The sequence below is a fragment of the Mustela erminea genome, chromosome 1 (assembly GCF_009829155.1).
Source record: "Mustela erminea isolate mMusErm1 chromosome 1, mMusErm1.Pri, whole genome shotgun sequence".
NCBI lineage: Eukaryota > Metazoa > Chordata > Mammalia > Carnivora > Mustelidae > Mustela > Mustela erminea.
In genome coordinates, this window is record NC_045614.1 from 196,810,161 (window position 1) to 196,954,339 (window position 144,179).

Sequence of the window (144,179 nt, forward strand, 5' to 3'; positions counted from 1 at the left end):
TTATGATAACCCATAATCATTCTTTAAGATTTGTCTGCTTTCTTTACAGGTAAGGAGGTGGTTGGTGTTGGTGTGGAACTCACAAAATTTTGAAAATAGCTTAAAATTTGGGGCACCTATTTGGTGATAAATAAATATGTATATTTTATACCTAGCGGCCTCTGTGCTTATTTAATAGAGAAGTGATGGCAAGCTCAATAAAACTTTCATGGGCATTTAACAAAGAGATGTGTTACCATTAACCTGAGGTAATTTGAGGATTTTCTTTAAGAGTGAGCTCCTACCCAACTGAAACATACAAAAATAAATGCTATTATTATACTGACCTTCATAAATATATTTTAATTCCTTACTAATCCTAACTATATTAGGATTTCATATACTGCATAGTTTCCTTCTATAAATAAAAATCAAGTACCCTCTTCTCCATCTGATTCTTTCTTTTTATTTCCTTTTTCAAAACCTTAAATAATACCTTGTTCCCTCTTCCATTTAATGAAGGTTTGCATTTTACAATACCTCTGAAATACAACCAACCAATCTTCACTGGAAACATATATGAATTTGTGATACAAATATTAATCAATATCATTGATTATATTAATCACAGTTAGCATGATGTAATCTTTCTAGATCCAAGGATTATATGATTGGGTAAATATACTCTATATTTAACAAAGTCAACAGAATCCTCATTTATCTTTATTTAGTCATAGAAAGAGTAAGTCAAAGGGTCAAATCCTCTCCAACTCTTCACCCATTTCATCAAATACAAGTTCAACCATTGATAATATTTTTGACCTTTATTTCTTTGATTTTTTTTTGTAACTCTCAATGCCACAATATCTGCACTATTCTTTGGCACCAAGAAATGTGGTTGTATTGAAACACCAAAGACTACCAGATCATTTCCCCAACTTTCCCAATAAAAATACTATTTCCTTACTTATATGTTTTCAAGTGCTGAATAGGCTGGTGCACACATATATACACAAACAAAAGCCCCACTGAATTCCATAGACATAACCACATCCAGCAACTAAAAAATAAGTTTTCAGCAGTGAAGACTTTTTAGTATCATGTTGGATCACAGCTTATTTCTTTTGTGTGAGCATAGTACATTGATGATCCCTAGTTTCTCTCATCCTGACTAATTGAAGTGCATGGCATATATGTTAATTTTAATTTGTGGCACTTCGACTGTGGTTCAACTGCTGTGAGATCACACCTATCATAGTTTAGATTGACCATCATGTTCCATAGGTGTAAACCTCCAGCACAAGTAGTCACTGACCATTTAAAGACATCAACTTCTGTTGCCAGCAGTTCCTCCTGAGTTTTGCATGACCTCCTGCAGAGTTACTGGCAAGCAGGATGCTCTAGTAGTTTAGTAATGTTACACACTCCACTTCCACATCGCTTTGTCCTCATCTATGCCAATTTCTGAGTGTGGTCCATGCTCCAAAAGAACAAACACTCCTTCTGGTATCCCAAAGTAGGTTAAAAAGTTTCCTCATCCAGGGCTAGGCTTCAGGAAACCCAACAGTTCCATAGGCCCAAAGTGCCTTTTTGCATTCGGAGGCCATCAGGTTGTAACCTGTTCAGTTTTTATCATCACAAATGTTGTTGCCACTGATAATCTAGGATACAGATGCAATTCAAAAAAATTGTAAGCACATCCAAAAGTAGTCTGGCTCCTGGATTTTTTAGGTTCAGCATATTCAACTCCTAAGTGTTGTTTTATGAATGTGGTGCAAGCCTTCCTATATTCATCTTTCTATGCGTGAATCATTAGTGATATGAGATTATTGGATCATGCTAGCATGTGCTTTTTTTGACCTCATTCTGACTACACAAACTTCTGTTTACATTATGTCCTATCAACTTTAAAGTTTGGTGTAATCACAATAGTAAAATAGACTCTGAGATCCTTGTCTGCTTTTATCCCAGAGGGTCATTTTGTTACACAGCATTAGAATGATTTAGTTGTTCCTTTCCAACTACTGATCACATCCATATTATCTGATTCAAATGCAAGATTTCTTTCAAGATTAAAAAATATTACAGGGTGCCTGGGTGGCTCAGTGGGTTAAGCCGCTGCCCTCAGCTCAGGTCATGGTCTCAGGGTCGTGGGATCGAGTCCCGCATCGGGCTCTCTGCTCAGCAGGGAGCCTGCTTCCTCCTCTCTCTCTCTGCCTACTTGTAATCTCTCTCTGTCAAATAAATAAATAAAATCTTTAAAAAAAAATTACAAATATTACAAAACATTTGTCAAAATCTTATAAAATAACACAAAATACTTAAAAGATAAACATTCAAATGTGATACAAAATTATGACCCAAATTATAATAATGCCAATAATATATTTGCCAATAAAATATTTGTCAATAATTGGCATTATTATATACCTGCTGTTATCCAGGTAGGCTCTAAATGATCTAGGTAGGGTTCTTATGTAAATCTTAAATTTTGTTTCTTTCAGTATATGCCATGATTCAGAATCACAATAATAGAAATAGCTAAGAGTTTTATTTTCTTGCTCTAAGATACTTTTTATAGAAGTGAGTGAGTATTGTATTCTTTCTGGAATCTTTACTCATTCGATTTAATCATCTCTTTATTCTGGACATTAACAAAGAGACAGATGGGCACATTGGTAGGTATTTTTTGCATTAGTGAACTTAAATACTTTATGATGTAGAAGATATTATGTCCCAATTTTATGGTTAATCAAGAATGTTTTTACTATAAATTTTAAGTAAGTTTTGAGATCTATGTGTGTGTGTGTGTGTGTGTGTGTGTGTGTATACAGTGATATAATTTTTTTTAAAGATTTTATTTATTTATCAGTGAGAGAGAGGGAGAGAGAGTAAGCACAGGCAAATAGAATGGCAGGCAGAGGCAGCAGGAGAAACAGGCTCTCTGCCGAGCAAGGAGCCTGTTGTGGGACTCCATCCCAGGAAGCCAGGATCATGATCTGAGCCAAAGGTAGCTGCTTGACCAATTGAGCCACCCAGGTGTCCCAACAGTGATATAATTTAAGAAGAGAAATAATTTATTTCATGGAATTTTTATCGATTTTTTTTTATTTTATAAACTATACTAGATCTAAGTTATTATGCCACAGATCTATAGCATATTTTTGATTGAATGTTCTTCATTGTGTGTGTGTGTGTGTGTGTAGTATCTCAATAAAAATGAATATAGGAAGTATTTTTAACTCAATAAAAGGTTATTACTTATCACTATTTCAAAGCATAATTTTGATGACAATTTTAAAATTATAATTACTCTTTGAAAAGCTTTTAATGTTTGTTTTTTAACTTTAGATAAATAATACTAAAAATAATAGATACGTATGTAAAGCTTTAGTGGCCCATAATTGACTGAACAATAGTTTTTGAATCTTAATAATTTATTCAGGTCTACCTTTATTTAGCTGTAATCATAAAATCAAATAAACACATATATTGTTTTTTAATTTAAAAAAACTAGTTTTTTAATTTAAAAAAACTAGTTTTTTAATTAAAACCAGTTTTTAAATATACCTTAGGAGGAATTAAAATAAGATTTCATTTTGTTGTAACTAGAAATTATATTAATAACATAAAACTTTCCAAATTAATTTAGCAACTAAATATGTAACTAATATATTGCAAATCAATGTATGCTTTTTTAAATGTTCAACAGAACACTAATCCAACCTTTAGAAGTAGAGGATTACAAGACACTCTTAATTATACTAGTTTGGTACATCTCTAAATATTCAGTTTCTCTTTATTTAGCTAATAAGTATAATCCTGATTTAACATACTCATAGAAATAAAATCCTGATAGAATACTATTCTGATTTTTTTCCATCAATGAGTGGAAATGTATTTCTCTCACAATAATTTAGAAATAACTCATGTTAACATTTTTGTAATGTGCTTGCATTTTCTCACACATTTTGCAGATCTTTTCCTTTAATCATGTTGGAAATCAACTGTAATAATAAAGAGAATGAATTTAAGTATTATTAGGGGGAATGCATTTCTTATAGAAAAAAATATGTGAACTTAAGACCATTTTATAGTAATGCTACAAAACATTAGGGCAAAATATTCAAATTATCTTAGAGTAAAATAAATTTTTAAAATTACAAAGAAGTCATCTATAATAGAAATAAGGTCTTAATACATCTAAGCCAATTAAAATAATATTAGTAACAACTAAATCTAATGCAACTAAATCTAATGAAAATTTACAGAAAATTATATTATGGTTTTTCCATCTTAGAATAGACTTTAAAACAACATGTATTTTAGTTAATATAAAGTGCAAAGCTGAAGTGAAAAACATGATACTCAACATATGAACAGACTAAAAGATAAACAGTTCTTGGGTTATAGAAATTAAACTTGATTGTGATGTCCAATTTACCCAAAACTTGATGAACTTAAAACTTAAGCAAATATTCAACATATTAATTTGTTCTCCTTTCCTTTTATTAATGAAACAGTTTCAAGCTATAAAATGAATCTCTGGAACTGATTAAAGCACTGATTTTAAAAAGATGTGGTATGGTTTTTGTTTTGTTCCAGGTTTAAAATGGAGAGCAATGAATAAAGCTTTGAGCTCAAATAATCTCCTGACTTATCTTCTTAGTAGTCAACTGGGATAAAACAAAATAATCTCTTCTTTAAGTCATTACATTGATATGACCAAGTTTTATTTTATATAAGTGGACAATAGTTAAATGCATTAATAGAAATTACTTAAATTAGAATATAAGTTATATGTCATGGAATATAAAAGATAATAAAGAGAGTAAGCTGGTTTTTAAAAGACGTCAATAACTAAGGGTACCTGGATGGCTCCGTTGAGCAGTAAGACCTGCTTGAAATTCTGTCTTTCACTCCCCTCTGTCCCTCCTTCTACTCAAGTGTGTGTTCTCTCAAAACAAAAAACAAAACAAAATAAACAAACAAAAAATAACCCTCAATAACTAGATCAAATATATTTGGCAATGTATGCTTGATATATTAATTTTAACATTCAAAATTTAAAGATGAAAAGTATCTTGCAGATCTAAATCTATTAATTATTTATGCAGTACATGAGACTATGTTGTTATATATACAATATATGACAAATACTTTGAGAAAAAAATTCCCACTCAAAACACTTTAGATTCTTTATTTTAATGTTCAAATTTCTCTAATCAGTGTGGAATTTTTAAGAAAGTGAACATCAAAAATAAAAACCTATCAATTAATACTTGTGTTTTGCAGTCCAAAGAGAGATTAGGAGAATAATTAATATATTAAATATTGGTAATCCAAACTTGGTTTATAACTCCTTACAAAATATTTTTCTTTCTGTGATTTTTCTAAAACATATTTGTTTCTAAATATTATTTAAGTTCCTTACTCATAGGAAATTAATAGAAACTCTACTTTCAACTCCATAAAGGAAATAATTTATGAGATGATGATGAATATATAATTTTTTTAAACAGCCTTGAGAGGTGGGCACACTTTTTTTAAAATATTTTATTTATTTATTTATTTATTTATTTGACAGAGAGAGATCACAAGTAGGCAGAGAGGCAGGCAGATGGAGACGGAGAAACAGACTCCCTGCTGAGCAGAGAGCCCAATGAAGGGCTCAATCCCAGGACCCTGAGATCATGATCTGAGCTGAAAGCAGAGGCTTAACCCACTGAGCCACCCAAGTGCCCCAAGTGTTCTGATGGCAACTTCAACTGGGGTTGGGTCGTTCTCTTCTACTTTGCCAGCAAACTGGTGCTCAAGGCCCTGTGTACCAAGGTGCCCGAGCTGATCAGGACCATCATGGACTGGACACTGGACTTTCTTTGAGAGCAACTACTGGGCTGGATCCAGGACCGGGGTGATTGGGACGACCTCCTTTCCTACTTTGGGACACCCACGTGGCAGACAGTGACCATCTTTGTGGCTGGAGTGCTCATTGCATCATTCACCATCTGGAAAAAGATGGGCTGAGGCCACCAGCTGCCTTGGACTGTGTCTTTTCTGTATAAATTATGGCATTTTTCCAGGAGGGGTGGGATTGGGGGTCATGGGCATTTTTCTTACTTTTGTAATTATTGGGGTGGGGGAGCACAGGGAGGAGTGGTCTGGGGGGGCAATAAACCTCTTTCAGGCCACACACACACAAATACATAGATATATAAAGGAATATATAACTTATTAAAGTATCCATTACTATTAATAATATTTCACAAAAGTTACTGGAAAACATTCCCTTTTTCAGTGTTTCGGAACAGACTTATAGTAGAGAATAGGCCTCTCTTCATGGATCATAATAGTCTAATATTGCAATTTTTATTACAATATTCATCTCAATTTTTTTCCAAATTTCTCTTTTTTTCAGTCTAGTTTACATCTTGTTAAATTCCCGTGCTATCTTTCAAATCATGTCACACAGTTGTGTCTTTTTGTGTGTGTTTTGGAATCTATGGAGGAGCAGTTGTTTTCTCAAAGTATCATGTGAACTCTTTAATAAATAAATCATATTCAGAAATGTTTTCCTCCAATGATTCAAGTTCTTGCTGATACTGCCTTATTTTGCATAGTTCCTCTGCTGTTTGTTTTCTTTCTTAGTTATTTTTTAATTTTTCTTATATTTTCTGAATGGGTGCCCAGTTTAGGTATTTACCCAAAGAATTAATGGTCCCAGAACCATCACAAAACGGTGGAAGTTTGGCTGGTTTGAATTCTGTTTCCTAAAACATTAACTTGGAGTAACTCCAAAAAAAGTGGGTTTCTTCTGTTTTCACTGACTGTGCCTATTTTTCAAGAATCAGATTTATTATGTGACTCTTCTTTGCCAAAATATTATCTTCTTTAAGTCAGGGCTTGCTTTAACATTATGTGTGGAATCAAAAGCTTTGGATCAGTCATTTCCTAAGTGTCATTGCACATGCAAATACAACTAGAATCCACTCACTTTAAATGACTCTTGAGACTTTATCCACAAAGCATTGTGTCCCAGAGTTAAGCCAGTGTTCTTTGGTATCATAAGCCCAACATTTTTGTATAACTTCTTTGTTTTTCCTTAGTTTTGTTTTGTTTTTTGTGTGTGTGGTGTTTCTTTTTTTGTTTGTTTGTTTTGTTTTTTGTCTCAACATCCCAATATATTTTACTGTGGCTTTTGAAATTATCTCCTCATAACCAATAAAATTTCCCCTTCTCAATCTCTCTAACTGCTCTTTGTCCTGCTACATATCATAATTAACATGGTCTTATCTGAGGGAACCAATTACTCTGAAGATGTTATTAGTGACTATTTGCTTTATCTCAGTCCTTGTGAATTAAAAAGAAAAAAAAAAAAAAACTTGATGTGTGATGAGGGAGCCGGAGGCTGACTGAAGACAAAGCAAAAGCTGGCCACTTTCACCCCCTCTCCACCTGCTCCCCTTAGTAATGTGTGTGACATTCCTCAAGCACCCCTGACCTCTGAAAGAAACAAATAGTTAACTTGCAGGATCACAATCCAGCAAGACATGAGTCTCCCTTGGCTTACAAATGTCCTAAATCTCACTAACAAAGACGATTGATAGCAGGATTAAGACATCCCACCAAAAAGTCTCCGGACTATCTTGATGTTAATGGCCGGCCTAAAGAAAAAGCCCCAAGGGCAAGGCCTAAGGTAGGCCTCCGGTTTCCTGGCACCTTTTAGGCCCTCGTTAGCATATGAAAACTCCATTGAAACCTCCCTTCCCCTCACCTTCCCCCAACCGCAAGGTACATAACCTGCCATCCCTCCCAGCCCTAAGCAGCAGCTCTTCCTGCCCAAGGGTCCTGTCCCTGTGCTTTAATAAACTACCATTTAGCACCAACGATGTCTCAAGAATTCTTTCTTGAATTCTCTTGTCAGCCCTCCAAACCTCACCTAGGTTCTAGAACTTCATCAATATGTGTACTTAGAGATTGACACAAATAGAGATATACAGATTGTATAGATATAGATGCATTTTTTTCTTATATCTTATACCAATTTATCATTGAAAAATGCCAGGAATGGTCAGCAATCCCTATACGGATGAATGAAAAGATTACTCTAAACTTTGCCATGAAAGAGAAGAGAATGCAAGGGCACCAACACTCAGAGAAGAAATTCCCATTTTCATTGGCCATCCAGGATAATCACAAATCCTTCTCACTGTTTCTCAAGCATGTGATATGGGACAGGGGTCTTACTGAAATGAGAAGGACCTGTTTATGGGAAAGAAAGGATATGCTAATCTGCTTGTTCTTTGAGTGCTAAACATAGCTTAAGGGCCAATACATAACATCTCTTAGATACAGGCCAGCGGTTTGAGCTAAGAAAGCTGTTTGAGCTAAGAAAGTTTCAGGAGGGCAACTCCCCACAGCATTCTAATAGCAGAGTGGCCCAGAAATCCTAGCCATTCCACAAAGGTCTACGCCCTTCTCCAAAACCTTCCTTCATCCCCAGTGGCCTATGTGTTACATTTCAGCAAGCCAAATATTATGAATGAATTCATGCTCTACATTAACCCCAAGAGAAAAATATAAGAAACTATTTTGTGGTCATCTTTCTTCTTTAAACAAAAAAGCTGTCCTTCTTGCTAGTTAATGTTTATCTCTGTACTCCATTTCCATATATCTCAAATGCATTCAACATCGCTCTTGCAACTCTATCTTCTCACTTATTTTTAAAGTTAAAAAAAAAAATCTCAATTAAAATCATATCGACCTCTCCAAGTATAATATATTTTTTCTTAATTTCCACATTTATCAAAATATTTTATTTAACTACAATCTTTTTTCTTCTCTCAACACCTTCTGTATCTCTCCTCTGGAACTACTGTAATTTTATAGAGATATTTTAGCTTCTCAACAGATATCTCAATCTCAACAGGTATCTCTATTTTAAATAGAGATATTTTAGCTTCTCAACAGATTTTGAACTTGTTAAATACCCTATCCTTTTGGTAATATTCTATTCCTTAAATATCTGTGCTGGTTTTCTTTGTTTTTCCTTCCCTGAATCTTGCTGGCCAATGTTACACTATCTGGATATTGAAATTTGGAAAGGCTCAAGCTTATTATAGACTATCTGGTCTTCTAAAATTGTAACTCTTCCCTAGGGAATCTTACACACGCTCTGACACACACAGACTCACACCTACCGTTACATTTTTTGATTCTGCAAACAAGTCACAGTATATACCTTAATCAATTCTGTTCACCAAGCCCTCACATCCAACTTATCTGTTTGGCATATATATATGATGTCTTAGAGTTAATTTAAGCAAGCTCAACATGCTGAACTGAGAATTAATGATCTTCTTCACATAAACCAGTATGCTCTCTGTCCCACTGAATAACATGCATTTCCAAAGGGTTTCACATGCTAGAAGTGAAACATCAGCCTTGCCTTCATGCCTTCACTTATCTCCTCCATTCTGATTACCAAGTCATGTCAGTTTCACCTGCCAAATATCTCTAACTTTTGAACTCTCCACCTTCCCACTTTAGCCTTAGTTATTATTATGTCTCTTGCCTGAAGATTACCATAAGAAATAACTAGCCAAATGACATCTAAAATAGTTCTTGCCCAATGTGTTTTCATATTTGTGGCCAGGTTTCTCTTCCCAAAGTGTGAAACTATACAAGTTGACCCTCTGCGTATATCCTTCTAATGTATTCCTATTGTATTTTGAATAAATATGGAACCTTTCAATTTGGCCAGATAAACTCTAAATTGTGTGGTGTTTTTCCTGCTTCTCTCACATTCCTGCCATGAATTTGTTCTTAATTTCTGACTCACATCCATCCTGGGCCTTTGACAGTCCCTTCTCTCCACTTTGCCTAATTAATGTCTAGTTATTATTCACATCTCAATTCAAATTTTACTTTAAAAAAATTAAGATTTTATTTATTTGACAGAGATCACAAGTGGTCAGAGAGGCAGGTGAGGTGGGTGGGTGGAAGCAGGCTCCTCACTGAGCAGGGAGCTGGATAAGGGGCTCAATCCCAAGACTCTGGGATCATGACCTGAGCTAAAGGCAGAGGCTTTAACCAACTGAGCCACCTAGGTGTTCCAAATTTTACTTTTTTAAAAGAACTATTTTCTGACTTTCCTGACTGCATTAAATATCTCAATTATGGGATCATTATTTGGAATATCATTATTTGTTGCAACGTAAATTCTAATTTTCTTCAACTGATTATACGATTTGTAACTATTTTCATGACAGCACCATTAGCAAAATAAAGACAATGGATCCTGTCTGCTTTTGTTTTACCTTTAATTTCCCTCTCTCCAGATCAGTGCCTCACATATCACTGGTACTTGATAAACACTTAATCAGTTAATAACTAACTTATGAAGAAGTGAATCATTGAACACAAACTCCTTTTTTAAGATTATCATTATTTTACATAACATTCCCACAAATTTTCCTGACATCCATTCATATTCTTAAAAATAGTACACTTGACTCAATCTTTCAATTTCTTGGTCCACGTGGCACACTTAGAGATGGATCTCCACAATGAACATAAATAAAAGTTGCTGAAGGAGTGCACAATTTGCTGTTAGACATATGAATATCAGAATGCACTAAACTTTTAATCTGTTCCTTTGTGTCCTGGTATTAGAGGCAATCAGTCTTATGAGATTTTCTGAAAGATAACTTTATAGTTATCTTTATGTTCTGATTTAAATTCCTTTTAAATATCTATTGAAATGAACATAATACTTGTGCTATTTATTTAGCACATGGTGAGTCCAGGGTTATTATGGTTTTGCAGCTCTTCTAGGCTTTGGGCAAAGATTGAGTTTTTAAAAATTGCCACTAATTTCAGGGAGGTACATTCATACGGGAGAGGAAGAAAACTGACAAGTAAATGAAATGATGAAAAGTGTCATTAAAAAAAAATAAAGCATTAATCAGTATAAGAATAAAGAGTCATTGGAAAGGATATGGTCTAAAAGATTATCCAAAATGTGTTTTCTAATAAGACATTGGAGCATAGCACTCAATGATGGGATGGAATAAACCAGAAGGGTTCCTAGAGAAAACTGGTGCTAGAAATAAAGTAGGTCTGGAGTAAAGTAAATAGTAGAGTGAATAATAACAGGGTCAGAGCAGTAGCCAACACAAGATTATTTAGAAATACGTAAGCCAGAGTGGGGAAAGATGGCTGCAAAGTAGGGAAGTTTGTTTCATCTAGTCTCTTTAATTTAGCTGGATATCTATCAAAACATTCTGAAGGCACATGAATTCAACCTGAGATGTAAGAACATTTATCTAGATTTCTACAAGTAGAAAAATGACTACTTTTTTGCAGGATAGGAGGTGCAGAACTGTAAATCTTTGAGGTAAATATCAAAAGATAAATGGAAAGGAGAGGGAGCTTCTGTAAGTTGGCTGCCAAAAAGTAGCATAACACCACAAACTTGGGACCCTTAGAAATCTGCTCCAGTTAGAGATATCTCTTTCTGAAAAGGGCACAGGGAGTGAATAAAGCAGAGTTCTAGGTGGGATCATTGTGGTCTCAAGATTCCAGGAAACTCAGAAAGTATGGGGGAACCTGAACTGATAGACTGCCCAAACAATGGAGCAGGAAGACTGGTTACAGTCAATGAGCCCAGAAGGGACTCTTAGCTCCAGTCACCATGAACCATGAGCCCAGCCTGTAGGGAGACCACTCTGTGAAGGACTAGAAGGTGTGGGCTGTTTAACATCTCAGGGCAGATATCAAACAGCTTGTACCCATGGCAGGGTAACAGCTCTCAGGGTGGTGAGGTCCCAAAAAGACACTGGGGTGGGACCCAACTGTGACCTGATAGCTTCTGAAGAGGGTATATGTGTGAACCCACAGCTGTTCTCAATTGCAAAGGCACAAAGCACAGAGACACTTGTGGGACCCTGGAACTCCCCCAGGAGAGTTGCAGCAGGCATGAATAGCATGAGTCTGTGGAGTCTGGTACACACAGAAGTGGAGACGGTTTGACCTGGAGGGTTTATTGAAGAAAGGGGACCACAATCTTCTGACTCTGGCCCAAAGATTACTGCATAGCCGTACTTTCTCTGAGCCTCTAAAGAGAAGCAGAAAACTGTGGCAGGCGGGTGGGGTGGTGGTGGTGGTGACCAACACAGACAACCACCTCACATAAAGCTTATCACCCTGACAAGTGGTGGGGCAACTCCACCCAGGCAAAGATGCCTGAGAAGCTGAGCAGAAGTCTCTTTCCCAGAAGACAGACTGGAAGAACAGGTGAATGATAAGCTTATTTCCCACAGGACTATAAAATTCCAGCACCAGGGGAAAACAATATAGGGACCTCCAGGTGTACCCTCACAGGTCGTTTGTACTTCAGGCTAAAATTTTTCTCTTTCTTTCTTTCTTTCTTTCTTTCTTTCTTTCTTTCTTTCTTTCCTTCTTTCTTTCTTTCCCCTATTCCCATTTGAAATAGAATCTTATTTCCCAACTTATGTTTTTAAGTCACTTTTTAACTTTTATTTCTCACATCTACATTTTATAGATTTATGCTCTATACTAGTCTGTTTTTCACTCTGTTCAATTTTATCCTCGTATATGTGTATGTGTGTGTATGTATATATACATATATATATATGTATGTGTGTGTGTGTGTGTGTGTGTGTGTGTGTATTCTGATTTCTTTGCAATTTTGGGATATAGTGTCTTCTGACCCACAGACCAAAAAATCAATCATTAACCATCAGCTCACAGTGCTTTGTCCACCTGAAGAGACCATAATCTCCCCACCGACTTTTGTGTTTTTTTTTTATTGTTTCAGGTCATCTTGGCTTTGTTTGTGTATCTGTGGTAGCTTCTGACCACATCGGATTTTTTCTAGGTTGCATTTGCTTGGGTTGTGTTTGATATTTTGGACTCTCTTCATTTGCTAAACCATCCCTCTACTGAATTACTAGGAGGAGGAACTCTCAACAAAGAGAAGAACCAGAGACAATGCCTTCTGCCACAAAATTAATGGATATGGATGTAAGGAAGATGTCAGAGATGGAATTCAGGATAGCAATTATAAACACAATAGTTAGGCTTGAAGAAAGCATTAGTGACAATGTACAATCTCTAGGGGCATAAATGAGATTTAATCAGCCTGAACTTCAAAATGTTATGAATGAGATGCAGTCTTAACTGAATACTCCAACAACCAGGGTATATAGGGCAGAAGACAGAATCAATGATCTGGAAGATAAGCTGATGGAAAGGAAAGAAGTTGAGGAAAACAGATAGGCAGCTAGTAGTCCCTGAAAATAGACTTAGGAAACTAATGATGCCATGAAATATTCCATATTCAGAAATATTGGGATCCCTGGGGGCTGGGGGGTGGGGTGGGGAAGAGGTTGGAGAAAAGAGAGAGGACCTGAAGGTATACTTGAGAAAATCATAACTGATAAATTCTCCAATCTGGGGAAGGAAACAAATATTTGCATCTAAGACTCCTACCAAAATCAATAAAATAGATCAACATACCAACATATAATAGTGAAACTTGCAAATCTTATAGCCAAAGAATCTATCCTGAGAATAGCTAGGGAGAGGAGGGAACATCAGAATAACATCAGACCTATCCACAGAAACCTGGCAAGCCAGAAAGGGCTGGCAAGTTACAGTCAGGGTACTAAGTGAGAAGAACATGCAGCCAAGAATACTTTATCCAGCAAGGCTGTCATTCAGAATGCATGTAAAGATAAAGAGCTTCCAGGACAGGCAGAAACTGAAAGAATTTGTGACCATCAAGTCAACCTTGAAAGAAATATTAAGGGGGTTGCTGTAAGCAAAGAGGGTTTCAAACTGGACACAGAAGCAGGACCCATCTATATGCTGTCTAGAAGAGACTCATCTTGAACCTATAGTCACCTCCAGATTGAAAGTAAGGGGCTAGAGAACCATTTACCATGTCAAAGGACCTCAAAAGAAAGCTAGGGTAGCAATCCATTTGTCAGACAAATTAGATGTAAAACCAAAGACTGCAGTAAGAGATGTAGAGGGACACTATATGATACTTAAAGGGTCTATCCAACAAGAAAATCTAACAATCATAAATATCTATGGCCCAAAATGGGAGCAGCCAATTACATAAACCAACTAATAACCAAAATAAATATATTGATAATACTACATTATAGTATACTTCAATACTCCACTCACAGCAATGGACATATCCTCTAAGCAGAAGATCAACAAAGAAACAAGAGCTTTCAATGATATTGGACCAGATGGACTTTATAGATACATACAGAACATTCCATCCTGAAACAACAGAATACTCATTCTTCTTTCATGCATTTAGAACTTTCTCTGGGATACACCACACACTGTGTCACAGTCAGGTTTCAACCAACACCAAAAGATTGAGATTATTCCCTGCATATTTTCAGACCATAGTTCTTTGAAACTGGAACTCAAATACAAGAAGAAATTTGGAAGGAACTCAAACAGTTGGAGGTTAAAAAGCATCCTGCTAAAGAAAAAGAGTCAACCAGGAAATTAAAGAAATTAAACAATTCATGCAAGCCAAGGAAGATGAGAACACATCAGTTCAAAACCAATCAGATACTGCAAACGTGGTTCTTAGGGGAAAGTACATAGCCATCCAAGCCTCTCTCGAAAAATTAGAAAAAGAGCCAAAGCTAAAGCTAACATTAAACCTAAAGGGCTTGGAGAAAGAACAGCAAATAAAGCCTAAATAAAGCAGGAACAGAAAAATAATAAGGATTAGAGAAGAAGTCAATGAAATAAGAACTAGAAGAACAGTAGAACAGATCAATAAAACTGGAAACTAGTTATTTGAAAGAATTAGTAAGATTGATAAGCCTCTGGCCAGACTTAACCCAAAGGAAAAAAGAAAGGACACAAATTAATAAAAATCATATGAGTGAAAGGGGAGAAATCATGACTAATACCAAGGAAATTATTGGAACTCATTATCAGCAGCTATATGCCCACAAACTAGGCAACCTGGAAGAAATGGAAGCATTCTTGGAAATTTATAAACTGCCAAGACTGAAACAGCAAAAAATAGCAATCTGAACAGACCAATAACCAGCAAGGGATTTGAAACAGTAATTTAAAAAAACCTGCCAAAAAACAAAGTCCAGGGCCAGATGCCTTCCTAGGGGAATTCTGTTAAACATTTAAAGAAGAAATAATACCTATACTACTAAAACTCTTTCAAAATATAGAAATGGAAGAAAAACTTCCAAACTCATTCTATGAGACCATCATTACCCTGATTCCAAAACCAGACAAAGACCCCATCAAAAAGGAGAATTAAAGATGAATATTCCTGATGCATGTGGATGCCAAAATACTCAACAAGATCTTTGTCAATAGGATCCAGAAGTACATTAAAAGAATTATTCACCACAATCAGGTGGGATTTATTCCTGGGATACAAGGATGGTTCAACATTCATAAATCAATGAACATGACAAATCACAGTAACAAAAGAAGTTACAAAAACCATATGATCGCTCAATTGCTATATAAAAAGCATTTGACAAAATACAACATCCTTTCCTGATTGAACCTCTTCAAAGTCTAGGGATAAAAGGGACACACCTCAGTATCATAAAAGCCATCTATGTAAAGCCTACAACAAATACCATTCTCAACGGGGAAAAACTGATAACCTTTCCCTTAAGGTTAGGTACATGACAGGCATGTCCATTCTCAGCACTGCTATTCAACATTACTAGAAGTCTTAGCCTCATCAATTAGACAACAGAAAGAAATAAAAGACATTCACATTGGCAAAGAAGAAGTCAAATTCTCTCTTCACAGATAACATGATACTTTATGTGGAAAACCAAAAAGACTCCACCCCCAAATTACTATAAAACATACAGCAATTCAGCAATGTGACAGGATACAAAATCAATGCACAGAAATATGTTGCATTTCTGTACACTAACAATGTAACTGAAGTAAGAGAAATTAAGGAATTGATTCCATTTACAACTGCACCAAAAACCATAAGTTACCTAGGAATAAACCTAACCAAAGAGGTAAAGGATCTCTAGAAACTACAGAACATCCATGAAAGAAATTGAGGAAGACACAAAGAGATGGAAAAATATCCCATGCTCATGGATTGAAAGAATAAACAGTGTTAAAATGTCTATGCTGCCCAGAGCAATCTACACATTCAGTTTAATCTCTATCAAAATGCCATTCAAATTTTTCACAGAGCTGGAAGAAACAATCCTAATAATTTGTATGGAACCAGAAAAGACCCCCAATAACCACGGTAATGGTTGAAAAGGAAAACCAAAGCTTGGGCATCACAATGCCTTATTTCAAGCTATATTAAAAACTGTGTTCATCAAGACTGCATGGTATTGGCACAAAAACAGATACATAGATCAGTGGAACAGAATAGAAACTCCAGAAATGGACCTTCAACTCTATGGTCAACTAATCTGTGACAAAGCTGGAAAGTAGACCAATGGGAAAAAAAATAATTTCTTAAAGAAATACTGCTGGGAAAATTGGACAGACATATGTAGAAGAATGAAACTGGACCTATCTTCCGCTATAAAAGAGATAAACTAAAAATGGAGTAAAGACCTAAATGTGGGACAGGAATCCATCAAAATCCTAGCAGAGAACACAGACAGTGACCTCTTTGACCTTGACCACTGCAACTTATGCAAGACACATCTCTAAAGGCAAGGGAAACAAAAATGGGAAAATTAACTATTGGGACTTCATCAAGATAAAACACTTTTGCAAAGCAAGAGAAACAGTCACCAAAATTAAGAAACAACCCACAGAATGGGAGAAGATATTTGCAAATGACATTACAGATAAAGGGCTGGTATCCAAGATCTATAAGGAACTTCTCAAACTAAACACCCAAAAAACCAAAATAATCCAGTCAAGAAATGGGCAGATGACATGAACAGACCCTTCTCCAAAGAAGATATACAATTGGCTAACAGACACATTAAAAAAAAAAAAAAAGTTCAGCATCATGTGGTATCAGGGAAATACAAGTCAAAAACATAATGAGATACCACCTTACACCAGTTAGAATGGCAAAATTAATAAGACAGGAAATAGTTGTTGCTGAGGATACAGAGAAAGGAGAATCTTCTTATACTGTTGGTGGGGCTAAAAGCTGGTACAGCCCCTCTGGAAAACAGTATGGAGATTCCTCAAGAACTTAAAAATAGAATCACCCTATGACCCAGCAATTGCACTACTGGATATTTGCCCCAAAGATACAGATGTACTGATGTCCTTCATCAGATGAATGGATAAAGAAAATGTGGTACATATATACAATGGAATATCATTCAGCCATTAGAAAGGATGGATACTTAAAATTTGCATAGACATGGGTAGAACTGAGGGTATTACACTAAGTGAAGTCAATCGGAGAAAGACCATTATCATATGGTTTTACTCATGTGTGGAATATAAAGAATAGCACAGAAGACCATAGGGGAAAGGAGGGAAAACTGAATGGGAAGAAATCAGAGAGGGAAGCAAACCATGAGAGACTCAAATCCAGGAAACAAACTGAGGGTTATACAGGGAAGGGAGTACGTGTAGGGGGTTAACCAGGTGATGAGTATTAGGGAGGGCGTCGGTTGTGATGACCAGTGGGTGTTATATACAACTAATTAATTGTTGAACACTACATCATAATCTAATGATATACTATATGTTGACTAATTAAACAAAAATAAAAGGAAATGTGTAAGCCATGAGAGGAATTTTCTTTTCTTTTCTTTTCTTTTTTTTTTTTTCTGAGTAAAATGGAAAGACATTGAAGAACTTTGAAAAATTAGATATATATATGACTATATTTTAAAAGACTGTTTTGACTCTGGGGTGCCTCAGTAGGTTAGTCATTAAGGATCTCCCTTCTGCTCAGGTCACGATCCGTGGGATGAAGCCCCACATTGGGCTCCCTGCTCAACAGAAAGCATGCTTCTCCCTCTTCTGCTCCCCCTGCTTGTTTGCTTTCTTGCTGTCTCTCTTTCTGCCAAATAAATGAATAAATAACATATTTAAGAAAATTTAAAAAAAAAGATATTTTGACTCTTGCATAGAACAGATATTAGGGTTTGAGTGGGGAATAGGGAAAATCAGTTTGGGAATTATTTAAAGAGCCAAAGAGAGAGGTATTGGCTTGGAATATAAAGGCAGTTTTGAATTAATGAAAAGGAGTTGAATACAGTGTACTTTGAGGTTAGAGCCAACAGGATTTGTTGATGCATTGGATTATGGGTTTGAAAAAGAATACAAAAACAAACTCATAATTAAAACAATACATATATGCTTTTATATCATTTTTCTTCAATCATAATTGTTGGATTTTTTCTTTCTTCAAATGATCAAACCTTTCATCTATTTTATCAAATTCAGTTTTCTTATTTTTATATTTATCTTATTATTTTTTAAAGATTTTATTTATTTATTTGAGATAGAGAGTTCATGGACAGGAGGAAGGGGCAGAGATAGAGGGAAAAGCAAGTTCTCTGGTGAACAGGGAACCAGAGGCAGGGCTCAGTCCCAGGACCCCAGGATTATGATCTGAACCCAAGGCAAATGCTTAACCAACTAAGCCACCCAGGAGCCCCTCTCATTTATTTTTGTCTCTTTTTTCCCAATATATTATTTTAACTCTGATACTATTTTATTCTTTTTCAAATTTCTGGTTAAATTAAATAAAACATTTTATCTGTCTTGATTTACCATACACCACATCATTAATAATGAGTAGAATAGCTCAGGTTGGATACAGCATCATTAAGCATAAGCTCTAATCAAATATATTTATTGGCTAGTTTTACCATTTCAAATAGGAGACAATTCTTAATATTACCTACTTGCCATTATGGCTGTCTATAGAGTAATGGGTTTTCCAAACTGGAAGCCAGACATCTTCTGGAAATGACTGGGCAATTAGAGGTGAATGAACATTTGATTCCTTGATTTACCATATTTGAGACTAATTAAATCCTTATTTCGAATGAGTCTCTCCAGGATGATATTGCCTACATTTTAGTACGTGCATTTCTTCTGTTGCCTCAAAGGAAAAATTGCCCTTAACCAGTTATGGGTTTTTCTAATGTACTACCACAATGTAAAAGTGCTGGGCTGTGATAGCATGTGCTGAAAATAAAGTATAATTCTAGTTCTGACACAGGATATATCATGTAGCAAAGTCATGAGAAATATATTATGGAAAACTTGGACCAAAACACATTAAATATGGTCATAAAAAAGATAGTCAATTATGGCTTTACAAAAGCCATTGTAAAGCTGAAAAGATTGTTGGTATAAAAAGCTAATCTGTTTCTATTACTGACTAAGGTGCATGATAATTACATTTATGTTATCGAGGGTGAGCAGGCTATGGATATAAAAGAGATAAGAACAGATGAACCAATCTCAGTGTTATCTAATATATATCTGCTTTCCACAGGAAGACATTAAGAGAAAGAGCAATGTTGTTATTCTACTGTGAAAAGGAAATTATGAAATTTTAAAGTTGTGCCAATAGAAGCAAAGAGAAGTGGAGAGATGGGTGAAATTGATCACTCTAAGCAGCTGGTTTCAGTAATTCAGTCTGCTCAAAATAAATGTTTATGATAGGAAATCAGTAGCACATGCAAGGTGCTAATTTATGAATGTGGGAACAAACTCCCCTCCAAAGTTCTTCATCAGAATATATTTTTTTGAGCTGGTATACTGTGGAAAAATATGCCTTCAGTTTCTAGATGAATGATTACAAACAATATCCAACAGGTTGGATGTAGTTAATTCTGCTTTTCTAACAATGATATTCTCACTAGGCTTATGTAAGCATAAAATACAGAGATAGTAACATAGTTAATATAAAACTTTATATTATGAGAAAGCACAATTTGAGAAGGACAAATAACAGGTTGGAAATGCAAAAACCAATTTGTTACATTTTACATTTAGAAAATGTTGAAACTTAAAAGTATCATTTGATAACCACTGGTTTATTTTTGAAATGGTTGTATAAGACCACATTTGAATTCCCATCTGTTTTCACTACTAAACAAAAACATACTGACTATAAGACTGATGGAAAAATCAATACGTCTTTCTATAAATGAAATAATCAAATTTTGTAGTTTAAAATTATAATTTTCTTATTTCAAAAAGATCTTTAAATGGTAATAGCATAAAAATGGTAACAGTATGTTGTGTTGTGATATCATAGTATCAAAATATGTTAAAATCTTGGACATCATCACCTTCTAAAGCATTTCTTTAAAAAATTTAACTAAGATGCTAGGTAATTAAAATTCAGTCCTATGACTGTTCTGTCTGATATGGTAGCTAGTAATAGTAGTACAGGCTAGTATTGGCTACCATATCATACAGCAGAGAGAACATTTCCATTTTCACAAAATTTCTACATGGCAATGCTATTTTTAATAATTTAAATTATAAAAACAACTTTATTTCATACCCATATCATTTCAACTTTGTTTGTTCTTTATTAAACATGTGAGGTGCTGTGGAAATGTAAAATTAGCTCATAATTTGCCTAAAACATAAAATCCATAGTTATTTTGAATGCAAAGTTTCACAGCAATGGCATTTCTTTCCTTCAGCTGTTTTTCTAAGTCAATTGGGAAAAAAAGAAGGTAAAATTAAATTGCTATTGATTAAATATCTCCCAGCAATGAGTCTGTCATTCTGCCTTGTCTCTCGACTACATTAAAACTCAGACAAACTGAACTTTCTTCAGTGACAGAATATAATGTAGACTGGAGGACTTGAACATTTCAAGATGTAATTTTTATTTATTGATGTAGGAAAATATATCCCAGTACAAGTTTTACAGAACTCTGAAATAATTATACAAGGCAATATTTTCTGAAACAAAGAGCTTCTAAAGTTCTAAGACTATGTGGATATACTTCTTTTTAAACTAATACTTCTAATGTAAAAATGATTTCAATTATATAATATGCAAAATTGGTGTAAGATTTAATTCTTTAATAATTATATACTATTTCTTAAGTTGTGAGATGTCAATACCTGCATTCATTTACATTTCTCTAACCTCACACAGTAACCACTGTTTTAAAATAATAGCAAAATATCTGGTCAGGAGCACCTGGGTGGCTTAGTAAGTTAAAGCCTCTGCCTTCAGCTCAGGTCATGATCTCAGGGTCCTGGGATCAAGCTCTGCTCAGCAGGGAGCCTGCTTCCCCCTCTCTCTCTCTGCCTTCCTCTCTGCCTACTTGTGATCTCCCACTCTCTGTCAAATAAATTAATAAAATATTAAAAAAATAATCTGGTCTGTTGATCCAGTCTAATACTGTATCAAGCCCATTTAAAGATGTTACCTATATCAGTCTCAAAATTAGTACTCTGAAAAGACTATCAGTAACTTCATAGGCATTTATTTATTTATAGATAAATTAATATTTTTACTGAAGTATAATTGATATGTAAAATTTTATTAGTTTCAGGTATACAACATAATGATTGGAGGTATGTGTATATTGCACAATACAAATAAGTCTAGTGAACAACCATCATTATATATAGTTATTTTTTTTTTTCTTATGATGAGAACTTTTAAAGCTTGGTCTCTTAGCAACTTTCAAATATACAGTGTAGTATTACTAACCATAGTTATCATTATGTACATTGTATCTTTATGACTTATTTTATTCATCACTGGAATCTGGAATAATCACCTCACCTCTATCAACCAGCAATCTGTTCTTTGTATCTATGAGCTTTATTTTATTTTAATATTTTTAGACTGCACATATAAGTGAAATTATATATTATTTGTCTTTCCTTGTCTGACTTATTTCACTTAGCATAATGTCTTCAAGGTCCAATGGTCCATCCACATTTTCACAAATGGCATGATTTCATTAGTTTTTATGGCTGAATAATATTTGTGTGTGTGTGTGTGTGTGTGTGTGTACACCACATTTTCCTTATTCATTCATTCATGTATGGACACTTAGGTTTTTTCCAGCATAAAGCTACAATGAACATAGAGGTGCGGGTATCTCTTTAACATAGTGATTTCATTTCCTTCAGAAACATATCTAGAAATGGAATTCCTGGGTCCTATGGTAGTTCTACTTATAATTTTTTTTGGGGGAACCCTCATACTGTTTTCCATAGTGGTTGCACCAATTTATATTCTAACCAACAGTGCACAAATATTTCCTTCCTCCACATTCTTGCCAACATGTCTGTTATTACTTGCCTTTTTAATAATATATAGGACTTTATTGGTTGACTCATTAAATGAGTTATTCATTCAATAAGTGTAGGAAATTGGAAAATTTCCCCTTAAATAGTGAGTATATCAGCTAACATCTAAGGTATATACTTTTCTAGTAATAATAATTTTTGAATTAAAACACAAGTTCAAAAATGTTACAGCTTTTTCAAGTACTAAAATTTGTCTTTGATAGTTCTCAATAAGCTGAACAATTCAGCAAAAACTTCTAAACAGTTGCTATTGATCTGAAATAGTTCATGCAACTTACAAAGCTTTGACTAAGAATAAGTCCCATCATTTTCATTGGTAATATGAATAATAACAAGTTGCAATTTATCTTATGTTTGTAAGTGCTGAATTTGCAGGAAATTTTATTTGTTTTCCCAAATTTGATCTTATAGGCAACAGCCACATTTTGAACTCCATTGCTCTAATTATATTCGGTTATTAAAATAGTGTATTGTCAGTTTTCCTCCAGAACATGAATTGATGCTTTTATTGTCCATGCAAGTCAGCATGATCAGTTGGCAAGGATTGTACCGTATTTCGTATAAATAGACTATGATATTAATATTGATCTCTTTGAAATTGTTTAAAATTGTCAGGTTTTCTGTCCTCATTGAGTGATGATTTATGAGGCAATAAATGCAATGGGTAATAAGTCTTATTAGTGAAAGCTGCTGAATAGAGTACAAGCTATTCTTATTAAATAATAATTAATTTGAGATTTCCCCATTTTCTCTCCTTCCTAAGAAACTTGAAAAGTTAAGTAATAAAATGTTTGTGACATAATTTGAATTTTTTTTCTTTATTTCATCATAGCACATTTGATGATGCTTGGTTTCTGGGTTGGGATATTTCTCTCCAAGCAAGTATCTTAACAATGAGAGCAAAAGGAGGGGCAGTTGCATAAAAACAATCATAGTCAAATTATTTTAAATGGTGAAAATAATTTTATTTTTTTATTTCACTTCCTTAAAAAATAGTAATTGTTATATTGTTATATTGTTGTACTCTTACCAAGTAGTTCCACTTTTTCATGGTTTTGTACAGTCTCTGTTCTAGTGGAATATACAGAATGAAAAGATGATTTCCATTTCATATTAACTATACTTTAATTGCATTGAGTATTTTAATTACATAAGCCAGATGCATGGGTTTAGAAAAACAATTTTTGTGCAAATAAAATTAAAGATAAATGTTAAGAGTTTAAAGATGACTGCTATAATTTTTTACTAAGATTGCCAAACTGTATTAACTCATTCACAAAGGAGATTTAAGAAGGAATTTTAAAATTCATTAAATTGAAATATTGGGCCAAGATTAATTAAAATGAAAACTATATAGTAACATAAAATACTAATTACACTTCTATTTCTTTTATAATATCAAATTATATTTAATGTTCTTATTGTAATTGTATTTACTATAAAGTAGAACTGTTTTCTCAATTATTAGAATTGAAATATTAGAATTTTTGAATATATTTTAGAAAATTCACTGTCATGCTACAATAGGTTATCAAATTTTTAGTAAATATATTTCATTGAGTGCATGTGGCTGTCATTTTGAAATCAAAGACAACTCTCCAATTTCGTTTTTGAATAAATGCTTAATATTAAAAATAACTACAATTTTATGAAGAATTAGTTTGCAGAATATTTAGTAATTCAAAATCAATCCAAAAATTAAAAAACAAAATAATTCAAATAACCTCTATGCACACATTTTACATTTAGTCAGTTTAAAAAGTAATCAGTGTATTTGCTTATCTAATAATTTTTAACTTTGAAGACAGTTGCTTATCTAATAATTGTTCACAAGACAAGGAAGTATTTTTGTATTTAAACAAACTTTAAAAGCCTTGTTCAGATCAGATTTTACACATAAGTATGTCTTATTACTGAGAGGATTTGTTGTACACTAGAGATAAATTGGAAGAACAGCTAATACAATTCTAAACCTATAAGTACAATGAACTGTTTAGTTTAGAAACTGTGCCAGATAATTGGCAAAACTGTTCGTTTAAAAGTTATTATAGAAACTCTATTGATTCTGAGCTCATTGGTTAAAATTTTTTAAAAAAATTATATGCTGAGATAATAGAGAAAATGATTTCCAATTCTTATAACCTTTAACCACTTGTTAAAGTTTGTTTTTACTTAAAATCATTAAGGCTACCTAACGGTAATTTTCTAGACTAATCTATTTTCACAAAATGTGTTACCTCCTGGCAACACTGGAATACAGTGATGCACTCTAATACTGTATGGTGCTGGTGGTGCTGTAGTTATTCTTAAAAGTAACTAATTTAAAAATCCCTTCTGGAATAAATCTTGTGTTGCTCTCTGCAGTCTGTATTCAGGAGCTATTTTCTTGCTATTTTTTTTTTTCCTTGTGTAAAAATGTTAACTTAGAACTAACTTACCAAAAGGGTGTATATTGTTTCTCCAAACCCTAATCAAACTGTGGATGTTTAATCTATTAAAAAACTGAAGAAAAGTATTCTGGCTTTACATTGCTCTGCTGTCTACTCTCTTCCCCTCTGAGGATCATCTTACTTCATAAAAAGGAGTTGCACTGAGCAAAATTCTGGTCTCCTCTACCACACTTATTTCTCAGAGTCATGTTACCTAGGCTACATCATTAGGCAAGGCTTCGGAAGAGTTTATCCTGGGAAACACAACTTATTAAACAAAAGGGACTAAAAATACAAATGCCTATGGCCTATGGTGTACACTTTTTTTTTTTTTCTTAATTAAGCACTTAGCTCTACCTCTCTCTGTGTATTTGAGCTGGAAGCTACTGAGCTACATTTCCAAGCCTCCCTTCTCTTTGAGTTTCTGAATCTGATTTATGTAGTCATCATGGCTTCCTTGAAGATTTGGAACATGGAGGGAGGGACAGATGAATTTTCTTCTTCCCCTAGCAGTGTTCTATAATTGTGTTTACTGTTTGGCGAAATTATTAGTTATTTGTAGCAAAGCAATATTAGTTACATAAAGTTTCCATCTTTATTATGCTCTTTACTATCTTAAATAATAAAATGTTTGTTCAGTATGGTAATCTAGAAATTTTTAGGAATGCAGTTTGTTCATAATTTTCTGTTCTTTCAGTGGTTAATTTTCAGTAGTTAATTTTTTCAAGTAATTTCTTCTTGAGGTAATAACCACAATATGATTATGATACATTAATACTAATAATTCTCAAAATGGTTCATTTACCTGATAATTAGGTTTATATTAATATAGTTAAGTATCACACTTTGGCTTAAATATTAATTTACTGAACAAGATTTTTTTAAAAAGGTTTTTAGTGAATTATTTTTTTCTGTATAATGTTCCTAATTTTAAATGCCCTCTATTTGAAGTCAATTTACAGTTTCATTATTTTATCTGTTTGCTGTTTTGTTTTGTTTTAAAAATTTCTCCTCTTATCCTAATGTGTGCAAATCAGAATGCATAGATTTCAATTTCTATGAATGAATCTAGTTATATATTTTTTATCTTATTTTTTTTTTAATTTTTTAGAGACAGAGAAAAGAGAGTGCAAGTGCAGTGGGAGAAGGGCAGAGGAAAACAGAGAGAGAGAGAATAAACCTGGAGCTCAATCTCATGACTCTGAGATAATGACCTGAGCCAAAATCGAGAGTCAGGCACTTAACCAACCTAGCCAGCCAGGCACCCCTGAATGACTCTAGTTATAGAAATGTAAGTTACAATAATGTTTGCAAAAAAAAAAAAGAAGTGTAGAAGATAATCTTGGCTGATGGGGACTTTCAGAAGTCATATTGAAATGAACAGTTTCAGTAATTAAGGGAGAGCGGGTTGGATTATCTTGACATGCCAATGACCACAGAAATACTATTTAAATTACAGGAAGAAAGAGAGATGAAGATTATCCTGGTGTAGCAAAATCTTGGATGATTATAACTTCTCTCTTCAAAATCCCTAATTTTTTTGTCTGTCAGGAATACAAATAACAATATGTCACACAACTGATGATTTCCATAAAGCTTTTAAAACATGTAAGTTATAAGAAATTTTGTAATTTTCTTGGCCATTTAACACTTTTATAAAAATTCTAGTGTAGTTAATATATAGCGTTATATTCATTTCAGGTGTACAATATAATGATTCAACAATTCCGTATATTACTAAGTGCTCATCAAGATAAGCATACTCTTCACAACACGTGCCCTTCTTAATACCCATCACCCTGGGGCGCCTGGGTGGCTCAGTTGGTTAACCCTCTGCCTTTGGCTCGGGTCATGGTCTCAGAGTCCCAGGATTGAGCCCTGCATCGGGCTCTCTGCTCGGCAGTGAGCCTGCTTCCCCCCTTCTCTGCCTGCCTCTCTACCTACTTGTGATCTCCCTCTCTCTCTGCCAAATAAATAAATAAAATCTTTTTTTTTTTTAAAGATTTTTTTCTTTATTTATCTGACAGAGATCACAAGTAGGCAGAGAGGCAGGCAGAGAGAGAGGAGGAAGTAGGCTCCCTGCAGCGCAGAGAGCCCGATGTGGGGCTTGATCCCAGGACCCTGGGATCATGACCTGAGCCGAAGGCAGAGGCTTAACCCACTGAGCCACCCAGGTGCCCCTAAATAAATAAAATCTTAAAAAAAAAAATACCTATCACCCTGTTTCCCTCTCCTGCCACCCCATCCCCTCTTTAAAAATCCTCAGTTTGATTCTAGGGCCACTGGGTGTTATAGGCAACTAATGAATTGTTGAACACTACATCAAAAACTAATGATGTACTATATTTTGGCTAACTGAACATCATCATCATCATCATAAAGATAATAAAGGTAAGTATACTCTAATCTGCTTAACCTATTCACCCATCCTTCCACCTTCCCTCTTGGTGACCATCAGTTTGTTCTCTGCAGTTATGACTCTGTTTTGGATTTGCCTCTTTTTTTTTTTTTTTTTCTCTCTCTTTGCTTGTTTGCTTTGTACTTAAATTTCACCAACGAGTGAAATTTGTCTTTCTGTGACTAGCTTATTTCTCTTAGCATTTTACTTTCTAGATCCATCCATGTTACTGCAAATAGCAAAGATTCATTGTTTTTATGCATAAAAAGTATCCTAATCTGTATTTATATCTATAAATCTATATCTATATACCACATCTTCTTTATTCATTCATCTATGGACACTTCGGTCTCTTCCACAATTTGGCTATTGGAAATAATACTGCAGTAAACATACAGTGTAAATATCCCTTCAAATTAGTGCTTTTGAATTCTTTGGGTAAATACCCAATAACATGATTCCTGGATTATAGGGTAGTTCTTACTTTAATTTTTCAAGGAACTTTCTTACTGTCATGGTGGTTGCATCAGTTTACATTCCCACATGCACAAGGGTTCCTTTTTCTCCACATTCTTGTTTTTTGGGTTTTTTGTTTGTTTGTTTGTTTTGTTTTAGTCATTTTGACAGATGTGAGTTGATATCTCATTGTGATTTTGATTTGCATTTCACTGATGATGAGTGATGTTGAGCATCCATTTATGTATCTGCAGTCCATCTAGATGTCTTCTTTGGAGAAATATCTGTTCATGTCTTCTGTCCATTTTTTAATTGGATAATTTGGTTTTAAGGTGTTGAGTTGTAAAAGTTCTTTATATATTTTGGGTACTAACTCTTTATTGGATATGTCATTTGCAAATATCTTCCTCCATTTAGTAGGTTGTCTTTTATTTTTGTTGTTTCCTTTGCTGTGCAGAAACTTTTTATTTTGATGTAACCCCAGTAGTTTATTTTTGCTTTTGTTTCCCTTGTCTCAGGACACATACATAGAAAGATGTCATTACAAACAATGTCAGAGTAGTTATTGTGTGTACTCACTTCAAGGATGTTTATGGCTTCAGAACCCACACTTAGGTCTTTAATCCACTTTGAGTTTATTTTTGTATTTGTTGTAAGAAAGTGGTACATTTTCATTCTTTTGCATGTAGTTGTCTATTTGCGCCAAGACCATGTGATAGAGACTGAACTGCATATTCCTATTGCATATCCTCGCCTCTTTTGTTGAATATTAATTGACCATATAATTGTGGATTTGTTGCTGGGCTTTCTGTTCTGTTCCATTGATCTATGCATCTATTTTTGTGCCAGTACAAGCTGCTTGATTACTTCAGCTTTGTAACATAACTTGAAGTCTGGAATTGTGATACCTCCAAGTTTTGTTTTTCTTTTTCAAAATTGCTTGGGCTCTTTGGGGTCTTTTGTGTCTCCATGCAAATGTTAGGATTATTTGTTCTATTCTTGTGAAAAATGCTGCTAGTATTGTGATAGGTATTGCATAGGATGTGTAGATTGCTTGGATAGTATTAATATTTAATATTTAAATAATTTTAAAATAAATATTTACATAAAACAATATTTAAAATTAACTAGTTAATTTATTTTCTATGTCATTTATTTCTGCTCTAATCTTTATTATTTCCTTTTTCTGCTGGCTTTAGGTTTTGTTTGTTCTTCTTTTTCTAGCTCCTTTCGGTGTAAAGTTAGGTTGTTTATTAGAGATATTTCTTGTTTCTTGAGGTATTCCTGTGTTGTTATAAACTTCCCTCTTAAAATAGCTTTTGCTGCATCACAAAGATTTTGGATTCTTGTGTTTTCATTTTCATTTGTATCTATGTATTTGTTATTTCCTCTTGGATTTCTTGGTTGATGTATTCACTGTTTAGTAGCATGATATTAAACCTGCATGTATTAGTGTTTTTTCCAGATGTTTTCTTGTGGTTGTTTCCTAATTTCATAGTGTTGTGGTCAGAAAAGATGCATTGTATGACTTTGCTATTTTTGAAACTGTTGAGACTTGTTTTGTGACTTACTATGTGATCTATTCTGGAGAATATTCAGTGTGTACTTGCAGAGAATTGTATTCTGTTGTTATAGGATTCAATGTTCTGAATATATCTATTAAATACATCTTACCTAGTGTGTCATTCAAAGCCACTATTTCCTTGTTGATTTTATGTATAGACGATCTGTCCATTGATACAAGCAGGGTACTAAAGTCTTCTACTATTAGTATATTACTATTAGTTACTTCCTTTTTATTTGTTATTAACTGTTTTGTGTATTTGGGTCATAAATATTTACAATTGTTCTATCTTCCTATTGGATAGTCTTCTTAGTGACTGATTATATAGTGTCCTTCTTTGTCTCTTGTCTCTTTGTTTTAAAGTCTATTTTCTGATGTAGGTATTGCTATTTTGTCTTTCTTTTGACATCTATTTGCATGATAAATGTTCTCCATCCTCTCACTCTCAATGTGCATGTGTCTTTAGCTCCAAAGTGAGTTTCCTGTCGGCATCATAAAGTTGTGTCTTGTTTTTTATCCATTCTGTCACCCAATGTCTTTTGATTGGAGCATTTTATCCAACTTTATTCAAAGTAATTTTTGATAGGTATGTATTTACTGTCATTTTGTTAGTTATTTTGTGTTTGTTATTGTTGGTCTTCTTTGCTCCTTTCTTGTCTTACTCTCTTCTCTCACCATAAGTTTTCTTTCTTTAGTGATATACTTGTATTTTTTTTTCTTTTTTTTTCATATCTATCACTGGTTTTTGATTTGTGGTGTTATACTTTCTGTCTTTATTTTATTAGTTTCTTGATTGATTTTTAGTGATATATTTATTTTTACTGCCTTTGTGATGCCTACTTTTTCTACTTTCTTTCTTTTTTTTTTTTTCTCTCTTGCTTATAGTCGCTCCACACAGAGTTCTTCTTAATATTTCTTGCAAGGCTGGTTTAGTTTCATGGACTTCTTTAACTTTTGTTTGGGGAATTCTTCATTTCTCCTTCTATTCTGAGTGATAGCCTTGCTGGATAGAGTATGTTTGACCGCAGTTTCCCTCCTTCCAGCACTTTGAATACATCGTGTCACTTTCTTCTGGTCTGCAAAATTTCTTCTGAAAAATCAGCCAATAATAGCCTTATGCAGTTTTCCTTGTAGGTAACTGCTTTGTTTTCTTTTGCTCTTTTAAAATTCTTTTTCACTACTTTGCCATCTGCATTACTATTTCTCTTGGTGTGGACTTCCTTGGTTTCATTTTGTAGGGTAATTTCTGTGCTCCCTAGTTCTGAATTTCTGCTTCTTTCCCCTGATTCAGGCAGTTTTCAGCTAATCTTTTTTTTTTTTTTTTTGAAGTAAATTTTCTGCCCCCTCTTCTTTCTATTCGTCTTCCAAGATCTTTATAATGCAAATATTATTGCAATTGATGGTGTGATTAGTTTCTCTAAGAATAATCTCCTTTTACATCTTCTATTTATTTATTTATTTATTTATTTATTTATTTATTTTTTCTCCTCTCACCTGCTTAACATCTGATTACTTTCTAGTATTCTTTCAGGTGACTGTTTCATTCTTCTTCTTCATCTAGGCTATTTATTCCATCTAGCGTATTTTTAATTTCATTTATTATGTTCTTTCTTTTTTATTATCTCATTGTTAAGGATCTCACTGATGTCTTCCACTCTTTTTTTTAAGTCCCATGAATATCGTTTTGATCATTAATTTAAACCTTATATCAGACACATTACTTATCTCCGTTTGACATGGGTTCCTTGCTGTGGTTTTGTCTTGTTCTTTCATTTCAGACATGTTCCTCTGTCTTCATGTTTTTTCACTCTCTCTGTTTCTAACTCTGTGTGTTACAAAAGTCATATATGGTTCTTGCTCTTGAAAGTGCATAGGTGTGCCCTTTTAACCAGGAGAAACTGGTCTTTTGGACCATGCAAGTGCACCTGCAACTGCCAGGGAGACCAGGGCAGGATGGAGCTTTTCCACAGAGTGTGCATGAGCAGTGCACACAGTTTTAACAAGGTGCTTGTGTCCTCTTCAGGAGATGACCAGTTGCCATCACCAGACGAAAGCCCTGCAAAATTCACAGTAAAGAGTAATGGTTTGGCAAGTTTTGCTGGTCTTCTGGGGGAGGGGACCTGCAGGACCAAGACTTAGGTCTGGCTGGAGGGGGTGTGGCACAGTGTAAGTAAGTTAAGTAGTAAATGCCAGTGCTGCCCTCATTCCCACAGGTGGCTGTGTATGCTGGGTGATGAGGGAAGGGATGGAATCTGCCAGTTCCTTTACTACTGGAGAAATCCCTTGGTGAACTCTGAGAGGTGTAAGTAATGCTCCCTCCCATGTGCCTCAGGTATTTTCTAAACTGCTGCTTCTATTCTATATTTCCATGGATTGCTTATTGTGCTCTCTTTTTAAGGGTAGGTACTCAGTTTCCTATCACACTCTAGGCTCTCCCAGAGACCAGCCCCCCGATTTTTTTAAGTTCTAGTCTTTAAGTCCTGATGGTAGTAAAAACTTACGAAATTCAGTCCCTCTGGTTTTTAAAGTCAAATGTTATGGAGAATCATCTTCCCTGTGCAGGTTCCTCAGTTAATAGTCTGTTTCTCTCCCTTCTTCTGCAGCCAAGACTCCCTACTCCCTGGGGCCAGACCTGAGGGGTTTATCTACCATGTATTTATCATTCTTACCATCTTTGATGTGGCCTCTTCTTAACATTAGGTTGTGACATTTGTTCTGCTAGCCTTGGGTTATTTCCTCGTTTATCTATATTGATGTGAGTGTAATCTAGTTGTATCCATGAGATGAGGTGAGTTTAGGATCCCCTTATTGAGCCATCTTTTCCAGAAGTCTTGGCCAAATAACATCATCTATAGAAAATCAAACTGATCACTTAGCTGTAAAAGAATTCATACACATTGTATTAATTAACCCAGCTCTATATATAACATAATGTGAATTTTCTTGTTGCTCAAAATTTATTTTGGAGGCCTATTTTCATGAATAATAATGATGATCAGAGTCATGATAATAATCACTGTATTTGAAAATGTCAAATATAATATCAATTTTATTTCCTCCAAAATGCAATTCATAGTGTGAGAGAGAAGAAAACTAGAAGTATTTATGTTACCTTCTTGATATTGTTATTTTTAAAGTTGCTAATCCCTATTGTGGAGGTCAATATTTGTATTTAAGCTTTGAAAAAATTTTAAATTATCTAAGAATACCATCAGAATGTGTGTGCACGTGCGTGTGTGTGTGTGTGTGTGTGTTTGTGTATGTTTCCTAATTCTGATATACAACAGAAGAATAACTGGCAGTCTTTGTACCCAAGCCTTTTGTGAGTAAACTAGATAAGAATATTGTAAATAGAAGTGAACAAACATAAAAGAAAAAGCAATGAAAGGGGAGGGATATGTTCAGCTTATTGAAAAGAATGAAAGCAATCAGTGTTATTCAAAATCAAAAGAATGATGTTGGTAAAAAAGAAAGTTCTTATTATAGACATCAAAGATGACAGTATAAACAAAAATAATTAACAATGAAAACAGAAGTTATAGAAAGCTTGTCATTGTTCCTCAAATATACACCAGCTAATAATATTAGATCAGTGAAGAATTCTCTTGATGTATTTTAATTTAATTTTCTCCACACATTTCAGACAAATTACAAATTCAGAATAGGTATAAAAGTTTAAAACCTCCCAAGTAGTCATAAGCAATTGAATATAATTTTTATAAAATAGTATGAAGTGCCAAGTAAGTGCTAAGCAAATGAATATCCTACATCAAATACTGCATATTAATAGAAAAAATGATCTCATTATGTATAAGTACTTAGAATAAGAAACATATCAAGTATCTGAGTATGAATCAAATATTCTTGCAATGATTTTAAAGCCACTATTTCAACAGTTAAATGACTTTTTAAAAATTGAATATAGTTTGAAGATCAAATTGAATTCTAGTACAGTGATCTCACTATGACACACAATACTTTTAATAGATAACTTGGAAACTATTTCTGATAGTTTATAATCTCACTTTTAAGAATATTCATGAATAATAGTAAAAACGATGTCTTGTGTTTGGCACTGGCAAAAAATTAGATTTATGGATTTTAAATACAAATAATAAACAATCACTTAAAGTATGGGAAGATTAATAACATAAGAGTCCAGAAGGTTTACATAGAAATCTTCAAATGCTGTGGTTTATTACTTGTGTTTATGTTAGCAAAAAATAAAAATGCTTTCAGAGTATTGTAGAGTACTCAGAGCTGTTACAATAAGTTCCTCCTATGTTAATTATACAATAACACTTTTCAAGCAATAGAGCATATTTTAATTAGAAAGCTCTTCAAAAACATCTAATTCTATTAGGTCAAAAACATCTAATTCTATTAGGTCAAGTATAGACTTTTAGAGGAAAGGATACACAAATATGTTTAATAAAATCTACTATATTTGCTTGAGGAATTGACATCTTTATCAGTTGAAAGGTAATTTAGTAATTATCTGTTTCATCTATTTGGAGGACCCTATTTTGAAGTTACTTCCTGAAATGTGAAAAGAAAATGTGTCTTTTGTACATGCCTCACAAGGAAATTTCTATTTTGTTTTTGTTTTTGTTTTTGTTTTTAATATTTTATTTATTTATTTGACAGACAGAAATCACAAGTAGGCAGAGAGGCTGGCAGAGAGAGTGGGGGAAGCAGGCTCCCCACCAAGCAGAGAGCCTGATGTGGGGCTTGATCCCAGCAGCCTGGGATCATAACTGAAGCCAAAGGCAGAGGCTTTAACCCACTGAGCCACCCAGGTGCCCTTCTATTTTGTTAATCTATTTTGTACTTAACAATTTTCATATAGAAGTGTTCAATTTTAAGTAAGTCTTTCACTTGATGTTTTATCACAACATTAATTAATTTATTCATCCTTTATTTGAGACTTTTTTGTGAGTGTGTGTTTATGTTACAGAAGATAATACATACATGAGTAAAGTAACCCACCACCTACAATGGGATTAGGAATACTGACTTAAATTTCAATTTCAGAATATTGCAGTGATGGTGGAATATATAAGTCTGTGATATGCATGTATTCTAGTATTTTAAAATTATTGCATAGACACTAGTTATTCAGTAACTACAATGAATTCAAGCTCTTGTTAAGCACTTTGTGTCTATTGTTCCATGTAGGCCTCATAAAATTTGTGTGTCAGTTTATTATAATCTCTGTTTGACAATAAAGAAGCTGAAGTTTAGAGGGTTTATATCCAGGGTCTTGTTAATTTTAAGTTAATAGTCAGAATTTAATCCAAGTAATCTGACCCCAGACCCTTCAGCCTTACATATTGTTACATATTTTGTTTGTCTGAAAGGTCCTATTCAAAAGACATTTTTCCTATTCTTTTAACCAGTCACCTGTGAGATGCCTGGGTGGCTCAGCCAGTTAAGCATTTGCTTTTGGCTCAGATTATGGTCCAGGGTCTTGGAATCAACTCTCACATTGGGCTCCTTGCTCAGCAGGGAGCCTGCTTCTCCCTCTATCTGCTGCTCCCTTTGCTTGTGCTTCCTTCCTCTCTTTCTCTCTCTGGCAAATAACTAAATAAATAATCTTAAGAAAAAGTCACCTCTGTCAGTTGAAAAAAAAATTAGTTGAGAATAAATATTGGAAAGAAGTATTTTAAAAGAAAAGTAAATTTAAGAATAGTATACCATCATTTCAAGATTCACCATTTTACCTAAATTCAATCATTAAAAATAATCCCTGAGATAAAATTATAGGCATATCGTTGATCAAAATTAAACAGAATTCCTGACTTCATAATTTATTTCTAGAGATATAACATGTCTCTGAAAGTAATAACATAATATATTTTTATATTAGACATTTAATGAGATTTGATGTATATAACTTCAGAAGGAAGGGATCCTAGGAAAAAAAGACACAGAATACTAGAAGAAAAGGAGAATGAAGAAAAATTCCCAAAGAAATTGTTATTGAGCTGCAATAAAAAGGATTGCTCAAAGGCCTCAAGATAAAAATGGCAAATTAAAAAAAAAAAATTAAACATAAAGATTTCATGAAGGCAAAAAGCTTGGCACATATGAAACCTAATGTTGGCACATATGACAGCTTTACATATTCTTTTGAATATGTCTGAATACAGAGATTAGAAACACTATTCAATACTTATGGACCACCATAACGAGTTACACCTCTTGCTGAAGAGCAGTAAGAATCCAATATCAAAGAATTTTAATCGAAGCAAACAAATGGTGATGGTCAAAGAACACTTATCTGAATGAATAAATTAAATTTTTAATGCCACTTCAGAATCTTTGAGGTTTATATTATTAAAGATACATCAAATTAGAAGTAGTTCTGCTTTGTCATTTATGAAATTCCCGATGGAAGAACTGACACTACTGAATGAAAGAAGTCAGATGGTAAATGTTTCAGATAAAGAAGACATAGCTCATACATTTAAAATATAATTAAAAAAATACTATAAAATATAAAATTAGCATTGGAGAAAATGTGTATATTAATGTTTTCAAAAGGTGTTTGCATTGGACCATAACACATGACAGGGGTGAAGGCATTGAAGTTGTTAACTGCAAATCTCTCCTTGAACATTCCAATTTGAATTCTTGTAATCAGTATGTTTTACCTATAAATAATTCAAAATAATTATAAATAATTGTTATAAAAATATAGCAATTATAAAATAATTATACTAATTTTAATCTCTTTTGTTAGGATGCCAGCAGAGATATTGAGTCTGTTGTTTGCTTTCCTGTTAGAAAGAGGCAGTTCTGTAGATTGCTACAGATAATATCTGTATTACAGATAAAAATTAACTAATTAATTAATTAAGATTAATTAATTAATACAGATAAAAAGATAGGTTCTCAACTCTACCAGTTTCCTACTCATTCACGTTGGGAAATTTGTTGGTTTCTTTTTTTATTTTAACATTTTTTAAAAATTTCTTTTCAGCATAACAGTATTCCTTGTTTTTTCACCACAACCAGTGCTCCATGCAATAGGTGCCCTCCCCAATACCCACCACCTGGTTCTCCCAACCTCTCACCCCCCACCCCTTTTGTTTTTCAGTGTCCATAGTTTCTCATGGTTCACCTCCCCTTCCAATTTCCCTCAACTCCCTTCTCTTCTCCATCTCCCCATGTCCTCCATGTTATTTGTTATGCTCCACAAATAAGTGAAACTATATAATAATTGGCTCTCTCTGCTTTACTTATTTCACTCAGCATAATCTCTTCCAGTCTCGTCCATGTTGCTACAAAAGTTGGGTATTCATCCTTTCTGATGGAGGCATAATACTTCATAGTGTATATGGACCACATCTTCCTTATCCATTTGTCTGTTGAAGAGCATCTTGGTTCTTTCCACAGTTTCGCAACTGTGGCCATTGCTGCTATAAACATTGGGGTACAGATGGCCCTTCTTTTCACTACATCTGTATCTTTGCGGTAAATACCCAGTAGTGCAATTGCAGGGTCATAGGGAAGCTCTATTTTTAATTTCTTGAGGAATCTCCACACTGTTCTCTAAAGAGGCTGCACCAACTTGCATTCCCACCAACAGTGTAAGAGGGTTCCCCTTTCTCCACATCCTCTACAACACTTGATGTTTACTATCTTGTTAATTTTGGCCATTCTAACTGGTGTAGGGTGATATCTCAGTGTGATTTTAATTTGAATCTCCCTGTTGACTAGTGATGATGAACATTTTTTCATGTGTCTGATAGCCATTTGTATGTCTTCATTGGAGAAGTGTCTGTTCATATCTTCTGCCCATATTTTTATATGATTATCTGTTTTGTGTGTGTTGAGTTTGAGGAGTTCTTTATAGATCCTGGATATCAATCTCTTGTCTGTACTGTCATTTGCAAATATCATCTCCCATTCCGTGGGTTGCCTCTTTGTTTTGTTGACTGTTTCCTTTGCTGTGCAGAAGCTTTTGATCTTGATGAAGTCCCAAAAGTTCATTTTTGCTTTTGTATCCTTTGCCTTTGGAGACATATCTTGAAAGAAGTTGCTGTGGCTGATATCGAAGAGGTTAATGCCTATGTTCTCCTCTAGGATTCTGATGGATTCCTGTCTCATGCTGAGGTCTTTTGTCCTTTTTGAGTTTATCTTTGTGTACGGTGTAAGAGAGTGGTCGAGCTTCATTCTTCTACATATAGCTGTCCAATTTTCCCAGCACCATTTGTTGAAGAGACTGTCTTTTTCCCATGGTATATTTTTTCCTACTTTGTCGAAGATTATTTGCCCATAGAGCTGAGGGTCCATATCTGGGCTCTCTACTCTGTTCCACTGGTCTGTGTGTCTGTTTTTGTGCCGGTACCATGCTGTCTTGGTGATCACAGCTTTGTAGTAAAGCTTGGAATCAGGTAATGTGATGCTGCCAGTTTTATTTTTGTTTTTGAATATATTTCCTTAATGATTCGGCATCTCTTCTGATTCCATACAAATTTTAGGATTATTTGCTCCAGCTCTTTGAAAAATACTGGTGGAATTTTGATTGGAATGGCATTAAAAGTATAGATTGCTCTAGGTAGTATAGACATTTTAACATGTTTATTCTTCCAATCCAAGAGCATGGAATGGTTTTCCATCTTTTTGTGTCTTCTTCAATTTCTTTCATGAGAGTTCTGTAGTTCCTTGAGTATAGATCCTTTACCTCTTTGGTTAGGTTTATTCCCAGGTATCCTAAAGTTCTTGGTGCTATAGTAAATGGAATCGATTCTCTAATTTCCCTTTCTGTATTTTCATTGTCAGTTTATAAGAAAGCCACTGATTTCTGTACATTAACTTTGTATCCTGCAACGTTACTGAATTACTGTATGAGTTCTAGTAGTTTGGGGGTGGAGTCTTTTGGGTTTTCCATATAAAGAATCATGTCATCTGCAAAGAGAGAGAGTTTGATTTCTTCATTGCCAATCTAGATGCCTTTTATTTCTCTTTGTTGCCTGATTGCTGTTGCTAGGACTTCTAATACTATGTTGAACAAGAGTGGTGAGAGTGGGCATCCTTACCTTGTTCTTGATCTCAGCAGGAAGGCTGTGAGTTTTTTCCCATTGAGGATGACATTTGCTGTGGGTTTTTCATAGGTAGATTTTATGAAGTTTAGGAATGTTTCCTCTATCCCTATACTTTGAAGCATTTTAATCAGGAACAGATGCTGGATTTTGTCAAATGCTTTTTCTGCATCAATTGAGAGGACGATGTGGTTCTTCTCTTTTCTCTTATTGATTTGTTGTATCACATTGATTGATTTGCGAATGTTGAACCATTCTTGTAACCCAGGCATGAATCCCACCTGGTCATGGGGGATAATCTTTTTAATGTGCTTTTTAATGGATCCTGTTGGCTAGGATCTTGTTGAGAATCTTAGCATCCATATTCATCAGGGATATTGGTCTGAAATTCTCCTTTTTGGTAGGGTCTTTGCTTGGTTTGGGGATCAGGGTAATGCTGGCTTCATAAAAAGAGTCTGGAAGTTTTCTTTCTGCTTCAATTTTTTGGAACAGCTTCAGGAAAATAGGTGTTATTTCTTCTTTGAAAGTTTGGTAGAATTCCCCAGGGAATCCGTCAGGTCCTGGGCTCTTGTTTTTTCGGAGGTTTTTGATCACTGCTTCAATCTCGTTACTAGATATCGGTCTTTTCAGGTTGTCAATTTCTTCCTGGTTCAATTTTTGGAGTTTATAGTTTTCCAGGAATGCATCCATTTCATCTAGGTTGCTTAGCTTATTGGCATACAACTGTTGATAACTTCTGATGATTGTTTCTACTTCCTTGGTGTTCGTTGTGATCTCTCCCTTTTCATTCATAATTTTATGAGTTTGGGCCTTCTCTCTTTTCTTTTGGATTATTGTGGCCAATGGTTTATCAGTCTTATTGATTCTTTCAAAAAACCACCTTCTAGTTTCATTGATACGTTCTACTGTATCTCTGGCTTCTACCTCATTGATCTCAGCTCTAATCTTGATTATTTCCCTTCTTATATGTGGAGTTGGTTTGATTTGTGGTTGATTCTCCAGTTCTTTAAGCTGTAGAGACAGCTGGTGTATTCTGGATTTTTCAATTTTTTTGAAGGAGGCTGGATGGCTATGTATTTCCCCCTTAGGACTGCCTTTGCTGTATCCCATAGGTTTTGGACCGAAGTGTTTTCATTCTCATTGGTTTCCATGAATTGTTTAAGTTCTTTTTTGATCTCCTGGTTGATCCAAGCATTCTTAAGCAAGGTGTTCTTTAGCTTCCAGGTGTTTGATTTCCTTCCAAACTTTTCCTTGTGATTGAGCTCCAGTTTCAAAGCACGGTGATCTGGAAATATGCAGGGAATAATCTTAGTCTTTTGGTATCGGTTGAGTCCTGATTTGTGACCCAGTATGTGGTCTATTCAGGAGAAGGTTCCATGTGCACTTGAGAAGAATGAGTATTCTGTTGTTTTAGGGTCGAATGTTCTGTTATATATCTATGAGGTTCATCTGGTCCAATGTGTCATTCAATGCTCTTGTTTCTTTATTGATTTTCTGCTTCAATGATCTGTCTATTACTGAGAGAGTTGTGTTAAGATCTTCTACTATTAATATATTCATATCAATATGACTCTTTATCTTGATTTAATAGTTTTCTTATGTAATTGGCTGCTCCCATATTGGGGGCGTAGATATTTACAATTGTTAGATCATCTTGTTGAATAGTCCCTTTAAGAATTATGTAGTGTCCTTCTGTATCTCTGACTACAGTCTTTAGTTTAAAATCTAATTTATCTGATATGAGAATTGCTACCCCGACCTTCTTTTGAAAGGGTGATCCTTGAACTAGCAGCAGAATCATTACCTAACATTTTTGGAACTGTAGACTCTTGGGTGTATAACTGTGGGATCAAAGCCCAGGATTCTGTTTTAATAAACTCCCCAGATGACTCCACATCAACAGTTTAAAGTCACTGCTCCAAATCTTTCTATATCCCTCTAGTCTAATCTAGTGTTGTATTAATAATATTAACAATTTCCTCAGATTAGAATGAGAATTCTATTACATATTTGTGGTGAAGGAATAGGACAGTGACTTCTACTGTTGTTCAGTATATGTTATCTCTGGTTAATATTAATTGATCTTTCTTGACCTTCCCTATACAGTATATTGACTTAACCTGGAAAGAACATGTTGAAGTCAGAGGGCAGTTATAAACCTGTCTGATTTTGATCCTCAGTTTCTGTACTGAGATTGCAGACTCTTGACATATAACATAAAATGTTCTTTTATATACCCTCAAGAACAATAAAAATTGTTTAGAAATCTGCCATATAATGTGAAATACTGTTTGTTAGTTTTAATGCTTATCTTTAAACAGTATGCTCTTTCATAATATTAGGAAATTGAAGATTGTGTTACACAACATAAATTATTTTACTTCCACGAGCTGTGCAGTATTTTATGACATCTTACTATTTACTAAGGACTAAACATTAGTAGACTAAGGATTACTGAAAGCAGATATTGACATGCTGTATCATGCATGTTTTCTTACAGGTCAGTTGTTATTTCCTTTATTTAATTACTTATTTTTATTTATTAATCTTAGATAGAGGGGGATGGGTGGGGATGGGAGAGAATCTCAAGTGGACGCCTGGCTGAACATGGAGTCTGACATGGGGCTCAATCCCAGGACCCTGAGATTATGACCTGAGCCAAAAATCAAGAGCTGTACACTTAAACAACCAAGGCCCCTGGGTACCATTGTTAGTTACTTTAAATATGTGTAAAGATATGTTAATAGCCATTGTTTATTCAGTTGAAATCACAAAATAATTGTTAAACAATTAAATTTCTATATTTCTATATAGATTAAAACAAACTATTTTTATTTATGTTTTATTTATTAAAATATTTTATTTATTTATTTGAGAGAGAGATTGAGAGAGAGCATGAGCAGGAGTCTGAGGGAGAGGGAAAAACAGACTCCCTGCTGAGTGGGCTACTCAGCATTGACCTTGAGCCCAGAATCCTGGGATCATGACCTGAGTCAAAGCCAGATGCTTAACCAACAGAGCCACCCAGGCACCACAACAAATTTTTTTTTTAATCTTTTTATATTACTGTTCTTTTTTGGATTGAATTATCCTCTGTATTTTAGATGTTCCTTTTTTTGACTTCTTATGATCTTATAGTTAATTAAGTCATATTTATATTATGTTATTTAAAAATTATCAATAATAATAATATTTTGAGTATTTAATAAGATAGTAATTTATAGATCAAATATATCATCTTAAAAATAACAATGGATATAAAAGGACCTTGGAAGATTATATATACTATATGTCTTAAGAAAACTAATATATATATATATATAAAATTCTGTATAGTATACTATGCTTTCTTATGGGATATAAAATTTAGGTAAATATGTATTATGTTTATGCATTTTATTATCTATCTTCATAGTAAATTTTATTTAATCTTTGTGAATAAATCAAATAGCTGATAATAAATTACAATGAGTTATATGTTTGATTTATTCACTGTATTAATGATGAAAACCTATTTTCGTACTAAGAAGGGTCTCCAAGGTTTCTTCAAGAAGTAACCAAATTATAAAACTATTTTTTAATTCTGAAAGTACAGTGCTAGAACTTCAAGCTCTTAATTATATAATGCAGATGACCTTTGGGTTCTTTCCTTAATTCTGAAGAAGAAATGAAGACAATGGACATATTTGGTCAGTTCTGACAATCAAGAGTCCATTTTACATTTTCAGATATTTTTTATTTTTTCAGATATTAATAAACATATTATTTTTTCAGATATTTTTATCACTCTGAATTAATTGATAAACATTGGAAAAAATGACTTTTTGAAAAAGTAATTCATACATTGCCTTCATGCATATTTATGCCTTCTTCAGGGCATGTGAAAATCTATTTCAGAGTAAGCATTAGTGAGGAAATACACACACAAATTGTATGATATTGCATAGTTAAACTAAGCTTCACTGTTTCATAAACACCTCCAGGCATGTGTATGAGGCTGAATATGCTTATATGCATGGAGAAGCCGCTTTTCCCAATGTCTGACAGCAGCCCCTGAGTGATCAGGGTGGATATATATTGGCCCAGACTGTGAGAGTTCTGTAAGGTCAGTGGCTGGGAATGTAGACTTAGTAGCTCAAGAATACCAGCCTCTAGCTAGGGCCTCCAAATGGGGTTAGATAGTACACACATATATACACATGCATGCACACAGGCACTCACACATGCACAAGACCCCGAGCATCAGGTTATAAAGGTACTGTCAATTTGTTTGTTTTCCTTCATTCCAGACATTCCTGTGATTGAGTACTTGACTATCAGTCAGAATTTTCATAGGAACTTATTGAATATTAATAATCCTGAGCACCTTTCATATGTATATTGACCAATTTGATATGCATATGCATGAAGTAGCTATTCAAACCATTTGCCCACTTTTATTTTGGGTTTCTTTTTATGATACCTCCTAAGATAGCATAAAATAACATTATAGAGGAAGAGACATAGAAATATAGTGCAAGCTATTACTGAGAGTTATTGATTCAAAACTACAGAAACAAAATACTTAAACTTTTTCACCAGATTCATTTATGCATTCAGTGAAATTCCAATAGAAATTTCAGTACTTTTAAATAGAATAACAAATTAACTCCAAAACTCATATGGAAATATACACTAACAATAATAAGGAAAGTATTACTGATAAAAAGAGCAAAGTTGCAGGATATGCATGCCAGATTTATTATACATAAAGATTTATCATAAGTTATAATAAGGAAATAAGTGTATTTGTGCAATAATAGACAAGTATGACAACAGAGGAAAATAAAGTCTACAAAAATATCTTTACATATTTGACCATGTAATTTACTACACTTACTACTTGCATAAAAAGGGAAAATTGTTTTCAATAAATAATGCTGGAATAATTGTGTATTTTTATGTGGGAAAAAAACCTGAATCTTGACTTTTACTTTAAATAATACACAAAAACTGATTCTTGATGTATCATAGCATAACATAAAAGATAAAAATATGCAGTTCTCAAATAATAAAGTAAAAGGATATTTTCACCATTTTAACTGCACATCTATCTACAAAGTAATATATATTTGTAATAGGTAAATGTGTAGCTATGGATAAGACATACATCTGGATCTGTATATTACATATACATGCTTTACAAATTTACTACATCCAAAGTATATTATAAATGCCTATGATAATATTTTAAAAACTTAGTAATCAGAATAATATTTTTAAAGGCAAAGATGTAAGTTGACAAACATTTTATAGGTAAAATGTGTGGGTAGATAGCTGTGAATTAAGAACCCTGAATGTTCATATGCCCTAATGCAAGAACTTTAATTGGTCTAGGTATCTTGGTCAGCAGAGGCAGGGAATGGACAGAAAGAGACTTCAGATGTATACATGTGGGAGATCAAGAGGCTTTCCATATCACAGAATTTTTACTTGATTTTTAAGAATTAAGGAATCTCTAAAATATTTTATGTAGTAGTTTGATATTGTTTAATTTGAATTTAAGGAAGGTTACTTTGAGAAGACCATTGAGAATGGGATGGAATGGAGTGTAGATAGAGGTGACTTCCCAAATCCCCCACTGATATACTTCCTCTTGTATAAACCCTTACTCCCTTAATTGCAGATGGAACGCTTAACTGCTTGGAAACAATTTCCAAGAATTTGCCAGAATATGGTAAAGGTGAGAGATACGTAGATTTAATAAATTTACCAGGGGAGCCCTTGAGAAAAGTGTTCAGGTCTTCCCTGAAGTGAGCACTCCAAAGAGCAGAGAGAGGATCTTGTTGGCTTTGAAGACATAAGCTACCATGTTGTCAGAGGGCCAGTGCAGATACCTTGGAATAAAGAACTGGGAGCAGCCTGCGAAGATGAGAGGGGTGTTGCCTAACAGTTGGTTGGATAGACATCTCAGCCCTATAGCCACAAGGAACTGAATGCTGCCAACAACTATATGATTTTGGAAAAGGTCTCCAAAGTACAGAGAAACTGTGGGATGCCAAAATTTCAACTGCAGCCTTGTAAGGCCCTGAACAGTGGGACAAAAGAAGCCATAACCAGACCTCTGACCCATGAAAGTATAAGAAAATGAAGGTATATTGTTTTAAGTCTCTAAGTTTGTGGTAACTTGTAATGTAGCAATAGAAATCTAATACAATTTATATATAAAGAGAAAAGACAAATTAAGAGAAAAGAGATCATTGTGAACTCAAGAGTGTTAGATCAGAGAATATTACTCTAGACAGAATTCTAGATCTATATTAAGAAGGTGAATTGATCTTATACCTACTCTGCCTTGGACCTGGTACTTTAGTCTTTTGCTTATTCTTTATTATTAAATCTTTAGCTTTTTGACTTTGAATTGCTTCACTGGAAGTCCATTAAGTAAACTATTCTTTGGACTATAGCTATAGTGACTGTGGTATTTTTGCATCCATGAAAAAAAGTAATCAAATTCAAATATATTTTCTACTCAAATATAATTTATAAACTCACTTTACATACTTTCATTGAGTATAAGAATTCCATACATATCTCAAATATGAGTGTATTTTGATTTCTATCATGAAAGTAGAATGAATTATCTTTAGTGTCTTCTGAGTCTTTGCTATCAGAATAAGAATGATATACTTCCACATTTCTAGAGTTCTTCTTAATGAGTTAAGCAATACTCAGTATTAAAGGCTAAATAACCACATTTCTTTTCCTCATTCTATACCTTTTTCCTAAATGGCTAAGATATCCTAAATGGATAAGTTGCCATAAAGTTGCAAAATTGGAATTTTTCCTAAAATGCCTACTTATTTTAGTAGAAGTAAGATTGGAATATAGTCAGGAGAGTAAATTTTGTGTCATATTTCTAAATATTTGCACTGACTCTGGAAATGTGCATATTTCTTAATATTTATTTTAGCTAGCTGATGAAATGGCAAAGTTATACTATCAGATTCCAAGGTAATTTCCTAGCTTATTTTAAAATAAGATTAAATGTGGTTATCTATATGTTTATGCAGTTCTAGAAGGTATAATTCTGTCAATATGTCATTAACACTGGTATAAAATTGCATCTGAATAACCTATATTAATAGCACTCACTTATGAAGAACAATTTTTCCTTTATGTCATTCTAACTACCCTAGCTTTATATCTTTTCCCTGGATCATCTCATTTCCACTCATAAATTTCCATAGATGACTATTGTAATGGTCACATGATAAGATGATCTAGATAAATAAAGAACTCATATTCTTGCGTTGCGTATAGACTAAGTGAAATGTGTGACTTGATGGCAATGTTGAAGGTGTTTTGCAGTTGTAATTAAGGTCCCAAATTGGTTACCTTTGAGTTAAGCAAAAGATGTACTCATCCAGGGTAGGCCTGACTTTATCAGGTAAAAAAGAAGGGCCAGGCTTTTTACAAGTAGAGATTCAAAGCAGCAGAAACTCATTATTGCTGGCTTAGAAGATGCAAACTGCCAAAAACCTAAAACTGCAAGGGAATAAATTCTGCAAACTTGAGAAAGCTCAGAATTGGGTATTTCCCTGGTTAAGTTTCCAGGTGAGAATGTAGCTTGGTTGACATCTTCATTTTATCCTGGTGAGGCCTTGAGAGAACTCAGCCAGATCCTGCCCAGTCATCTGATCTACAAAAATGGTGACATAATAAATTGGTGTTGCTTTCTGTTATGAAGTTGGTAGTAAACTTGTTATACAGCAATAGAAAACAAATACAACCACTGAATTCACATGTCCAGAGCTAACCTCCTTCTTGAACTTCTTACAGGTATGTCCAGATGATTAGAGACATCTTCAATGTGAATCTCACTCATACAAAAGTATCCTTCTTCAAACTGAGTCTTCACCTGTTCTTTTTATTTAAATGCCATCTGCAGTTAATGATATCAAACCAAACAATCGCCCAACTTAGAAATCCAGAATAAAAAAAAAAAAAAAAGAAAAGAAAAGAGAAAAACAAATCCAGAATCAACCAACTGAATAACATACCTGGATTCATCCTTATCTTTTTCCTTTGACCAGTCATGCCAACCCGATTCCCCTTCATGGCTTTTGTGAGTACATAATTGACTACTACCTAAAACATCCTTTGAATCCCTCCACCTTATCTTTCTTATCCTGCCTCAAGTTGGCCCCTTATTTCTTGCATGAAAAGACTCCTCTGCCAAAGAAATCCCCTTTTCAGGTATTGAAAGCACAAGTCATGTGCGCACTTATAAAATAATGTGCTTCTAAAATATAAGACCCTTTTATAGTTCTAAGTTGGCTTTTTCATGATTCTGTACATATCAAATTCTCCATTACAATGTATAGACAAGAAAACATCACTAGAGGGTTCTACAGTGACCTTTGGCAGAATTACCTACTTACACCAGTTCTGTATTCCTCTCGACTTTTGTGTCTGCCTTAAATAGTATATATCTCATTTATTGTGAGTAATGTTAACACGCTTCTTTCTCTTGCTAGACTATAACCTTCAAGAACAAAGGATATGTATTAGTCTCCTTTATTTATCAACATTTGCTCTGTAGCAAACATATCAAATACTTCATAAATGTTGTTCATATGAATAAGTAAATACAGGATTGCTATTGTAATCACAAACAGGCATTATTTGCAATTGTGTATAATGGCTTTAGGTCTATTTGCAAAAAAAAAAAATTGCTTAATAGTCTACTTGCTGAATGATCCATTCATCAAATTTTCTAATATATGAATCAAAAAAAAATGTTCCTTGTATGTATTTAATGTTTTCTATGGACTAGGATAGAGTGGTTTTTAGAGTTTCTGAAAATAACCTCCAAAGTCTTACTTCACTTTTTATTCCCTAGCAGCAGTAATTAAAAAAAAAAAAATACTTTACACAAACTATGAATCATAAGATTCTATAGTTTCTTAATATTTAAGAAGTTAAATTTAATACAGAATCATTATGTCAGTATTTCATATGTGAACATTTTTATTTATGATTTTGAACAACTTTTAAGTTTGTTTCTTAAGTAACACTTCAAAATTAATATTTGTAGCAAAGTAGTCAATGTGGGATATCATACTTTATTTTCTCTTTTTAATTTACCTGACTTTAATATTTTTAAGGTATTTAATAAATGTATCAAATTATTCCCACAAAACATAAGTATGTAGATCAGACATTAGGTATAATTCATAGCAATAGTCTATCAATAATAACTAACAGTACATTAAGGGGGGCCTGGATGACTCCAATGGTTAAACATCTGCCTTTGGCTCAGGTTATGATCTCAGGGTCCTGGGATCAAGCTCCATGTTAAGCTCCCTGCTCAGTGTGGAGACTGGTTCTCCCTCTCCTTCTGCCTGCCACTCACTGTGCATGTGCTCTCTTTCTCTCTGTCAAATAGATAAATAAAATATATATTTTAAAATATATTAAAACATGGGGTGCCTGGGTAGTACAGTCGTTAAGCCTCTGCCTTCAGCTCAGGTCATGATCCTAGAGTCCTGGGATCAAACCCTAAGTCAGGCTCCCTGCTCCACAGGAAGCTTGCTTCTCCCTCTCCCAGTCCCCCTACTTGTGTTCCTTCTCTTGCTGTGTATCTCTCTGTCAAATAAATAAATAAAATCTTTAAAAAAAAAAAAAAAAGCATTTGACTAAGTACAATATCCACTCATGATAAAAAAACCCTCAACACATAGTTTTAGCAGGACATCAACATAATAAAGACCTTCTATGAAAACCCACAGCTAACATCATACTCAATAGTACAAATTTAGAGTTTTCCCCTAAGATCAAGAATAAGACAAGATGCCCACTCTGCCAACTTTTATTCAACATAGTACTGGAGATCCTAGGCACCACAATCAAATAACATAAGGAAATAAAAAGTATCCAAATTGGTAAGGAAGAAATAAAACTTTCACTATTTGCAGATGATAAGATACTATACATAGAAAACCCTGAAAGCTTCACCAAAAAACTATTAGAAGTGATGAATGGATTCAGTAAGGTTGCAGGATACAAAATCAATGTACAGAAATAGGTTCCATTTCTATACACTAACAATGAAGCAATAGACAGAGGTATTAGAAAACAATCCCATTTACAATTGCAACAAAAATAGTAAAATACTTAGGTATAAACTTAACCAAGGAAGTGAAAGACTTACACTCTGAGAACTATCAAACATTAATGAAGGAATTGAAGATGACACAAAAAATGGAAAGATATTACATGCTCATGGATTGGAAGAAAAATGTCCAGATTCTTAACTGTGAAAAGCAAACTGAAAATTACCCAAGGGGAGGTGGGTGGGGGATGGGTGAAACAGGTGTTGAGGATTAAAAGTATACTTATCATGATGAGCACTGAGTAATGTAGAGAATTGATTCATTGTATCATCTACCTGAAACTAATGTAACATTCTATGTTAACTATAGTGGAATTAAAATTAAAAACTTTGGGGTGCCTGGGTGGCTCAGTGGGTTAAAGCCTCTGCCTTCAGCTCAGGTCATGATCCCAGAGTCCTGGGATCAAGCCCCGCATCGGGCTCTCTGCTCCGCGGGGAGCCTGCTTCCTCCTCTCTCTCTGCCTGCCTCTGCGCCTACTTGTGATCTCTGTCAAATAAATAAAACTTTTAAAACTTTAAAAAAAATTAAAACTTTTAAAAAAATTAAAAACTTTAAAAAAAGAATTTGTACCCTCAGGATGGAGAGGTCAAAATAATATTAGTATCAAGAGATTAGAATATGAAAAATAAGTGGGTGAGTCTTTCCTGAACTAGTGACAAGAACTTAATGTCTAGACTTCATGTATTCATATTCTTTCTGCAGAACTCCAGAAACATTTTGAAATTAAAGAGATTTTGAGATGTATCCATATGAAGGGTGATGAAAACTCTATGATATTTTGAGAATATAATTAGACTCCTCTGTCCACGAAATATAACCAAGCACATCCACACAGATTCCTGCAGATAGAAATCCAAAATTTTCACAAGACAGTATATTCTCCTTAAGAAAGAAATTGAAAGATATCTCTGGTGAAACCACCCAGTCAAAGGGATAAAACTGATATCTACTAATAGTTGTAGTTTTTTATTAAAAGCTAAAAATGCCCAGCCTAATTAACCTCTTTTAAAGGTAATTACTTGGCCAATTTCTTGCATGCTCATGATGCTTACAATGTAGTATTGGCTCATTCAAAAATGCAGTTGGTCACTCAGTGTTCACTACATACTTGAGAAAAAGCTTGAATTTGAAAGACAATAAAAAATGGGGAAAAAAACAAAAATGTAAGAAAATGCAGGGATATGAAAACTTCCAATTATTTTCCTTCTAAAGTTTAGGAGAGAATTTTATTCATGGAACAAAGATAAAAGAAATACTAAAAGAATATATAGAGGATAAAAAGAGTGCATGGAAATTAAAGAATATAATAAGTAATTCAGTAGAAGCATTAGAGGATCAAGAAACTATTAAAGGAGTCTTCTGTAAAAGATGGAAAATTTGATATACAATATAAAACAACTAAGAATTCAGTGATTCAATTCACAAAGTCCAATACTAATACTAGTATAGACCTTAAACTCCTATGGTGAAAATGATGGGGGAATATTATCAAACAAATAATTCAAGAAAATTGTGAAATTTCAAAAACAGAGTGGTTAAAGGGAGATATAGTCCTTTATAGAGAGAATACAAAGACAGTGGGAGATCGCAGACAAAGGATTAGTAAATAGAATAGCATCAAGCCTCTCAACAGGGAGACTAAAGTTTCAAGATCATAAAGCAATGTGCTCAAAATTCTGAGGAAATCACTTCCAAGAGCAAGGAAAAAGGAAATTAAACTAACTCCTCTGTCATCTGTAGGCAGAAGTACTATCCTTAGAACCCGGGGATAGATTCATGAAAACTACATAGAAAACTACAGTAAGGAATTTGCTTACTCTAGGAAATAGTAAAAATTATATAGGAAAGGAAATATAGTATAAAACCACTAAGCTTCCTTCTCATAAAAGTGTATTCATAATGACTTAAACCTTGAACATTAATTGCTTTAGCGAAAGCAGTAATAGAACCACACTGCAGTATATGTAAATAGGTGTGTGAAGGTATGAAGTTTAGGGGATATAAGAAATATAAAAGTTTATTTCAGGAAGCAGGTAATATGAAAAAAAATGAAAAATTAAGGTAAATTGGGGAAAATAAGACAGGAGTAAAAGCTTTAAGGAATTTAAATTGGTTGTTTCTTGGAACTGTGAGTAAAGGGTTTTTGTCCAGGAGTCATTTTTTCTTTTGTTACAAGCCTTTAAGAATGATTAGAATTGGGAGCAGCTGAGTGGCTCAGTGGGTTAAGCCTCTGCCTTCAGCTCAGGTCATGATCTCAGGGTTCTGGGATTGAGCCCTGCATCAAGCTCTCTGCTCAGCAGGCAGCCTGCTTCCCTCTCTCTCTTTGCCTGCCTCTCTCTGTCTACTTGTGATCTGTCAAATAAATAAATAAAATCTAAAAAAAAAAAAAAGAATGATTTGATTTTTATATTATATAATGTGAAACTTTGATAAAAATAGGAACATGTTTATAATTGATTTTACAAAAGGTCTACTACCTCTTCTAAGGATTCTTTCTTGTTTGCTAACTCCAGTGCTCAGTTTCCGCCGTAGGCTCTTGAGCTTTAATGCAGCATTGTTGCAGTTGTTTTGTCATTTTCTGAGGGGCACAGTGTTCTAACTTCACAGCTGTGCTACTTGTAAAAGCCTGTGATCTACTCCTTAATTGCCAGGTGAGCTAAAAGAGGGAAACTGTTGGAAGAAAGATTTGATCTACATAATATCTTAATGATTTCCTTTCTCTGGTGACCAAGCGGCTTGATGAAGCTTTCTAAATTTTTCTTAATAGCCCCTTTGATTATTCATATGGTGACTCATTTTGATACTCAGAAATCTAGAGACAAAAGAAGGGGAACTGGACATAGGAAGGAAATAAGTTTTCTATAGAGCTTGTATACCTGAAGTTTGAGAACATTCAACATTGATAGAAATTTCTTCTGCTTATGGCATGGGGTATATTTTGGAGATAGGTAGGCAGGAAGAAATGCTCATCTTACTGACAAGAACAGAATCAAACAAAATTAACAAAATATTTGTTAAGAAGAGGCATCTCTTCTTAACAAATATAAATTCTATTATATATCCCAGACCTTCGGCCTCCTGGTGCCTAGTACCTTTGCTCCTGTACCTTTTTAGGGCCCTTTCATTCTGACTTTAGGTTTGGTCATGCCATGTGCTTGACCAATACAGTAAAGAAGACGTGACAGCATGTCTTTTCCAAATCTTCGGCCCTAGGAGTCCTCCTTCAGCGCTCAGGCTTGCTCTTGGCTTTTGTGATTGCGTGAAAACATGAGAGAACGTGGTGATCTATTGAAGGATGAGAGACGGGTGGAATCCCAGACAAAGCTACCCAAATCATGGAAAAGCAACTGATCCCCCAACATGGCTAACATGTCAGTGAGTCTAGCCAAAATAGAGATGTCTTGACAGTCCAGATGACCCCACTTTATGTGGCAATGGGGAATTAATAAACATACTAAAACTTTTAAATTTATTTTAAAACATCTCCAGAATAATCCCTTCATGTAGACCCTTGAATTATACACCTTATAGCGCCAATATTTTTAAAATATGGGAAACTGTTAAATTATAATAAAGTTAATTAATATTTAATAATATTATAGAAATATGTTATAGAATTCAGTGCTTTATTTTTATTTAACTTGTACTTTACAAACACAAATATCTTTAATCAAAATTTTATCATTTAACTATCTTTTTATACAAAACAGCATAATTGACACCATAAAATAGTATTGTTCTGTTACATTAAGAAAATTCTCAGTGATATCTGAAAATAAAAACATCCAATATTAAGAGTTGAAAATTTTCTACCATAAGCATGTGATTTGTTTCCTAGGGCTGCCATTACAATGTGTCAGAAACCGGGTGGCTTAAGAGAACAGAAATTTATTCTCTTACAGTTCTGGAGTCCAGAAGTCTGAAATCAAGGTATTGGCAGTGTTGGTTACTTCTAGAGACTCAACGAGTCCACTCTATGCCTCTTTCTTAGCTTCCACTGCTGCAGGAGATGCTTGGCATTCCTCAGCTTGTATCCTCCCAATCACAGGCTCAGTCTTCCCAGGGGCTCCACCCTGCGTGTCATCCAGGTGTAAGGACATCAGTCATCAGTCAGTTAGGCCCAGCCAAAATCCAGTATGAGCTCTTCTTGGTATTCTTAATTATATCTGCAAAGACACTATTTTCAAATAAGGTCACATTCATAGGTAATGGAAATTAGGACCTGAACTTTTTTCTTTTTTTTTTTTTGTGAGATGCACCATTCAAACAACTACAATGTATAAAAGTAATTCTAAATATTATTTAAAAATCAAACCCATCAAAGACTTTGGGTACTATTCTTCTCTACGGTTATCTTTACTTTTGGCAAACCTCATAGTCTTTCAAATTTATGTCGAAAGGGGACCTGAGAAAGCATCTACTCTAACCTCTTATATGTGAGAAAATAAGAGTACATTTCATTTTAGTAGGAAGTCAGAAATAATACATTGTGTAGGTGCTTAACTTTTAAGTAAAGGCAACTTTACCCTTGCAGAGGTCTAATCTCCTTGCCACATAAGAACTGTGTGTCACAGGAGATGACCCCTTAACACTTTTGAATATCAGTTTTGTCATCTTAAAATTATGTATCATTGGAGCGTCTGGGTGGCTCAGTGGGTTAAAGCCTTTGCCTTTGGCTCAGGTCATGATCCCAGGATCCTGGGATCGAGCCCCACATTGGGCTCTCTTCTCAGCGGGGAGCCTGCTTCCCTTCCTCTCTCTCTCTGCCTGCCTCTCTGCCTACTTGTGATCTCTATCTGTCAAATAAATGAATAAAATATTAAAAAAAATTATGTATCATCATATTTGCCTTAAAGTGTTATTAAAATAATTAAATGAAATTAAATATCTACTACAATATTTGGTATATTGTAGATTAATCAGAGTCACAAATAGAAAATTACAGAGCTTCTTGATGTCTAATCATTGGTCCCATTGCTCCTTTTACATTAAATGATTGAGTCCTGGGGTTCTCCATGTTTTAGAAACCAGTATTCCCAAAGAGCCTTATTATTGTGACATTTCCTAAAAATCCTGTCAGTCTTCTACCTATCTTAATGTGATTATGAAAAGTTACAACAGTAAATCCACATGCAAACACATAGGGAAAAGTGAAAGGCTATACCTGGAAAATATTTCTACCTAATAGAAAAAAACAATTACAAACTTCTCTGAAAAAAATAAGCAATATTTCTTTGGTTATATATACATAATATTCATTCTTGATTACTGTCAACAAATATATAAGGGGCTTTTTATTTGTGTCTGACATCATGTTCGATTAAAAAAAATTGTGATAGTTTTCTTTTTCCCTTACACCTTGTAAAGTTTGAAGTCTGATTGGGGAAGACATTGATGATAAAATAGTCTTCTCCGGTGAGTAGCTGGTCTCCCTGGAAGCAACGTTCTCCCCCAGTAAAATGATTCCTCCTTCGAACACTATAATAGTATGCTTATAAGTACCACTAAGAATTTTATAGCTAATAACCATAAACAAGATTTAAACATAAATATAGAGAAGAAATTAATATTTCATGATTATTTATAGAGACAAAACAATATATAACAGAGATTTTGCAATTGAACTTTGTAAACATGTTCTGATTTCTCAAACATGCAGATGTTACAAATTGTTCAAGGAACTTTCATATGCATTCTACCCAGATTCAGCAGTTGTTTGCATTCTATTCCATTTTGTAATATTCTCTTTCTTCCTTCCAACTCTTTTTTTTTTTAAGATTTTATTTATTTATTTGACAGATAGAGATCACAAGGAGGCAGAGAGGCAGGCAGAGAGAAAGAGGGGGAAGCAGGCTCCTGCCGAGCAGAGAGCCCGATGTGGGGCTCGATCCAAGGACCCTGGGATCATGACCTGAGCTGAAGACAGCGGCTTAACCCACTGAGCCACCCAGGTGCCCCCTTCCTTCCAACTCTTTCCACTCTCCTCCTTCTTCTGTATTATCTATCATATCCTATCAGCAATACCGTGGAAGGGTAAATGTATTCATTTCTTGTGACTGCCAGAGCAAGTTGCCACTTAGTGGTTTAAAACACAACTATGTGGTTTGAAATTATAGACATTCATTCTCTCACAGTTCTCATGTCTAGACACCCAAAATCAAGATGAAGAGAATCTAGAAAGACTCTAGAGGAGAATCCCTTTCTTGCCTCTTGTACCTTCTGGTAGCTGCAGGTACTCCTTGGCTTGTGACCACATAACTTTGGTCTCTGCCTTCTTACACTGCTACTGCTGCTGCTTTCCCAAAACTGCATCTGAATCTCTTTCATATAAGATGGATATTATTGCATTTAGGACCCACTCTATAAATCCAGGATATCCTCTTCCTCTCTAGATCCAGAATTTATCACGTTTTCCATATATAAGGTAATATTCATATGTTTTAGGGATGACGGATTTAATATATCTTTGGGGGCCATTTTTGATTTTTTACAGTAGGAGATATCCTGACCTTTTATCCCAGCTTTCTTCATTACATATTTTCTAAGAAGTATATACTCTTAAGTAAACATAAAACAGTTGACAAAATTAGATAATATAACATTGATATAAAAAGTGTTTGCCTAGTCATATTGGAGTGGGAGACAAAAAGGAAAAATCATAAATACTCTTGTAATTACTTAAAATGGACACTTTGTTCATCATGGATTTTAGCATTAAGCGTTTTAAAATATTACATTCAAATATTATTTTGATTGCTGAGGGGTTTTTTGTCATTCTAAATTTGCATCCAAGAAGAATGGCTCCTTCATTTCACATTAAACCATAGCATGTATTGGAATCTTAACATTTTTCGCCATGTTATTCTCAATAGCTATCTTCTCCATCCAGAATCTCAGGATTATGTGTCACACTTATGCCTGTCTCTTTATTCCAGAACTGTTTCTCAACCTTTCTCTTGTATATTAACCTTGATATTTTGAAGAGAAGAGGCCAGTTTTGTAGAATGGCTATCAATTTGGACTGGCCTGCACTTTCCTTGCATTTGACATATGTGTGTGATAGCAGGATATCACTGAAGTAATGGATCTTTATTCAGGGTATTATAATAGGAAGAATATAATATTGCTTTGTTGCACTTAGTGGTGATTGGTTAGGCCAAGACGGGTGACTTGATCAAGGTGGCACCTGTCATATTTCTCCACTATACAATTACTATTTTTGCCTCTATAATTCATTAAAAGGTTTTGAAATAGCTTAAACAACTATGCAAATGTCTTGTTCGTTGTCAAAATTTCACTCAACTGCTTTAATAACTCTTGATTTCTAATTTCTTTGTTGCTAAAATTACAACTATATTTATATTATATTTGTAAATATTATTTTGCTTGAAATTCTACTGTAAGAAAGAGATTTTCAGGCTATATGTATATATATTTATATGTGTATATAGATAGATATAGCTATAGATAGATATAGATAACTCATACACTTGTATTCTATTCAGTGGGACATTAAATTATCCTTAGTTTGGTTAGTGAGAACTCTTTTTGCTGATTTTTAATCCTTTTGAAAATTCCACTAGGGTGCCTGTATGGCTCAGTGGGTAAAACAAATAAAAAAACTCGGCTCAGGTCATAATCTCAGGGTCCTGGGATCAAGCCCTGCATGGGGTTCTCTGCTCAGCAGGGAGCCTGCTTCCTCCTCTCTCTCTCTCTCTCTCTCTCTGCCTGCTTCTCTGCCTACTTGTGATCTCTGTCAAATAAATAAAATCTTAAAAAAAAAAAAAAAAGAATTCCTCTTAACTCCTTCCTTGAGCTTTTCTCAAGTTCCTGACCCAAACAAAATGTAGGAATATCATCTAGTATTTTGTATGTAGCAGTCCTGGCATCAGCCATTTGTCCAAAAAGTTTGGTAGCTTTTAGTATGGAATGGCCACTATTGCTTCTGATGACATTAGCTATTATTTAGATCCTCATTCCCACTTACATAATATGACAGTTTCCTGTGGCTTTTTTCAAGATTTTCTCTTTATTTTTGGATGTTGTCATATTGACTCTGATGCTTTAGTGTGATTGTATTTATCCAGCTCACAGTGCACTACTCTTCTTGAATCCGTATGTTACATTCTTCTTCAGATTTGAAATGCATTTAGCCTTTATTTTTTCAAATATTTTTCAACATTCTCTCTTCTTTTATGGGAAATGTAAATATAGATATCTTAAAACACTTGATATAGTCCCAAAGGCTATTGATATTTTTCTTCATATTCATTTTACTCATATTCTACATATAATAAATGTACAATTCTATTGAATTTTTATAGTCTTACAGATTGAGTTTCTGTTAATTTTCTTCATTTTTCTCTTTTATATATTGTAATATCACTATTGATCTATCTTTGAGTTCACAGACTTTTTTTCATGCTGTCTAGCCAATTTTATTTTACTTATGTCATTTAATTTAGTTTTTATAGAATTTCCTTTGTGTTTCATAGCTTCAGCTTTACCGCTTGTATTCCCCAAATATTAATTATAATTACATTTTGCTTCAGGACCTTGAATTTATGTATAATAGCTGCTTTAAATTCCTTCTCTGATAATTTCAGCATCTTTTCTTCTTGAGAATCATTTCTGTTGACTTGTTTTTTTGTTTGTTTGTTTGTTTGTTTTTACTGAGTATGAATCATTTTGTTGATTCTTCTCATGTCTGTTAATATTTCTATTACATGTTGGACAATGTAAATGTGTTGTGGGGTTCTGGTTCTATTTGTATTCTTAAGTGTACTGATATTTGTTCAATGAGTTTAAATCAGTTGAACTCAAACTTCAAGCTCTGTCTCTTTGATAATGGTTAGCAACTGAAAATCTGTATCTTTCCAGCTTCTCACTGCTTTATTTGCCTGGCTCCTTGTATCTCATTAGTGTTTAACTGGATAAGTGTTTAATCATGAATTCTGAAGATTTCATAGATATATTTTGACATGTATTCCATGTACAACTACTTTTTAAAAATATCCTAGCCAATATACCAGTTTCAAAGTCAATCTGCTGACCTTCTACCCTCTGTACCATAGAGATCAGGGAGTACCTTCCAAAATTGTGAAAATATGTAAACCACACATGGTGGGTGCACTTGCTGTCTTTCAAAACTCATCTTTCTCAAAACCTTTCCTGTTTTAGTTCAATACCTAATTATAATATTTCTTGATAATGCATATATATTTTATAGGTGTTATCTATGAGAAAGTTTATCTATGTTTCTCTGTTATTACTGAAAGGTAGACCCTCAAAGTTTTTTTAAGTTTGAACGTTTTTAAAAATTAAAATTTATATAAGCTAAACTTAAAAGTGGAACTTTTTTTGACTGAATAAAGAAACGGGAAGAGAATCTTGCCCTTTCTCAATACAACAAACACACAAAACACAAAATTATTCATGTAGCACTCTCCCCAAATTCTGTATTTTCATGGATTGTTTGAAAATATTTATACCAAATAGTGAATATATAAAGGGGAAGCCTATACTATAAAGAATGCATTCATATATGTAGCCAGAACAATTAACTAAGTTTCACCACAATCTTTAGACAAAACTCCCAAGAAACATTTTTTAAAACGTGTAACACTATATACATTTGAGGATGTTTTCAAATATATAACTTAACTATTCACAACATTCCTATGAATATAGCACATATAATTATTGTCATTTTAGTACTGCTACTACTTTATAATCCTACAAGACATCATGAAAACTAGTAATATAATGATTGTATATACCTTACACTATGTTAAGAGTTTTGCAAATCTCTTAATTTATTTCTACCAAAAACTTTTTATGTTGAGTTATTAGTTCAGTTATAAAAAGTGAAACTGAGCAATCAAAATATCTTAAGACTTACTCTAGAAGAAGACAGTATAAGTATTATTTACGAATCAAATCTTAGTTTATATGCTTGTGAAATAATTTTTTAAAATATTTTATCATTCTGCATTTCCTACAGAAGGTAAATGTCTTTCAAATGAATTAAACATATAGTCATTCTACAGACAATATACAGTCATTCTACAGAAATAGGACTCAAGTCAGTTATTGTAATGGCTGGACACAGACATTTTTATCTTTTATCTTATTGCTTGAAAGAAGGGAGAGACATGTGTGCCTGGGTGCTTCAGTGGGTTAAAGCCTCTGCCTTTGGCTCAGGTCATGATCCCGGGGTCCTGGGATCAAGTCCGACATCAGGCTCTCTGCTCATCAGGGAGCCTGCTTCCCCCATACCTGTCTGCCCCTCTGCCTACTTGTGATCTCTGTCTGTCAAATAAATAAATAAAATATTAAAAAAAGAAAAAGAAAGAAGCGAGAGACAGTATTAAGACTTTAGAGCATTTATTAGAACACAGAAATTTCAATAGCTTAACTAAATAAAGATCTAGCTCTCATTTACATATAATCTAATATAAATCAATGTCTGTTCTTTATTTTGGGTTATAGTTTGAGTCAGTGGATATCCATTAAATGTATCATGTGACGGTTACATTCAAGTACAGACATTGGGAAGTAAGGGTCTGAGCTATGTATGGTATTTGGGAAAGCACTGGTAGGGAGAAGAGAGAAAAAAATGCAAAGATCCACATTGAAACTGTCTTAGGACATGAAGAATAGTAAGAAGACCAGTGTTCTTGATACCGAAAGGGGAGACTGTAGAAGGTGATATTGAGGAGGTAAAATCTGTAGGTCTTTGAAAGCCATTGCCTCTAAATGAGATAGGATTCTTTTTCTTTAGTCCTCTACACCTCGCCCTAGTACATATCACCAAAAATTAAATAATGAATCTTGTAATTATGTGAATATCTTTTCTCTCTTTTCTTGAGAACAGACTCTGAATATGGTTGTTATCATATGTCCAACAGACTTGTGTGTTTGGCACCTAATCTGGGAAGACATGCTTTTATTGCATGTTTCCTAATAAACTTCAGATTTTATGTTTCACATTGCCTCTTTAATTTTGTGGGTACCCCTGTGAAAATGTAGTTCTTTTTATGTGCTTAGAACCAAGTCATTGGATTTTCATTATGCTCTTTGACCAAAATCAGTTTGGCCCTTTAAAAGTGAACTCTACCATAACATGCGTAGTTATGTCTTTTTGCTAAGTCTGGAAATTTGGACACTCCATCCAAGTCAATTGATTTTTCCATTTCTTTTGTGTTGGCTGTATGCTATAACTCACAATCCTGTGCTGACATTTAGAGTCCTTGTCCCTTCAGTTCTGCTCTGCCCCAACTAACAGGACTGACACCAGCCATAATTATTTTGTGGTGACATATGGTGCTGACATCCTGAAGAATGCAAAATGATCTGATAGTCCATTTAATTGCACAATCATCAGTTGGAGTTGATAGGCTACTACTGTTATTGACTTATTGCTGTAAAATAATTCAAGGTATAAAGTGCATAAATTTTCTACTAAATTGTCATTTCACAGTGGCAATGAAAGAATACAAAACAAAACAAAACAAACAAAAAACAATTAATAAGTCCTTGAGAGGTAAAGTGATCTGCTTCATTCTAGAAATATGTTTCACCTCAGTAAGAGAAGTCATGATGATGCAAACACCTATAGATTAACTAAATTAGGAAGAAGTAGTTGAAGAGAACTATTCTGAAACTGAGTAACATTGATTAGCAGATTAAAATTATAACCCAGGGATTTGATATGTTTTGAAACATTGCTACAATACTATTGAAAGTAACATTATTTTTTAATTAATGTGACAAAGAATTCCTATTTCTGCATCTGTTTTGTTCAAATAAATGTACTTTAGACATACATTTTAAAAGCAACTTCCATGGATTAATTTTAGCAAAAGAAACAGGTAACAAATTGCTGCCAAATATATTATAGATACTCTTGATTTTGGTTCACGTGGACTGTTGAACAGCTTTCAAGTGAAAGCACACAGAGAAATGTATATGAATCAATACAAATAAACTAAAATTTATGTTATTACAGTGAGTTGTATATTTCTTTTCTAAGTCAGAGTCTCTGAAAAGGTAACTCTTTATGGAGAAAACAATTTTTTTTCCTAAAGTAAAATTCATTTATTATACCCAGTACCTATATTTTCTAAGTCTGTGTCAGGGAATGAACAAAATTTTCCTAAGTTAAATTGTAAGAAATATTTTTAATATCATGGTGCTTTCTTCAAGAATTGGCTATATTTTCCCTATAGATTGGTTCTTGAATTTGAGAAGTATTAAAGTTTATAATAAAAGAGCTCCTCAATCTTCTTGTCCAGATATGAGTCTAGGTTTTCTTTTGCAGATGAGTAAACTGTAATGTAATAATTCATTTTGTTAACTTTTTAAATATGCTTCTCTCTACTGCCTCCATGAGAAAGTGCATGTTTTAAAGCAAAAGAATGTTTCTCATACTTCCCAGGGCAGCAGTATACAAATATTCAGGTATTATTCTGAGTCCCTAAATATCTTCATAGAGTAGGCAAGCATGTAGAATATTAGGAGAGAAAAAAAATAATTCCAGGTTTTTAAGGTTCATATTTAGTTTTTCTCAAATTATTATACCTGAGAATGCACCTAACTGAAGGCATGATGCCAGTTTTTCTTCTGTTCCCTCCCTTCATAATAATCATTCTCCATTCACAAAAGAAGTTCATGCCAGTCTCTACCCATCATTATACTTCACTGTTACTTCACTTTGGAGATAAAAAGCCTCAAAGGTGTCAAATGTTTTCTCTGTTTCCAGAGAAACAGAACTAATAGAATATATATACCTATGTGTATATGTACTAGAATATATGTACTATATATATATATATATATATTCTAGTATATATATATATGTTCTAGTATATATATATATATAATATATATAATGCAAATGTAAATATGTATACAACATGCACATATATATATCTGTATTAAATGTATTATAAATTAAATTTATGGAAGTAATATCAATGTCTCTTAACAACTTTGCCTCTTCTATCTCTATTATCAATCAGTGTATTTATTGCTACTGAGAAAAAGAATCAAGAGGAAGGAAAACATTCAGACCATTAATAAGAGCAACTGAAGAAAGTGACATTTGATTTCATTCTGTAACCTGTGAGAGTAAAGTAGGCTTGCTTGTCTATAGAAATCTTAGAAGCTACACAATTTGTGAAATGATTTTGGTAAACACATAGCTAATACAAGCTTATCCACTCTGACTTTGCATTCTCACTATTATTGATCAGAAGAAGGAGCCTGGTCAATTCTCTTATTCACTTGTCTCATGGATATATAACAATCCATATTTCTTATGATTTTAAGAAAGACAAAAATGTATGCTTTTATTTTCTTGCAAATCTGTTTAGAATCACAAGAGAATCCTCTCCCCAGCCCCATCCCCACTACCACCATTTGATCAAGCTGTGGTCATTTTTCATTTGGATTATTGTAATTGTGTCATAATTATTTTTCTTCTCCTGAACTGTTTTATTGTCTGTTTGCAAAATACAGGATTCAGAATGATCCCTATGAAACATGAATTTCTTTTTGTTTTAAGATTTTATTTTTTTTTGTCAGATAGAGAGGGAGAGCACAAGCAAGGGGAGCAGCAGGCAAAAGGAGCAGCAGACTCCCCACTGAGCATGGAGCCGGATGCTTGACTTGATCTCAGGACCCTGAGATCATGACCAGAGCCAAAGTCAGACACTTAAGTGACTGAACCACCAGGATTCTCTGAAACACAAATTTCATTATGCCAGTCCTGCTTTCCCACATACCTGCTCCCCCCTCACAAGCCACACTCACTTCCTTATTCTCCTCCAGCATCCCAGAATATGTTCACTTCAAGATGTTTGTAAGGCTCTATTTGAACCCTTCTACAATGGGCAGGAGGATAGAGAAGTTTAGTCAAGTATTTCAAGTTTTTGTGCTTTTTCTTAAAAGTAAATATTAGTAGCACTTTAGAAGTAGTTGTGAGCAAAAAGTAGAAAATTACTGCAATTATCTAAAGAGAATGATAAGAATGTGAGCTAAGGTGGAAAGAATAGTAAAAGAGGATAGATTTTGACATGTTTAGGAAGTGTCTCACCATTCTGTGTGGGGGGAAAAAAGTGAAATGATTCAAAGGTTCATTTGGGCAACCAAAAGAATAATTATGACATCAAATGAAATTGAGGTCAAGATCAAGAAAGAGCTTAGAAAGATCAAGAAAGAGTTTAGAAAGGTAGAACTGACCTTTATACTCAAATATCTTCTTCCATAGGCTGTCTGGCTTGAAAAGGTGCAAGTGGTTCACGGACCTGAGGGGAGACAACTGGAGTACCTGGAGGTTCATTTCCTCTGTCTTCGTCTGAGATTAGCAGCTGGCTTTCAAGGTCCAACATAGATCAATTAAAAAAACAAACAAAAACTGAAGTCTGCTTAGATGAAGCTGCAAAGATGTTTCCAATACCCCTAATTCTAAAGACAAACTTTGAGCATTACGGAGATGGAGCCATGTTCTAACAAAATACTGGCCATAGTAAAGTCAGACTAGCTATGGGCAATCCAAGCTGTGTAATAATGTGGTTGTGATCATGCTACTAATTCCTTTATTTTAAGGCTTTCTCAGGTCACCTGGGTGGCTCAGTCATTAAGCTTCTGCCTTCAACTCAGGTCACGATCCTAGGATCCTGGGATCCAGCCTTGCAACGGGCTCCCTCCTTGCAAGGAGCCTGCTTCTCCCTTGCCACTCCCCCCTACTTGTGTTCCCTCTCCCACTGTCTCTCTGTCAAATAAATAAATAAAATCTTAAAAAAACAAAAAAAAAAAGACTTTCCCCAGTAAACCTCATCTTTCATGGGTCTCTTCTACTTTTTTGCAAACATTTTTAATTTTCCTTTGTATAATGGTTAATTTTAATCTCTCTCTCTTTTTTTTTTTTCCCCCAAGATTTCTAGTTTCTATTTAGTATTATGGCTCTCTAATTTAGATTGCAGTCATGAGAAATAAATCTTGAGATTTGGACAACCTGCTCCACACTTTCAAATAGAAAAACAACAGTCATTGAGATAAACTAAAGGAAAATTTCAAGTAAGAATATATACAAAAATCCATGTGCACTGGGGTGTTGAATGTAAGTGATGAATCTGTAAGTTCTACACCTGAAACTAATATTGAACTATATGATAACTAACTGGAATTTAAATAAAATCTTGAAAAAAAAAAGAATATACACAAAAATCCTAGTTCAGAACGGTATTTTGTGAATTATCCTGAATCTATAAGGAGATATTTTAGAGAGACTAAGTCCCTATAGTTTATACATTTCAACTCTGTAGGTGACCAATAGTGAAACATTCTTGGCTATAAAGTGAATACATTGATGGTAACTTCTCACAGTGTTACTTCAGGAGTTAACTATGATAATTTATGTATTATACATTTACTAGCATTTAAAAATATTAGCTTATACTATTGTTGGTGTTATTATTATTGTTCTAGACTGTGAAGTTTTGGGATTCAACCACAGCTACATTTCAAATGCTTACTGCAGTGTGTGGTAAAAAGACTGATTTTTCAACATATATTTCTTTAAGGAATTAACCATTTATATGATGTGGTTCCACTGTTTTTCACTTTTAAAAGACTACAGAAAACTGGTATTGAAAGAAAAATTCAATTAAATTTGAATCAGTACAGTCTCAAATATGTAATAATGTTTATAAGAGTAAAGGAGATAATACCATGTTCAAATATTTACCCCTTCTTCTATTATCAACTCTAAGTAAAAAACTATTACCCTCTATATTGCTCATTCCATTCTTTTCTTTTTTTTTTTTCCCCTTAAGATTTATTTATTTTTTTGGGAGAGAGAAATAGAGAAAGAGCATGGACAAGCTTGTTGAATGGGTGGAGGTGCAGAGAAAGACGGATAGAGAGAATCTCAAGCAGACTCCCGATGAGTGAGGAGACACACAACCCATCTCACAGTCAATGAGATCATGACCAGAGCCAAAATTAAGAATTGAACTCTTAACTGACCAAGCCACCCAGGTGCCCCTCATTCCATCATTTTTTTTTCTTAAATTATACCTTGTGCTATCCTTTTGTGCACCTAATTTGAAAGATATAAAAATTATCCTTTGGCATACAATAAGTGTTTAGAAAACCTCTTTTTTGTGTCATCACTAAATATGAGAGACCATCATACTTGCATTGTTAAATAAAAGTATACCATTCTAGAAGATATTTTAACCTTATCTCAGTTCACAATAGAAATAATTTTAAGATAAGTATTTTGACCTCATATATCTTTATCATTAAACAATTCTACAGAAATTCTTTAATAAGAATTATATTCTATATCCTTCATGTTATCTATTATTAGTCATAAGTCAAAATTTATATTCAGCTTTTTAAATTTTTTTTAAAAAATTAATTTTTAATTTTTTTAACTTTTTATTATGTTCAGTTAGCCAATATATAGGATATTATTAGTTTTTGATGTAGTGCTCAATGATTCATTAGTTGCATACAACACCCAGTGCTCACATTTTTTTAATTTAATATATATGACCCCACTTCAAGGCCCCCAAAATAATAGAAATCCCATTTATAAAATAGCAGGATAGTAAAACTAGAATATCATTTTTTAAAATTTATAAATATTTAAAAGTACACTAATCAAAGACTGCTATTAATTGTTAATAGCATAACACCCTTCTTTTTTCAGGCTAATTCACTTATCTCATTGTCTTTTTTAGTGCCCATCACATGAAAGAGTAAGTTGTAGTTTGCATCTGGGATATTTCTCCGATACAAAAGTGCAGTTCTGAACTTTTATTGCTTTAGGTGAAATATAAGTGGTAAATAATGGAGATAGAGAATTTTAATTCTTACTATCTGATTTTACCTAGATTACAAAATCAAATCAACATAAATCCAAAAAAAATGCACAGAAAATGCTGAGGATTAGAAACTAAAAAGAAGTTACAATGTCCTCCTATTCCAGTCTTCTAAATTTTAAATTGGATGCCTAGGTTCCTGCCATGATTCTATTGTGTACACCCATTTTAAAACCCTAAAACCTTTCATTTTATAAGAGCCTTTTTAATTATTTTAAATTTTATCATTGCATGATACTAATGATTTTGAAAGTTTTAAGGGAAAAGGGGAAAAAAAATCTATGGAACTATATATTCCTTTGATTCAGTGTGAATTCTTGGAGGAATAATCTATAAAACTAGTCAAAAGCTTTAACTAAATTAGAAGCTGTTCAAATTAACCAGACATTTCCCTGTACTTCCAAAAAGAATCAAAGAAGTCCAAATACTGCCATAAAAATTGATACAGTGAAACGATCACACATACGGTTTTATCAGAACATACTCTCTTTCCTAAGTGAAAATAAACTCCTTCTGAGAGCAAAAAATCTGAACAGAAATCCCATTCTTGATTATCTGCAAAAGCTACAAAAGCACTTATGGGCCTATTCAACCATCAGAGAGGCAGAATTTTAGGGAAGTCCATTCCTGAAATGTATCTTTATTTTCTGATGTGCTTATTGCCAATGTTATTTTAGCTGTTATAGTATCTTAAAGACATAAAAGCAGTTGGCTAGATGTTCTAAAGATGATGGCAGTAGCCTGCAGCTTACATAAACACTATAGGGTCCATGGACATAGTCGCAATAAAGCAGAACATTGAAAACACAGCTTATATAAAACTTAATACACTCAGCCTGGAAGATACTTTTAAATGTTTGCCAAAATTACTTTACAAGCAGGCATGTTCACTATAAAATCATCCTAATGGAGAAATAAAGCAGGGGTACAGAATAAAATGTAAGAAATTCTCTAAAACAATTCTATTTAAGCAACTAAATAACAACTAGGGTTATCTGGGTGCAATTTACAGAGTTCCTTTACATGAAGATCTCATTTATAGTTTTCTGGTATAGATAATCATCTTATTAAATTTAACGCTATTCCCCAAAACTCTTATGTTTCCATAATATCTAAATGAGTCTCTGGTCTATTTACCTTCCAGACATGTGTGCTTGTGTGCATATACTGCTATTTCTTAAGTAAGATTAGTTCATGGGCTATCCCTACAACCTTTTTGCATGTTTTTTCATAGTTAATTTTATGATACAGTGCTTATTACTGACTGGGCATTATTGCTCAGAAGGAAGAATCGGTAGTATTGGAAGAAGAAAATGTGTCAATTAGCAGAAATTTCAGGTAAATTCAGGTAAGCAACCAAACCCAGACTTGCTTGGAACTAGGCTGCCTGGGTGTCCTTTCACCGCATTGATGTTTTCTCATCATTCCCTATAAAAGAAGTAAAATTGAGGGGGAAATGTACTCTCTCATGAACTTGACCCCATATTGCACAGGTGGTAAAGCTCCTTAGCTGCAAGAACTATTTCTGGGTGATGGTGGGATGATTTCTTGCTGACTTTGTTTTTGTGAGCTTTCACTTTCCTCAGCGGTTTACTCCTTATGCCAGTCAGCATAAAGTTATAGAATTTATGGAATTAACATTGAATTTGATACCTAGCAGGTAGTTACCATGAAAAACCTACCTTATCCAATGAGCTGACAATATTAAAAATCAATTTTAAGGAGGAGGAGTCAAGATGGCGGAGAAGTAGCAGGCTGAGACTACTTCAGCTAGCCTGAGATCAGCTAGATAGCTTATCTAAAGATTGCAAACACCTGAAAATCCATCGGCAGATCGAAGAGAAGAAGAACAGCAATTCTGGAAACAGAAAAACAGCCACTTAGAAGTGAATCCAAAGCGACGGAAAGATAGACCCTGGGGGGAGGGGCCGGCTCCCGGCAAGCGGCGGAGCAACGGCGCACAAAATCAGGACTTTTAAAAGTCTGTTCCGCTGAGGGACATTGCTCCAGAGGCTAAACCGGGGTGAAGCCCACACGGGGTCAGCGTGGCCTCAGGTCCCGCAGGGTCACAGAAGGATCGGGGGTGTCTGAGCATCGCAGAGCTTGCGGGTATTGGAACGGGAAAGCCGGCTACAGAGACAGAGCCGACAGTAAGCTCACAGCTCGGTGTTAACTTGAACCGGTCGCAGGCTCGGTGAGCTCGGAGCGCGGCCGGGGGTCAGGCAGACGGGAGTCACTGGGCGCTGTTCTCTGAGGGCGCACTGAGGAATGGGGCCCCGGGCTCTCGGCTCCTCCGGGCCGGAGACCAGGAGGCTGCCATTTGTATTGCTGTCCTCCGGAACTCTACGGAAGCGCTCAGGGAACAAAAGCTCCTGAAAGCAAACCCGAGCGGATTACTCACCCCGGCCCCTGATAAGGGCGGTGCAATTCCGCCTAGGGCAAAGACTTGAGAATCACTACAACAGGCCCCTCCCCCAGAAGATCATCAAGAAATCCAGCCGAGACCAAGTTCACCTACCAAGGAGTGCGGTTTCAATACCAAGGAGAGCAGCAGAATTCCAGAGGAGGAGAAAGCAAAACACGGAACTCATGGCTTTTTCCCTGTGATTTTTTTTAGTCTTGCAGTTAATTTAATTTTTTTCTTTTTCATTTTTTGTTTTTTTTCTCGCCTTCTGGTAAACTTTTTTTTAACTTTTACCTTTTTTCTTTTTTAACGTTTTTTAACTAGTTTATCTAATATATATATTTTTTCTTTTTTATATTTTTCTTTATTTGTTTTCTTTTTTCAAATTCTTTTCTTTTCTTTTTTGTTTTCTTTTTTCTTTTTTTTTCTTTCTTCCTTTTTGAACCTCTGTTTATCCCCTTTCTCCCCCCTCACGATTTGGGATCTCTTCTAATTTGGTTAAAGCATATTTTCCTGGGGTTGTTGCCACCCTTTTAGTATTTTACTTGCTCCTTCATATACTCTTATCTGGACAAAATGACAAGACGGAAAAATTCAACACAAAAAAAAGAACAAGAGACAGTACCGAAGGCTAAGGACCTAATCAATACAGACATTGGTAATATGTCAGATCTAGAGTTCAGAATGACAATTCTCAAGGTTCTAGCCGCGCTCGAAAAAGGCATGGAAGATATTAGAGAAACCCTCTCGAGAGATATAAAAGCCCTTTCTGGAGAAATAAAAGAACTAAAATCTAACCAAGTTGAAATCAAAAAAGCTATTAATGAGGTGCAATCAAAAATGGAGGCTCTCACTGCTAGGATAAATGAGGCAGAAGAAAGAATTAGTGATATAGAAGACCAAATGACAGAGAATAAAGAAGCTGAGCAAAAAAGGGACAAACAGCTACTGGATCATGAGGGGAGAATTCGAGAGATAAGTGACACCATAAGATGAAACAACATTAGAATAATTGGGATTCCAGAAGAAGAAGAAAGAGAGAGGGGAGCAGAAGGTATACTGGAGAGAATTATTGGGGAGAATTTCCCCAATATGGCAAAGGGAATGAGCATCAAAATTCAGGAGGTTCAGAGAACGCCCCTCAAAATCAATAAGAATAGGCCGACACCCCGTCACCTAAAAGTAAAATTTACAAGTCTCAGTGACAAAGAGAAAATCCTGAAAGCAGCCCGGGAAAAGAAGTCTGCAACATACAATGGTAAAAATATTAGATTGGCAGACTTATCCACAGAGACCTGGCAGGCCAGAAAGAGCTGGCATGATATTTTCAGAGCACTAAATGAGAAAAACATGCAGCCAAGAATACTATATCCAGCTAGGCTATCATTGAAAATAGAAGGAGAGATTAAAAGCTTCCAGGACAAACAAAAACTGAAAGAATTTGCAAACACCAAACCAGCTCTACAGGAAATCTTGAAAGGGGTCCTCTAAGCAAAGAGAGAGCCTACAAGTGGTAGATCAGAAAGGAACAGAGACCATATACAGTAACAGTCACCTTACAGGCAATACAATGGCACTAAATTCATATCTCTCAATAGTTACCCTGAATGTTAATGGGCTAAATGCCCCTGTCAAAAGACACAGGGTATCAGAATGGATAAAAAAACAAAACCCATCTATATGTTGCCTCCAAGAAACTCCTTTTAAGCCCGAAGACACCTCCAGATTTAAAGTGAGGGGGTGGAAAAGAATTTACCATGCTAATGGACATCAGAAGGAAGCAGGAGTGGCAATCCTTATATCAGATCAATTAGATTTTAAGCCAAAGACTATAATAAGAGATGAGGAAGGACACTATATCATACTCAAAGGGTCTGTCCAACAAGAAGATTTAACAATTTTAAATATCTATGCCCCCAACGTGGGAGCAGCCAACTATATAAACCAATTAATAACAAAATCAAAGAAACACATCAACAATAATACAATAATAGTAGGGGACTTTAACACTCCCCTCACTGAAATGGACAGATCATCCAAGCAAAAGATCAGCAAGGAAATAAAGGCCTTAAACGACACACTGGACCAGATGGACATCACAGATATATTCAGAACTTTTCATCCCAAAGCAACAGAATACACATTCTTCTCTAGTGCACATGGAACATTCTCCAGAATAGATCACATCCTCGGTCCTAAATCAGGACTCAACCGGTATCAAAAGATTGGGATCATTCCCTGCATATTTTCAGACCACAATGCTCTAAAGCTAGAACTCAACCACAAGAGGAAGTTTGGAAAGAACCCAAATACATGGAGACTAAACAGCATCCTTCTAAAGAATGAATGGGTCAACCGGGAAATTAAAGAAGAATTGAAAAAAATAATGGAAACAAATGATAATGAAAATACAACGGTTCAAAATCTGTGGGACACAACAAAGGCAGTCCTAAGAGGAAAATATATAGTGGTACAAGCCTTTCTCAAGAAACAAGAAAGGTCTCAGGTACACAACCTAACCCTATACCTAAAGGAGCTGGAGAAAGAACAAGAAAGAAACCCTAAGCCCAGCAGGAGAAGAGAAATCATAAAGATCAGAGCAGAAATCCATGAAATAGAAACCAAAAAAAACAATAGAAAAAATCAACAAAACTAGGAGCTGGTTCTTTGAAAGAATTAATAAAATTGATAAACCCCTGGCCCGACTTATCAAAAAGAAAAGAGAAAGGACCCAAATAAATAAAATCATGAATGAAAGAGGAGAGATCACAACTAACACCAAAGTAATACAAACAATTATAAGAACATACTATGAGCAACTCTACGCCAACAAATTTGACAATCTGGAAGAAATGGATGCATTCCTAGAAACATATAAACTACCACAACTGAACCAGGAAGAAATAGAAAGCCTGAACAGACCCATAACCAGTAAGGAGATTGAAACAGTCATTAAAAATCTCCAAACAAACAAAAGCCCAGGGCCAGACAGCTTCCCAGGGGAATTCTACCAAACATTTAAAGAAGAACTAATTCCTATTCTCCTGAAACTGTTCCAAAAAACAGAAATGGAAGGAAAACTTCCAAACTCATTTTATGAGGCCAGCATCACCTTGTTCCCAAAACCAGACAAGGATCCCATCAAAAAAGAGAGCTATAGACCAATATGCTTGATGAACACAGATGCGAAAATACTCAACAAAATACTAGCCAATAGGATTCAACAGTACATTAAGAGGATTATTCACCACGACCAAGTGGGATTTATTCCAGGGCTGCAAGGTTGGTTCAACATCCACAAATCAGTCAATGTGATACAACACATCAATAAAAGAAAGAACAAGAACCATATGATACTCTCAAGAGATGCTGAAAAAGCATTTGACAAAGTACAGCATTCCTTCCTTATCAAAACTCTTCAAAGTGTAGGGATAGAGGGCACATACCTCAATATCTTCAAAGCCATCTATGAAAAACCCACCGCAAATATCATTCTCAATGGAGAAAAACTGAAAGCTTTTCCGCTAAGGTCAGGAATACGGCAGGGATGTCCATTATCACCACTGCTATTCAACATAGTACTAGAGGTCCTAGCCTCAGCAATCAGACAACAAAAGGAAATTAAAGGCATCCAAATCGGCAAAGAATAAGTCAAATTATCACTCTTCGCAGATGATATGATACTATATGTGGAAAACCCAAAAGACTCCACTCCAAAACTGCTAGAACTTATACAGGAATTCAGTAAAGTGTCAGGATATAAAATCAATTCACAGAAATCAGTTGCATTTCTCTACACCAACAGCAAGACAGAAGAAAGAGAAATTAAGGAGTCCATCCCATTTACAATTGCACCCAAAACCATAAGATACCTAGGAATAAACCTAACCAAAGAGGCACAGAATCTATACTCAGAAAACTATAAAGTACTCATGAAAGAAATTGAGGAAGACACAAAGAAATGGAAAAATGTTCCATGCTCCTGGATTGGAAGAATAAATATTGTGAAAATGTCTATGCTACCTAAAGCAATCTACACATGTAATGCAATTCTTATCAAAGTACCATCCATCTTTTTCAAAGAAATGGAACAAATAATTCTAAAATTTATATGGAACCAGAAAAGACCTCGAATAGCCAAAGGGATATTGAAAAAGAAAGCCAACGTTGGTGGCATCACAATTCCGGACTTCCAGCTCTATTACAAAGCTGTCATCATCAAGACAGCATGGTACTGGCACAAAAACAGACACATAGATCAATGGAACAGAATAGAGAGCCCAGAAATAGACCCTCAACTCTACAGTCAACTAATCTTTGACAAAGCAGAAAAGAATGTCCAATGGAAAAAAGACAGCCTCTTCAATAAATGGTGCTGGGAAAATTGGACAGCCACATGCAGAAAAATGAAATTGGACCATTTCCTTACACCACACACAAAAATAGACTCAAAATGGATGAAGGACCTCAATGTGCGAAAGAAATCCATCAAAATCCTTGAGGAGAACACAGGCAGCAACCTCTTCGACCTCAGCCGCAGCAACATCTTCCTAGGAACAACGCCAAAGGCAAGGGAAGCAAGGGCAAAAATGAACTATTGGGATTTCATCAAGATCAAAAGCTTTTGCACAGCAAAGGAAACAGTTAACAAAATCAAAAGACAACTGACAGAATGGGAGAAGATATTTGCAAACGACATATCAGATAAAGGACTAGTGTCCAGAATCTATAAAGAACTTAGCAAACTCAACACCCAAAGAACAAATAATCCAATCAAGAAATGGGCAGAGGACATGAACAGACATTTCTGCAAAGAAGACATCCAGATGGCCAACAGACACATGAAAAAGTGCTCCATATCACTCGGCATCAGGGAAATACAAATCAAAACCACAATGAGATATTACCTCACACCAGTCAGAATGGCTAAAATAAACAAGTCAGGAAATGACAGATGCTGGCGAGGATGCGGAGAAAGGGGAACCCTCCTACACTGTTGGTGGGAATGCAAGCTGGTGCAGCCACTCTGGAAAACAGCATGGAGGTTCCTCAAAATGTTGAAAATAGAACTGCCCTATGACCCAGCAATTGCAATATTGGGTATTTACCCTAAAGATACAAACGTAGTGATCCAAAGGGGCACGTGCACCCGAATGTTTATAGCAGCAATGTCCACAATAGCCAAACTATGGAAAGAACCTAGATGTCCATCAACAGATGAATGGATCAAGAAGGTGTGGTATATATACACAATGGAATACTATGCAGCCATCAAAAGAAATGAAATCTTGCCATTTGCGACAACATGGATGGAACTAGAGAGTATCATGCTTAGCGAAATAAGTCAAGCAGAGAAAGACAACTATCATATGATCTCCCTGATATGAGGAAGTGGTGATGCAACATGGGGGCTTAAATGGGTAGGAGAAGAATAAATGAAACAAGATGGGATTGGGAGGGAGACAAACCATAAGTGACTGTTAATCTCACAAAACAAACTGAGGGTTGCTGGGGGAGGGGGTTTGGGAGAAGGGGGTGGGATTATGGACATTGGGGAGGGTATGTGCTTTGGTGAGTGCTGTGAAGTGTGTAAACCTGGTGATTCACAGATCTGTACCCCTGGGGATAAAAATATATGTTTATAAAAAATAAAAAATTTAAAAAAATCAATTTTTATATGCATATATTCACATACATATACACATACTTAATTTTTTAAAAGCATGTTTTAGTATTCTGTGGAAATGGTTAATCATATTTCCTAGGTAAATACTAGTCATTATGCCTGGAAATGGTTTGTAATAAAAATCATAGCATGCTTGCTTTGCTTGACCTTCTGTTTCTTATTATGTAGAAAACAACAGGAGAACATTATATCATCTTTAACAACAATAACAAATTCAGTAGCCCTCAAAATCTTTCTTTTTCATTTCATCACATGACTAAGATTGCAAGGCCACCTAGTGAAATGAAATCCAAAGAGTGGGTGGAAGTTGCGAGTGACAGGGTAGAGAGAGAAGATAAATGAATTGGCTTGCTTTAGGCAAATCTGCAAGGAGAAGGGGTAGGTTCCTTCTGTCTCTACTCGGATGGCAGGTTGACTGCCATCCTAGCAGAGACAGGACTGCTAAGAAGGCCTCACTTCTTAGGTTTAAATATATAAGTCCTTCCTCAGACTAAGGAGGAGGGAGGAGAATTGAACAACCTCTCTGGTCAAGCTATGAGCCTGCTCTGAGTACCAAGAAACACATGCATACACAGAACTAAAAAATTATAGATTATCCCTCATGTAGACACACAGAGAAATCCTTAGCAGAACATTAGGGAATGCAATTCAACAATATTAAATGGAAAATACTTCATGATCAAGTTAGAGATGTCCCAGAAGTACATGATTGTTTTACCGTATGATAATTTGCCACATGAACAGATTAAGAGTGTAAGATTATATGATCATTTAAATTGATGTAGAAAAGCCATTAGATGAAACATCAGAATGGGGGGGGGACTTTCTCCACCTTATAATGGATATTTACAAAGAAACTATAGCTGGTATCATCATTTTAATTTTTTTATTGTGTTATGTTAGTCACCATAAAATACATCATTAGTTTTTGATGCAGTGTCCCAAGATTCATTGTTTATGTACAGCACCAAGAGCTCCATGCAATACGTGCCCTCCTTAATACCCACCACCAGGCTTATCACCTTTTAACATTGATACTTTTTAACTAATACTAAGAACATTGCAAGGATGTACTTTTTCATCATTTTCTCACATAGCATTCTACCGGAAATCCAAGGCAGTGCCATAACACAAGTACAAAAAGCATGTTGGATGGGATTAAAAAGTAAATTTGGGGGGGAGGTAGTGTCTGAGTAGCTAGAAAATTCTAAAAATCCTACAAGAGACCACAACTTGGCAGTTTCTTATAAATTTTAACAAGCAATTGCCATATGACCTAGTAATTCTACTCTTGGACATTTACCCAAGGGAAATGAAAACCCCCATTCACACAAAACCCTGTACACAAATGTTCATCAGTACACAAAAGAAGCTTTAGTTATAATAGCCCCAAACTGAAGACCATCCAGATGTCTTTCATTCAGGAATGAGTCAACACACTGTGATTCATCCACACCATAGAATAAAATCCAGCAATAAAAATGAGCCAACTATTGATGCACACAACTTGGGTTAATCTATGAGGAAGTATACTGAGACATCAATCTGAAAAGGATATGTAATATATCATTTCATGCATATAACATTCTTGAATTAACAGAACCTAGAAAGGTTAGAAATGGAGAACAGATTAGTGAGTGCTACAGATGGAAGAGGAGCAACGGGGGACACCACTAGGGATCCTGGCAGTACTGTTTGGCATCTTCACTGCATCAATGTCCATACCCTAGTGATGATATCCTAGGGTTTTGAAAATGTTATCATTGGGTAAAATGTATGAGAGATCTCTCTGTATTTCTTATAACTGCATACAAGTCAATAATTATCTCAAATTTCCTTACAAATCAACTTCTAAAACTGGACATTTCAAAATAATGACTTTCTCATTTCAAAATTTTCAAGAATTCATTACATATTTAATTTTGTTTTCAAAATTTAAGAGTTCTTATTCTCTAGATATATGTTCTTTTAAAATTATTACTATTGTGGCTTATATAGCATCTTATACGCCTTTATTTTTTTTGTAATTTAATTTTTTCAGTGTTTCAAGATTCACTCTTCATGCGCCATACCCAATGCTCCATGCAATACGTACCCTCCTTAATACCCACCACCAGTCTCACCCAACACCCATCCCCCTCTCTTCCAAATCTTTCAGTTTGTTTTTTAGAGTCTATAGTCTCTCAAAGGTTTATCTCCGCCTCCAGTTTCCCCCAACTCACTTCTCTTCTCCATCTCCCAATGTCTTCCATGTTATTCCTTGTGCTCCACAAGTAAGTGAAACCATATGATAATTGACTCTTTCTCCTTGATTTATTTCACTCAGCATATACTCCTTTAATACATAGTTTTTATTGCTCATACAATATAATTAAATGTGGTAAGTTTAGGTCAAGTTGACTTGTTATCCTTACTGGTTTTATATTTATTTCCCTATTGCTACCAAATTGAATACAGTGTTTTAAAAAGATACTGAATTTTAAGGTTTGTTTATTTAGCACATTCTTGATTTAGATTTTTTTTTAAAGATTTTATTTATTTATTTGACGGAGAGAGAGAGATCATAAGTTGGCATAGAAGCAGGTGAGGTGGGATCAGGGGGAATAGATTCCCTGCTGAACAGAGAGCCGAATGTAGGGCTCCATCCCAGGATCCTTGGATCATGACCTGAGCCGAAGCAGAGGCTTAACCCACTGAGTCACAAGGCGCCCCTAGATTTAGATTCTTTTTAAAATGAAACAAGTTGAAAAGTGATCAGCCTTTGAAATGTATATTTGAGCTAAAACTTTGAGCCCTGTCCCCAAATTTTAATATTTGACTATATGTCTTACCTTTGACCAAAAGAAATATTTGCTCACATTCATGGCCTTCCAAGGTCTTTTAGTGTAAATACTAAATAAGTACTTCTAGCTATTTGGAACATAGAAACATTATTGAAATGGAGCAGAATAAATATATTTTCATTAATTAGTTGTGTAAACAAGCTACTTATCCAGAACTGAGTGTTGTTCCTATTCATATCTTCCAATATGTGGCTTGAGAGAAAATATTTCTCTCAAGCCACTTATTGAAATGAGAAGTTTGATCACTGTTCTCTGGTGATAGAACCTGGAACGTGTTTCCTATTTTCAAAATTACTTTTTTGAAAGATGTTTCCCAGATTTACAGAGTATATGTATATATATACATATCCATATATATGTATTAATATCCAGAGATTTATCAAATTATAAAAATATTTGAAGTTTAGGGTGCCTTCAGCTCAGGTCATGATCTCAGGGTCCTGGGATCGAGTCCCACATCAGGCTCTCTGCTCCACAAGGAGCCTGCTTCCTCCTCTCTCTCTCTCTGCCTGCCTCTCTGCCAACTTGTGATCTTTCTCTGTCAAACGAATAAATAAAATCTTTAAAAAAATAAAATTAAAATAAAAATTTTAAGAAAATTTGAAGTTTAGTGACAATGGGTCTAAATGTCAATAACTTTAACCATGTGTATGTGTGTATATACATACATACTCCCCACATACATACACACATATACAATTTATTTACTGAAAATATAAACTAAACTATTTTGACAATATTACTTTAGAGGATTTCCCCTGTAGTGTAGTCCAAAGCAGTCATCCACGTGTGCTTGAAGCTTACTTGAGGTGGATAACACATGAAAACGAAGAGGTTTTAAATCTTTCCAAGCTTCTCCCTAGTCTCATAAGTGGGGGAATACAGATTTGAGGATCGTTAATATCCTGTAATGCCAACTTTTTTTTGTAAAGGAAAAATTGTCTGTCTTATACCAATTCTTTATCTAATTCCCATTGAATGGAGAAAACAAGGGAAGATTTTAAGCCATGCTTATTTTACTTTCATGAATATACAGCCAACCCTATTTTAGCGCCACTGTCAGGCCCATTTGAAGAGGAGGATCCTGAATCCCCCCTATGTTTCTCTGTCTTTCATGTTGTATACATTTTGCCAGGTTACTTAAAAGCTATAAAACAATGGTAAGTCATTTCTTATAACAGTTACATGGTTGAAGGGCAGCCTGTGAAAAGTTATCTACCAAAGTTTGGGGGAACAGAGAGTAGAGGTGAATAAACATGTTGGTGTCTTACTTTGCTTCATTTGTCCCACAGTTATTCAGACATATTTGAGAAAATAAAATTGCCAAGCTCTTTGCTGCATATGCATATTACATAAGAAAATAAAATGATATATGTTTTTAGTCAGATATTCTATTGAAAATTTCTGCTTAACTATTTAACATACAAAAAGATTATGCATTATTTTATAGGATGTGAGAGAATCTTTAAAGTTTTTCTATTTTGGGACAGTAAAATGTGAGCAGACATAAGCTGTATCACTTGTGGGAAGAAACTTTAATATCTAATACTCAGTTTACAATTTTTCCATTTCCTGTGTCATGGAGACTGATATATCTCAACTGGTGAAGTTTTGATAGGCTGCATCCCTGATTAGGAGTGACAGGAGATGGAACCATCCACTTAATAAATAAATAGCCACTGGCTTAAATGTGAATGAAATTAATGTAAGTGGACCATAGCCATAAGAAAGGAAGACATTCTTTGAGGAGCAATACATAGAGAAACTCTAAAACCAAGGGGAGAGGCAGAAAGAATTCTAAGGCTTTTGGAAACCTCTGACATCTAGAGCTACAGCCAATTCCTAGCCACAATAACAAATCCTCACACTAAGTTCTATTTACTTACTATTACTACGTTCAGTTCCTGTATATAACAGTTTTTAACAATAGAAATTATGAGACATTCCAAAAGGTAAGAAAAAAGTATTGTCTGAAGAAATAAGCAAGCACCAGAACCAGATTTGAATATTACACAGAATTTGGAATTATTAGGCAGGGAATGTAAAATAATTAATTGACATATTCAGGCCTATGCAAAAAGTGGACCACATGCAAGAACAGATGAGTAATGAAAGCAGATACATGAGCACCCTAGAATGTGTAAAAAGCAAATGTTAGAATTATAAACAAAAACACCTGTGATAAGATACAGATCCCTTCAACACATTCATCAGTATATCTAACAAAACAGAAGAGTCAATGAATACAGGTCAATAGAAACTTTCCAATCTGTAATGCAAAAAGAAAAAAATAGAGAGAGAGAGAGAGAGAGAAAATTGACCAAAGCATTCACATTAGTGAAATACCATCAAAAAATATTATACCCAACTGATAAATAATTTAAAAAGAAATACAATAAAGGATATTTGAACAAAAAAACCTACAAAAGATATATGTTTAACTTGAATACCACAAAAAAAGAGAAAATGGAACAGAAGAAATATTTAAAATAGTAATAACCAAGAACTATGCAAAATTAATGACAGACATTAAATCACATATCCAGGAATCTGAGAGAATAGCACATGTTTGACAGCTGGAGTGGATAAAAATCCCCACCCTACCCATCTTCCCACCCCCGCAGTGTTCCCATAACCTTCATGGTAGAGATTGCTGTCAAAACTGTAGTGATCCTTTGAGGGAGAAACATTCCATTTCCCAAGGATGTACTCAGGGTAAGTGCTATGCTAAACTAGCAGGATTCTTTAATTCAAAAGTTTTTGGTTCACTTACATATCCCCTTTCTATTGGCCTAAATCTGTTCCCAAAACGGATGATTAAGGTCACTAATCAGTTAGGATCACTACCTTGCAACTGTGGAAAATATATTATAATCTACCCACTCAGGGTCTCCCCACTCATCCCAGTTATGTCTCCCTTAAAGGTAATTTTATTCCAGGGGCTCTTTTTTCCTAGAGGGTCTTCATCAGGATCATGCAGTTCCATCTTAGCCAAGCTTCCTAAATTTGACATTCAGTGAACAGGAGTCTTGTTCCCTCACAGATGGCTTCTGGCTTCTACTTAACAAGGAAGAGGATTTACCTCCTCCTTCCCCATCACCTATACACACAACGTACAAACACAGACACTTAGCAAAGTGCCTGTTACTATTTTAAGGCTACATAACATGAAGAAGAGCATTTTATGTAACCATTGCTGGACAAAGGTGGTCCTCCTGGTAAATACTATGTAAACTTTTAAAGATAAGCAACCAGGAACTGATTTTGCATTTATGGAGGGAAAAAGATCTGCCTCATCAGGCCACACATGAAAATTGGATGAATATTTAGGCTTAATGATTGGTGCTAAATTTGCTTTTTAATAACTCTGCATTTATGGTTTTCCAGAATGTAAGACAGGAAAAAATTTTTACGGTTTTTAAAGTTCACTTATATATGGAACAGGACAGTTAGATGAATTTGGAGATTTAGACGAATCAATGTCATATAGATAATGAAAGTAATGATGGTCACTAAGAGAGCTATGTTTAAAAAAAAAAATCGGTGGTCCAATGTGAAAAGAGAGAGCACAATTGCTTAAAGGACACACACACAAGTCCATAATGGAGACAAACCATGACCTATGGAGAATTAGGAGACTAAGGACATCTGAGGGATACAGAGATTTTTTAATAAATTTAGTAAGAGGATTCACTGGAGTTATGAAAATAGGATTTTGATTGTGAAGGATTGCTGAGGAAATAAGTCATGAAAAGCTTCAAAAAATTTTATAGATTATGATTTTGAGAAGATTACATTTATAACAGGAAAAAAAGGCAAATTGAATAACATCATAAAAACATGGTATGAGAACAAAACTATGGTAAATTTGATCCAGATTTAAGGATTTATAGGCTATTTGCATTTGAAGGGCAATGTTACAGAGGGAGAAACACAAATGTAGTCATAGGAGGTAAAGAATTTCTAATTTTTCGATTTTTAAAAAATTATTATTATTATTATTTTAGAGAAAGAGCAGGGAGAGGCAAGGTGAGAGCGTCAGAGAGAATATTAAGTAGGCTCCACACCCAGTGGACACACAAAGGGAGGATATGGAAAAAAGTTAATATATTTTGACTTAGAATTTGGGAGTAGTTCTTTGGCTGAGGCTGTTGATTATCCATAAATATTCATTTCTCTCTGTTTCAGGCACATGACTTTTAGTCTGGCATTGTGTTCTCTAATGATCCTTGTTACTTGTGGCCATGTAACCAAGTTCTGGACAAAAGTACTTGGATAATACTGGATCATGCCATTTTGGTTTGTACTCTTAAAAGTAGTACAATTAGCCATTTCTCCCTTCCTGTATGAGAGACATTTCAACTGTTGCAACTCCTTTGGACCTTGAGATGGAAGCTGTTCTCTCAGCTCTCAATCTTGTGCCACAGGACTAACACCTAAAGCAACAGTGGAGGTGCCTCTTTTTAAGCCACTGTTACAGTGAGCCACTTTATTATAGTGTCACAACTTCTACTCTTCTGCTGAAGCTCCCACAATGGACATTCCTTTTTCATAATTCCATTAATGTATTTCTTATTGACATGCACAGATATCTAATATCTAAATTACACTCAAATGATCAAAAGTACAGTTATATATTTAACAATATAATGTTCACAATTCAACACTGTTCTGCAGCATACATCAAAATACCCACAGCTAACCTTGTGTTGCAAAGTTGTACAAAAGGTTTTAATTTTTTTTTAAATGACAATAATCTCTAAGTCAGTATTCCATGTAATGCTAAAAGAACATGGTCATTGTAATTGCATACATGGGCTATCAGTGAACAACTTCAGGGATCACATGAATAAGAGATTTAAGTAATCCCCAAATATATGTAAACCAAACCAAATTTGGGTTGCTAATACTCCCAGTTATACAAAGGAGTTGCTAATCTTCAGTGCGTGCTCTCAGTTGATTTCCTCCCTCCCCTCAAAACCAAATCAAACAAAAATTCATCACTCAATTCTTAGTTATGTTATATGAAATAGAAAGAATTACATATTTTAAGAATGCAAAGCCTTTATGCTGTTGCTGATGTTACTTTTTAAATTGTATTTCAGGATTTACGAAAGCAAAGCTTTCACTGGAAAAACCTTCTTCAAGACAGACTTGGGTTCTTTAACTGTGATGGCAATAGTAAGGAGACGCTTGAGTTTTTAAAGAAGTCAATGAACTACATGTACAGCCTTTATGTAACACCATTTGTGTGAGTCAAGCTGTTGTTAAGCATTTTCAGTTTATCCTCCAGAGTGTACTGACCAGCTCTAATGTCATGGAAAGGTAAATATAACCGAAGTGTTTGGAGAGGTGATGGGAATTCAGTGCCCAGAAAGAGCACTTAGCTATGTTTTTAACTATAAATGTCAAAGAACAAGGTCATAAGTGTTTCTTTCTGTTTCTTGAAAGTGTTCTGAATTTGAACACCTTTCTTTTTATTTTCTCTTGGGCTCTGGAATGAGAAGACATGGGTGGTGAACTGACTTTCCAAAATTTATTGTCTTAACATAGTCCCTTCTTCGAATAGTAACACCCTTGTATATAGTTCCACCATTACATATATATGCAATTATCTTCTAATTTTTTTTAAGTTCTTATATCTTACTATTTAAGGTTGTTCCACATTTGTTCATGGTCAAGGAATTCTTAAATGAAATCTGCTTCCAGGTGTGGGAGTTGTCATGTAGTGAATTCCCCCAGATTCATTCTGTTCTAGTGTTTTCTGTTATGCAGGGCAGAGCATCTGGCCTTTCAGATCCTGGACAGAAATGGTAAACCATGACTTCCAAGAGTGTGCACCTGAAATGTTACCTGATACGTGACTGAAATATATAGTAATAGGTTCCAATATTTTATTTCTAGATTTATTTGTTAATTCAATAAATATTTTCTAAGAACTTCTACTAGCTGTGTTACCATTTTAGGTTTCAGAGTTATACAATTTTTAATAGGACCCACTACTCTTAGGTGTTAAAAATAATATGTATCAGGAAATCAGGTAATTGCTAACTTGATTATTAGGAAGTCAAGTAATTGCTACTATATGGACAAGTATTTAGACTCCATTAAATGTCAAGCACGTTAGCTGAGTTCTTATCAAGACAAAAGAAAAAAAATTAAGAATAAGCAAACAGTCTTCTCACAAAAGTATGAAGTGAGTTTTTAATTTGGAAGGTTTTATTCCATTTTCTAATTCCTCATTAATTAAACGGTGGCTATGTTCAGGTAGCATAGTTAATGAAATAGGTTGATTTCTTTTTTGTTGTTTGTTTAAATTCAATTAATTAACATACAATGTATTATTTCTTTCAGGGGTACAGGTCTGTGATTCATCAGTCTTTTATAATACCTAGTGTTCATTACAACACATACCCTTCCCACTGACTATCACCCAGTTACCCCATTCCTCCATCCCTCTCCCCTCTAGCAGCTCTCAGTTTGTTTCCTATGATAAAGAGTCTTTTTTGTCTGTCTCCCTCTCTGGTTTCATCTTTTTCCCCTCTCTTTCTCTATGATCTTCTGTCTTATTTCTTGAATTCCAAGTACCAGTGAGATCAAATGATTGACTTATTTTGCTTAGTATAGTACCTTCCTCTGTGTGTGTGTGTGTGTGTGTGTGTGTGTGTGTATCCTTGACTTATTTTGCTTAGTATAATACCTTCCTGTATATATGTATATATATACATGTATGTGTGTGTGTATATATATATATATATATATCATTGACTTATTTTGTTTAATATAATACCTTCCTGTATATATGTATATATACACACACATATATGTGTATATGTGTATGCATGTGTATGTATCTATGTGTGTATGTATATACACATATGTATATGTATATATACATACATACACGTGTGTGTGTGTGTGTGTGTGTGTGTGTGTATGCCTGGAATAGGTTGATTTCTCACAAACACACTAGACCAGGGCTTCTTATACATACACTCACATGGCACACAAACACAACCACACACAGTCTCTAAAAATGATGTGAGATCTAATTCCACTGAGTGCAAATGCAGATACAAAAATATTCCCTCAGAAGCAGATTTCTATAGATTTCAGGAAATAGTCCTCACACCCATTACAGAAGGAGATAGTTGGGATTTGATTCTATTAGAATCCCTGTTAACAAATAAACCCGCCATGCTGTGTATTTCTGTTAAACTGGGTCATTACTCAAGAAATAAACTTGACTGTTTACTTTTCTTCCCATATTCTCAGACTGTTTTTCCTTCCATAAACCCATCCTCTTTCTTCTAAAAGCCATATCCTGCATTGTTTTATATTTTTAAAAATATTTTAGTTTTTAGAGTAGTCTTAGGTTTACATCAAAATTGGGGAAAATGTAGTTTCCTCATATGCCACCTGTTTCAGCACATGCCTAGCCTTCTCCCAACCCCATTATCGACATCACTCACCAGAATGGTATACTTTTTACTGTAGATGAACCTACATTGACACATTATATCCACCTCAAGATCATGGTTCACCTTCGGATTTACTCTTGCTGCTGTACATTCTCTGAGTTTGGACAAAGGTGTAATGACATATATCTATCATTAAAATATTATACAGAATAATTTCACTGCCCTGAAGATTCTCTGTGCTTTGCATATTCCTCTCTCCTTCAACCCTGGCAACCACTGATCTTTTTTATTCTCTCTATAGGTGTGCCTTTTAAAAAATGGCATGTAGTTGGAATTATACAGCATGTAGCTTCTTAGGTGGGCTTTTTCCACTTAATAATATGCAATTTCAGCTTCCTTCGTCTCTTTTCATGGCTTGATAGCTCATTTCTTTTTTAACACTGAATACTATTCCATTGTCAGGATTTACTAGTTTCTTTATCTATTTATCCATATTGATTATTTCCAAAGTTTGGCAATTCTGAATAAAGCTGCTATAAATATCTGTGTGCACGTTTTCTTGTGAACATGGTTTTCAACTCCTTTGGGTAAATACTGAAAAGCATGGTTGCTAGATCATATAGTAAGATGATGTTCAGTTTTGTAAGAAACCACTGAACTGTCTTCCAAAGTGGCCATTATATTTTGCATTTCCTACCAGCAAAAAAAGAGAATTCCTATGGTTCTACATCCTCACCAGCATTTGGTTAGTGGTAGAGATTTTAGTCATTTTCACAGGTAAGTGTCTTTCATTATTCTTTGAATTTGCATTGCTCTGATATGGAGTAACTTGTAATAAGCCTATTTAACATGTGCATGTCTTCTTTGGTTGACTGCTAAGGTTTGGGGCAATTTTTAATTTGAGGTTTTTGTTTTTTGTTTTTTTAACTTCATGAGTTGTTTGTATATTTTGGATAATAGTCCTTTGTCAGATATGACTTTAGCAACTATTTTTCTCCCAGCTGTGACTTGTCCTTTCATTCTCCTGAAACTATTTTTTGGAGAGCAGATTAAAAAAAAATTAAGTCCAGTTTATCTGTAATTTGTTCCATCTATCTTATTATGTCCTTGGTGTTGTATCTAAAGAGGCATCATCATAGATTTTCTCCTATATTATTTTCTAGTAGTTTTGAATTTTACATTTAGGTCTTTAATCCCTTTTGACTTAATTTTTGTGAAGAGTGTAAGGTCTGTGCATAGATTTATGTTTTTGCATATAGATTCCAGTTACCTCAGCATAAATTATTGGAGCAACTATCTTTGCTCTTTTTAGCACCTTGGCTTCAGTTGATTATATTTAGGGAAATCTATTTCTGGACTCTCTATTCCATTCCACTTATCTATTTATTCTTTTACCAGTCCCACATTGTTTGATTACTCTAGCTTTAGAGTAAGTGTTGAAGTCAGGTAGCCTTTGTTCTCCTTCAATATTGTGTTAGCTATTCTGGGTCTTTTGCTTTCCTGAATACTTTAGAATTAGTTTGTTGATTTTCGTAATGTAACTTGCTGGGATTTAGATTGAGATTACACTGAATCTACAAATGAAGTTGGGAAAAACTGACACGTTGACAATATTGAGTTTTCCTATCCATGAACATGAACTAATTCTCCATTTATTTCATTCTTTGTTTTTGCTCATCAGAAGTTTTAGTTTTCCTCATATACATTTTATATGTATTTTGTTATATTTATATGTAAGGATTTCATTTCTTTGTATGCTGATGTAAATGGTATTGTGTTTTTGATTTCAAATTCCACTTGTTCCTTGTTGGCATAAGGAAAGCAATAGACTTTTGTGTATTAATTACATATTCTACAATCTTGCTATAATTACTCATTAATTCTAGAAGCCTTTTTGTCAGTGTTTCAGATTTTTTTCTACATAGAAAATCATGTTATCTCTGAACAAGGACAGTTTTATGTCTTCCTTCCTAACTTGTATACACTGTAATTTCTTTTTCTTACCTTACTATACTAACAAGGACAACCAGTATGATGTTGGAAAGGAGAGGTGAGAGAGTCACGAGAGGGTCATCTTTGCCTTGTTTCTGACCTTATTGGGAAAGCTTTTAGTTTACACTATTAACAATGAGATTATAGTCTTGTGTTTTTTTGGTTGTGTGTGTAAATTTTTTTTTTAATTGAAATGAGAAAGTTCTCTTCTACTCTTAGTTTTTGAAAAACTTTTACCAAGAATGGATGTTGGATTTTGTCAAATGCTTTATTTTACATCTATTGCTATTATCATATGATTTTTTTTTTCCTTTTTCCTTTTTTTTTTTTTTTCAGTCTGTTGATATAATGGATTACATTATTTGGTTTTTGAATGTTGAGCCAGCTTTGCATGTCAGGGATAAATCCCACTTATTTAGATTGTGTAATTCTTCTTACAAATTTTTTTATTCAAATGTTACTATTTTGATAAATTTTGCATTCTGTGTTCATAAAACATATTGGTCTGCAAATTTCTTTTTTTTGAATGTCTTTATCAAAGTTTTGTAGTAGAGTAATGCTGACCTCATAAAATGAGTTAGGAAGTATTCTCTCTATTTCTATATTCTGAAAGAGATTTTAGAGATTGGTGTAATTTTCTTCCTAAATTTTTGCTAAAATTCACCAGTGAACCCAAATGGACCTGGTGCTTTCTGTTTTAGAAGATTATTAGTTACTGTCTCAAATTAACAGGTATAGGCCTATTAGATGGTCTGTTTTTCTTGTGTGAGTTTTGACCAATTATATTTCATGGAATTCATTTATTTCAACTAGATTATCAAATTTGTGTACATTGTTTTTCATAGTATTCTTTTAATGTCCATAGAATTTTTAGTCATGTCCCCTCTCTCACTTCTGGAATTAGTAATTTATATCTTCTTTCTTTTATTCTTACTTTTTCTGATTCTGACAGATGATTATCTATTTTATTGATCTTTTCAAAGAACAAACTTTTGATTTCTTTACCTTTTTCTGTATTGATTTCCTATTTCAAAGTCATTGATTTCTGCTTTCATTTTATCATTCCTTCAGTTCTGCTTCCTTTGAATTTAATTTCTTTTCCCTTTTCTAGTTTCCTAAAGAGGAAACAAAGATTATTGATTTCAGATCTATCTTCCCTTTTACTATTCTCATTGAGTGCTATAAATTTCCTTGTAAGCACTGTTTTTACTAGATTTAATAAATTTTCATAAGTTGTGCTTTCATTTTCATTTAATTCAAAATGTTTTAAGTTTGTCTTGTGATTTGTTTCTTTTACTTATGTGTTAGAAATGTGTAGTTTAACCTGTATTTATTTTGAGATTTTCTAGTTATCATTGTTAATGATTTTTAGTTTAGTTCCACTGTAGTCTGAGAGCAGACATTGTATGATTTGTATTCTTTCAAACTTACTGAGTTTTATGGCCCAGAAAGTGGTTTCCCTTGGTGCTATGTTCCTTTTAAGCTTGAGAAAAATGTATACTCTGCTATTGTTAGGCAAAGTAGTCTGTAGACGCCAGTTACATTAATTAGTCAGTGGTGTTGTTAAGTTTAACTATGTCTTCACTGATTTTCTGCATGCTGGATCTGTCTTCTCATGTGTGAGGTGTGGTGAGGTCTCCAAATATGATGGTGGATACACCTATTTCTCCTTGTAGTTCTGTTTTTGCTTCATGTAGTTTCCTGCTCTGGTGTTAGACACATATACATTAAGAGTCACTCTGTCTTCTTAGAGAACTAACTTCTTTATCATTATGTAATGCCTTTATTTCTGAAAACTTTCTTCACAATGACATCTCCTCTGTCTGAAATTAATATAGCTACTCTGGCTTTCTTGTGATTAGCTTAGCATGACGTATTTTTCTCCATCTATTCACTTTAAATCCATGTGTGCCCTTATGTTTAAAGTGCATTTCTTGTAGACAACTATAGTTGGGTCTTGTGCTTTGATCCATTCTGACAATGGTACATTTGCACCATAGACTTCAAAGTGATTACTGATGTCGTGAAATTAATATCTGCCACTTTTTTGTGGTTGTTGTTTTCTATTTGTTGTCCTTGTTCTTTGTTCCTATTTAGTCTTTTACTAAATAAACTTTTTCTGGTTTTAATGAACATTTTATATAATGGCATTTCCTTATTTTTAGCTTACAATTATGCCTCTTTTTGATATTTTAGTGGCTTCCCTAGACTGCAATTTATACTTAAAATTCCACATACTCTTTCAAATAATATTTTACCACTTCATGAGTACTGTGAATATCTTACAATGATAGAATAATCCTAATTACTTCCCTACATCTTTCTAAAATAACTGTTGTCATTCATTTCATTTATATATAAGTATACTTAAAATATATATTGTTTATGTTATATATAATCAAATACATTGTTGCAATTATTATTTTGAACAAATTGTTATCTGTCAGATCAATTAAGGAAAAGGAAAAAAAAAACTTTTATTTACTCCTTCTTTGATGCTCTTTCTTATTTTATATAGATGCAAGTTTCTGACCTATATTATCTTCCTTCTCTAAAGAACTTCTACCATTTCTTGTCAGGAAGGACCAATGGCAACATTTTCTCTCAGTTTTTTTCTGAGGAAGTCTTTATTTCTTTTTTTTACTTTTGAAGAATAATTTCAAAGGATTCAGGATTCTAAGTTGGTGGGATTTTCACTCTCCAATTTTTATTCCATTGTACCCTCTTCTTTGCATAGTAGTTAAGAAATTGGGTGTAATTCTTATCTTTGTCTATAGTTAAGGTGTTTTCCCTACTCTGGCATTTTTCATTTTTATTCTTATCTTTGATTTTTTTGTAGTTTGAAAATAATATGTCTAGGTATAATGTTCTTTGGGGTTTTTTTGTTTGTTTGCTTGTTTGCTTTGTCATTTTTCCTGCTTGGTGTTTTCTGAAGTTCCTCAATTGGTGGTTTGGTGTATGACATTAATTTGAGAAAATTCTCAGTCATGATTGTTTCAAACATTTCTTCTGTTCCTTTCTCTCTCTTTTTTCTTTTTCTCTTTTTATATCCCCACTCTGTGTCTGTTACGCCTTTTGTCATTGTCCCACAGTCCTTAGATATTTTTGTGTTTGTTCTGTATGTTTTTTGGTTTTCAAGATTTTATTGAAATATCCTTTGGTTCAGAGATTCTTTCCTCAGCCAGATCCAGTCTACTAATAAAGCCAACAAATGAATTCTTTATTTATCTCTAGTATTTTTTTTTTTGGGTTCCCTCTTAGGATTTTTATCTCTCTACTTACATTTTCACATCTGTTCTTGCATGCTGTCTACTTTCTCCTTTATAGCCCTTAGCCTACTAGTTATAGTTGTTTTAAACTGCATTTTGTTTTTTGTTTTTTTTGGGTTTTTTTTTGCCATTTAGTATGGCATATATATATATATATATATATATATATATATATATATATATTTTTTTTTTTTTCTTGGTAGCAGAACATGTACCAGGTAAAAGGTACCAGGTAAAAGGAACTGTTATAAATAGGTTTTTAAGAATGTGGTGTTAATGTGCACAAGTAGAGGAAGGATTCTATGATTAGATCTGTGTCCCTTACAGAGCCTGTGTCTCTGGCCTGTTATCTTTGCAAAAGTTTCCTAGTTTTTTTTGTTGTTGTTGTTTTCTCTCCTCTTATGTGGGAAATTGGAGTTGGGTATTTCCCTTCCTGAGATCACATAGGCTCTGATAATACCCCAGAATGTTAAGCTGTGGCTAATTGTTTTCTCAAGAGGGCAGGTCTTGTTCAGAATAGAATGCTTTGGCGTACTACAATAGGGTTTCTTTTCCTTGTCCTTTACTAGAAGTTTGAGGGGATTTTTCTTTGATACTTTCTGTGAGAACTATGTTGACTCCTAGAGCTAAATCATACAGTATTGCATGGGGTCTCCTTATGACTGGATCTCCTTAAAAATTTTAACTCTAAGAGTTCTCCATACCTAACCTCTAGTAATTCACCAATTACAGTTGAGACTTTCCTAGCCCAGTATTGCTTCCCACATCAGTTTCTTCTGATGAGTCCCTGCTCCAGTAAGCCACATCTCTCTCTAGTTGCCTTCTGTCTTTCCAGTCTTGAGGTTAGTATTCTGCCCTGCAGTCCCCTCTATATCTTAGAGATCCAAGAAGAGTTGCTGGTTTTTCAGTCTGTTCAGTCTATATACTTTCTATTAGGGCAGAGTGGAGACTTTCAAGCTCCTTACATGCAAAACCATAAACCATAATCCTGATCCTTTCACTTTAAATCAGATTTTTGCATCTTCTTGCCTAAGTAATCTGGCTTTGTCCTAAGGTCATAACTCCTATTACAGCTGGCTCAAATGCAAATTGTAATATAATCCATGCACAGCATGGGAGATGCTACTATTGTCATTTTTTAAATTTTCTTCCATTGGGAAAAAAAATCTACCATTTTCTGAAACTCTTATCTTGCTTTCCCAATACTTATCTTTCTTCATTTCTTTTAACTTCTGAGAATCTTAAAGATATTATCAATTTTGACTCATTCTCCTGTCTAAAATAGGTATACACAATTTTGTCTGGGGGAAAAAAACAAAAACAAAAACAAAAACAAAGCACGAAGTGAATGAAAAAAACTCCATTCAGCCAGACCAAGTCATGCAGAAATATATAAAATATACTGATACACACACCACAAACATCTGCCTACTACCTGGATTCAACACGTACATTATGAACTACACCATTCCAGGTCTGGCTTGTAAGGATCCGTTCAGTTTTGTATAATGCTCCGTCTACCATTTCACAATAATTCATAAAGTGTAGCCATTTCAATATCTATCTCTATAAGCAGATTTCAGATATTTTCCAAGGTAAAGTGGTACATTTATTGTAACATTTATGTATTTTTCTAAAATATTATATATATATAATTTTATATATATACATATATATATATATAATATATATATACATACTGTGGTACTGTTTCCTCCCTCTCCTCCTCCTCCTCCAACTCCTCCATCCTTCTTCATCATGATCACTGGAACAGTTCTGGAGTATTATATTCTTCGTTTCATTCAGAAGCCCTGTGTCTTTTATCATATGATTTTGTATAGTGTAGTTTTTAAGAATACATAGTCACATGATAGCAGATCTCAGTTGGCAAATTTTTCTAGTGATGGAGGTACTAAGATATTCTATGGGGGAAAGTTTTACTGCTACATGTTTCTGATTTTCAGCTTTAGTCAACTATCTTTTGTGTTCTCAGAAGTTATATTTTCATCTTTTTCTGTACTTTCAAATTTCATACAGGAAAGTAAATAATTCAGACAGTAAACTTTAAGGGTAATAAAAACAAGAAAGCATACCAGATATTTGAGTTTAGATTACATTATACACAAATAACCATGGATTGGCTATTGAAATGTTTTATGAGGATAAGGTGAAAAATTCTTAGTCTCTGGTTTGACAAATGATGCTATAATTAGTCAATTTACAAAATATAAGAGGAGAACTTCCTTTTTAAGAATTTTGGTAAATATAGCTTTTTTTAAGTCTGAGGGACATGTGAATCTGCTTAAAAGAAAAATTGGAGATTGAGAGAAGTGCTAAATGGAAGTTTGATCACTTATACCTTGATTATTGGTTTTAATACTGGAAATATATAAACACTGAGGGAAAGACACCAGGATGAAGGACAAGTCTGAAGCCTCAGGAAGTAAACAAATCTACAAAGGAGGAAGTTCTTTTGATAGAAGAGAGGAGAATCCAGAATAATGGCTGATTATGGGTAGCATGAGACAGGCATTTTCCACCCGGATGTGGGGTAATGAAGATACAGGCACAATTGTACATGGCAGAGGAAGAACCCATTAAAGTTCTTGCCTGATACATTCTCTTTGTCTAAATTTAACTGCTTAGAGTTGAACACAATCCAGAAGCAATTGTCTGTTATTCCAAAACAAAGAAAACATCATGGAGCTCTTGCTTATTTCCTAATCACAACCTGTGCAAGTCAGTAAAGCAGCCCTTGCACTGTTAAATGTTTCATGCTTGAATATATATACATATACATATACATATATATGTATACATACACATATGCATACATAATCCCTCCACTGCCTTATAATTCCTGAATCAGTTAAGATGAGTGAAAAAAACTTTAGTTAAATAAAAAATGACTTTAATAAATAAATAATATAAAAACTGAACTTGAAGAGCAGTTTTATATGCCCAAGAATTTCTTTCAATTATTTTTTAAATTATTTATTCTATGTCTTATAATATCTAAAAAATCAAACACTTCTTAAAAATCAAGATATGCGGTACTACCTCATAGCCATGATTTCATTATTACCCTCCTATATCCATAATTTCTATTTCTGTAATGTGAAATAACAACTAACTTATTTAGGAGAGAAATGAAATTTCTTTATATAAATCTGTTTATTAAAGAACAGCATTACATTACCAATGTAGACATTTATTCAAGGAATGAGATATAGTTCTTTTGATGGGAAATATTACTGTGGTCTTAGTTATACTGTGAAAATAATTGGTTTAGGCAAGATAGAAAATATCTTATTTTCTGTTCAGCTGGCATAAAATTTAAAATAAACTCTTTAGAGCTATAAAGTCATCATTTTTTAAAGGACAACACTTATAGATATCTATCATGTGTTTATTTCTTTAGGAAAGAGATAAAAATGAATAACTAATTTAATATAACAAATGCTGCTGGCACTTAAAAATTAGGTTACTATTTCCTGATCAGAAAAAATTACTAAGAATCTTTGTGTAATACCTTAGCTAGCCCAAGACAGAACTGTCCTTCGAAGAAAATTTGCATTGCCCAGTCTTGACATAATTATAAAGCTCTGCCATATGTTTCTTACATATGCCAGGCATTTGTGAGGAGCAGATAATGCAACTTGCTAGACAGTGATGAAGGGGGAAAAAAGATATCTTAGGATCCTGAACATGCCAAGGAACAAGTGATTTTATTATAAAAAAAGTACTCTAGTTGAAATTCTTGATTAAAGATACAGAGTGACTATGAAAGACAAAATTATATAGTTGGGTGCATGGGATAAATATAATTAAGGCCTGGATTCCACTAAGAAAAAAAAAATGTTCAGAATAATTGTGAGTTAGGTTTATTTGAGTCACTGCTTTTCCCACTTTACTACCTATTTGTTCTGAAATGAAATCAGATGAGAGAAGTAAAATCTAAACTGATGAAAAATGCTTTCATGCTTTTATACACTACAAAATCATAACTTTCTATCAAGCCTGTGCGTAGGTAGTGACATTCTCTCTTAGCAGGAATCTGCCACTTGAATACAAGATAAGAAGCACCATGCTGTGACCTGACAAAAAGAGAACAAAAACAATATAGGAAAAAGGGTGAAGGAACAAGTTTATATGTTAATTATTTTAGCCACTAAATAGATCTGAACAATACATATTTTACATCAGCATACCCAATTGATTTTGATGTGAGAAGTTAAACATATGGTTTAGAGACTCCAATATTAACGGAGACTTAGAAAGTATTTTTACCAAAATTCATGACATATATACTTATAATTACAAAATAATAAGAACAGATTATATATATGTGCATATATATACCTGTATATATACATATATGCATATACACATAGATACACAAACACAATATACATTTAAACTAACAAATGAATAACTATCAATTAGGAGATTATTGAAGTATTATTACATCTTCAGTTTTTACAGCTCTGTTAATCTGTATATAAACAGATATAGACATTCAAATATTTTATATGTATGTACATATACATATGTATGTGGCATATTGTGTGGCAATTTGAAAAGATTAGATATAATTGAATATCTAAAGAGCACATATATGATTATTAATTTTCCCTAGTAATTTAAATAGTAACTGATATTTGCTCAGCACCTACAAATTTATTACCATTATTGTGGAATACAGGAAAGTTTAAGATATATTCTCCCTACAATTTTTACAATATAATTCTGTAGACCTACGTAATGTACATAAAATAGTTGAAGAAAAAATGGCATTACATACTGATCCAGGCAATTAGAGAGGGATTGAATATATTAAAAATATGTTACAAACATGAAATCCACAATATAAAAAATATATTTAGAATCATGTGGGGTATATTGAGTGTCAGTTTCAAGAGGTTCTGGAGCTAGGGCCATGCCCTAAATAGTGTATAGTAAGATCAAGAGCAGGGTAAGAATAAAATCTAGTAGAGACAATGATATTATTTTAATTTACACAGCACTCACCATAGCAGATCAATTTGTATGCTTTATCAGGAGTATATTTACATGTGTTTTTGTTTAAAGACACCTTATTTGAGGGGCGCCTGAGTGGTTCAGTGGGTTAAGTCTCTGCCTTTGGCTCAGGTCATGATCTCAGGATCCTGAGATTGAGCCCCACATCAGGCTCTCTGCTCAGCAGAAAGACGGCTTCCTGGGATCTCTCTGCCTGCCTCTCTGCCTACTTGTGATCTCTGTCTGTCAAATAAATAAATAAAATCTTAAAAAAAAAAAAAAGCACCTTATTTGAGGCATGCTTGTGTGACTCAGTTAAGCATCCAGCTCTTGGGTTTTTTTTTTTTTTTTTTAAGATTTTATTTATTTATTTGACAGACAGAGATCACAAGTAGGCAGAGAGGCAGGCAGAAAGAGAGAGGAAGGGAAACAGGCTCCCTGCTGAGCAGAGAGCCTAATGCGGGGCTCCATCCGAGGACCCTGAGACCATGACCTGAGCCGAAGGCAGAGGCTTAAACCACTGAGCCACCCAGGTGCCCCTCAGCTCTTAGTTTTGACTCAGATCACTCAGATCATGATCTCAGGGTCATGAGATTGAGCCCCACATCGGGTTCCACACTGGACTTGCAGCCTGCTTAGGATTCTGTCTCTCTCTGCCCCACCCCTGCACTCCTCTCCATTTAACACTCTCTTTTGCTCAAAAACAATTAAAAAATTAAAAAAAAAAACTTATTTCATTTTTATTGTTGATTATTAACACTAAACTCTTTTTCTTTAACACAAATGCTTCCAAGGGCCCAGTGCAAAAGCACAAAGAAGTATCTTCAACAAAAAGAAGTACAATACAATACAACATAATACAATAATGTTAGCTGAGTTTTCTTAAGCAAAAGTGAAACTTGACCTCCACATTCATGGAAAATAAGGATGAAGGTTTAATAAGCAGATCATGGGAAATATTCCATTAAAAGGGATTAACATAAAGGGGAATATGGTAGGAAGTGGACAAAAAGTATGGTATGGATTTATACACAGAAACAGGATAAACCAGAGATAATTCCTATTGCAAGATTGTCATATTCAGAAAGTACATATAAAACTGGAAGCCAAAATTTAATGGCTATCCTCGCTGATATAAATATATACAGTATTTCATTCTGTGAGTTTATAAAAATCAATTTTTTTGATTAAGAGGAAAGTTAACTAGTATAAAAGTCTTCTCAATGATTTATAAAAGTATATAAACTTTCAGGTACAAAAATAACTTATTATGTGTACATTAATTAATATGATTATCATTACATTAACATAATCATTGTGTAATTATTAATGATTAATTAAAAAATTATTTTCTCTGTGTTTTTTAAAGACTCTTAGTTCACTAAAACGACAACACAAAGCCAAAGGTATTACCCCAAGTTAAACCCCTTTATTCTTCAAGTGAGGAAACTAAGACCCAGAGGTATAAGAGAATTTTGTATTCAGACTCCAGCTAATAACAGAAAATCTAGAATTTAAGTGCAGGCCTACTTTTGTCCTGGGAACTCTACAGCCTTGGTCCACAAATTAAGGCCTTCTTGCTTAGATCATAAAACAGCACTGCTAAGTGTCTTACCTCACAACCAGAGAACTTTCAAATCCTTATTACTCAAAATTGTTTACACTTTTTAAATGTGCATCCTTTCTCTATTTGGAACTACAAGATGTAAATTTATATTGTAAACTCACTGCTTCTTACATTTTTCTAAGTATGTATTTTCCTTCTATTGAATGTTGGTTTCAATCCAATATTTGTTTTTTAGGATGATAAAATATCACCTTGATCCCTAAATATGTTTCTAATATTAGAGGAAACCATATATCCGTGTAAAATTAAACATTTTACATAATTATACATAAAAAAGTTAAAAGACAGAATGAGCTGTAGAAATAGAGATTGAGCTCACACATTTTAGATATAGAAGATTTATAAATGAGTGATAAAATGTTAAGAAATATAAAACCAAAATCAAGCACAGAGAAAATAAGTTATTAATAAAAATATAGAACAATATATACAAATGTCTGGAAATGTAATGATATATTCAAGTTTACTAACCATAAAAATTGAAAGAGGAAATTGATGGAAGGGTAACTTTATATCTTTCAAACTGTTGAATTTCTAAAATGTGATAATGCATTATCAACATTGATGGTTTGCTAGAAATGGAAATTAGTATTTCTGGAAATCAACTTGCAAACCGGAGTTAGTTTAGGACATTCTATTCATTCCATGTCTAGAAATCTAACTTAAGCAATTAAGTTTAAATAAAAAACTAAATATAATGTATGCTCAAGGGGAAAAAAAAGCACCCTAAAATTCGATATTAGGAAAGATGATGTATCAAATGTGGAATGTACATAAAACTGGCATATTTCCAAAAGATTTCAAGTTTTGAACAACTTTGTTTAGAGAATCCTCCAAATTTTTCTAACTTAAAAGGAGGCTGATCCTTTGTCAGACATTCTGAGGGATCATTAAGCATTGAAATTTTACACTTAAAATTTAATCGTATTCAGAAAAGGGCAGTGGCATGCAATGTACTCCCTTTCCGCTATTTAAACATAGAGCCTAGTACAGACACCATTTCCCTGCCCAAGATATAGGAAAAAACATTTAATGTTTTGTCTTTGTTTTTGTTTTTTTTTTCCAAAGTGTACTCTGTGTGTGTCTGTGTTCACTATTATCTTCCTGGGGTCATTGATCATACTTATGAATCCTCCTATGTCTCTGGCATTCTGACTGTCCATTCACAACTGTTCTCTTGAGTAAAGGCTTTTTACTCCTACAGTCAATTCTCCTGGAAAGGTGTGTTTAGAAATATATCCCCTGGTGGGCTTTCTTTTGTAGATATGTTTTGTAGAGATTATATTTTCCTTAACCCAGGTATTACTGAAGCCTGCTTTAGGGCAACACTTACTCTCTGTGGTCTGCCATGTTAAGCCCAAATCCCAAGCGTCACATCTCTGAAGAGTTGTTTCACCTGCCCTCAAGAGATCCTAGGTTGTGGAAACACACAACATACAAACAATATTCTTAAAATATTTACTCCATCTCTTTGAAGCTAGTGGTGAATTATTACTGGCTGCTCTAGTTGTAAAATCCCCTGATATGTCCTGCATATGTGGTCTAATGTCTCTTTAGTACATGGGACATTTGGCCCAATATAATATTCTTTTTTGCCTCTAGGGGCTAAGTAAAACCAAAACACCACAAAGTGAATGGTTAATTGTTTTTGATCTCGTTTTGAAATTTTTAGATGTGTTATAGATATGTGGTCTCTCATTTCTTTGGTATGTAGAGATATTTTGAAAGGTTTTATTGTTCATGTCCTTTGAAGCTTCTGTTGAAACCAAGACCCCTAAAAGTTTGCAGTGGCTTATTGCTGAATGATCCAGGTTTAAAATCTCTTAAAATGTTCTAAAATCTTAGGATGTTCTTCATATATTCTTTAATCACCTCTTTAAGAGATTGACATACTTATCAAAGACTTCTATTGTTCTTGGTCTCTGGGACCTGAACTGAAATGAAGATGAAATTTGTGCCATTTTACAAAATTTTACGTATTATATGTTTCCAATTTTAAATACTCATATCAAATTAGGAATATAGAAAAATATATATGGAGATATAATATAAAATGGAGATAATATATATGGAGATATAATATATGGAGATATATAGGCTGAACAGTCCAGGGTAGCGTATGTTCTGAAAGAATAATTATCCAAACAGAGCAGATATATACTTCCATTTTCTGAGTCAGGGTCATGCATACGTACATACTTTCGAGTCAGGATCCAAGTCAGGATCTGAGTCAGGATCGCCCAGCAGATTGAACCATATGCTTTATGAAAATGTATAATATCCACCCGAGTCAAGAACATGATTGAGATAAAATCCACAGTTTCCACGCATGTTATCTTTGTTTCCAACTGTCAATGTACAAGATAAAACCCCATTCCCCCAAGAGTTCCGTAACATCCTTTTTTTTTTTTTTTAACCACAGTGAGTTATATATTATTGTCACCGTCTCAGTCTTTACCTTCCTTTCTCCTCCAACATGGAACACCATAACCACAGAATTTTCCGTTCTCTTAGCTTTATTAGCTTTCAGTAATAACTGCATTCACCAAATTCCGATTCTGTTTCTCTGCAGAATATATAAAACTCTACCCCAAAAGTCTCTTGGACAATCATTTATTATCTGCTTTACTCTGATCTAAGGATCCAGAGGTGAAGGCTGGTGCTCTCTTCTTTGAAACTATTTTTTCTCCTTAAATATTCTTTATTTCTCATTCTCTTTCACTCTCGAACACTTTGGCACCTGGTTCACAATCATTTTGTCTACCTCTGGATATCATTGGTATCACCCTGAGTGTAGATGTCCAGACAGACAATCCAGAAAACAACCAAATTCTCAGTTTGATGATTTTTAATGTTTTTATGTCCAGTGACCTTCCAGACTCTCATTAAGCAATCCACTTCCATAATTTCAGTTTTGATATTGTCTCATCTATAACACAAATATTCTATCTCTACAGATCACTAATAATAAGTGATTCCCAGCTCTGATCACAGCCTCATTTATTATGCATCTACTTGGTCAAAAACTCTTGGTCAGGAACTGAGACCTTTAAAACTTTTAACCAATCTACCTTTTTATCTCACTTTATTATTATCTAGCTTGGGTTCCATGGTCCATGATTTCAAGGACATTCTTGCAAATATTCTAAATTTTCTTGTTCCTCTGTTATTCTTATGAGCCTATCAAGCAAAACAACAACCTTCAATAACCTAGACTATCATAATACAGCATGTCCTTACCCCAGCAACCGAGCAGGGCTAGGTAATTTCACACATGAGGTCATATGAGCCTCCTAAAATGTATTACCATCATTCAAAAGCCAGCTCTTGGGACTGCTCATCTATCTCTTCACAAAATGTTTTAATCTTTTCCCTCTCTTCAAATTTTGGTAATCATACATATCCTTAACTCTAACTTTTGTCTTTGCTATCTATTTGCCAAAGAAAATAGAGGTCATAAGACTAGGCTACAAATATATATACATTTTTTAGAGGTGGGAAGGGACAGAGGGAGACAGAGAGAATCTTAAAAATGTTCTATGCCCGGTACAGAGCCTGACCATGAGATCATGATCTGAGCTGAAATCAAAAGTTGGATGCTTAGCCAACAGAGCCACCCAGGCACCCCTAGGCTACAAATATTTTAATAGTACAAAATATAAACATAATCACATCTGCACTCTGATCTTCCCTAAGGTTAATTCCTTTATCTGTGTATTGGAGTCCACAATTTTTTATCCCTTCAGTAAAATACCATTATTGATTTTCTCTAATTTATCTTGTGTATTCAAGTATTTAATTCTAAACTAAAAATTCATCATTGATTTTTATCAACTTACTTTGTTTTAATCAAAATGGTAAATGTGTTGGAGGCAGTTTTCCTGTTCCTATCTTCCCACAACATGGAGTAAACTTAGAAATTCAAATTCCTGTGTTGAAAGCACCTTGATCCCTGAAACAACCAGTTAAGTATAGCCACTCACTTGCTCTCAACTGAGTGATGATGTGAATAAGAGACAAAATCTGTTTTCTTCCAAAAAATCAAGAGTAATATTTTATTCCTTGGAACCACATTTGTAAAAATGTGTTAGTAACATTAAAAGATTCAGAACACATTTATATGCAGCGCAAAACCTGAGGATCCAAACATCTGCTAAAATGAATACACCTGTAAACAGAGCATAGAGGTGACTGACCCCACTGTGTGGGGCACTCTTTTGTTTGTTTTTAATCACTGATACTGTCATGGATCTCTTACAGTGTTGTAACAGCTAGCATTATTTTCACTAATACAGAAAATGTTACCTTGAAGTGGTATTATAGTTATGTGTACAAAACATGATATAGAAAGTAAAAAAATAAATAAATAAGTAAATACATTTTAGATACATTTATATATGCAAATATTTAAATATGTAATACTCCTATTATTTAAGAAAAATAATAGTGTTAATTACTACAAGATAAACAGTTTGTTTCCTTTAAAGATACATGACTATGAAATGTAAATCCTTCTAAATACAAAAAAGGGAGAATTTAGCTGACAAATTTTATTCCTTTTGTAAAATGTAGTATTCCCAATTAACTTTGACTTCTATAATCTAATGTCCATCCGTTTTCTTCTCATATTTATTAACACTGTTACTGCTTAAGGGGAAAAGAGTATTTATTAGAATATAATTGAAATAATAATAGAAAATTCTCATTTGTTTAATCTAGTCTGGTTTATAAATATTTCAAACACTACAGTAAGCAATTTCTAATAGCAGTGCAAAAAACAAAATTTAGCCTTTATAATTTAGTTTCCACATGACTTGCATTGTATTAGGAACATTTTTAATGTCTTCTCCATCTTTATTGAGGAATAACTGAAAACAAAATTGTACATATTTAAAGTATGCAGTGTGATGATTTAATATACATATACAATGTGCAATAACTACCACAATCAAGTTAATTAACACTATTACCTCAGATACTTAAGTGTGTGTGTATGTGTGTGCGTGTGTGTGATCTACTCTCAACGTTTCAAGCATGCAATACCATACTTACATAGTCATCATGCTCTATATTAGCTCCTCAGAATTTATTTAGTTTATAACTGAAAATTTGTACCCTTTGACCTGTATCTCTACATTTTCCCCATGCCCTAGCTCCGGAAGCCACAACTTTATTCTGTTTCTGTGATTTTTTTTTTCATTGTAGGTTGCACAAATAAATGATACCATATAATATTTTTCTTTATCTGGCAAATTATTTCAAGTAGCATAATATCCTCCAGGGCGCCTGGGTGGCTCAGTGGGTTAAAGTCTCTGCCTTCAGCTCAGGTCATGAGCCTATGATCAAGCCAGGTTCTCTGCTCAGCAAGGAGCCTGCTTCTTCCTCTCTCTCTGCCTGTCTCTCTGCCTACTTATGATCTCTGTCTGTCAAATAAATAAATAAAATCTTAAAAAAAAAAAAAAGAAGAATGCCCTCCAAGTTACCCTGTGTTGTCGCAAATGGCACGATTTTCTACCTTCCTTTTTTTTTCCTGGATGATATTTCATTATATATATATATATATATACATATATATATGTATATATATATATATATATATATATATATATGTACTATTAACTGAATTTCTCCCAATACTTAAAATTGTTTCAACTGTCAAAATGCTGACAGACCCCCTTGGTTTTACTTTTGTAGCTACTTACAGAAAATTTCAGGAATGAGAGAATGTTTTTCATAATCAGACTTTTTACTTAATAGGGTTATAATTTGTAGTAATTATAGATGAAAAAATTAATGTATTTCTGTGATATGCTATGTTGAGAAGGAAAAAGATTTATAATTCTCATAAATTCTCATCTAAGTATTGTACAATGTAATGTGCTCAAATTTCTTAAGTTTTGCTAATTTTCTAAGATATATTACAATGTTTTGTATTTTTTGACAAATAAACTCAACAAGAAAAAAAAATACCAGAACAACAAATATACTTATATATGTATGTATAAATACAAATAATCACATTTTCTTTATTCATTCATCCAGCAGTAGATGCTTAGATTTTTTTTTCCTATATCTTGGTTTTTTAGATAATGCTGTAATCAACATAACAGTGTATTTATCTCTGAGCTACTGACTTTATTTCTTTTAGATATATAACCAGAAATGAGATTGGTAGAGCATATGGTAGTTCTATTTTTAATTTTTTGTAGAAGCTTCATGCAGTTTTTCACAGTGATTGCACCAATGTAGAATTCTTAGCCGCAGTGCACAAGGATTTTCTTTTCTCTTTATCCTCACCAACACTTGTTCTCTCTTTTCTTTTCAACTTAGGACTCAGGGACAGGGCTCAGAGCAGAGACAGCAAAAACCTGGGGATAGTTAAAATGCTTTCTGTGCTTTTTTATACTGCAATTTTGGGGTTTTGTGTTCCAGGGAGTTTCTGCTGTAGTTCAGAGCTTTTGCATAACTATTTTCTATGATTTGTAGTTTTTTGTGGGGGTGATGAGTGTTAGGACATCCAGCCTATCATCTTGTCTACGTCACTTTCTGTATTATAAAGTTTAAGGCACTATAATATTGTGTAAGTGTCCCGATTATGGAGAAGCACACTAACATATATACAGTATGAATTTTGAACAGACCAGACATGAATCAATAAGAAAACTGGCATTCCTAAATAACCTCTTGAATACAGAGAAGAGGAGGTATCATTAAATCATCTAACCTATTCTTAATTGGGTTGCTCCTATGAGTTCATATTTAAATATTAGTTAAACTAAAGGCTATTGAGACAACGAAAACACCAAAATCATAGTGTAATTGAAATAACATCACATGTGTGCAGTTTATTCTTCATTTGTTTCCATACTCACCTGAGCTCTTAGGAGCCTGAACCTTTGAACTGGATCAGATGGAGTGATTCTCTCACTTGCTTCTGATTGGGTTCAGAAACTGGAAACAACAATAGGATAATCAGGAGGAATCCCAGTTGTCTTCCTTTACCCTTGATGCTGGAATGCTGGTTCAGTGTCTCTGTGGCGGTAGTGTTTCACTCTATTTGAAACACCTCATGTTAGTCCCCCACATAGTCTTGTTACTCTTTGAATCTAGACTTGAAAAAGACTTTCCCTAGTTGATGGTTTCTAAGTGCCTCCATATCTTTTAATTCCCATACACATCTGTAAGTTATCCCCTCATCAAAGCTTTATGAGAACACTATTTGTTAAAAAAAAAAAAATAGCATTCCCATCTACAGATTGTCTATCAAAGACTACATCTGGTTCTTCAGTTTCTTTCTAACAGGTGTTATTTTAATAATAAAAATGATTGAGGTAGTCAAGTCAATAAAGTAAATAAATAACAGCTATATGCTTCATTTAGTTTTTGAAGAGTAAAAATTTCCTTTCTTTATATCTCAGGAAAGTGACTTGAATAGACTTTCCACCTAAAATATACTATTATTCATTCAATAATGGTCAAATATTGACAGTTTGAACCTCTGAACTCAAATGATACATACTGCTTTTAAAAATAATTTACTTAATTTTTAAATATAATTTGCATTCTCAAGTAATGGAAGTTGTTACTCAAAGGGAGTAAATTTGGTTCTACAGTAGTGACTTATTTTGATAGATTTTGAACACTATGAAGTTAGGGACAATATCTGTTTTATTCCTTTTTATGTACCAGCTCTAGATTGCCCCCAGTATGTGCTTACTAAATGTTCTAAATATGTATTGGTTAAGTTAATAACTATATGAAAAGTTGGAATCATATTTCACAATACGCTTTCATAATAGAGGGCTTTCACATGCTTAAGCTCTTTGGCTTTTTACAACTTTGTAGATGTTTTATCATCAGTTTCTCATGTGAAGAAAGAGGCATGGACATTTTCAAAACCAATTCCAAAATCACATAGCTAACTATGTTGGAGCCATGAATCCATTCAACTTATTCTATAACCTGTTTCAGTGATAAGGTGCTATATCATGTGTCCCCTTAATGCAATTTCCCAATATTATTCAGCATTTACAAATATACTATCAAAGCCACTATTTATTGAGTGATTATCATATGTACTATGCTCAATTATCCACTTACTGCTTTTGAATATTTAAGACAACTCTAAAAACTACTACACTACTTTATCATCATCATTATATTATTACCTTACACAAGAGGAAACTGAGGCAAAGGATGCTAAGCTCCAATACAATACTCTGCAAAAGACACAAATATTAAAACATACTAGCCCACTTTAAGAAAATACTTCATTTTCCATCAGCAATAGTGAAAAATAAAACTTCATCTAAAAAACAAAAGAAAATTTAGAGAACAATGGGATAATATCCAACCCATTTATCTCCATAATAACAAATCATTATGAGTAATTTTTCAAGTGCATTGATAATATATTATGTAAAATCAAGAACTGAAATTTTTGACATATTGTAGACATAAAGTCAGTGGCATTTGTTTCTTGAGGTTTGGCTCAGATGATACCAAAACAAAGATCAACTCAATATCTGTTTAAACTACCAGTGTTGGGGGTGTGTGGGGGCGCCTGGGTGGCTCAGTCCTTAGGTGGACTGCTTTCCACTCAGGTCATGGTCCCAAAGTCCTGGGATTGAACTCTGCACCAGGCTCCCTGCTCAGTGGGAAGCCTGCTTTCCCTCCTCCACTCCCGCTGCTTGTGCTCCTGCTCTTGCTATCTCTCTGTCTGTCAAATAAATAAATAAAATATTTTTAAAAATTAAAAATAAAATAAAATACAGTGTTAGGGCGTCTGGGTGGCTCAGTAGGTTAAGTGTCTGCCTTTGGCTCAGGTCATGATCCTGGGGTCCTGGGATCCAGCCCCAGGTAGGGTTCCCTGCTCAATGGGAAGCGGCCTTCTCCCTTGGCCTCTGCTCCTCCCCCCTCCTTGTGTTGGCTCTGGTGCTCTGTCTCTCTTTCTCAGATAAATAAATAAAATGTTAAAAAAAAATAAAATACCAGTGTTCAGAAGTACTGCAAACCTATTTGTACATCATGAGGTAGTATATTATAGTATCATTCATTGGGATATATATTTTTGTTTTTTTTTTCTATTAAAATAATTCCATCTATATATATATACTTTTGAAGCCATTCCATCAGACTTGATCTTCTCTGTTGGTGCTCTTAGAATTAATCTTGTGTGAAGCAATATTTTCACTGTTGGCAAACTCATTTATAGAGTTTTCCTTCGAAAATTTTGTAAATTTTCTTTCTTTAAAAAAATAAACATAAACAAAATTGGATTCAGTATATAAGCATAACATTATCCCTCTGTTTCAATATATAAATAGCAAGTGTCGGGCTAAGTGAGATGTTCATTCAGGAAGGCACATTGGTTGAACATCAGTATCTGAAAATACCATAAAAAACAATTATAACTTGTTTTGTTTTTAGTGTTGAAGCAGAACTTATTCTTGTAAAGAGTTTGGTTATGTCTTCCATTTTGCTCTCAATATTTATATGTTGTTTTCCGCTTGGATTCCTTCTTTATTTCTTGGTATTTGGAGCCATCTATTTTCCACTTGTTATTGTCCAAATAGAGAAACTTCACTTGATTCGATTTATATGAGATAAAGACGAAACACACTCATAATAGTAAATGGAATCATAAGAATAACATTTTACTTATCATAGCTAAATAGACATCTGAAAATAGCAATCAAACACTTGAAAAAAATCCATAGTGAGGAATAGAAATTTCTGAGTTAAGCATCTGATAATAGTTGAAAATCATTTGCATATCTTAGCAATCACCCTGCAATAAAATTATGGTTCAGTGGAACATTAGTTCCTGCTTTTATTCATAACTTAGTTCTTATACAGACAATCTTAAAATAGTTGATTTTATGTAAATGGCATAAGACCAAAAAATTATACATGAGAAATGTGTGTGTGCATGCACATCCATGCATATATGTATTTTAGACTTCGCAAGTTCAAATAAAAATTCAGAATTGAAGTGGTGGTTAAATCCTTCATATTTACCTTTGAATGTCCTGTTTTAATAAAAGTTGTTAAGGCAATGATAACAGAAATGGAATTGACATGAAACAGGATTGTAATATTAACTACAAAATACATACTGCTATTCTTATGCCAGATTTTAAGATAAAGTAATAACAACAAACAAGACACACAAAAAAGATAACAATGTTTATGTAAAAGCTGCCATCCCTGGGACGCCTGGGTGGCTCAGTTGGTTGGACAACTGCCTTCAGCTCAGGTCATGATCCCTGAGTTGGGATCGGGCTCCCAGCTGCATGGGAAGTCTGCTTCTCCCTCTGACCTTCTCCTCGCTCATGCTCTCTCACTGTCTCTCTCTCTCAAATAAATAAATAAATAAATAAATAAATAAGCTGCCATCCCAAAAGGAGAATGACTAGATATTGAGATATTGAACATTTCATAGGATAGCATACCTTTCTGTTTAAAATGTTTAGTGGAGGGACACCTGGGTGGCTCAGTCGGTTAAACCGCTGCCTTCGATTCAGGTCATGATCTCAGGGTCCTGGGATTGAGCCCCGCATCAGGTTCTCTGCTCAGCGGGGAGCCTGCTTCCTCCTCTCTCTCTGCCTGCCTCTCTGCCTGCTTGTCATCTCTCTCTGTCAAATAAATAAATAAAATCTTAAATAAACAAACAAACAAACAAACAAATAAATAAATAAAATGTTTATTGGAAGTTAAGGAATTGAGCAATATATGTATATTTAATATGCACATATATACAGCTTAATCATATGAGGCTGTTAATATTTAGCTACTGTAACTTATATAAACAATGATTCAACCTAATACTATAAATATTAGTAGTTCATATGTCACACAAATGTGAAGATTTGTTTCACTGCAGATAAAACCATAGATTTTATTGTCATGATTCAGAAAAAAGAAATAACCATTGATAATATTTATATTTACTTACATGACCACATCTGTGATAATTTTTGATCACTTAGGAGCAGGGATCATATAATTTAATCAAAGTCATTAGTTATAAAAATTGCATAAATATATGTGCATATATAATCTGAGTACATTACTTTAGTGCCACCTGATTGCAAATTAAACACTTTGATAATTTTTAAAAAGTTAGAGACCCAATGTTAAATTCAACAAATTTAGGTTTGTAACAACTGAAATACAGAAAAAAACCCCACAAAAACACTTCACTGATGAATACTCCTTTTTGCAAAATTACATATGTATGTAAAATATATGTGTTTACAATAGTATTTTTATATGAAATTCTTAATGTTCTGTGCTAATAACTTTGCTAATGTTAATGAAAAGAATGCCAATATACCTTCTTTTGATTTTTGAATCTCTTTATCTTAATGAAAATTTCTGATAACTGCTAAACAGTTTCTCTTACAAAAAGCAAAGACTGATTGATATATCTGTGTAAGGAGAGAGATATGAATGGTGGGAAGGGGCAGAGTTAAAAGAGGTCATCTTTCTACATCATTACTTAAAGTGTGGAAATTTGATCAGATAGAATTAAATTTATTTCCAGTTTCTATCCCTTCAAAGTAAGTTTATTTTTAGAAAATTTTATTCCAATTTGCTTTTTCTTTATCTGGGAAATGGTAACATTAATTGGACTAATGCAAGAATTAAATGAACCAATTCATAAGAAAGGACTTGCCAAAGGACCTAACACATGCTAAGTCTTCCATAAAGAGAAGCTGTCATTAGTTGCCATTATCATCACTCCCAGGGCTAGGTAAAATGTGCAAAATATAAGTACAGAGCTCCTTATTGAGAAAGTAGAGGAGAAGGTACTGCTAAAGGTAGTAAAATATGTCCTTTTTCAGATACAACTGACTTCTTTACTTTTTTTTCTGAAGATCACAAATTCATTCCACTTGAATGCCTATTTCTCTCCCCTCATAAGTTTAGTTTACATCTAATTTCAAAGTATCTTGACCCTGAATATGCCTCAAGGAAACTTTGATTAATATCCATACCCACTGTTAACAGCTGTGGTCTTTATATACTTTGAAATCTAAATATCCACAAAAGGAGTCTGATTTTTCCATTCGACATTTTTAGAACAGGTCACTTGTTATTGGCCTCTACCTTTTGGCTTTCTTTGATTAGCTTACCCACCATTCTTCCAATTAGCTATGCCCATGGGATAGAAAGAGAGGAAGAATCACAGAGGGTCATTAGTGGCTATGCTGAGACATTTTCCATTAAACAGGGGGTGGACAAGTCAACCATGGTGATTAGCATCATTCAAAATATGGAAAAAGCCCTTTTATCCAAATAATTTAACATGGCAGAAAATCTTAAAATAATTAAAGGAGTTATATATTTTATACATTTCAACATTGAAAATATAAATGTGAATTTATTTAAAAATTTTATCATCTAAAGTTAAGGGCTTCCCTTGTAAATTAGCTGAAGAACAATCTGTGTACTTTCTTTTTCTTTTCTTTTTTTTTTTTTTTACATAAACTATACTCATAATTCATCCTATGCAATTTTCTGTTTCCATCTCTTTAAAGTACATCAAGCAATTACAAACACTTGTAAGCAATTTGTGTGCAGTATTCTTTCAGATGCCTGTGATTTCTTCCCCAGTTTTTTATAGTGATGTCAAGCCCACACTTACTTTGAAAGCATATTTCAAGCAACTCACCTTTATGGAGTTGTTTTCAAGACATACAGCTTAGTTTTTATAGAAACAACTCTTTATTTTCTCACCCCTATTTTCATAAGTTTAAGTGATATTTAAATAAATTATGTAAGTGAAGAAACAAAAACAACTGGTACAAGCAGATTTGGGGATAAACACATCTGATATTTGGTATACATGCATACTACTGAAACAAAGAGAACAGAAGTGTAGGAGACAGAAATTATGTAAGCCAAAGGCATTCAGCAAGCCATAGATTTCAGTAAATATGTTCAACAGAAGGACTGGAAGGCATTGTTTTATGTAGTAGGTTGGTAAAATGGGGGTCATCTAAAATAATCTTTGCTATGTTTTTATTCCTTACCTCATTAAATTTATTTTTTTTTCACTCTTGCCAAATGTGTCACCAAATGGGAAGGGAAAGTGGAAACAAACATGTTTTTTATTCACATCTACTAAACAGGTAAACACTTTACCTTATTTAATTCACATATTGAGATGACATGCTCATAGTTGAGATGATGAGCTTGAAATCAGAGTTTTTAATATATGCTACTGGGCAGTTCTTAAGATGGAGCCAGAAATAACATATGTAATGAATCCTGAGTATTTGGGGTTTGGGAAATAAACCAGGAAAGAAATTCGTTAAATCTGTTAAAAATAACAACAGTTTCCTGTTGTGGAAACTCTTCAGGAAAGGACAGGTTGAAGGAATAGAGATTACACATAGTGAACTAAGGAAAATTGCAGTTCGGATATTTTTTTTCCATGACAAGAAATCAGTTTAGTGATTTTAAATTCACATCATACAAAAGGCATGACTTTCAGACAAACCCCCTAAGAAATGTTAACAATACACAGGATAAGAATAGGTATAATATTGTCTAAAGATGTCTTCAAACTACTCATATTCATATTTATATTTTTAATGTCTTAAAGACAAAACATCTTGCAAATATTTCAAGCTTTTTGTCTTTAATAATAATTGAGACTTTCCTCCTCAACTATCTGTCATCAACAGTCCCTTTATCCCCAACCATTTCTCTAGAATGACTGCTAATTTAGGTTTTAAGACCCTCAGTTTCAGGGAGCAATTTCAGTTTTATATATTATTTAAAGCAAAAAAATAAATAAATAAATAAAGAGTTTTGTTAACTTCTGTCCTAGTATTAAGACTATGGAACAAATAATTTCCTATTTCTACAGTAATTTTTTTCTTAGTAATACATTACTAAAACATAGACCCCAGGATTTATACCAGCTAGGATTTTATGTGTTTGAATTTTTTTCTCTGTGTCTTTAAACCTAGGAAAGTATCTGGCACATGTTTGACACTAAATTGGGATGCATACAGGAGTGCTATGGTCAGTTTTCCCCATCATTAATTTGTCTGTAGTAAAATTAGCAGTGGCTGTATAGCATTCCCTAATGAGGACTTGCCTGTCCCATAAATGAGGACACACAGAAAGAATTGACAACTACATACTCGTGTCAATCTCTGATCTTTAATGATTTCTCCAGAACTAGAGATCCTGGCTCAAGGTGTGTGAGCAAATTCAGGGATCTTCTAAAAATGTCTGATATTCTTGTGGAAGAAATTATCACTGCCAGCATTATAGAAGTACATTGACTATAGAAGTTAGTCCCATTAAATTAAAATACGTATTAAATATATATATATTAATTTTAGCATCATGTATAGGGATGTTAAATCACTAAACTAATGTAACATAATGTGTCAACTATACTCCAATAAATTTAAAAAAAACTGAAAAAACTATATATTAAATTTGAGGTGTATTGATTTTTGTTTGAACAGATTTTCTTTTATTCATATTCAACTCTATAGCCCATCTTCATTTAATTTTCCTATATTATGAGGTATGTTATAATATATTTTATCAATATTTGGTAACTTTACAGACAAACAATATTGAATAATTTTTTCTGGAGATTCCAAATGTAATATATCAATTCATTATGTTTTAATTTTTATTGTATACTTAATCACTCCTAGAGATGTGTATTACCTTCTAATAAACTATAATTCTATTTTAATATATTAATTTAATATCATTCTATTGTGACTTATAAATAGGCCTTAATATTAGAGGAAGAAGGCATAGTTGGACTGGCAACCTTAATTGACATTATTCTTCGTCAAAAGAAGTAAAATAGTAAAGTAGTCAAGGATTTTTCTAAATTAAATCTGAAATGATGATATGCTCATACTATACAACAGAATTTTATGGAAATTTTCTGACATGATACTGAGCATCTAAAAATTAATTTATTTGGTCTAGTGTCTATTTTTACTTTTTAAACTTCATGAAACCGTTCTTTCTCTATCCCTCCCTCCTTGTTTGTTTTTCCCTTATTAGAATTAGTTTAACTGTTATCTTTTCTGTATTTTTTTTCTTGAAAAAACAATCCTTTGGGTTAATCATCAATGCTATATTTATCTTCATTATTATTATTTCATTTAGTTCAGTATAATTTCATTCAGGTTTTAATTTTCTTGGCCAAAATCTCTATATTACATTATATACCTTCTTCACTCTAATTTCTGAAAAATTTGTAAACCTGTGATTTGGCTCTATGTAATCATGGAGTAACTGAGTGGAATGAGGACTTTCTGAGGATTTTTTTTTAAGTTTCTGTAATTTGGAAACATCATTAGAAAATGGAGGCTGTCAATCTCAAATCTCTCCTTTGACTTTTTAAAAATGTTTTTAGTTGTGTGTGTGGACATGTTTTAACTCCTAACCAGTTACTAAACTCATAGACACTTAAAAGTGACATTTACAGTTTTAATTATTTAATTGTTCTACACCCTCAACCATACTGCATTTTTTTTTTCATGTTATCCTCTCCCTATCCCCCTTGACTGCTGAAGTGTTAAAGGATCTTTGAAACTATTCTAGTGTCTTTTTTTGGTTTTATGCATAGGACCTTTAAAAATATATTTGTTATTTTTTTCCTTTTCAGTAAAGTTGATAATCATTAGCTTTCTTTTTGAATGACTTAACATTTTTCTTGATATCTGTATTTTGTTGTAAATATATTGATCCCTGGTTATTTTGATACTGTTATTGTTAGCTTGGGAATCATTTTGCTGTCAAGATATTTGGTTCACTTTGTTTTACTTTGATAGTTTAGTCTTGAGAAAATGCATGGTTGAGGGAGTGATTTTTTCTTCCCAATCTTTTCTTTGTGGCCTTGTTTTGTTTTTATCGTTTGTTTGTAACCCAACATGAAAATTCTATTTTTAGCAATAGAGGTTTTTAACTCATTTACATTTAATTTCAAAATTGACATAATTGGTCTTTTGTTAACTTTGGTGCAATTATTTTTTTTAAAATTTTATTGTTTACACCATGCATGCTTTATGAACTGCTTTTTCCCTGAATCTTTTCTCTAGTTTCATTTTTAGAAAAAAGTATATCACGTTTTATTAACTTTCTATACTTGATATAGGCAATACTATCTATATTTTTAAACACGTATGTTTACTAAAAAACAAAAGTTTAAAAGCCCTTGTGTGTTGTTAGGCTGTAATTAAGTGGTGAAACCAGAATCTTAATATGGCTCTGATGTTAATGTCCACCTCAAAAAAAAGAAAAAAATATTTGCTTGTATATTTTGCTAAGACTAATAGTTCCTACATTGAGCCGTAAACTGATATTTGGAACTGCAATAGAACATAGGCTGAGATGAAATGGAATGAGCTCATGCCAGTAAAGTATATCTGTGTATTGCAGGGTCTCTGCATGTTAATTGGTGTAATATTTTAAAAGATATGGTCAGTAATATTCATTTGATATAAGTGGCCATTTGGCAACATGATAGTGCTATAAGAAGCTGAATAATGGGATCAAAAGGACACTTGCCTCAGCTGACTATTACTTCTTTTTTAATATACATCGAATAGACAATTAGTCAGGAAACCTTGTGAAGAGTCCATGGCACCATTTATGGCTATTGAAAATAATTTAGCTAAATCATCGTGGTTTGATTAAAATAAAGTGTTATATATACCAAAATACACGAACAAGGAGTAGAATGATTTGGTGATACCCTAAAAAAGCATATTAAAATTCATCTGAAAATGGTGAAGCACCTAGTCTTCATGATTGTTAAGGTCAGCTTAATACATGGCCAGAGTGGGTAAGAGCATAATGGCCTTGGTTTTGTATTTACTTAGTTTAGTGCCATGCAAATGAAAATATTAGGTCGCAAATATAAGAATTATGTCTTAAAGAATTATGTCTGAATCTGAAAGTCACAAGCAAATACAGATCCTATTGCAGGTTATAGAAAGTAGCTTCTTAAACTATGCAGGGTACGTATAACTTTACCTATCTTAGGTTGTCAGCTGGAACATTAACAGAAAGCTTACCAAGAGAAAATCAGTTTATTACCACATGCAACACACACCACAGGGAAGAAACACAAAGAGGTGACTCAAAGCAGTGGTTTAAGCTAAGGCTTATATTATTATTTTTTTTAGGCTTATATTATGTTTTCAACAAAGGACAATAAATTTGTAGAGAAATGACGAGACAGACGAAAGGAAGCAGTTCTAGGCTTCCAAGGGCAGAAGTCTGGGAAGTGGAATAAGGTTTGCAAATTCCTCTGCTGTCTTTTCTAGACTAATTAAGAATTTGTCTTCAGTCAAAGGAGATATTATATCCCGCCTTTAGGCTGAAAAGGGGGAACTTTCTTTTGGGTTTGCTGTTTCTTAATTGCCTTCAGCTCAAAATAGCTTTCATGTAAAAGAAGCGTATTTCGGAGTGACATATTCAGGTTTCCTTCAAATTCCTTATTTACCTCAATTTCTTTAGGGAGGAATGCTGGTAATCGGAAGTAATATGTAATGAAAATGAGAAATATTTGTAAATAATATGTATAATTCTAAGGCGTTAGTAAATCTAGCACTTGAGTGTAGGAATATATTGAACATTGTATCTCCATTGAGTTTCTGAATTTATCAATGAGTACTGGACCTTCCAATCTCTGATTATGAGGCAGTAATGTATTAGGAATTGCAGATGATGAGTCCCGAATATGGAGCTTTCAGAACACAACTGGCGTGATGCAGAGTGAGGTTCTCCCATTTTGTGCTCTCACAGCAAGTAACAAAAATGACACCCAGTTATGATTAAATGTCTGATAAACAGTAAGTTTTTAGTATGAGTATGTTTCAAGTGTTTCATGGAACACGTTTACTAGAAATTATTTTTTTGTTTATCTGAAATTCAAATTTAACTGGGCATCCTGTATTTTATCTCATAATCTAGGCTTATGAGTACTTCCTTATTATATGATAACTGACCAGTTGGTTAAATGTTGAGCTTTGTTGCTTAGAATTCACAATCAAAGCTTTTGGAAAATATGGAACATTTTAGAAAAATAAGTCTCTCTCTAAAAAAATTAAAAAAAAAAAAAAAAGCCAAGCTTTGGAGTATGTCCATGACTTATGTTTACTCCTCAGTGAGTTCTAAAAGAGACAAATGCCAACGAGCTAAAAAAAAAAAAAAAAAAAGCTTCAATTTAAGCGAACCTGTCTAAAAGAAGAACAGATTTACAATTGTGAGAAAAGAAAATCTTTCGGTTTTTTGCCAGAGATCCAATACTGCTAAATGTCCATAATTTGAAAATACCAAAACTGATTTCTCTGTTTCATCCTGTAGTTGTGGTAAGCCAAACCAGGAAGGTCAAAAATATCAGGATTAGGGGCCCTTCTGCTCAGGTTATGATCTCAGGGCCCTGGCATTGAGCCCCACGTCGAGCTCTCTACTTAGCTCTCTCTGCCTGCCTCTGCCTACTTGTGATCTCTCTCTCCATCAAATGAATAAATAAAATCTAAAAAAAAAAAAAAAAAAAAAATCAGGATTCACTTGGCATCCAATGGGAAATTAAAACAATAACAACAAAAGGAAAATAAGGGGCCTAATTATCCTCTCCCAGAGAACTCCAATGGTTGCTATGTTTGAAAAAGATAGTAGTATCCTTATACCTAGGAGTAATTTATAAGATGACAGGCAAGGAAGGGAGGTTACTAGTTTTACCTATTTTTTTCATTGTCAAAGTCAAATACCAAGTACAATACCAAGACTAAAGCCACAAACTGAGGTCTCTATATCTATGGCCAAAAGATAGATCCAAGAATGAACTTCACATTAAAATTTTATGGTTTAAAAGATTTCTGGTGCTGAACATCAACAGGATGGGTTCTTGCTCCCAATTAAATCTTTGGGCAGTAATCTAAGATTTTTTTTAATTTATTTTTTATTTATTTTCAGCATAACAGTATTTATTATTTTTGCACCACACCCAGTGCTCCATGCAATCCGTGCCCTCTATAATACCCACCACCTGGTACCCCACCCTCCCAAACCCCCACCACTTCAAACCCCTCAGATTGGTTTTCAGAGTCCATAGTCTCTCATGATTCACCTCCCCGTCCAATTTCCCCCAACTCCCTTCTCCTCTCTAACTCCCCATGTCTTCCATGCTATTTGTTATTCTCCACAGATAAGTGAAACCATATGATAATTGACTCTCTCTCCTAGACTTATTTCACTCAGCATAATCTAATATTTTAAGGAAACTAGAGCCCTGGCATTAAGCTGGGTGGGGACGTATGATTATTCCTTTTAGGGTCTTTACAGTCACATCAACAATGAATGGGCAGTCTGTAGACCGTCAGCCTTCGGCCAGTACTGATGATCGTTGGACCTGTAGTGGAGGACCTGTACCAATGATCACTGTGTATTTCTGCAATTTGTAGACTTTCTAAATTAAAATGTTTAATGCAATAGCCTTGTTTTTTCCATTTACTAGTATATTTTGTATGTGGAGTCATATTTAAATGATCAGATAGTTCAAAGTTTGCAGAGAAACATCTAGATAAAGTTACATGTACCTCACATTTGTATTCTGGAATAAGATATGATAGTACATATAAAAATAGGCATAACAGTTTCTTCATTAACAAAATTGGCATGGGGACAATGCCACTGGATTAGAAATTCTTAGGTGTATACAAATAAGTGAGGATCATTGTCTGTATATATCAGGGACATGTGTGAGTTCTGAAATTTCAAGGGGTAGACATGTAGCATTCATTGTTCAGGTGTGTTTGTGTGTTCAGTATCTTATTTTCCTATGTAACCAGAGACAAGCACCTTCTTCAGTAGGGTTTAGGTTAGAAATAGTACTTGATTGCTTAATTCAGACCAGAACCGTCAAGCTTTTTTTCTTTTAAGCTGGTAGAGAAGTGCCATTCTTATGTGATCCTTAAAGCTAAAAAGTTATGACAGCCAAGTTCTCAGCCAGTATGTGTCCTGCCCTATGGAGATAGGAGAGAGAAAGGGGGAGATGAGGGAAAAGAAGGGAAAAAACAAAAAAGAAAATGCCCAGGAAGAAGTTAGTGTATCTAAGGACCCTAGAGACTATTGTTTTCAATCTAGATGTTGCAACACATACGTGGGTTGTAAAATTAATGTAATGAATGGTGGCCAGATTTAAAAACAAAGCAAAACAAACAAAATAAAGTAGAAAAGAATAATTAAAAATATGAATGTGTATCATATAGAATAAAACATATTTTATGACACTTATTTATGTGTACACACATGCGTGTAAGGTTTCCCAGGATTGTAATATAGAATGTGTTTCTTACTTTGAGTAGCTGTCAGGTGTTTGAGTCCAGGGATGAAGACATTTCTAGTTCTTAGGACTAATTTTTTAATAGTGTAAACTACCCCCAACTCCTTCTATTATCTATCTTCCACTTTTACTTTGTTAATTTAGTGATATAAACACCTAGTGCCATAACTCATTTAATCCTCCCAATATCTTTGTGAGGAAGGTATGTTATTATCTTAATTACAGTGGTAAGAAAAATCAAGTCACGCAGAGTTCAAGTAATTTTGCCCAAGGTCATTCAGCTGGTAAATGGCAGAGTTAGGGTTACACTGGTTCCCTACCAATGTAGAAAAACAACACAAAAAATCTATATTTTGTAAAAATACGTAGTGTTTTATAGGAAGAAGAAAATTTTGCTGAAACTAGCAAAGAAGCTGTCCTATTAATTGTGGCGTTCTAAAATAGAGGCCATGGCTTCTTCTAACTGAGATTTCTAGGGCCATCTTGGGCCAGTTCCTTTTCTTATGGGAAAGTGCAATGCTATAATTACTGTTTATAAATTAGTGAGTAATCCTTGAATCCTTAAATGCCCCACACAAATCTTTAGAATAAAGTGGACACTCTTTATGATGACATCAATTACTGTTCTTGAAGCCAAATATAATTGTTGATTTTTTTTTTAGTTTCAAGATTGTATTCATAGAATCTATCCAGAGCCCCAAATATGATATGTAGTTAAGAAAAATGATATTTATATTGTAAAAGTGAAATACCAAATTTTAGATCATATTATCTCTGTGTTACAATCAAATTGGTTCATAAATAAGACCTGTGGATGAACTAGGCTTCCAATTGAAGATATAGAGAGTGTATGCTGGTTCACACCCTTCTCAGGAGACTTCCTTGAGTAATCTGGACACTCTCCACCCCACAGCACCCTACCCTCCACTGCATGCAGAGGTCAAGGAGAAACCCAAAGAAAGAGGCAGGCCATTCCATATAGGTAGGTGGCAGTTTTACTAAGCAAGGAAATTTATATACGAGGCTTGGTCTTGTGAAGCAGCAAGATAAATGGATCCTACACCTGCCAGCCAGATCTTAAAAGTTGGTAAAGGGGACTGACCTGGGTATACAGAGTAGGTGTATACCATGCAGGTGTTCTCAAAATCACATCATGATCTCAAGACTGTGTTGCAGGAAAAAAAGCCTGTGGAAGCAGAAAGACAAGCCAGAACCCATATTCCAAGGACAGAGGAGGAAAACCCAAGTGCCTGGGTCCAGCTCACAGGTCAGTGGGGGGTCATGTCTTTCAATGATGTTCCCCAACAGCATATCTAATTATTATACAATTTGTTTGATCCATCCTATACATATAAGCAATTCATGGATAATTTAGCTACTGTGCATAGCTTTGGAAAAAATGAGTAAAATGCTTCTACTAATTCTTGTAACTGAATATGAAATCTTCTTTATGTGAGGCATCTTACATACTTCATTTCAGAACAGTAATGAAATAATAAAGTGAAGCTTAGTGAGGTTAACAAAATAAGACTATTTGGTACATTAGTTGAAGAATTATCATGTAACTATATATGCCTGAGCCCCAAGTATATGCTCTTTCGACTAAGTCAGCTGCAGTTTTTGGGTACAAGTTGGAGACCTTATTGAGAGTTGAATAAGAAGTATAGAAAGCATTATTTTCAGAAAAGACAAACATAAACAGATAAAATATTAACTGGCTGAAGAGAGGGTAAGTCCACCAAGATGTCTTCAATCATTTCTTCATAACATTTTTCTATCTTTTACTATGATCTTAATTTTTATTCACATTAGGTATACTACCCTTAATTCTCCTCTTTAAATGTCCTAGTTGCTCTTAGCAACATCAAATTATGATGACTCCCATAGTGCCTTCACAGCATTAAGTATATTTTATTGCGCTGTGACTTGCAGGACATAATTTAAAGCTAAAATTTAACTTTTTAATATCTTTTTGGTTCAGTAAATTTAGTGCCTAGGAGAAGTAAAAGAATAATAAGAGAAATAATTCTCCAATGAATTAATATTATAGAACCACCTTACCAGGTTTTCTAATCTACAGGGCTCAGCTGAGCAGGAAGGGCTGAGGAAAATATAAGGGGGTCATGGTTCCTCTAGTGACAATGGAAAAACTTGGCATCACTGCTTGTGACAAAGCTCATTGCCACCATGATGGAATTGTGAGATCAACTGGAAAATATTTAAACATGGTCATGCAGATAAGTTTCTAAAATAAAGGTTTGAAGTTTCAGTATTCTCTCCTGATAACTGTAGTACAAGTCTGCCTCCCTGTGCAAAACCCCAGACTTCGATCAAGGACAAAGGTTATGTGCCAATCAAAAATCATTTGCTCTCTCCACACTGGCATAAAAATCATTTTAAAAGCAATTTCAAGGCATCAATCCCCTGCTAGAAAGTAGGGTGAATTAGGCAAGGTATATGTGTAAATACTGAATGTAAAAGCTTGAGATCAGGATATTCTGGAAATATTTTGTATTGTCTGCATAGGTAGTTTGTATCTTTTCACACAGGGGAGCTATGCTAGGTGAATTCCAACCATGTGAATTTGAACTGACTGTGTGAATAAGATTCTGTCTCCTAGCATTAAATCTGAGAGGGAGAAACTAGCAGTAAACATGTGGCTAATGAGAAAGTAATTGGCTTTGTGGGACTCTACACTCCTTGTTCCAAAAAAATAGATAATAAACTGAAAGGGATATATTGTAGCATAAAGACAAGGAAGAATTTCCCTAAATATTTCATAATTAAAATATATACATCTGAAAATTTATTCCAAGAAGGAGACCACTTTTTTAGAAAACATATTCTTTGTGATCAAATATAAGAGATAACATGCATGTGAATGTACACATGCAGGCATCCAGAGGTTGGCAAGAAAGTGAGAAAAATTCTCAGAAAATAGAAAGTTAGGAGGAAGTATAGATTTAAGGAGGTAATTTAGCAATACAAACGTCCAGCTCCTAGGGGATATACATTACTTTAGGACTCAGGGTGTGGTCATGGGAGACAAGCCTGAGATGCTGTTTAGAGAAGTAAAATTATCTGTTTCACAGGGGGAGACTGAGAAAAATGTCTGTCTCAGCTTTGACTCTGAATAGAGAAGAGAAAAAAGAGCTCCCTAAAAATTTTTACTGCATGACTGTTCTCAAATAGGTCCAGGACTATCATTTATAATCTACCTGCTTCTAGAGAAACCTAAGTGGTTGATTTGGTTTAGATAGACCTATATTAGGTAGTGCTTGTATTTCTCTGGAAGAAAGAAAAGCAAAATTTACCTTAAACAGATCTCAAAAATTTCCCTTGAAAGTGTTCACAAAGCATGGACTCGAATTATAAATCACAAAGTACATGCAGAAAGAAACCACCATTAGAGGCAAAAACAAAAAAACAATCCCCTGAACTAGTAGATATGGAATTTATCATGAAATTATAACATAAAATAATTTTGTTTATATATAAAAGCAAAATTTTATTTTTTAAAAAAATTCTAAGATTTAAAATACAGCCCAGTATAAGTTGATATATGGAAATTTTACGTATCCAGCATATTTATATTAAATGTTCTGATCAATTAGCAGAGAGTTTGGGAATACTGTTTAAATGCTTCATTGTAACATACATGTATTTGTCAGATATCCATGTAATTCTCCAAGAGGCAAATAAATCTTTTGCTTGGGGTTTTATCTACCAATTATTTTTTATTAAGGTTTTTTATAACAAGAAAATTGCATCATTCTTTTATAAATATTGCAATTTGAATCATGCCTAGAAGACATAGCTAGAAATGCTAAACCAAATAAAACGGGTATAGCTGAATTGGTGTGAAAAAATTAGACAAATTATACATTAATGCAAAAAAATTAAGTAATGGTAACATATTTGATTCTATAAGAAAATATAAACCTTCTGAAGGATAATGGTTCTGTCATCAGTTTGTGGATCAAAAAAAAAACTGAAAGAATTCCTAGAAAAATTTTTTTAAAACCCATAATCATATTGAGACATTTTAATACACATTTCCTGGGAATTGACAGATAAATCAAATAAAATAATCAGTCAGAAAATTAAAGATTTGCACAACACAATTAAGAAACTTAATCTAATGTGTATATCTGAACATTTCACTCAGCAGCTGGAGAGCACATACTGTTTTCTAGAATTCATGGAACATTTAGAAATTAACCTTAAAAATTAAAATTTAACTGATTATTAAAAGTTAATAATCAGTAAAGAAAACTTCATTAAAAATTTAATTAAAAAACACAATATTACACAGATCTCTCTGATCATAGTGCAATTTAGAAATCAATAAAAAAAATCCTGAAATAGCTGTTTAAAAAATATGGCCCATTGAAACAAACCACAGGTAAAAGGACAAATCATAATGGAAATTAGAATTTATTTATATTTGTTAGCTAAACATCATATGGAAAAATATGTGGAAGCATACTTAACAGTTTCATCCTTAAATACTTGAAAAAGTCTGTGATAAGTCTCCACCGGAGAATTTACAAAAGGAATTGGAGAATAAAGGCAGAACATAAAATAATTTCAAAAAAATACAGAGAAATCAATGATTTTAAATTCTTGTAATTCTAAGTCTAATAAAATTTGTCAACTTCTGACAACATTGATGGAAAAATACAATTAAGAACAGAAAAGAGTGGGTCCTTTGTGTCTTAAGCACTTAACTTAGTCAATTAAGTGTCTGAATTTGGTTTAGGTCATGATTTTGAAGTCCTGGGATCAAGCATGGCTTCAGGCTCCTTGCTCAGTGGGAAGTCTGTTTCTACCTCTTCCCGTCCTTGTGCTCTCTCTTTCTCAAATAAATAAACAAAATCTTAAAAAAAAAAAAGACAAAAATTGAAAAGAGACGAAACTGAAAATGTAGTAAAAATATTAAAAATTAATGAGAAAATATGATAAAATATATTACCAGCAAATAAGAAAAAGCTGCTTTAAATGAAAATTGTTCTAGAGAAAGTGAAATTTCCTTAATTAACTAAAAAGTGGATATTATGGGTGTTTTCACAATATTAAATAGTGAAATAAATTATTTTATTGGTTTAGATTCCAGATATGAGTGAACTCCTATGGTATTTGTCTTTCTCCGGCAGACTTATTCCACTTAACATACCTTCTAGGTCCATCCATGTTCTTGCAAATGGAAATATTTTATCATTTGTTATGTCTGCATAATATTCTATTTTGTGTATATGTGTTCACACACACACACACAACATCTCCCTTAACCATTCATCTATTTATGGACACCTAAGTAGCTTTCGTATCCTGGCTATGAATAAGCAAAAAACAAAATCAGAAGTTTAAATACAGAGAAAATGACAGTTGCCAGAGGGAGGAAGAATAGAGGGATGGGTAAAATGTATGAAGCAGGAAGCAGGAGACACAAGTTTCCATTTATAGAATGAATACAAGACAGAGCATAGAGAATACAGTCCATGATATTGTAATAGTGCACTATGGTGACAGATGCTACTACACTTGCGGTGAGCATAGCATAAGTTATAGAGAAGTTGAAGCACTATATGGTACACCTGAAACTAATGTCACATTATGTCGGCTATACTTTTTTTTTTTTTTTTTAAATAATGAAATCAGTACCTAAACATAAACCAAAAAGCTATCATCATACCCAAATCATCTTAATGGTGAATTCTATCCAATATTCAAGAAGCAAAATACTCTAGCTTTCAAAAATTTGGAGTATTAAAGAAGAACAATAACAAATAATCTTATGAATCTTTATAGATTTCTATACATTTGATACATAAACCTTAGGAGAAAAGGAAATTATAAAGCTACTATACTCATAAATTTTAAAACATGGACAATATTAGAAAATTGAATCTAACAGTGACTTAAAAATATAATCTTCGGGGCACCTGGGTGGCTCAGTGGGTTAAGCCGCTGCCTTCGGCTCAGGTCATGATCTCAGGGTCCTGGGATCGAGTCCCGCATCAGGCTCTCTGCTCAGTGGGGAGTCTGCTTCCTCCTCTCTCTCTCTGCCTGCCTCTCTGCCTACTTGTGATCTCTCTCTGTCAAATAAATAAATAAAATATTTAAAAAAATATATATAATCTTCTCCCTATAACTCAAAACAGGATGAATATTTAAAAACCTGTTGTTATCATATACTAGATAGGCAGATTAAGGAAAATCAATCATGTTTATTTCAATGGATTGAGATGATCATTAGATTATTCATACCACTCATGATTAAATATAAATGTGCTCTAAATGGAGTGACAAAAATAATTTTCTTAACAGAATAAACTGATAAAAACTAACAAGTATATTACTTAATAGTAAATTTTTAAAAGGTTTCCCTTCAGAATCAAGAGCAAGTGAAGAATGTGCACGGTATTTCTTATATTTTGTAGTTAGCAAGTAAGCAAATAATAGAAATAAGCCAAAAATTTAAAGTCATCATGATTAGTAAAAAGAGATTTTGTAAAGTAACGATATGTATTTACATAGAAAACCTGGAAGAATCTACAGTCTAATACTTAGAATTGTAGGACTGGGAGCTGTATTAGGATAACAAGAATATGATGTAGTAATTAACAAACAAACAGAAACTGTGGTTTAATGCCTGAACACTAAATTCATTCTTGCCCAAACCATGTCTGATCTTGGCACAAGAAACACTATAGTATGTCATACATGCCATGATTCAGTGATCCAGGCTGATGGAGATGGGAGATACTGTTCATCTCCACACTAGGCCTCTGTATTCTCCCGATCAAGGTAGGCAGTTATGCTTTCATATTAATAAAAAATAGAGATACATCCTCATGAAAAGTGACACATTTATTTTGCACTACCCAAATGCAAGCTGTTCCCAAATCTTAGAGCTGAAATAATTGTGAAGTGGTCCTTGAGCCTCGACTTGTAGCTGTGATATTTTGCAAGCCTCCAGATATTCCAAAGCCACAGTTTTGGTATTGATTAAATGAGAACATGTCATGAGCTCACAACAGTTTCCCTGTTATATAGCATTTTATCCTGTTTTTATCTCTTTTTGTGTCATGAAGGCTTTTTATAGCAAACAAAGAAGTATAGTATATGCAGAAATAATTTATGTCACATAAAGATCTACACAGATGTAATAAAAGAATATACAAGAATCATTCCTCAGAAATTTCAGAAATACAAACATATCTATGACTGAGTTTGTTATTCCAAGTATTAAAACATGAATAGTAGAGATAAAATACACATAATGTTTAGGATTAAGATAATGATAAATATTCTGTCACCACTATTCCCTCACTAAAAAATAATTTATGTATTATAGAAGGCCAAGTAAGCCGAAATTAACTTCAGGCTGATATTCTAAGAAAGGTTTAATGCAGTTGGGCATTAGAACTAAGCCCAATCCTTGCAGACTGTGTAGCTTTCAAAGAATGATACAAAAGAGAGGAAAGCATTCCAGCAGTAAAGGAAGGATGGACATCAATGGAAAGATACCAAGGCTATATTGCTAATACTGACCAATCTAACGTGGTTGAGATATGCTACTCATAAGAAGGAACAGTGAGATGAACCAGAAGTGGTGTGAACACAGGCCAGGGGCCAGATCATAAGGTTCTCAGTTATATGTTGTGGAAAATAGAAATCACTATATTTTTATTTTCCCTAATTATTGGTGAGCTTGAGAATTTTTTCATGTACCTGTTGGCAATTTATTTATATGCTTTTTTTGAACAAATGTCTATTCCAAGGCTTTAACTCATATTTAAATCAAGTTATTAGTTTTTTGGTTTTTTGTTTTTGTTTTTTTGTTTTTGTTTTTTATTAATAAGTTGTAAGAGTTTCTTATCTATTTTGGAGTTTAACCTTTTATCAGATATATGGTTTGAAAATATTTGTTCTCATTCGACATGTTGTCTTAATCCTGTTGATTGTTTCCTTTGCTGTGCAGAAATTTTTTTAAAGATTTTATTTATTTATTTGACAGAGAGAGATCACAAGCAGGCAGAGAGGCAGGCAGAGAGAGAGAGAAGGAAGCAGGCTCCCGGCCGAGCAGAGAGCCCGATGCGGGGCTTGATCCCAGGACCCTGCGATCACGACCCGAGCCGAAGGCAGCAGCCTAACCCACTGAGCCACCCAGGCGCCCCTTGAGAATTTTTTTCATGTACCTGTTGGCAATTTATTTATATGCTTTTTTTGAACAAATGTCTATTCAAGGCTTTAACTCATATTTAAATCAAGTTATTAGTTTTTTGGGTTTTTTTTTTGTTTGTTTGTTTGTTTGTTTTTGTTTTTTGTTAATGAGTTGTAAGAGTTTCTTATCTATTTTGGAGTTTAACCCTTTATCAGATATATGGTTTGAAAATATTTGTTCCCATTCGGCAGTTGTCTTAATTCTGTTGATTGTTTCCTTTGCTGTGCAGAAATTTTTTTAAAGATTTTATTTATTTATTTGAAAGAGAGAGAGAGAGCACAAGCAGGGGGAGGGGCCTGCGGGAAGGGGGCAGAGAGAGAGGGAAACTCCCAGCTGAACTTGGAGCCCCAACCTGGCTCCATCCCAGGATCCTGAGATCGTGACCTGAGCTGAAGGGGGACGCTTAACCAACTGAGTCACCCAGGTGCCCCTGTGCAGAAACTTTTTAGTTTGATATAGTCCCACTTGTTTGTTTTTGGTTTTGTTTTATTATTTTGTTTTATTATTGCCTGTGCTTTTGTGGTCATCTCCATGAAACCATTAAGAGACTATTGTGACCAAGTTTTTCTTCTGTTTTCTTTTAAGAGTTTTACAGTTTCAAGTTTTACATATAGGTCTTTTAATCCATTTTCAGTTGATGGCTGTTTATGGTCTAAGAAGAGGATCTGATACCATTTTTAACAAGTGGATATGCAGTTTCCTAGCACCAGTTTTTGAGGAGGCTGTCCTTGTTCTGTATTCTTGATGCCCTTGTCAGTGAGCATCTAAGAGTGATTTATTTCTAGACTCTCTTTTTTGTTCTATTTGTTTATATGTTTTTGTGCCAGTACCATCATCATTTTGAGTACTGTACCTTTGTATTACATTTTGAAATCAGAAAGTGTGATGCCTCCAGCTTTGTACTTCTTTCTCAAGATTAATTTGACTATTTGTGGTCTCTTAAAGTTTTTTTTATAAATTCTAGATATTTTCTATTTCTGTATAAATGGCATTATTATTTTCATAGTAATTACATTGAATCTGTGGATCACTTCTAGTAGTATGGACAATGTTATAACATTAAATCATTCAATCCATGGACAGTGATGACTTCCCATTTATTAGTGTTTAATTTCTTTTATTAATGTGTTGCAGTTTTCCACATATAAGTCTTTCATCTATTTAGTTAACTTTATTTTAATGTTTTTGGTGCTGTTGTACATGGGATTGTTATTTTTTTTTTTAATTTCCAATAGTTTTTTTGTTAGTGTACAGTTATTTTTGTATGTTGATTTTGTATTCTGCAACTTTTACTGAAATTTTAAATCTGTTCTAACAGTTTTGGTTGTGGAATCTTTAGGGTTAGGGTTTTCTGTATTTAGGACCATGTCAGATCCATACAGAGACAGCTTTACTTCTTCTTTTCCAGTTTGGATGCCTGTTATTTATTTTTCTTGCCTAATTTCTCTGGCTAGGATTTTCAATAGTATGTTGAATGGTAGTGGTGGGAGTGGGCATCCTTAACTTATTACTGATATTAGTGGAAGGACTTTCAGTTTTTCACCATTGAGTATGGCTTTCTATATATGGTCTTCATTATGTTAGTCTCTTTCCTTCTATTCCTCATTTATTGAGAGGGTTTGTTTGTTTGTTTGTTTTACCATGAAAAAATGTTAAATTTGGTCAAATTCTATTTTTGCATTCACTAAGATGATCATATAATTTTTATTCTTTATTCTGTTATTATGGCATATCACAGCTTTTGTGTGTTGAACCATCCTAGTATCTCAGGGATAAATCCCACTTGGTTATGGTGTATAATAATTTTTTAAAGATGTTATCTATTTATTTGACAGAGATCACAAGTAGGCAGAAAGGCAGGCAGATAGAGAGAGGGGGAAGCAGATCTCTGTTGAGCAGAAAGCCTGATGCCAGGCTCAATCCTAGGATCCTGGGATTATGACCTGAGCAGAAGGCAGGGGCTTTAACCCACTGAGACACCCAGATACCCCGATGTATAATAATTTTAAATATGCTATTGGATTCAACCTACTTGCATTTTGTTGAGAATTTTTGCAACTGTATTCATCGGGAATATTGACCTATACATTTCTTTTTTTGTAGGACCATTAATAAGGTACCACCTCACACTGTTAAGCATGGCTATTATTTAAAAAACAAAATACAGTAAGCATAAGGATACCTATATATTTTTTTCAATTTGTGTTTTCATTTTCTTTGGGTAAATGCCCAGTAATGGAATTACTGGATTGAAAGTTGTTTCTATTTTTAATTTTTTGAGGAACATCTGTGAGCATAGCATAATATACAGCCATTGAATCACTATACTGTACACCTGAAGCAAATGTGACATTGTGTGTCAACTATACTTCAGTAAAAAAAAGACAAGTTTTTGAGGAGGATGTGGAGAAATTAGAACTCTTGCACACTTTTGGTAGGAATGCAAAATAGTGCACTTGTTATAGTAGTTGTACATAGCTTCCTCAAAAAATTAAAAATAGAACTACCATATAATCCAGCAATCTCACTTGTAGGTATTTATACAAAATAATTGAAATTAGGATCTCAACAGGATACTAGCTCTCTTATGTCTATTGCAACATTAGTCACATTAATCAAAATGTGGAAACACCATAAATGTCCATCAACAGATGGGTAAGGAAAATGTAGTATATACATACAATAGAATCCCAGTCAGCCTGAAAAAGAGAAGAAAATTCTTCATTATGTGAAAACAGATAAACTTTGATGATTATGCTAAGTGAAATAAACTGGTTATGGAAAGACAAGTGTGACATAATTCCACTTATATGAGATACCTAAAATAGTCAAATGCATTGAATCAAAGAGTTGGAATGGTAGTTTCCAGGGTCTGCAGGGAAAGGGAAATGGGGGTTTATTAATCAATATGCATAAAGTTTCAGTTAAGCGACATGAATAATTTCCAGAGATCTGCTATACAGCATTGTAAACAATAGTTTACAATAGACTACAATATAGTCAACAATAACATATTATACACTTAAAAACTGGTTAATAAAATAGATCATATGTTAAGTGTTCTTACCACAATAAAAGAAAAGAAAACGATAAACAGAAGAAATATATTACAACAACAACAACATAAAAAGAAAATGGAGAATCAGTATTCTTTGACAACATTCTGAGGTCAAAGACAACAAGGTAGACTGTTAGAAAAGAAAAGAACAGCAAAAAAAAAAAAAGAAAAAGAAAAATAGCAGAAGCCTGTATTTGTAAGCAATCAACAAAAGGAGCTTATTTTCAGTTTGCAACACAAGTAGACTGTCAAAGAACTAAACACGTAGAACTTGAACTCGAGATTTCAAAGGTAGAAATGCAGATTTTGAGACCATACAGGTGATTTCTGACACCATGGGAGTGTCTAACTCTTCCCAGATGAATATGCTCAGACAAATTAAAAAACAGAACTCCTCAGGGGGGCCTGGGTGGCTCAGTCATTAAGCGCCTGCCTTCAGCTCAGGCCATGATCCCAGGGCCCTAGGATCCAGTCCCACTCAGGGCTCCCTGCTCAGCGGAAAGCAACTTTCCCTATTCCACTCCCCTTGCTAGTATTCCCTCTCACTGTCTCTCTCTCTGTGTCAAATAGATAAATTCAATCTTTTTTTTTTTTTAAAGACTTTTCATATTTTTTAGAGGTTTAGTTTCACCAAGATTAAAGGAAAAAAACTTCATACATAAAACAATATCTATTGATTACTAATGTATATGTTACTCTGAGTGGGTGTATTAAAATACAGAGATTAAAACTCTTCACTTTCATGTAATTTATAATCTAAGAAAACATAGATTGGTAGGAGAAATGCAATCTATAAATACTGAACATGAAATTGTGGTATTTGGGGTGTTTCTCCTAAATTATTTTTAGTCAGGGGCACCTGGGTGGCTCAGTGGATTAAATCCTCTGCCTTCAGCTCAGGTCATGATCCCAAGGTCGTGGGATCGAGCCCCTCGTCGGCCTCACTGCTCGGCAGAGAGCCTGCTTCTCCCTCTTCCTCTGCCTGCCTCTCTGTCTACTTGTGATCTCTGTCTGTCAAATAAATAAATAATTTTTTAAAAAATAATAAATAAATTATTTTTAGTCAAACAAAGTCTTTCAAATTATATAAATTCTGTGTATATGGGTAGAAAAGACGTGAAAAATAACACAGGCACAAAATTCATATTGAAATACCTGTGTTCTTTTTACTTCACCAAATGAGCTGTTAAGCAGCATAGTGGTAAAGGAAATGTCTTTTTGATTAAGAAGTCATTAGGAACACTTGAGCACCTGGTTGTGTAGAATGTTGGAAGAGGTAGACATAACTCTCAGTGATTAATGGATCAGCCAAGAAAGAGGAAGCCAGAAATGACATAATATTGTAAATTGTAAGAAATACGATTTAGGAATACAGCCAAGCATATGATCTTCAGGGTGAAGAAAACTCATTGGAAGATTCTTAAAGAATAAATGCAAAGAGTGTGTTTGCAGGCAAATTGAGAGTGGAAAAAAAGAAAAAAGAAAAAAAAAATGATTTCATCACTGATATCCTAGGATCCCTGAGAAGAAACATGGACATCCAATCAAAAACCTAGTTCAAAAGGCAGCACTTTGAACAATGAAAAGAATAAGAAAATACATGCAAATCCCGGGTATATGGACAGATCACAAGGAAAAGCAAGTAGGAACACTGATAAAATTATAGCAACAGAGAATAAGAATTCCTTAGGAAATGTCATTAAAACACAGATTCTCGATTTGTGTTTCCTCGCCTTTAAAAGTCAGAAGTGCTTCATTATATTGTCCACCTGAAACTAGTGTAACATTCTATGTCAACTACAGTGCAGGAAGAAAGGAAGGAAAGAAGGAAGGAAGGAAGCAAGGGAGGAAGAGAAGATCTTACTAAACGTGGCTTTTGGGGATATTTAAAGAATTTTCTCTTAAATCTGGCACAATTATTTGTCCTAAAACTACACTGTAATCCCCGTATCAGTCATGTATTTACATACATACATACTTACATACATCAGTCATGTATTTACAATATATTTACAATTTACAATTTACTTATTTACAATGTTAAGATATATATATATATATCTACATTTATATATAAATGTAGATAAATATATAATTATATACCTATATGTGTGTGATTTTATTAGGTATATGTTGATTTCAGAAAAGGGTGAGTTAAATATTAAAATATTACATGTTTAATGAACATGAGATTAAATACAGATTCTTTAGCAATATAGCAATAAATGCCATCAGCATCAGTAATTATCATTATTCAAGGAATGTGACATCTAAGTTCATATATGTGTATGATCCTTAGTTGATTCTGTATCCATTTTCTAGAGTTGTGCCTGAATTCTACTCATTTCTCCTGATATTAGCTTCCTGACAGTGATTTGTGTCTTGAATATATAAAGTGGTAGTTTACTTTGGAAAGAACACAAACTTCACACCCTGACACAATTATTATAGCCAGTTTGAGTTATGGCAGTTTACTCTAGCTTTCTGGTTTCGGCTTCCTCGTATATAAAATAAGGGTATTGACTATTATCTTGTGACTTAATATGTAGTAAATTCTCACTTATCTTGTAACCTAACATATAGTAAATTCTCACAGAAATTCAACACTATTAATAAAGCTCATTGCCATTATGTAATTGTGTGTTGTTTATTTCATAGTTAGGGATTAAGATCTTTCTTGATTTTTCAGTATTTTCTTTGGTCAGTGTTAACGGATGTAGGTTATCAAAGTCAAAGTCCAGGACTACTTATTTTTTTCAAGTTAATATAATCATATTAATATGCTAAAACTATAAAATGAATTTATGTTTGGAAACATGCTAAACTTCATATAGAGACAAAAAGCATTTTATTGTACAAAGTATTTAATATAAAAATGTGATTGAAACTCAGTTTAATATTAAACTTGACAGTCTCTTATTAGAGTTATTGGTACACATAAATATACAGGCCAAATATGTGAACTAAAACTCATTTTAAATTACACAGAGACTTATTTATTCATCTTGAATTTGAAATAGGGTTTTTACAGTGTTTTCAAATTCTAGAAATTCTAGAACTCTAGTTCTAAAAATTCTACCAAATTTATTTTTAAAAAGAATGGTTCCATACACTCAGGATGGATGTATTCCTCATTGGTTATCTTTTACAGAGACTGATACCAGTATATTCTCTTCTCTAAGCTTCTACCTTCATAATATAACCTCACCACCCACCATTGTTATCCCCTGATCTATTATTTCTCTGTTACTGAGTTTGTCTGTACTCCCTCCTGATTTTCCACTTCAGTTGGAACATTCATGGTTAGCTGGGATTGTAAAACCAAATGCTTTCTCAAATTCTTAGCTCTGATGTAGGTGGTTTAACTCCACTTCCTGCTTTTGTTTTCCAAAAGGTAGAATTTGAAGGGATACGTCACACAATATCTGACAGGATTATCAGCAAAAATAAATAAGGAATCTCTCAATTCATATTTCAGATAATATTTTTTTTTCTATTCATATTCCAACTGAGAAGAAACTATAGTGTCCCTAAACCCCAAACTAAAATCTGGTGTTAAAATCAGGGAGCAATAATACGAGTTATTAATAACTCAATATCTGCCTTAACTCTACCTTGTTTTACCAATTTCAGCCTTCCCTGTAATAGAGTCATTTTCCCAGACAGTAATTTAAGTGTCAAAGGAAAACGTGATTAGAGACATGTGATTTGTCAAGGATACAGTTTTCTACTCTGTAGTATTACACAAATTTTGGGATCAAGGCAAGCTGATTAATAGTAAATGTTCTGCTATACAACCATCACCATAATCTTGCACAAGTAACACAGACTTTCTGAGCATATTTTATCTTTAAAATTTGGGTTACATTAGTATTTACTTTCACAAAAATCCCATACACTGAACAATGTCTGAGATTACTGAAGAATACAATCTTTAATGTAGTAATTAACAGAAAAATCTCTCTTAAATTTAAAAAGAGATATTTTTCTGGGAGACTAAAAACTTGGAATCTGCTTAGAAATGAGAGGACTGCCTTCAAATTTTACTTTGTTACTTCATAGTATTAAATATTATATCTTGCTTTTCACACTTATTCTTGAGAAAACTGGAGACATGTACACATGTCATGTTTTGACTAATAGTCTTTAATGATCACTCTTTTTAATTGTAATTCTGCTTGGAAACATAACCTAAGAAAATAGTACCCATTAAAATTAGAAATGATTATCTTCATACTATATTATTAGATTGAACAACAAGAAGTTGTCATTTCTGAAGGTCAGAATGGATGAATATTACCAATTTCATGATTCAACCCAATTATTTAGCACTCACTCTAAAAATCAATAAGAGTAAATGTCAGATAAGTTAAAGTTTTAACTATACTGCTTGTAGATCAAAAGGTAAATAAAGTCATCCTTTAAAATATTACTACCATATAAAATGTTGTTATACAATAGGCAGAAGCCCATTTGGTCATATTCACAATTTTAAATTGTTCTCAAGATTGTTTTTTTCAATCGGAAATGTTTTTTTAAAAAATATTTGTGATGCAACATGGGGGCTTAAGTGGGTAGGAGAAGAATAAATGAAACAAGATGGGATTGGGAGGGAGACAAAACCATAAGTGACTCTTAATCTCACAAAACAAACTGAGGGTTGCTGGGGGGGAGGGGCGTTGGGAGAAGGGGGGATGGGGTTATGGACATTGGGGAGGGTATGTGCTTTGGTGAGTGCTGTGAAGTGTGTAAACCTGGTGATTCACAGACCTGTACCCCTGGGGATAAAAATATATGTTTATAAAAAATAAAAAATTAATTAAAAAAAATATATTTGTGTGCAAGCATGTGTGCTGACAATGTTTATTTGTGAGTTGGATTTTTTTTTTCTTTTGATGACCAGGAATTAAGTTGTTTTAAATTTTCATTGTCTCACAATGTCACTAAGAATATCACTACACATGCCTTCTTCCATACACAGATAGGTATTTCTTCATGAAAGATATTAAACAGTACAAAGCTGTTTGTAGTTGTATTTTAACTTCTAACGGTACTGACAAATTATTCTCTTAAAGGACCAGGTCAATTTATACTCCTACAATATCAAATACCCCCCAAACTCAACATACAATAATATCTTAAAATATTTTTCTAATTTTCTATGGTTTTAAAATTGATTTATATGATCTCTGTATCTGTTGTAAAGAAATGGAAAATGATCTTTTTCCTATTATAAAGGTTGAAAACTGATTTCTTCTCATCTATACCTTGTCTATTCTGGATATTAATCTCTTCTCTGTTATACAGGTTGACAATATATTTTAGCAATCTGTAGCTTTTTTTCCTAATTTTTAAAGTTCTGAATTTTGGTGTAGTCAACATTATGGACTTTATAGCCTCTGTATTTCTTTTTTTTTTTTTTGGTTGTGCATTTTTAAAAACAGTAGTTCCAGTATCATTAACCTACAGTGCTATAGTGCTTTTACATGTATAGTATAGTGATTCAACTATTCTACTGTCATCGCTATAATAATGTGCAACCCCTTTACCTATATAACCCATACCCCACCCACCACCCCTGTGGTAATATATTGCCTATTTGTTCATTTGTTTTGTTTCTGAGATTACACATAGCAGTGAATTTGTATGGTATTTGTTTTTCTCTGACTGACTTTTTTCAACCAGTATTTAGATCCATTCATGCTGTTGCAGATCATAGGATTTTATTATTTTTTATAGCTGAATAATATTGTACTTTTCATATATCCTACCTGGCTTGCTTCCATACTAGGTATTATAAATAATGCTGCAAAAAATATAGGGGTCCATCTGTCACAAATATATGTCATAAAGAATGTCATTGTGTACGCCTTCTTCCATACACAGATGTTTCTTTAGGAAATATATTAAACAGTGCAACTGCTGGGTGATAATTATATTTTAACATCTAGTGGTACTAACAAATTATTGCCTAAAAGTACTGTACCAGTTTACACTCCTTTTTTTTGATTATTGCTTTCATATTGTTTGGGGAAATATCCAGTAGTGGGATTACTGGATCATATGATGATTCTATTCTTATATACCAACAAATTAGACAACCAAGAAGAAATGTATAAATTCCTGGAAATAAATAACCTCCCAAAACTAAATCAGGAAGAAATAAGATGTGAACAGACTGATTACCAGCAATTAAATTGAATTAGTAATCAAAAAACTCCCCCAAAATAAAAAGCCATGACCAGATGACTTCACAGTTGAATTCTACTGAACATTTAAAGAAGAATAAATATTTAAAAACTTCAGCAAAGTAGGGATAAAGAGAGCATACCTCAACATCATAAAGGCCATATATAGAAGACCCACAGCTAATATAATCCTCAATGGGGAAAACTGAGAGCTTTTCCTCTAAGGTCAGGAAGAAGAAAGGGATGTCTACTCTCACCATTCTTATTTAACATAATACTGGAGTTCTAGCCTCAATAGACAACAAAAAGAAATAAAAGGCATCCAAATTGGCAAGGGAGAGGTCAAATTTATGTTATTTCCAGGCGATATGATACTTTATGGAGAAAACCTGAAAGATTCCACCAAAAAATTGCTAGAACTGATACACAAATTCAGCAATGTCACAGAATATAAAATCAATGTAGAGAAATCTGTTATATTCCTATACACCAATACACACACACAAATGGACACAGATACACATACACACATACATACAAATGGAAAAACATTCCATGCTTATGGATTTGAAGAACAAATATTGTTAAAATATCTATAACACTCACAGCAATCTACACATTTAATGCAATCCCTACCAAAATACCGACAGCATTTTTCACAGAGGTAGAAAAAAAAATCTTAAAATTTGTATGAAAACACAGAAGAACCCAAATAAACAAAGCAACCTTGAAAAAGAAACGCAAAGTTGAAGACATCACGAGTTCAGACTTCAAGTTAGATTACTAAGTTATAGTCACCAAGACAGTATGATACTAACAGATAGATCAATGGAGCAGAGTAGAAAACCCAGAAATGGACCCACAACTATATATGGTCAACTAATCTTCAACAAAGCAGGAAAGACTCTCCAATGGAAAAATAACAGTTTTTTCAACAAATTGTGTTGGGAAAACTGAACAGCAACATGCAGAAGAATGAAACTGGACCATTTTCTTATACCATATACAAAAATAAATTCAAAATGGATGAAAGACCTGAAAGTAAGACAGGAAAGCATCAATGCTGAAGGAGAACACAAGCAAGCAGTAACCTCTTTGACACTGGCTGTTCTGACTTCTTATTAGACTCATCTCCAGAGGCAAGGAAAACAAAAGCAAAAATGAACTATGGGGACTCCATTAAGGTAAAAACTTCTGCACACCAAAGGAAACAATCAACAAAACTAAAAGGTAACTTCCAGAATGGAAGAAGATATTTGCAAATATCATATCTGATGAAGGGTTGGTATCCAAAATCTATAAAGAACTTATTAAACTCAACACCCAAAACACCAAATAATCCAGTTAAGAAATGGGCAGAAGACATGAACATTTTTCTTCAAAGAAGACATCCAAAAGACACATGAAAAGATGTTCAACATCACTGATCATCAGGGAAGTACAAATCAAAACTATAATGAGATACCACATCATACCTGTCCGAATGGCTAAAATTAAGAACACCAGAAACAACAGATGTTGGTGAAGATGTTGAGGAAGGGGAACCATCTTACACTATTGGTGGGAATGCGAACTGGTGCAGCCACTGTGAGAAACAGTATGGGAGTTCCTTAAGAAGTTAAAAATAGAACTACCATAGGATCCAAAAATTTTACTCTTAGGTATTTACTCAAAGGATTCACAAATACTGGCTCAAAGGGACACATGCACCCGAATGTTTATAGCAGCATTATCAACAATAGCCAAATTATGGAAAGAGCAGAAATGTCCATTGATGGCTGAATGAATAAAGAAGTGGTATGTATGTGTGTGTGTGTGTGTGTGTGTGTGTGTTGGGGGAGAAAAATGATATGGAACATTAATATTTATCACTTTCCTTCTATTCCTTTCTCCTGTCTGTTTCACCTAGTACCAAGAAGTGACTTCTACTCATTTCTGTCTAATAGGAATTTATTCTTTTCTTTCCCATTGTAGCTTTATGACTTTATCTACTTGGTGAAAAATAGCAGAGGCAAAAGTCCATATTACCCAGGAAAGAAAATAGAGGAATATTTTTAAAAATTTCTTTGTATATCTTTAAATAAAGAGTAGTAATGTTGATATGAAAAAAGTAAAATGTTGTAAGAATTTCTAAGATGGTGACTTATTCTAAACTTAGTATAGTCAAAATACCATAAATGTGTGTGAAGCTAAAATAGGAAATGGAAAAAAAAAAAAAAAAAGGAAACAAACCTGACCATACAATTGGAAAAATAGCTTAGTTTTTTATATAAAAATTGGAAGGGCTAATTTTCCTTACCAAAGGAGTTCAGCTGCCACTGATTCAATTTTATTAATGAAATTTAATACAACTTTAGAACTATACCTCAGTAAGTAAATTGGAACTATATTTATACATTTCATGACTGTTGAACTTTGCACAAAGTAGAATTTATAAAATTCTACTTGAACATGTATACAATTATTTCTGCTATTTGGGTAGATTGAAAAACTAAATCAGAGGTCGATTGATTTTTAAATTTTCATTTTTACCTTCAAAGAGCAAGCAATTGAAATTAAATGTCTTGTGACATTTAACTTGATATAATGTCATTATGACAACAGTTAAAATAACTTTAATGACAAAAATAAATGGAAATGCCATATATTTATATAAGGATTTTATAATAATATTTTATTGGTCAGCATATCTTAAATGGAGTTCTGTTAGATCTTTTGTACTTACTGAAGTGTAAAAGCAAAAATAAGCTAGCATATGCTTTACCAGATGGTATGCATATTTTTCAAATATTAATGTTTGAGCATTGTTATTAGTCAAATTTAAACAGGTAAATAAAAATTGAAAGAAGTCCTTCACTTTATTTCTTATACTATCCTTGTGTAACATAGAGTCACTTTACAACTGGACAAGAACAGCTCTTTGCATATTTCTCTTGTTAAGCCATAATGTTTTGGCTTTTGGCTAGATTAAGAACAAGTCTGGTAACTAATGATTTATAATGAGCTGTTTAATATTGACAACTTGTGGCACCCAGGGCGGTCTTCCTTTTGGTAGCTTATACCTGATATAGCTGTTCAGAATCTGGTTTGATCCCATGACTAGGTCCCAGCAGGAAACTGGTGGGACATCTCCCACAATCAAGATTCTTTACAGATATATCATTGGTTCTTCTCCAGAGACAAAACGAATTCTGCGTAACTAAAGAAAGGACCTTCAAAAGGTGGTCCAGGAGCCCCTCTGGGGCCCCAGGTTTTTCTGTGTTTGCCTTAACGAGTCACCCTATATTAAATATGCTCAGTGAGGTCTAATGAGTCATTTCATTATTCAGCTTATCCAGTCCCACTATCAGATGCATATTCATATCACTCTTTCTTCTTAATTCTGTTGGTAGGCATCTCTGCAATCTTGACAATATCCTTATATCTTACTTTATCAAACTTGAAAAATATCCACTCAAATACCTTTATGGGAAGTGATCTTTCTCCCAAATATACTACATATATTTGTTAGTTTTAATTTTTTAATCCATCAACTTTAGACAGTCTCCTTGTATGCAAAATAGAGAGAGAGAGAAGAGTGCTTGTACGTTCTCATCTATTTCCAAATAGTTTCAGCTTCCAGCTTCTAACAATGATGATTTTATTTCCTATAGGTTGTAAAAATCTATGACACACTTGAAAGTTTTGAAAAGTTGATTAAGAGTAAATAAAATGAGGGGTGCCTGGGTGGCTATGTCTGTCTTTAGATCATTTCCTGCTACTGGGGTCCTGAGAAAGAGCCCCAGGTTGAGCTCCCTGCTCCACAGAGAGCCTGCTTCTCCCTGCCCCTGCCCCTCCCCCACACTCGGTTCACCCACACGTTCTTTCTCTCTCAAATAAATAAATAAGTCTTACAAAAAAAAAAGAGTAAATAAAATAAAATTTTCTGTAAAACAAAGGTGAGATTGATGAAGTTCTAGAACATAGGTGAGGTTCGGTGGGGGTGAGGTCCGGAGCCAATGACCAAGAAAGAATTCTTAAGACATCTTTGGTGCAAAATGGTGGTTTATTAAAGCACGGGGATAGGACCTGTGGGCAGGAAGACCTGCTGCCCTGGGGATGTGAGCAGCAGTCTATTATATACTTGTAAGTTGGGGAGGGGATTAGGAATGGCATAAGTCTCTAAGGAATTTTGGAAGCAAGCTTTCTAGGACCCTGAGAGGCCAGATATTATCTTGGGAAAAGGTTATTCATTATGAGTAATAAAACCTTCTTTTGAGATACTTTAGATGTGTATCAGTGGGCCATATGTTTGGGAATGATTGTCGACACTATCTTAGAGGTTTAGAGATAAAGTTTCCTAAAGAAATCGCTAAAGTAGACTTACAGGATCCTGGTTGGGGGTAGGGGGTTGGTCAGGCTAGGATTGTCCTTTTCCCTTAGCAAAGCCTTAAGGTGGAGGTCTCTCTGCCTGTTCCAAGGGCCTGTCAGTAGGTAAGGAAATTCACTAATTTTTCCTCTGCCTCTGTGTCCCACATCAAGATGGCTACCCACCTCCTCATTCTGAGGATGTTTCTTGAAATATGAAAGACTCAATCATAGGTTCAGTTTTTGTAACTTGCACTGCAAGATCTCAGATCTTCTGACTGTTGGAGTTAAAACACATACTCTGAAATTAACTTCGGAATCCCCCCTGAGTTTTACAGGACACTTTGCAAGAGGTAAGATATGTGTCTCTCAAAGAGATTTTAAAAAGTTTTATTGACCTTTCCTTCTACATTAGTATACGTAAACTTTCATGAGCTTTTGTCTTGACTTTGTGATCTTTCAGTGACTATATGCAAGCATGGAGTCATATTGTCTCTCAGTAATAAATTGTGTCATCTCCTTTCCATATTGGTATGGAGGACTCTCTCTGTTGGTAGAATTTATTTCCCTTACAAATGTCATAAGTTGATTCTAAAAATTAAAATTCAATGCACAGTGTTTGTAAACTTATGACTGTATAAATTTTATCCACCAAGATGATTCATGGAAAAGAATGGATGCTATATATTAGAAGTCATTTAACCTGTCGATTTGAATAAGAATGTTAGAAACATCAAGGTGAAATTGCTCTCTTTACATAGTACATAATTGCTTTTGAAAATTCACACCATAGATTGCATCATAATTAGAACATGACTTTGATATTGTTTTATCTCAAGTATACAATAATCTTATGACTCTATTTTATTAATAAATACACTGAATGTCTTACACCACATGTTGCAAGTTGTAGAATGTTGGATTCTGAAGGAATTTAAAATATGCCATCCCCCAAAATATGCCATTTTGGCATGAACATTTATTTTGAGCTAGAGGTAAAAGAATCAACAGAAGCAGACATAAGACTCCCCAGAGCTTCCCTAATCTCACTACAAGGAGAATCTTCTAAGAAATAAGGACTTCCATAAATCTCTCTTGGGGAAGATTTGTGGCCATGAAGAAAACAAAGAGTAGGTGCTGAGATGGAGCTTCACTAACAAACCTTACTCCATTTGTGTACCCATATATTTACCTTCCCACAACTGGCTGCACCCTGAAAGTCCAAACCCCTTTTCCTGTGCCTGTCACTTCTCTACAAATGTATTTTTCTTTCTTTAAGATGTTAATATAAATTCAAGTTCTCACTACTCTTAGGACTTACTCATCACTGACATGCGCTATATGCATTAACAAACTCTGTTAGTTCTCCTCTTGTTCATCTGCCTTTTTTCATTCTAATGTGTAAAATCCCACTCAGAGAACCTAGGCGGAAGGTAGAAGAAAAGATTATATTTTTCCTTGTCTGCAACCCTCAAATACCAACTGCACAACTTGTTGATAAGAGAAAACCAACTTTATTGATCACCAGAGTAAAGGAGAACTGTGTTTCTGGAGAGTTTGGGTAGTGTCTCAGAATGGGGTTGCAAGATCAGATTTTACCGATGGTTGGAGATTTGGTTCAAGGCAAGACTTTCAGTGCTGGTGGGTTTGATTAGGATGGGGTAAGAATCATATGTTTAGTTCTGGATTGAAGGGAAAAATAAGGTATGGATTTTGAGGAAGGGGGTTCAAGGAATCTTAGGACACAAAGTGTCTGTTGGTACTTTCTATTAAAGAGTTAGTAGATCTTTTACAAAATTCAGTAATGTACAACCAAAGCATCTGTTGGGACCAGAGGCTCCTTGAAAAGTACAGTAATATTGATGGAGAGAGTGGGATAGCTAAGGCATATTATTGTAGTATTATGGGCTGAATTATACCCCACTAAAATTCATTTGTTGAAGTCCTAACCCCCAGTGTCTCAGAATGTGACTGTATTTGGAACTAGGACTTTAAAAATGAGGGGTGCCTGGGTGGCTCAGTGGGTTAAGCCGCTGCCTTCGGCTCAGGTCATGATCTCAGAGTCCTGGGATCGAGTCCCGCATCGGGCTCTCTGCTCAGCAGGGAGCCTGCTTTCCTCTCTCTCTCTCTGCCTGCCTCTCCGACTACTTGTGATTTCTCTCTGTCAAATATATAAATAAAATCTTTAAAAAAAAATAAAAAAATAAAAATGATAATCAGTGTAAAATGAAGTCATATGGGTGGGTCTATATGAAGTATTATGTTTATTTTGTTATCTTCTTATGTTTATTTTGTCTGACTTTATATTTGATTTGCATTTTACTGGGTATCAAATCTATGTTCTATTTCATTTCTCCTTGTAATATTTTCTTTAAGATTTTTTTTATTTGTTTATTTGACAGACAGAGATCACAAGTAGGCAGAGAGGCAGGCAGAGAGAGAGGAGGTGAAGCAGGCTCCCTGCTGAGCAGAGAGCCCGATGCGGAACTCGATCCCAGGACCCTGAGATCATGACCTGAGCCAAAGGCAGAGGCTTAACCTACTGAGCCACCCAGGCGCCCTCTCCTTGTAATATTTTCCATTGTTTTCTAGCATTTGTTATTAATAAAGAATATTTGATACTAATTTAATGAAAATCATATATATGTATATATACATACATACATATTCTTCATGTTCTAAAAATCTTTAAAGTATGTACTATACCTGGTGATTATTAGTTATCTATTCATAATTATAGACATTGTTCTTCACTGTGGCTGTTTGTTAAAATCATTCATCAAGGAGTTTTTAATGTATACATGATGTTATGCCAAATTAATTAGATTAGAATTTCTGGTGCAGGGTTTGCTTAACCACATTCTAAGTACTTTCTAAACAATTATAGGCTTATTGGGAAAATACCTACATACCATATGTATATACATGTATTTTCATAATAGCTGTTTCTTCTGAGCTGGAGAGGCAGTGTGGCATTTTGTGTTTGTAGAAATGGTGTTTCCAGTTGAAAGCCTAATATTAGAGCCATGTTTACAATAACGACTACTAAGATCAACCCCAAATTAGTAAAATGCAGATGATGAATTTATTTTGGCCTGATTAAAACTATAGTACGATTTTTAGGCAGATCATTCCACTTTTAAAAGATTTGCTCTGGGAGCCATGGTCATACTGCCAATGATTCTACACAACATGTGAGTGAAGTTAAAATGTAGAAAGAATGATTGGCACAAATTTCAGCCATTGGCATAACCACATCTAATACCCTTCTCTGTTCTTCATTCCATCTCTCCATCTACTCTCTTCCTAGGCTGTTGTTTCTCTAGGCTGCTGCTGGGCAAACAGTGTTACTGCAGCCTTTTCTTATGGGTGCATCAGACCATGACTCCTTCCACTATCTTTGATGTAGCTGTAAGTTTCCATCTGCCTCTCTTTTTCCAAACATGTGTCAAAGTCTCCGTAACAATTATTCCCTTTCCTTCTATCTCTGTGCACTATTGTACTCTTCTTCTTTTTTTTTTTTTTTAAGGAATCAAAAGGAGAGAAGAGAAATATACTTAATGTAGAGATACAAATACATTATCCCTTCCTTTTGGTTGTCTGAGAATACAGGCTACAGATAAAAGCTCGTGGAGAAGGAAATAAAACTGTACTTACACTTACTTTATCCAAACATCTATATGGATTAATTTATATGCATATTTTTGAAATTCAGGATTAAAATTCCCCTATTAAGAATGGCACAGGGAAGTTTAAACACTTGTAATCTATTGTTCTCTAATTTACAACTTCAACATTTTCCTTTTCCGCTTATTCTAATGAAAATATACCTTATACCTGGGTTGGATTCACTTTGTCGCTATATCCTCATCACTGAGGGATTCCTCCTCTTGTGATTTCATCTCCTATCTGTTCATGAATAATTTTCAAAACTGAGCTTTCATATTTAGACAGCTTTCTTGCAGCACGACCCTTCATTGCCTACACGGCAGGATACCCTAGATGCCTGCCTTCCATGTCAGCTTGTGTATATCAAAGACTTTTACATTCATTACAAATGCCTCAATATTCTGCATACTCAGAGTCATTACAAAAATGTTGAGAGTTTCCACGTCTGGGCTTTTATTAAGTTAAAACAGCTCTCGTTTTTTAGGGTTTGGGTTTGTTTTGGTTTTTGGTTTTGGATTTTTTTTTAATGTGTCAATTTCGGGGGGGACTAAACTTACAGCACAGTGTGCTTATGAGATAATAGGACTAGAAGAACTACAATGTTTGGAAAGAAATAGGTTAGTTTCGTTTTGAGTACAGAATAATAAAAAGCATCTGTTTACTTGTGTATGTCTTAACCATGTTTTCAAAATGTTAACTCTTGATATACTGGAAAAAATTTGAAAGGAGATATCTGGGATGCTGAAGACATATTTAGTGTCTCATTGAATGTATCTTCCTGGCCTCCAGGGGAAGAAGCAGAAGCTGCAGTCTTCATACTCGGTCTGCAGAAAGTATATAAAGATGATATTTGGGTGGAATTTCTATAATTTAAAAAGCAAATGAGTGAGAATGTCCATGAAATTGGTATAATAGATAGCATCAAGGGGTCAACACTCCACAAAAACACTGAAATGATCATCAGTTTTGTCAGAATTCTGGAAAATTGTGAAAGGTTTACAGCAACCAAGTAAATGCTCAATAAAGAAAATGACAATTTTAAAATGGTGGTAATGCTTTTTGGCTTTTCACTTGCTCTCTTCATACCTTCCTTCAGCTCAGAAGCAGACTTGAAGATGGCAGGCAGCCTGTGTCCCCAAATGGGTCTCTGGGCTCTGGCTCCAGAAGGCACAGAGCAGAGCTTATTTTCAAAGAATTTTTTTGTCTGTTCTAACTTCCCTGGGGGCTTTCTCTTTCTAAAGTGTTGAGGCAAAAAATAAATAAATAAATAAAGTGTTGAGGCAAGGAATTTGTCTTTGTTTAGTCTGACTCAGAACTCACTCAAGTCTGAAAATCTGTGGGATCGCCTCAGAAACATTGGAAGGCAAATGAAAAACCCATAGCCATTTGGGGCAAAAGATTACAATTGAAGCAAATGACAGAGTGCAAAATGCCGGGGGGTGGGGAAGAAAGCTACAACAAGAGTTTCTTTGGAAAATAGGGGCACTCTAAAAATTATATGTGCATATGAATTTTAAAAATCATATGCATGCCAAGTTAAGACACATTCTCAGAAAAAACCTTCAGACTCTAAGCTTTCTCCTCTGCCTGATCTCTAGACACAGGGCAAGCAGGATGTGGTGGCTAAGGCAGAGTTTTAATTGGCCTAAGGGGTGTCTCATCAGAGAGCCAAATTTGTAAAACTTGGGAGAGATTTTCCTTAATTTCCCTCTCCTGCTTCCTATCCCCACATGCCTCCCCTCCCCCTCTGCCCCTCAGAATTCAAGAAACTGTCAAACACTAGCTATACCCAAGCTGGAAGAAAGGTGCCTTCAGAAACCACTCATGGGACAAAGGATTTAGGCTTACATCTCAAAACAATAAAACGACCCAATTAAAAAAAAAAAAAAAATGGAAGAAAGTTGTACACAGACATTTTTCCAAGGACTTTTCCATAGTCCAACAAATGACTGAGAAGTACATGATCAAAAACTATACTGCTTACTGAATAAAATAGAGTAGAAAAACTGGGTTTATTGCAAGGCTTTCAATCTACAAGCCAGGAAACTGAAGGATATGGGAGTAGCGAGGTCTGGGTTGCTTACAGACTAAAGGACTTAAATGGGATAAATACAAAAGTTATTCAGCTTTTGGTTGGTTGTGTACTAGCCTTCTTTCTTCTTTGGATCGGGGTTGTTGAGTCAGAGGAGCAGGGAAGTCTAGAGATGGCATGAACAGACTAGGCATTTGGGGATTGGCTGGTATCTTCTGCTGATCTCTGAGAAGAACTGTAAATTCTTATAAAGATTAGATTAAACTTTCATAATACACCTGTATTGACTGTTTTTGTTTGACCCTTAACATAGATGACTCCATTTCAATTTGGTTCTATGACATCAAAAGATGCTTAGTACCATTAGTCATTAGGAAAATACAAATAAAAACCACAAGATACCATTTTTCACCAACTAGCATGGCTACAACCAAAAGAGAAAGAAAAAGAAAGGAGGAAGGAAGGAAGAGAGGATTGGAGAAGAGGAGGGAAGGACAGAAAGGAAGAGAAGGAAGGAAAGAAGGAAAAAAAGCATTGATGAATATGTAGAGAAATGGAAACCTTCATATATTGCTGGTAGGGATGTAAAATGATTCAGCTGCTATGGGAAATAGTTTGGCAGTTTCTCAAATATATTTAAATACAGAATTGTCGTACGATCCCACAGCTGTACTTCTAAATTTTTATCAAAAGCATTGAAAACAGGTGCCCCAAACAGTCCACATGCATGCATATTCAATGCAGCACTACATAGTAGCCCAAAGGTGGAAGCAATCCAGATGTCTAGCTGAACAAGTATCAT